Source organism: Lytechinus pictus, chromosome 2 (genome assembly GCF_037042905.1).
Source record: "Lytechinus pictus isolate F3 Inbred chromosome 2, Lp3.0, whole genome shotgun sequence".
Lineage (NCBI taxonomy): Eukaryota > Metazoa > Echinodermata > Echinoidea > Temnopleuroida > Toxopneustidae > Lytechinus > Lytechinus pictus.
Genome location: NC_087246.1, coordinates 13,761,571 through 13,905,749, shown reverse-complemented (window position 1 = coordinate 13,905,749; position 144,179 = coordinate 13,761,571). Strand labels below are relative to the sequence as shown.

General features: G+C 34.9%; 7 protein-coding genes across 15 annotated transcripts in view; 4 read left to right on the top strand and 3 right to left on the bottom strand.

Moving 5' to 3' along the window:
• LOC129284280 (transcription elongation factor SPT6-like) overlaps positions 1-7,693 on the top strand; it is a 36,273-nt gene extending 28,580 nt beyond the window's left edge. For both annotated transcript variants that reach the window (XM_064110268.1, XM_064110262.1), the window contains exons 31-38: positions 209-324; positions 914-1,036; positions 1,502-1,700; positions 2,062-2,214; positions 2,634-2,711; positions 3,105-3,310; positions 4,165-4,376; positions 5,016-7,693. In XM_064110268.1, the coding sequence (XP_063966338.1) occupies positions 209-324; positions 914-1,036; positions 1,502-1,700; positions 2,062-2,214; positions 2,634-2,711; positions 3,105-3,310; positions 4,165-4,376; positions 5,016-5,241 (1,313 nt within the window). In that variant the 3' untranslated portion in view covers positions 5,242-7,693. The remainder of the gene's footprint in view (positions 1-208; positions 325-913; positions 1,037-1,501; positions 1,701-2,061; positions 2,215-2,633; positions 2,712-3,104; positions 3,311-4,164; positions 4,377-5,015) is intronic.
• Positions 7,694-48,573, bottom strand: LOC129284281 (uncharacterized). Of its 2 annotated transcripts, XM_064110278.1 has the most exons (28): positions 48,399-48,573; positions 40,557-41,327; positions 38,349-38,399; positions 37,464-37,558; positions 33,445-33,799; positions 32,538-32,672; positions 31,175-31,225; positions 30,349-30,450; positions 29,033-30,074; positions 28,601-28,698; positions 27,568-27,714; positions 26,996-27,114; positions 25,918-26,077; positions 25,417-25,601; positions 23,882-23,968; positions 20,457-20,570; positions 18,134-18,205; positions 17,321-17,432; positions 16,319-16,451; positions 15,637-15,760; positions 14,795-15,006; positions 14,076-14,294; positions 13,586-13,658; positions 13,138-13,260; positions 12,355-12,414; positions 12,076-12,234; positions 11,354-11,490; positions 7,694-11,021 (listed from the first exon to the last, which is right to left on the bottom strand). In XM_064110278.1, the coding sequence occupies exons 2-28, from the start codon at positions 41,212-41,214 to the stop codon at positions 10,991-10,993; spliced, it is 4,854 nt and encodes a 1,617-aa protein (XP_063966348.1). In that variant the 5' UTR covers positions 41,215-41,327; positions 48,399-48,573; the 3' UTR covers positions 7,694-10,990. The 2 variants fall into 2 exon arrangements, with proteins under 2 accessions (XP_063966348.1, XP_063966353.1); XM_064110283.1 differs by lacking the exon at positions 23,882-23,968.
• Positions 48,574-51,071: 2,498 nt separating this feature from the next.
• Positions 51,072-60,205, top strand: LOC129254765 (MORN repeat-containing protein 3-like). Its single transcript, XM_054893283.2, has 5 exons — positions 51,072-51,544; positions 52,767-52,921; positions 54,955-55,114; positions 58,089-58,273; positions 59,019-60,205. Exons 1-5 carry the CDS (start codon positions 51,400-51,402, stop codon positions 59,085-59,087), a joined length of 714 nt encoding a protein of 237 aa, XP_054749258.2. The 5' UTR covers positions 51,072-51,399; the 3' UTR covers positions 59,088-60,205.
• A 4,089-nt stretch (positions 60,206-64,294) lies between these two features.
• LOC129254766 (dentin sialophosphoprotein-like) lies at positions 64,295-80,543 on the top strand. Of its 2 annotated transcripts, none has more exons than XM_054893285.2 (4): positions 64,295-64,720; positions 70,012-71,077; positions 72,410-74,566; positions 75,375-80,543. In XM_054893285.2, the coding sequence occupies exons 2-4, from the start codon at positions 70,165-70,167 to the stop codon at positions 75,440-75,442; spliced, it is 3,138 nt and encodes a 1,045-aa protein (XP_054749260.1). In that variant the 5' UTR covers positions 64,295-64,720; positions 70,012-70,164; the 3' UTR covers positions 75,443-80,543. The 2 variants fall into 2 exon arrangements, with proteins under 2 accessions (XP_054749260.1, XP_054749259.1); XM_054893284.2 differs by lacking the exon at positions 64,295-64,720 and adding an exon at positions 64,845-65,077.
• A 3,724-nt stretch (positions 80,544-84,267) lies between these two features.
• LOC129254768 (major vault protein) lies at positions 84,268-102,766 on the bottom strand. 5 transcript variants are annotated; one of them, XM_054893288.2, is made up of 15 exons: positions 102,642-102,766; positions 95,390-95,613; positions 94,854-95,049; positions 93,992-94,339; positions 93,383-93,508; positions 92,782-92,892; positions 91,943-92,068; positions 91,138-91,290; positions 90,455-90,690; positions 89,489-89,686; positions 88,926-89,070; positions 88,189-88,400; positions 87,515-87,758; positions 86,698-86,886; positions 84,268-86,005 (listed from the first exon to the last, which is right to left on the bottom strand). In XM_054893288.2, exons 2-15 carry the CDS (start codon positions 95,536-95,538, stop codon positions 85,862-85,864), a joined length of 2,577 nt encoding a protein of 858 aa, XP_054749263.2. In that variant the 5' UTR covers positions 95,539-95,613; positions 102,642-102,766; the 3' UTR covers positions 84,268-85,861. The 5 variants fall into 5 exon arrangements, with proteins under 5 accessions (XP_054749263.2, XP_063966319.1, XP_063966302.1 ...); XM_064110249.1 differs by having other exon boundaries at positions 95,390-95,560; positions 102,642-102,694; XM_064110232.1 differs by having other exon boundaries at positions 102,462-102,683.
• A 6,164-nt stretch (positions 102,767-108,930) lies between these two features.
• Positions 108,931-134,150, top strand: LOC129254769 (unconventional myosin-XIX-like). 2 transcript variants are annotated; one of them, XM_064110204.1, is made up of 23 exons: positions 108,931-109,111; positions 111,087-111,155; positions 112,735-112,851; positions 113,551-113,656; positions 114,280-114,440; positions 114,886-114,999; positions 115,774-115,835; positions 116,188-116,261; positions 116,811-116,880; positions 119,000-119,102; positions 120,738-120,935; positions 122,164-122,245; positions 123,013-123,199; positions 123,805-123,994; positions 124,993-125,103; positions 125,722-125,898; positions 126,573-126,665; positions 127,016-127,075; positions 127,528-127,706; positions 128,488-128,683; positions 129,494-129,623; positions 130,515-130,702; positions 131,712-134,150. In XM_064110204.1, the coding sequence occupies exons 1-23, from the start codon at positions 109,025-109,027 to the stop codon at positions 132,096-132,098; spliced, it is 3,141 nt and encodes a 1,046-aa protein (XP_063966274.1). In that variant the 5' UTR covers positions 108,931-109,024; the 3' UTR covers positions 132,099-134,150. The 2 variants fall into 2 exon arrangements, with proteins under 2 accessions (XP_063966274.1, XP_063966279.1); XM_064110209.1 differs by lacking the exon at positions 111,087-111,155 and having other exon boundaries at positions 108,947-109,111.
• Positions 134,151-134,236: 86 nt separating this feature from the next.
• On the bottom strand, positions 134,237-143,888 carry LOC129254770 (lysosomal aspartic protease-like). Its single transcript, XM_054893290.2, has 9 exons — positions 143,513-143,888; positions 142,599-142,752; positions 141,892-142,015; positions 141,169-141,287; positions 139,695-139,894; positions 139,223-139,345; positions 138,280-138,421; positions 137,394-137,492; positions 134,237-136,446 (listed from the first exon to the last, which is right to left on the bottom strand). The coding sequence occupies exons 1-9, from the start codon at positions 143,578-143,580 to the stop codon at positions 136,285-136,287; spliced, it is 1,191 nt and encodes a 396-aa protein (XP_054749265.2). The 5' UTR covers positions 143,581-143,888; the 3' UTR covers positions 134,237-136,284.
• Positions 143,889-144,179: the final 291 nt, after the last annotated feature.

Genomic DNA, 144,179 nt, shown 5'->3' with positions numbered 1-144,179 from the left:
TAATTACGTAATTGGCAGCCGAGTATTACCTGTAATTCAATGTTTTATACTTTAGAAAAAATTATCATATGTGATGTTTTGTCACTATATATGTATTCATGTATAGAAAGTAACAATAAAATTAGGCACATTTTCTTATTTTTCAGATTTTAATTAAGATATTCACAATTTTTTTAAATACTGTTTTCTTTACTTTATATAAATTCAGCATATGTGAAGAGGGTTATCGTGCATCCATCCTTCCAAAATATCACCTACAAGCAAGCTGAGAAAGTGATGAGAGAATCAGATGTAGGCGATGTCATCATTAGACCAAGTAGTAAGGTAAATTTCTGCAAATATGAATTATTCTTGTGGATAGATAAGCAATATAAATTTTTCTCTAATGCTAAATGTACTTGAAGGTAGTGTTTTTTTTTAAATTTAAAATGTGTATTTTTGCTATGTGAAGTCAGGGAGTTTCCTCAGTATCGTGGGTACCTCACACAGCAACTGGTTTGAATACATCTCACTAGCACGAATACATCTCTATGGATTAAAGTGTAGAATGCGTACATTGTGTGTAGGCAGGCCAGATTATATATGATGATGTGGATGTGTTTGTGAAATTTAATGGTAAAACAAAAATCAGAATTTGCGAGGATTTTTGTTCAAAAGAAACAACACAGAAGTACACAAAATACACCAAAAAATCTTCCTACACAACAATTCAGAATGATTATATTTAAAAATTAACTTTCAATGATTTGATTGACTTAATTGGATTTATTAGGGAGCTGATCATTTGACAGTGACATGGAAGGTAGATGATGGTATTTATCAGCATATTGATGTACAAGAAGAAGGTAAAGATAATGATTTCAGTCTGGGATCAACATTAAATGATTTGATTTGATTTAATTTGATTTAATAGGGAGCTGATCACTTAACTGTTACATGGAAAGTAGATGATGGTATTTATCAGCATATTGATGTACAAGAAGAAGGCAAAGATAATGATTTCAGTCTGGGATCAACATTAAAGATTGGAGAAGAGGTTGGTATATCATCATTGTCTTTTAACACTTTAAAACATTATATTGATGCAAGATGTGTTTTTGTTATTATGAGCAATCTATCCCACTCAATGCACCATAATTATTATCTTCATAATCATAATCATTATCTTTATTGATATCATCTTCATAATCATCATCATCATTGCAAAGAAATTTTTCTATTTTATTGAGCCATAATTTCACCATTCCTTGGACTTATGTTGCTTTCTTTCTTGTAGTAGATAAAATAAACATTTATTCAATTTTTTTTATTTTTCTATACATCATCATAATTGTCTGTACTCATATGGTTAATCATAAAGAGATAGATGATTTTGTTAATATATAAAATATTCTGTCTTACTTGATGTGATCCGTCTTGTGAGAAATGTGATGTAAATGCAAATATTCACATGTGGAAATGATCTCACAATATATGTATTCTCATCATCTTTAATTTTCAGGGATTTGAGGACTTGGATGAAATCATAGCCCGTCACATCCAGCCGATGGCAGCCTTCGTACGAGACGTCACCTCTCATAAATACTACCGGGATGTAGAAGGAGGTAGCAAGGAACTCATGGACAAGTGTCTCGCTGCTGAAAAGAAGAAGGCACCAAGTCGTATCCCATATTTCATGTGTTTCTCTAAAGAATATCCAGGTATGACAAAGCAGAACATATGATCAGTTTCAAAGTTTCAAAAATTTCATATTTGTTTTTGGTCAATGTTGGATCTTAGATTAAATGCTTTGACTAGGTTTATATACCTGATATTTTATCTATACATGTGGAAGATAATGCTAAACCATGTTCATTCCATGTTGTTTTAAGGCATTTTCAGTCTTCCCACATGAATCTGGCCATTATGGTTGAATGAATTCTAAAATGTATGAGTATATTAGGATTTGTATACTCCATAATTAAGTCAAGAAAAATATATTACAGCTTAGTACTTTTGATTGTCCTTTTTCTTCAGTTTTATCTATTCATTTCATGCTATGTTTGGTGGTCTTTTATTCAGGCAAGTTCCTATTGTCATACCAGCCGCGTAGCAAAGGAAGACATGAGTATGTTACAATTACACCGGATGGGTATAAGTTCAGAGGTCAGATGTTCACAACCATCAACTCTTTACATCGCTGGTTCAAGGTTCATTTTAGAGATCCAATACCTGGTTAGTTACTGCACATTACTGATATATTTTATTGCATTTATACACAGATTATACGTCCGTCAGGGACATTAAAAATGTCAAGCAGAATGAACTAATTGAAAAACTAATAGTACAACTTTGTCTTTTAAAAAGCTATTTTTATTTGTCCAGTAGTCTATTTTATGTTCTAGTGATCACCCTAGAATGAATTGTTTATTGGAACTACTTTAAACTTTGGTCAAGTATGTCTATAGGAGGGACTATTATCTGATTAGATTTTAGGGTTTTACCATCGAAAGATCACTTGAGGTCATTATGAAGACAGTTACTCAAGAATGACTGAACAAACATTGGGATGAACTTTAAATTAGGGTCATATACATGTATGCATATGGAAGTGACAATAATCTGACTCATATGTTCATCATCTTTTGTTGCAGGTATGAATGTGACTCCAACACCGATGAGTACTCACAGGACACCTATGTCTGTGGCCCATGATGGCACACCTTGGCAAAGTGAGTAAGACATTTGTATTCTCTTTGGTGTCTTTACCAAGTACTGAAGACATCAACAAGTTTGATTTTTCATTTTGATGATGATAATGACCATGGTAGCATTGATAATGATCTTAGGTCATGTGTGTTGTCCATATTTTCATTTTTTTTCTTTGAGGAGGAAAAAAAAAATAGAAAAATTGTTTTACAATAGTTTATCAATATTTCTTCTTGCATGTCTTAAAGCTTTTGTTCATACAACCAAGTTTACTTGTAAACGAATAGAGTTTTTCTATGCTTGATTACAGCTCATACTTAGAAATGAAAGAAATTTGTAAAAAATTTAATATAATAGTTTTATGTTTTCCATATTTTATTTGATATTCATGAATTTGCTTAATGATTTTTCACCAGCGGGCACACCCATGATCCAAAAGACCGGTACCACATTCACAGGGGGTATGTATGCCACGCCCAGTGTGCTTCAAGGTACCCCTCGACAGACTCCAGGCCGTCAGACACCCTTGACTGGTACAGCAGCAGGTCGCTATGGTTATGGCTACCCCTACACTACCCCACAGAATATCACTACACCTGTTGGTGCCACTCCTTCTTACCAGGTGAGAGGGTTTCTGGATTTGTTCTTGTTTTCTGAAAGAGCAAAGAGTTATAGAATATTCACATGCATTTTGGCATAGAGCAATGCATAATGGAATCGCTTGTATTTTATGATCTTTATTGAGAAAATGACACACTTCTTTGAAAGTCTTTAAGTTATTCGGTTAAATTCTATTCTGAGGTGTTTTTTTTTTAGGCAATGTGTCAGATTTTAAAGGGGGAGTGAACTGTGTGTGGTCTCTCATTGACTGTGTGTTATAAATACATTGTGTTAAAATGTACGTTTTCAGATATCTACTAATACTACAGAGAATAAATTGACCTATAATTGTATTCGTATAGAGAAGCTTAAATTTTTGAAAAGAAAAGGAATTGTTTTGCTACTTGGTAACATAATTATTGCGGTATAAATGTATTGAGTAGTTAATTAGCACGTTATCATTTAAGTGGGTCTATATTACTAGACTACACTAGCATTATGGGTCAGGAAACTGGCCAGGTATGAGTAGTTGAGGACTCGAGATGGCGATATTGGTTCGTATCTGTTTTAAGTATTATAATGTTAATGTCACTATTATTATATGATAGTAAAAAAAAAAAGAAGAAAAACAGAAAACCTTATAGGATGTCCTAAAGTGATGAAAAAAATATTTTCATGGAGTTAAATTGTATTTTGTAGAAATATAGAATTATTTCCATTCACACTCAGTGAATATGTTTTCTATCTGAAGTGTTAGGAAGTTTTTTGGTCAACTGTAAGGATAAAAGTTTGGTAATAGTAGTTTTGTATAAGAAATAAATATGCTACTTGTACTGCATGTTTGACCATATATTTGGCCTTCATAATATCTTCCAGGGAATGCGCACCCCTCAGGGAGGTGTAGCCCGCACCCCACAGGTAAACAGGACCCCCCAGATCAACCCCGCCCGTACCCCTTCTGTGGCAGGCTTGACACCCCAGGGCACACCCCAGTACCAATCACGAACCACTCCTCGCCAGTCATGGGGTGGGAGTACTCCTACACAACAACAGGTTCCACACAGGAGTGCTGGAAGAACACCACAGAGGTATGGTTACTCACATTTCTTCTTCAGGGATAGGGGAATTCAAGTCCTGATATGCCATTTTAAGACCAAAGTTTATACTATTTTTCTATTTAAGAACAATTGTAAGTGACTTTAATGTCCATCTGGTCAGATAGCATATTTTGAAGTGGTTTATAGCTTCTTGGTCAAATACCCTATTGTCTAATTTCCATATCATCTAACACCAGTATGGATTAATCTGTATGATATTCATTCAGTTGTTCTAATTGCTGTTCTAATCATATATTGTCTTTGATCAAATTAGTGAATTGTTGCTCAGTCCACTTAGTTTTGCGTGTTTTGTCTCCTGACCAATTAGCCTGACTTGAAGGAGTGTTATTTTGTTTTAGATTGTATTTGCTTATATGTTGTATGGAGCAATCGGGTGTTTTATAACAGTATTCTAATGAATAATGGGGCTACTCTGATGAGTAAAGATGTAATAAATAATTTCATGAATAGATAAATAAATAAAAGTTTTAGAAAAAATGGGATTCTACCAAATCAAGTGTATGAAGTAGTAATATATATTGGTTTTGTGTATGAAATTTACCTACTTGAAAAAGACTTTGTGATTCATATATGAATTCAAGAACAATTTATTACTTGTTATATATTCAGGAGTAGTGGTAGCAGCAGTAGCCGTGAAGTGCCACGTACTGGAGGCCCAGTGGACTGGGCCCAGCAAGCTGCCCTTTGGGCCAAACAACGCCAACAGAACCTGCGAAGCCCAGCCGTCCAACCTAGCCCTGCCCTACATGAACCTAGCCCAATGTCCATCTCAAACACCCCTGCACCCAGCCAGGGAGGAGGGGATTCAACGCCCCTCATTGATGAAGAGATTTGAATGTATTGATGTTTATGGACCTCATGAAGCTCCATCGAATAGCCAGTACCTGCATTACGTGTACTAAGACTCATTTCAATCTCATATCCCTGTGCCGAGTGAGGGAATTCAACGCCTCTCATTCATTCATGAGATTGTTCCACTGTTTGTAGACTATGCAAAACTCCATCATATGCATTTTGTTGATCTACTAGGCATTGAACCTAGCTCTATGTCAATCACAAATACCCCTGCACCCAGCCAGGGAGTTGAAGGTTCAGTGGCCTTCATCAATGGAAAAGCATATGTCATGGCCAGGACATTTGTGCCATTGTGTTGAGGACATCTGTGTCAGTTTTGGCATAATGTAAGCCTAATAAAAACACGATACAAGCCAAATATAAAAATGAAACAACACTATGTGTACTGATGTCAACAGATTGAGGATTTTAATTTGACAGTTGAAGTTATTCTGTTACAGCCCTAAGTGTATGACATTTCAAAATGAATACTTCTTATATAATTTCGTTGAATTTTGCATGAAGAACTTAGCTTGTTTCTTCCCTTAATTTATTTCTGTAAAGTGATTACATTGATCTTGAGGGCAATATTTGTCTTGTTTTAAGTTGGAGCAAGACAAGGAGGTAAAATGTCTCATGTTTGAAAAGAGAGTATGATATTTGATCAAAGAGGATGGATTCTTCCTCCTTTTTATTGAGAAAAGGTAATCAATATGTGGACAGATTGCTAAATCCGGAAGGTCCTGTGAATATTGTTTTAAAGAAAACGGGTGCTAGATGCAAATGTGTGTGTATACAGTACCATGCATATGTATATATGCAAGTTGATGGATATATTCAGAGAATATTCAACATAATATAAGCATTACAATTGTATGATGTATATTTTAATCAATCCAAAATTCAAACTGTTCTTTGGGATGATTTACCAAAGTGGCTTCCGACACATGCATACAGATACTTAGTCAATCTATGTTTACTGTATTGGTTCAATTAACTAACTTTTTTTTTTTTAATTGGCAAACCGAGGATTGGATAAGTCACGTTTTTCTATTTCAATGAACAAATATTTTTTAGGTTCATTGACCTATTCATCACATTTTCCCTTTTCTCTGATTATATTTTGCAGAGAGGCTATATACATAAGTGCACAATGTTTTGCAAAGGTTTACGAAATCCTTGAAAGTAACCACCTTGGAATTTCCATACAAATATTGAGGTCGTATGAAATGTGATGTTTGAATAAAAGATTATGAGATTGTTTTGTTACATTTTCAGACATCTACTGTATGTAAATATATTTAAATATTTTCTAATTCTTGTGCAACCATATGACACTAAGTACAGATTTCAAATGAATGTGCTTGATCATGTGTGCAGGCATTGTATATACAGTATACATATAAATTGCAAGTGGAAGTTAAAAAAAATGATCCATTACCTTTTTTTAAGAACGAACAATATCAATCCACATTGTGTTATGCTTAGCTCACCAAATAATACATAATGTGAATTCTTAAACAAGGTCATGTTCAATTAATTTTCTATTAATGATTATTACACTCCAAATGTACTTAGAAATTAGAAATTAGTTACATGTATAAATTGATTATGTTCACAATTCTTTCGTCTTTGAAACAATGCTTCATTTCTGTTGCTTCCACAATTTCATGTACAATAATGATGCTGAATTGATTTGTTGGTAACATTTGTTTGTTTCTAAGAAACTTTTGTATGGAAATCTGGTTTGCTTGATGAAAAAGGATATAAAAAGGATGATAGATATCAAGAAATAAAACCATGAAATTAAGAAAAGGAAGTCTTGTGAAATCTTCTCATTGAGGGGACATTGCATGTACATGTAGCTTGCAATCAGGGCCTCCATATTAAAGACAAAGCTAAAGGTGCTTGATTGAAGGTATAATTGATTACACTGGTCAATATTTACAATCAAGCATATAAATCAACGTTAAAACCAATTTTGTACACTTTGTGCTGTGGGTCCAATAACGGACCTCGTAGTTTTAAAATGTAGCTATATTCATGCATGATGGTATGGTTTAACCCATCTTATTTACATTGATTTGCCAAAAGCATGTGCATTGCATTACTGGACCTTTGTGCTCTAAAATCAAGAACCCCTTTAGTTACCATATCTGAATTTTCCTTGGGTTTAAACTATATATCCAACCTTTGTGAATTCTAGCTCAATTTTGCAGATGAAAATTGTTCATTTTGCCTGAAGGAAAGTTACTTGATCTAATTTCTCTCTTTTTTCAACTGGGAATAATTTGTAATAGCTGAGGTAATCTTCGTGTCTGAGGAGGGTTATTGTTATTTTTGTATTATTTTTGTATATATGGGTGACATGACATAACATTAAAATGTGATTTTGAATGAGTTCATTCTTGTTGAATGTTTACACTAAAGAAAAACACTTCTTAATACATTAATTAACTTCCCTTCCTTATTTATTATGTTACAAAACATACACTATACACAAATTTGATATACATGGAACATAATACATGTATGTACAATATTTGACAACATCATTATGACCACTCTATATATATACCAATTTATTACCAAATTTCAAGATTCAATATTTGACAATTTGAAATCATTTAAGTGATATTTAGACACTGGATTAAAAATCTACAAAAACTTGAAACAAATATATACATGAATAAATATAGTTCATTGATATATATACTGTATATATTACAAAAAGCATTTGGCAAGCTAGTGAAATGTACATGTGTTTTGGTGATGAGAGATGAAGAAAACAATGAGCAGTACAGACAAAGAATTTCAGTGTTGATTGTAAGTATAAATAAATCAATAATTCAAATCAATTTCTAAATATAAAATTAAGAACACATACTGCACAGACAAAACAAGATTTTTATTGGAAACTACATTTGAATATTCCAAAAAGAAATTACCACTTAACAACAATGGTTATATGCTTTCGTTCAAACATGTAATTTAAGAAGGAGGGGAACATATCAACCTCACAATCACACAATAACAAATCTACTGAAACTATCATGAATTGTATGTAAGTGATGTATATGAATCATACCAGAAAAATTTAAACATTTAAATGTACATGTATACATAAGACTACAGTCAATTTGAAGTTATTCAAATGAAACAAAATTAGTGGAAATTGAGATATAAATGTAAATCTACAATTTTTTTACAAAGTGATAAGTCTGTATAAAGTCACATCAAAAAAACAAACTTATATGTCCTATCTATCAATATAAAACTAATAACATGATAAATACAAAATACATACACTTATGAACAGGTCAAGCACAAAGTTAAACAAATCTGATTGTTTGCAATTTGTTAAATGAATTTCAATTTAAATCACGATTTGTTCTCTTAGATTGAGTTCGCTTTTATTCCAGCTCTTCCAAAATTATAAATTATTTGATTGTTGGATTTTCCTGAGAAAATATAAAAAGGAAATGCATTGATCACAAAAAATACATCTAACATAAGTCAAATAAATTAAGACCTCTGGAAATAACTTTTGAGTTAGATAATAGAATAAAGACTTGAAATGGGTCACAAAAATTGATTATAAGAGAAGAGTATTATGTTTCTAGTCAATACAACACTTGGTCTTATTCCTACACTGTAATATAGTCGAGTGGCTAAACCTATTTGGTCTAATACCAAAATACTTTTGTGGTCTTAGCGTTACAACCACCACTTGGCCCAACTTCCACTTACACCAGTTACCATTTTATGAAATGATCCAATGAACTAATAACCACTTGTCAATATACAGCATCCAACAGAAGTGAGTATATCCAACACTGATAAGCATAACTTTGCAGATTCTTTCAAACAAACGTTCCATTATCATTAAAGGACAAGTCCACCCCGACAAAAAGTTGATTTGAATTAAAAGAGAAAAATCCAACAAACATAAAACTGAAAATTTCATCATAATCGGATGTAAAATAAGAAAGTTATGACATTTTAAAGTTTCGCTTAATTTCACAAAACAGTTATATGCACATCCTGGTCCGTATGCAAATGAGACTGATGACGTCACCCACTCACTATTTCTTTTGTATTTTGTTATATGAAATATTCTAATTTTTTAATCATTGTCAAGTGAAACAACAATTAATTCCTCCCTGAACATGTGGGATTAGCATTATTTAATCATATATGGTTCAGTCAAGTTGGTCCTTATTGTCAAATCTGTAAAAAATGAAATATTGTATAATTCAAACAATAAAAAACAAAAGAAATAGTGAGTGATGGACATCATTGACCGACTCATCTGGATGTCACCGAGTTGTGAATATCAATGTTTTGTGAAAAATAAGGGAAACTTTAAAATGCCATAACTTTCTTATTCTACATCCGATTTTGATGAGATTTTCAGCATTCTGCTAGTTTGATTTTTCTCTATTTATTCAAATCAAAATTTTCTGGGGTGGACTTGACCTTTAAAAGATGATACATCTTCTCATGTCTCCTCTATTCTTTAATTATTTTTTTGGTTCAAGATTTTGGTGAAGAACTGCACTGAAAAGTTGATGTTTTTTATGAGGGATGTACTCACTGAATACTGTACTGCAATCATTTTATTACACTACTAGACTTAATCATACTAGTGGGCCAGTATTCAGCTAAAATTCCTGTACAGATTCAATTTGACCATAAAGACCAACTTTTCTTGTTTGATTTGAGATATTAACAGTCCTCACACACAGGCTTCATGGCAGAACTTTGAGTGAGGCAGAAATGTGTAATCCTAGCTAAAGAAAATGCTATTTCTGTACTACACATATAAAATGAAATTCCATCAAAATATAAATCTGGATAAATATAATTTTTTTTCATTATTTGAGTGCAATATTAGGCAGTGGATGGACTGAAAATGAAATAGAATATACAATTCAAGGTGCATTACAGAATACGAATCAAAACCAAAGTCCAAGCACACAAGACAGGAATACCAAAATATTGCATAATACTAGTTCATTTTTCATATTAATAACGTTTAGAAGCTGAGCGTAAAGAAAACAGTGCAAGTATACAAGTTTTCATAAATTATAATTCAATGAAAATAATAAAAGCATACCCTTTGGATGCATGTTTCATGTTGTACAAACATTAATTGCTGAGAAAAATTATGTGTCTTTTTGTCAATGGGAATATGAGGCAACAAAAAATATTGCAGAGACAGGAGAAATATTTTGTTGCGTATAATAACTATGGACCAAGTATGTGGGCCATGGGTTTGAATTCCAGTCGTAGTGTTATATTTCCTTCAGCAAGAAATTCATCTACATTATGCAACACTCAACTAAGGTGAGGTCAATGGGTGCAGTAGAGTGCTTTCATATTCGCTGTGCTAAAGAAATGGATCCATATTTACTTGACTTCAAAAGCTACACAAGACTTCAAAGAAGAATTTTGTGAAGTTGCACATACAGGATTATCCCTGCGCATTTCAGAATAATAGGGTGACATGCGAGGGGGGGGGGGGGTGAATTGGACTTTATGCCCCCCCCCATCCTCTCAAGGTTGAAGGCAAATAAGATCAGTAATAATGAATAGAATGTATCAACCGTAGCAATAACAAATCTGCAATACAAGTAACAATGACAAAATGTGATGACTAGTAATTGCTTCCTGATGCTGACTTCCAATACTGGAATAAAAAGTGAGTTGTCCATCTCGCTGCTTGGTAGCAGAAATTGAGTTGAGAACTAGCAGAATTCTTCGCTGCCTGACAATTCACTGAATAATACAAGGGAAGAAATAAAAAATAGTAGAAATAAGAGCCAGTAAGTTTAATCAAGTTGAAATAAGTCAAGTGTAATGTCCCAATCAGCTTACATTGAATTATAATCTATGTATACATGTAGTATAATCACATAGACTGACATTTTTACTTTTAATTACAATTTAAGTACATTTCATGCCACACCATATAGATGATTAATGAAAAGACTTTGAATTGAGGAAACATGTAACATCTTTTTTTGGCACTCCATATGTTTGCAAACCATGTGTAACCTTATAAAGTGACCCTAGGCTTGATGTAAGTTTCTAATTTCATTGATACCTACCTTCCTTCAAAGTCCTGTTCTAGATGTTCTAATAGCTCTGGAGCTCTCTCTAACATAAGGGTATAGAGTTGATCTAAATACTGTTTCTGTCTCCCTGCTTCCTCTAACTCATCTTGAAGCACATGAAGTATCTCATCCTATCAAAGATAAATACACACACACATATCATATTAGATTTATTCACATGTATATCGCAAGCAAAATATAATATAAATTAATATAATATCTGAGGTATATCTTAATTTCTCTATAAACTATTTATATCTTTTCATATATCATACCTATATATATGTATATATCTCAGATAAAAAGTAAAGAAACAACCATATGTTATTCTTTCTTTACTTCGTGTTTTGAGGAACATTTTCATCCTTTTTTTAAAACTCTTTACTGGTTTTTACATCAATCCATCAATCTACCATCTATCATTTGATGACTTTATATATATATATCCATTCAGTCTTCTTTATTCATCCAAATTTACAATACATTCCATTCATCCATTTATTGATTCATCGACATTTACTTCTGATTATTAATAAATATTCATCTTAATATTCATTCATCATCTAATTCTACTTACTTTTGTCAGTAGACTTCTTTCTCATGCACAGTATTTACTAAGTTGCTCATTTTTGTGTTTATTTTATCAAGCAATTATCTATTTAATTGCATACTTTGTGTCAACAGACATGGGCTTTACAACTTTTAATTTTACTCACCTTATTGGCAGGTTTAAGAACTTCCCAGAGTGGTGCATCATTATTAGCACTGGCAATAAGGTCATCGACCTTGACCTCTTCATTCCGATTGAGGTCAATAGACTTTAGCCTACTCAGGGCATCATCACGCTCCTTTACTATAGATGAGGTCTCTGAGTTCTATGGTACAAAGAATACAGATTAAAGATAACTTCTTTATTACTGATACCACACAAAAGCATTATATATGACATAAAATTTATATGAGGCAATAAGAATATATTCATTCAAGTATATTACCTTCTGTGCTAATTCAGCTTCCAACTTTTTAAGCTTCTGTTCCTGTTGTCGTACCCTTGTCTGTATAAGTTAAATAAAAAAGTATACAAGTTTAGGTAAACTTATTAGGTAAACTTAACATAAGGATCAAAGCATAGTCCCAGATTTGAACATAGGTATTCGTACAGTGATTTAGAACATTACACAGTATGATATCCATGTCTCAATATGAGCATCAAATTCGACTACGTTTTATTCAAAAATCAGGTCGCAGACCAATCATAAGGTGTGCGGAGGCCTTAATACTTTACATTCTTATTTAAACAGGTTATTATGCTTTCCTTATATTGACCAAGACAAGTCTGTCATGAGATCAAATGATTAATTAGTCACACATAAGGTTAAAGGCAAAGATTTATTCTCAAAGAGAATCTTATGGACCCCTACAAAAAAACACCATTTGCTGATTAGCATTCAAAGGACAGATACTTTTCCAGTTAGACCAATATAAGAGGGGGAGGAGAAGAAGGATTATCATCACTTTTAACGATTGGGAATTTGCGTAAATCTGACCCATCTATGTATGACCTTGCTGAAATGATTTCTCTCAGTTTTCTAGTTCATTTGAAAGTTTGCAAATATACTCAAATTATCATGGCTTGAATGGCTATGAAATAAAGAATAAAGAAAAATGGAGGTCGTATGGACAAAAAAAGTTGATTATTTTAAGTAATAGCCCAAATCACAATCAAGCAATCCTAACTGAAATGACACAAGGATATAAACAAAAATACAAACACTTACCTCTAATCTTTCCTTGTCTCCCTGCAATCGACTGATAGCATGATTTGATTGGTTGATGTTCCCTTCATGGGCCATACGCAACTCCTCTGATAGCTCCTGATTCCTAGACTCTAATGTCTCAATCTATACAACAATTCAAAACAGATATTAAGAGATACATTGCAGCCAAACTCGGGGAATCATAGAATGACATTGCAATTGAAATTTGGGAGTCTGTATTGAAAAAGACATTTCATATAAAATGGCTTGTACTGAACCTAAGTTAAATCATGAGAGCGGTTGAAGACCACTTCCATTCATTCCACGAAACCGGTCTTTCAATATCATAAAAAATATTCTAATATATAAAATAATAAAATTTACAGCAGAGAATATCATTGCATATATTTCAACTGGATGCCTGCATTCATTGATCATGACTCTATATATGAACTATAAACATTGTTACCTTTTGGTGAAGTTGTTGCATTGTGACTTTCTGCTGAGTAAGTTCCAGGATCTGATGCTCTAGAGGTCTCAATCTAAAGAAGAAGGCAACAGATAATCAACTATTCATGGCTTGAGTTCAGTATACATGGTATTCTTTTATGGTAAGATTTAGAAAATCATAGCAAACATGAAGACATAATTATAACCACCATCCTCTCCACTCCTTCCCCTAAAATAAGCAAACTTAACTACCACCAACACCTCCTCCTCCTCATCACCATTAAAATCATCACCACCACACTACCACAAATATTATGATCAATGGCATCATAAGCCCTATCACCACTACCATAAGCATCAACAGCAACATCTTCATCATGACCATTCTCCATCTTCACCATCATTACCATGGTCACTACTATATGTACCACCGTCACCGCCACCAACATCACTTCATCTATCACAATCAAATCCTGCTGCTTATTCCTTTCTCCTCTCTATTATCTTACCTATGAACTATATCTGTTAACCTCTTATTCTCCTGCCAGCATGCCTCATAGTGTTCTGAAGCAGTGGCTAGTTGTCTGGTCAGTCTGTCCACTTCCATGCTAACCTGATCCCGTCCAGCCCGCATGCATACCAGCTGGGCTTTCTTGGACCGGTTCAACAAGGTGTTGACCTCTAAGACACTTGACCCCAACGTGCTGTGACCATTGACCTCTACGACTCTGTTGTACAAGATTTCAAGGATAAAATTAAAGTGCTATCTGAAAAACAATCCTCATTCTACTGTAAATAAAGCAATATCATTGTGTCTCAGTGATGGTTTTTCATACTATATATAAACATGTTCAGGCAATCATACAGGCAACTATCTCACATATCATATTTATCTTTCTCATGAGACAGGTCTTGATCATTGATCCATTTTTACACTGACATAAATGTAATATATAAGTTTCATATCTGTATTTTTAAAGGGGATCTAATATAAAATTATAAAAACATAATTTTGAAGGAAGTTTTAATAAAATGTACAAATTAATGGCAACCTCAACAGAAAATGTCCGATACTAATATATTACAAATATGAATACAGTGCTGTTTCATAGAACTTATTATCGATGAACACCCTATTTTCAGCCAACAAATTAGGACTATTTCTGTAGCTTATATCAGAGACATTATGACATATCAATAACAAGTTTTATGAAAGTGGTATACTCACCTATCACCAACACGCAGCACATCTGCAGAGCGACAGCTCTGTATGTAGACTCCACTCTGAGAGTTTTGTTCAGCCACCTGAAAGTGAAAACCCTGTGAGCTTGCACTAGCATGTAGAGCAAACACTGAAAACTGCTGGTTATGAGGCAAGGTGTTGTAGAAGTTGGGAGCACCACGGGGAGAAATGGCAGCCTTCTTCTTGGCTTCCTCGATCTAAAAGTCAAAAGTACAAAAAAAGAAGAAGAAAAAGTGCTGCTACTGATCTGCCTTGTGAATGCACTCAATCTTGTAAAAAAAAATATTCAAGTCCTTGGCCATTCCTTTATTTATAATGCATGCAGTGGTACACAAAAGTGGAAACCTTGATTATTATGAAAGAAGAACAATTTCCTTGAACTCTGTCTTCTTGGGTCTGTACCAGCTAGTTCACATCTATAAAAGCCAATACATAAAACATGTAGAAAATCAAAATGAATAGAATTTACTAATTAGTGTACGGGAAATGTAAAAAAAAAATTATTTAAATAAAGTAAAAGAAAGGTAAAGAAACAAGATATAACTCTCTTTCCTTTTGAAGTAGAGTATTACAGCATTTATTTTTATTTCAGTGGCGATAATGACAACTTGAATATTTGTTTTTGAATTTGTTTTTGAAAGTAAAATTGACTGAGCATTAGAGATATTCTTCATTACACATAATTTCAAAAGAGGTATTTAAAGTAATAAAACAATATCAAATTTGACATTATGAATGATAGCGGGAAATGGGAGAGTTCAATATGCAGCAGTTGTCAATAAGATACACTTCAGAATTTACATTGCTCATCAGGATTTTTTAATTACCTTTGCAGCTTGAAGTTGGTAGTCAGCAATAGCAATCTCCATGTTAGCTAGGAGTGTACTGTGATCATACTGTGCCTTTAGGAGAGCTACCTCGGCTAGAGTCACTTCATACATTGATGATGTGCTGTAGAAAAAATAAACATTGAGAACAACTGTGACATTATGTTCATGGGCATTTCTTCATGCATGGATTCATGTTTAACTGTTATATAGGAAGCTTTTTATTTCTCATCCATGATGTAGAATCTTCTGATTAGGGGGGAATTAGCTTTACTCCGCATAAGGGTGAAGAGTTGAATATTCCGCAACATGGGCTACCACATTTGCTCCCAAATACCAGAAAGTGCATATTCCTTCACATTTTAAACATCTCGAAGTTTCATGGCAGTTTGGGTAGCATGCTAATTCATAATTTCACATGTTATAAGAATTTCAGAGGTGTAACAAATCTCCTTCTCAGCCCCAGAATTGATAGATTGCAGGCAACATAATGTTTTTTAAAGTATAATTTATAAATATATAAAGAATTTTATCTTGCAAACTGTTCAAAACAATTTCGAGGCACAATTTTTTGGGTGTAAATATGCAATATATACAAGAATTGTGTAGGAGTAATTTAACAATGTGATTGTGTTAAACTACTTAAACTTAGATTGAGATCTATTATTGTATGCTAATATACCTGTCATCCATGCTTGCTCCTAACTCCTCAACGCTTTGTTTGATCTCATCAAGGTCTCTCTGTCTGTCGTCCATTTCTTGACTAGCTGCTTCCAGTTCTGCTAATAACTCAAGAAGCCTCTCTGGTAGGGATTCTTGGGGAGGAAAAAAGGAAGAGACAACATGTAATACAGTTTTCTGGTTTCATTTTTCATTTTTTTTCTTTTTGTAGCTATGTTTCTTTTTATTTCATCGTCTCTTCTTCATATTGCTCTCTCAGAAAAAAAAACTATACACAAGATAATTAAGTGTTTACTATACACATAATCTACTCTATTACATAACCGACTTCCCACTATTTATATAATGCACTCCAAAAATTCTAATTTCTATCATCATTTAAAGGTAATACAACATAAAAAGCATACACAGCTCATGTACTAGTGCTTTATTAAGGCTTTTATCCTCATAATCCTCTAAGAGGACCTAAAGCTATTGGTCCCCTGGTTGCTTACCTCTACACACAACTACAAACACTTTTCATATAAAAGTACATTGTAAAAAAATATAAGTATAAAATTTATTAGTTCCCATTCCAGTGTACCAATTAAACTATTGACAACATAGCACAATTCAGACTAATAAATTCTGTGAAAGTATAAACATTCAGTATTCTTTTTATGGTACCTTTCTCACAATACTGAAATTAAAATTCACCCCTTATATCAGTGAAATGAAACTATGAAAGCTGATTGACATGTTTGTTGCATTTCATCATTATTTTATCAAGGGTTCTGTTTCATAAATCTTGTTACAATAACAAATTTGGAATAACAATTTAAAGCTACTGAAATCATTCAATTTGATTGACTGATAGTAAGTAAACTATTGTGCATGTGATATTACAAACTTGTCTTTATGAAACGGGACCCAGGTTTCTCATGAAATAGCTGCAATATGATCACCATCCTGAAAGAAAAATTTCTGACTAACAAGGCAATAAATGTTGATAATGGAATCTTACCTGTTTCAGGACAAGATGTTAGTCTTTGTTCCAGTGCTTGTAATCTAGCGTCTACATTCATCTGATTGTAGGAGTTCCCGAGATCAGCTAGAGCCTCTTGTAATGTAGTCAGCTGTAAACATAACATGAAAATAAAAAGGCAATACATTAATATAATGCACAAATATGTCCTAAAGACAAGATCCTAACATGGGAATGACATCCTTTTTTATGATTAAAAAATTCTAACCACATTTCTGCATTGTAATTTATATGAAAATATGATCACAATATGTTTAAAGTATGAGCTTAGGGATATTCACTTTTTATAATGCATAAGTTTTAAAACCAAGTTGCTGCTTTCTTATGGCAAACCACCTTAGTATAAGAATAGGTATTTGGAAAATCATCAATCATTTTAACAAATTGTCTTTTCTTAAATTTTCCTGTTTAAACCATAAAAAAATATTTACACTGTATCTATTTCTAATACTCTAGAATATGGTCAAGAATATAAATAATTTCCTATGTCTATGTACATGGCTAGAATTAAAACTGTCACAAATTGATTTTAGAACATCATTTCTCTAAAATATTATTAGGCTTTTTATGTTAGCATGCTGTAAGCATCTCTCCTCTATTCATCAGGATGCCAGACAGCTTACTTACTGGTCCTGAAAACAAGCAAAAACTGGTTAAAGCCCCCATATATTCAGTACAAAATAGAGCCTGAACTGGAAGTTGCCAGAGCCTGAAATCATGCAAAAGCCTGACTGGCATCTCTGTATACATTGTTCAAATAAATTTTTTTTTTTTATAAAACTGTCAGCTCACCTGTCTATTTTTTTCCTCTAGATCTCTATAAATATATTTCTCACTGGAGTTGTCTTCTTCTACATCATTTATCTGAGGGGTATAAGATAAATTTAACATTACATAATAAATTGAATTATAAACATTAGAAAGACTTGGAGTAAAGTGGGGAAAAAGATTTATGATCATGTACAGCAGCAGATCCAAGAACTTATGAATGAATGGCACAAGAGAAGATTCAGAAAATTGTTTCATTTTGTTTGGCATTTTTTTTAGAGAGATGAAATCATTAAAGTGATCATTTCACTTTGTTCTGATTTAAAAAATTCTTATTTTGGTTCTTGAAAATGGGCTTAACATTAGGCTTATAGTGTAAAAATACCATCCCAAAAGTTTCAAAGTATTATATCCACAGGATCAATTTTAAAACATTAAAGATGTAAACCAAAGTTTGAAAATAATTGGGAGTTGGTTTCAATGACTATGTGTATACAGTGAACCCTGTGCACCACAACACACGAACTCTAGATGAACACAGCATGGCCTACATACAGTGTGTACTAGGTATACACTGAATGTTCAGTGCAGCTAATAGCGTGTGTGTGTAAATAGGAGATACACACAACAGAAGGCAGTCAAAATAGACAACTGACTTTTTGAATTGGAGTAAACTGGTCATAAGCTTAACCTGTCTACTAGACGGTTCTCAAAATCAAGCTAATAAATTGCTACTTGTATCTAAATTAGAGTTTTTCATTCTATATTGTGGTTTGTTTCAGGGTTTTTGAGGACAAATACATGCACTCATACACATGTTTTGTCTCAGTTTGAGAATTTTTTAAATCAGCTGCTCACAAAGTTAAACGATCCCTTTAATGCCCAAAAGAGAGAAGTTATCACTACAAAAATTACTATATATGTCTCATATTCCTTACAAAAAATCTTACAAGCAAACAAGAAAAAATAAAAAAGTCATCAGACTTGTGTGTTGTAGAAGGGTGCCCCCCCCCCCGTTCCTATCTCCGCTGGACCTAACACTGATCATGTATAATGTATATTCAATTTATCACAATGAATTAATTTGCAAAAAATAAGTACATTTTTTATTGTAAATCATGCAACAATAATTAAGAGGTTAGAAGTAAAATTGGAATCTTTAGCTTTTTTTCTTTTCCTTGAAATATTTTAAACCTAGATCCTCAAACTACTACTAATTATTATTATGCTACTCATTAGAAAGAATAAAAGTTTCAAAATCACACAAAGTTCACTTACTTTGATACAAGTTCAAGGGAAGCATATTAAAAAACCCCACCAACAGAAATATTTGAAAGGTGGAGATCTCTACATGTCAATCATTTTATGAATTTAACATCTTAAAAATGCAAAGCAGGTGCCACATGCCCAAGTAGATTACTACATACTAAGAGAGTACATTTCAAATCAAGGCAGGATGGAAATCTACTATTTGGTTGGTATTTCAATGACAGAAAAAAGCTGCTGAAAACTGCTTATCTAATAAAAGAGAACCAATGGAGTAAATTAGAGAGTCAAAAGGGGCCTAAGCTTTCGATCCTAGTGGAACAAACATAATATAGACCATAGACATGCAACAGCAACACTAGAAACAAGGAGACAAAAAGGGCATTAGAGAGTTGTGATGACCAATCAGGTTAGAGAAGGGGATGAAAGCAAAGGAGTAGGCAGACACATTGGTATTTCCTGTAAGACACTCCATCATTGCCAATTACAGCATGCAATGCACATTGGAAGAATGTGCATGTTCATGATGTTCAGTAATGATTTCTTTTTTAATATCAGAATAGAGTACTATAGTGATGATGTCACACAGTATTTTATTTTTATTTATCTATCTATTCATCTCTCTATCTATCTATCTATTTGTTTATATATTATTCAATCATTCATTCATTCATTTTTTTGTTTTTTTGTTATTAATATCATTATTATTATTATTATTATTATTTTTTTTTTTGGGGGGGGGGGTGGGGGTTATTTCTTTCAGCATTTTAGATACATGTATGATGGTCTGGTAGAGCATCATCAAAAACACCCAGAACCTATTTAAAATTTGTTAGGAATCAGATCATGGCGCACAAGACATGCTGGTATGAATACTAATTTTGCCCCATTGATATCAGTGTAAATTAGTGGTTCCATATAGAGATATACAAGGCAGATATACAATTCAAGGTATATATGTGGCCATTCATCAGGCCAAGAAGGAACAAAACCATCAGTCACTATCAAAATATGGAAACAGATTATATCAAGATTTCAAAAGAATATTTAACATGAAAAATATCTTTGTGCTGCTACTCACATGAATTTCTGGAATAGGACTGATGTCCTTTACTTTGACTTGGGTTGACGCTGGAGCTGCACTTGGTGTTGAAGTATCTTTACCTGGTACTAAAGATTCCTCAATACTGGCCATCTATCAACAATAATAATCATAAAAGTATTACTTCTACAGAATATATAGTGAGCAGAGACTGCTAAAGTATATATCATACAGTGCTATATAAGAGCTCCTGATATGCATGTTAAGCATTATTCATCCTATTCATTTGATCATAAAGTAAGAATGGGAAAAGATTTTTTTTTTTTAATTTTGTTTCTGACTGAATACTAAAGCATGGTATATCCATGTGCTTTACATCAATATTCATATCAAAGTACTACACGTATATAACTGAAAAACACCTGATAAACAATGCATCATTTATTGTATCACAACTGAATACACTGCTATTTTTTTCACTTTGTAAGATTAAGTGAAAGGTGATTATTATGAGGACTGAAAACATTATGAGTATTTTGCATTTGTTTCCATCTATAATTTATAATATTTTTTGTTGTTATCTATTATTAGTCCATATTTGCTATTCATTTAACATTCCAAATTGTAATTATTAGCCAATACGAATACGGTATGGGTTGTCCTAATTTAATCAATTAATCCTTAAAAAAGGATTTGCGGTATAAATTAATGTCCAGAATATCTCGATGCACTTCCATAAAGTATCTATTTTTTATCATAGGAAACAAGCAATGTTTCAAATTATACAGATATTACAAAATTATAAAGAATGTAATGAGCAGGCCTATTGGATGCATTATTGAAGGATGAATATGAATATAAATGTGTGACAGGATAAAAACTTGGTCTATGCCCTCACATCGGGCTATTGCATCCAGCCGGGCAATCGCGTAGCCCGACCATTCGATAAAAGGACCCCATAAATATCTTAAAAAGGTCCGATCCAATTAATACCAGACACTTTGTGAAAGTTCTAATAATATAGGGTATTTATATTGCGCACATATCCACCTTGTTAGGTGCTACCGGTACCCATTTACCTCACCTGGGTTGAGTGCAGCACACTGTGGATCAGTTTCTTGCTGAAGGAAATTACGCCATGGCTGGGATTCGAACCCACGACCCTCTGTTTCAAAGTCCGAAGACTAATCCACTGGGCCACAACGCTCCACAACGATCTTTATAATCTTATAAAGATTATCTTCTTTATAAGCCAATAGGGTTGGATGAATTGAACCCGAACTTTCAGGAATTTAGGGGTTCGTTTTCTCAAATAGTCAGTTGCAAGATTGCCTGGCTGGGGGCAATACCCCGATGTCATGGCACACGCCTAAATTTGGATAGGGACTTGGGCACAGGAGATTGAAAGAGCAAGGAAAATGAACTAATGTAACATTACATGATTATGAAAATGTAATGAAATAACAATGTTGAGTGCACTACTGCTGGATAAATAATATACTTTGAGACAGGATATACACTTGGCTTAGGGGTAGGAGGTGGAAATAGCAAGGAAAATAAACCAAATTTATATCATCCAAACTTGCAAATGAATTAGATGTGACAGACTATGCAGTAATAATGATTTACTGATTTATGCATGGATATAACAGTAAACGAAAGATAACAAACACACAATATAAAATTAGCTGACCTTTCTGAAACAAGGTAAAAAAAAATGAGTACATGAGAGCCACAAAGTCAAACTTCAACAACTATTGGGAAAAGTCTTTTTTTTTCTAAACACTACCAATAAGATGAATCCCTTTTTAATAGTACTAAATGTCTTTTCTGATTTTTGATACATGTATAAATACTAAACATAACCCACCCCCATGACAAGTATGGATTGATATAGAAATTATATCTTATGAATCTTCACATCTTTCAAAACTGATTTTTATAAACATGTCTTCCTGTAAAAGTAGTACTATGAATAAGTGCATGCAGAATAAGACCAATATATTAATGATGAATGAATGAAGTTGACAGTGATCCCCTAAAAATATCCCGTACCAAGGAGTCTTGCTTTTTATCTTCTTTAAAAAAAATATGAAAACACAGCATCAATACTTTTATAGTTCATATGCAACTACATGCTGTTGTAATCCTGGGTTCTATTTTAAAGCTAAAAATTGCTATTATTCCAATGTTTGCTATACATGCAGTGTAATTTGGGCATGGTGTTTAAAGGAACTGGGGGGGGGGGGGGGCTGGTAACAGATAAGCAAGAGGATAAAATGCAGTAATGGAATGACATGTATTCTACATTCAATCAGTAAATATAATGCAATACAAAAATTTACGATTAAAAATATAAATAATTTTGGGGGATTTATGCAGAAATTTATTGCAGTTACTCATACACTTGTATACAAAATACCCGCCAAAAGCATTAAGGCCCAAATTCACAAAGGTGGTTTTGAAAACCATCGGTTGAACTCATGGTTTATGCAGATTCCTGTATAAATTAAACTTAATTACCGCGCTTATTAAAAAATGTCCAATGCTGATGCTCGCTTTTGACACAGTGCACCAAATTGACGCCTATTGCCATGTTTAAGTACGCTATTTTATTCAGGAGTCCACTGTTTTGAATTAATGAGTCCACTCTTTAAACAGTGGACTCATAAATAAAATAGCATACTTACAAATGGCAACATCTGTCAATTTGGCACAATGTGTCAAAAGCGTGCATCAGCATTAGATAATTTTTATATACGCGGTTAATTAGAGGTAATTTAAACAGAAAATCTGCATAAACCATGGGTTCAACCGATGGTTTTAAAAACCACCTTTATGAATTCGGGCCAAAGACTCTTTAAATAAAAACATCAATTAATAACCTACACATAAAAGTGAAGTGGAAAAAGTAATTTATAGTTATTTCATTGGTTGATAAATTAATATTCATAAAAGCTGCAAAGGAACAATTAAACAAGTGTTAGTATTTAACAGGATTGGTAGGAACTGTGCATGAGCATCATTATCAGAATGTCATGTCAAGTATTACAAATCACACGTACTGTATACCGTACATGTATGCAACATTAGCGGATTCACTAAGGGGAGGACCTGGGGGTCCCAGTCCCAGCCCTTGGATGATCTGTCAATGTATTTTACAACAAGCAACAAGCAATAAAGATCATTTGAATATACACAATGCAATGTATTAAAGGTTAGTAAATGTCAATGAAATGGTATTATATAATGATACTATTATTAAAGGCACCTATCACAAGAACAGCCACAAATCAAACTCAGCTTGCATTCTTATTGAAGGAGGAAGGAATGAAGTATGAAGCACCATGATATATGCACATAAGTTAACCATAGATTAGAAATTCAGAATATATTGCGAATATTATACATGGTTGGATCGTCATGAATATTGATGACTGATTGATACATATTCATGAGCATACCTCCTTTTCAAGTTTGGACAATTTTTCATTGTCGATACGTGATGAGCAAAGAACTTCAGAAGACCCGTAAGAAGACCCCAAGCTTATCTGTTAGAATCAAACCATCATAGTATTTAATAACCAATGCAGCCCTACCACCATATCACATCATTCACACCTAAAGGGGATCAGATATCAAATAATACTAATAATCCGATGAGTGCATGTTGAAAAGCTTCAGTATGTCCGTTTATAAGGCTATTTTACGAAATAATACTTTGTTTTGTACATGTACTTGCATCCATTACAAGTACAAAGGGAACATGGAGTTGGTTCACAAGGGGTCAAATGTAATTTTAAGTCATGTGTAATTTTGATTTAAACCCCAAAGAGAGCATGATCTCATCAATGTGGTTGTGTGTTACCTCACATGTACTGATACGTGTATCGGAGCTCAAATAGGACCTTGAGTCAACTCAACTCCTCGTGAAACGGCTCTCAGCCACTGATCAATCTAGTGTCTTTTTTAGAAGACTAATACCTCAGCCACAATTGCTCTACAGAGGCCATACGGTGAGTCGATAACGGCAATTTTTTTCACCAGCTACATATGCTAGTAGGTGGTTTGAATAAAAATGAATAAAATAGCTGTTTTTGATTCACTGTATGGCCACCGTAGGGGAAATGTGACTGGAGCATTAATGTTGTTTAGCAATGAAAAATCCTAAAATATTTATCTGATGACTGATCCCCACTTTGCACAAGAGAGCAAACATACAAACAAATATTCAAAAAAAAATCATCCCACCAAAACACTCCTTTTTCACAGCAGAGGCAACACTGTCCAAATACACATTTTTGAGAAAATACCATAAAACATTCATGACTTGCCTTAGGACGATAAAACTTCAACATACACATGCAGAGAAAAGATAATGGCTAAAAGGTCAATAAAATTCTGAGATGTTGATATGTACAAGAGATGTACCATAAATCAATCTTATTACACAGTGGAACAATAAATCACAACATCAACCTGTTATCTCACAAAAAAAAGAAGATTAATATGCAAAATGAAAGAACACTGCATCAAAAGAGAAAGAACATGTAGAAAATTAAACAAATGTAACAGGGGCTTTGAAGAAAACGCAATCTTGCAAATTAAAAACACAGCAGTTGGTGAAATAAAAACTGCTTCAAAATCATAATATAGGTCTACCCTAAATCATGTACTGTTCGATGTAGTATTCATATTGCATCTTCTCTATAAATCACTTTAAAACTTGAGGAGAAATAAAATCAGCTTCAAAAGGAAGACAAATTAATGATAGGATAAATGATAGTGTGGAATTGATCCTTGGCTGCACTTGATAAAACATTTACATGTATGCATACATTTTATAGTCTACATGTCTTAAAATGATTAGACCTTGATAGGACTTGAAACAATTACTGAAGACAGATTTTTATTGCATTTATCAAAATGAAATCATATACAAAAGCAAAGATACAAGGTTATTAGTACATGCATAGATGGCCACGAGGAGAGTACTTACAGCGGACATCTTGGAGCTAGCTCTCGAAGTGAGAGAGTCCTGACGCTTGACCTTACGATCCCCAGCATTGGCTTCTTCTTCTTCCTGGGTCGTCCAATGAAGATCCCTGTTGCTACGGTCACACAACACAAAGGCATGTGAGTCAAGCTGAAGGGGGAGTGCTTCATCATCCACATCACATACATCTAAGGAGGTCAACCAACAATGAAAATACAATATATCATCATCATGAGTCATTACACAACAGTTTCTCAATGTTTAGCATATGTAAGAGCCATGTCATTAGCCACTAGAAGGTCTCTCTTGATACGCAGTCATACAACCTGAAGATCTTCGGTACTCTGTAAATTATAATTTTTTGAATGTGAGCTCAATAAGTCAAGTCAAGTCAAATTTAATCCAATCCAATCCAATCAATTCGATTCAATTCAATTCAATTCAATTCAAATCAAATCAAATCAAATCAAGTAAAATCAAGAAAACTGAAACAAGATTATATACCTCCATCATTGTCAACTTCAAGAAGACAGAAGAGAGTTGGGTCAACATTCTTCATGTCAAACTTCTTGAGAGCCAAGATGACCACTTCATTGGCTGGAGTAGACAGAGATATACTGACCAGCTTGCCCTTAGGTGGTTGACCAGGGATTCTAAGGACGGTCTGAAAAGTGAGTAACATAGACAGGATTATAATAGTGATTCAAATTCAAAGAAAAAACTTTTAATGGTAGTAAACTACAACATGTTGCAAATTACATAATATTACATGTATGTGTAATTGGTATCGACATTATGAATTAGCCACCTTGCCAAAATCAGAGCTGTGTCTTTCCCACAGGAAATCAGCAAGTGGCTTTTCATTACCAATTTTCACATGTCCTCATAGACAAAAACGGGAATGCAGGAAAGCTGGTATCATATGACATACAGCTCTTTTATACCGAACAGACTTTTGACGATGGGCCTATATTGGTAAATACTCTTAATCATAGAGAGTTAAACATGTCACAACACTTATAAACACTCCTGAAGACGGACAGACAACCTGCCCGAAACGTCGAGTAACCTCTCTTCACTCCATCTTGCTTCTACTCAAACCATCGCTGCTCAAGCCACATTCAGCTCATCTCATCTGGTTTACAGTCCTTTTCAGGACTTCACCCACTTTCAAGAAAAGAATACTTCTAATTTCCTCTTTTCATCCTTTCTCGTCTTTCCATTTCAATCTTTCTGTCTGTATTTCCTTCCCTTCTTCATATTACACATGGTGAACCGTAAACCTTCTCAACGTTATAAACTCCACCATGCAAACCTACAAAGATCAACTTATAAACACGTTGTAAGCAAAATCAGAGTTGGTTATGGTTTGTCAAGAATAAATAGTTTTCAAAATAATTACTTTAGACATTAATTCTCTATTATAAGCAATAAAAGTCAATCCATTAAGTCTGCACATTCCTCATTAACTTTGATACAAACATGAAAGGCATACATTTCAACTGGCACTTATCAATACCAAATTGCTGTATCTTAATGAACTTTCATCATAATAATTATAATGTATAAGGTTTCAGCTCACCTTTATAGCACCACCCTGTGCAGTCTTCTGCCTGAACTCAAACCTATTACTAGAATGATCACTCCAGCCATGCTGAATAACAAGTGGGCTATCCATTGGCACAAGCTCTACATCATTACCTGCACATGGGGACATTAAAAAGTTAGGAAAATTTGTATTATTATTATCATTCTACTACTTTTTAGGAATATTGGTATTACATTCATTTTTTTTCAATTAAAGCTGGGTATTGTGTGCACCGGAAGTTGAGCTAATTTGATACCTTCATGTAGAACCGATTCGGCTGATCCTGATTCAAATTTGAGTTACATTTTTAAGCTTGTGATCTACAAGATCACCTTTGAACTTGATTGATAGACATCTGATGTGTAATTTAAAAACCTAATTTTATTAACAAGTTAACCGGTGTTGCTGGAATGTTATGAGGCAAAGATTAGGAGGGGCAATCAAGTGAGTGTAAAAACGACGGAATGACCCATCAAAACTTTTTTCTAATGAGAATGTTATGGTGCCATTGACAATATCAACATCTTTCGGGAAAAGCAATTAAGTAGTGTCTGCATACACCTTACCCTTGTCTTTGCCATGAATTGTAGCCTGTAGCACCCTGTAGAGTCTGGGGTCCTCAATCAGATCCAACTGATTTAAACATAAATTGATTAAATCTTGAGTTGTTGATTCCTCTGTCAGTTTCACTACCAGAGTCTTTGATCCACTCCCTATAATTATTTAGATGAAAAAAAATTAAATACATATTATCCTTTTTTCTAAAACATTTTATAATCTACGATTATGTGAGTATAAATGAACATTGATGACAACTCAGACAACGTTCATGTTCATTAAAAATTAATAACATATATATATATACACAGTGGTTCATTGAAAATCAAGATACTTCATAGACAATCTATATGTTATCTATATATTTCAGCATATTTTTCTTCTAAAGAAGTCATAAATCATTATATTATAGAATAATTATTAACATTAAATTAACCTATTGAATATCAAACCTGTACTGATAATGCAATGTTAATTTGAAATATCATGGAAGAATTCAAGCATATTTGGAACAAATCGCATTTTGCTCATTTTCTGAAAATGTGAATGGAACATATCATTTTATATGAGGTTAAAATTAATTGAAAAAATACTAATGTCAACCATTTTGAAAGATTGCAAGCCTTTATTTTGGAGTAAAGGCCAAATTATTTTCAAATCGTAACCACTCGTACGACTGCTATGACGTCATTACGACTAGATATTAAATTCGCTTTTATTCTAAGAAGGATGATAGCATAGTCACAGATTTGAACATAGGTATTCGTACGATGATTTAGAACATTACACAGTAAGATATTCCAAGTCTCAATATTAGCATCAAATTCTACTACATTTTATTCTAAAATCGGGTCACAAACCAATCGTAAGGTGTGCGGTCGCCTTATAACAGAACTCACAATAAGATGAAACTAAGTGAACCATACCCAGTTCTTTTAAAGAGAAAACATTTAGATATATTATCATTCTGCAATATGCTGCATATGTTTATTGCGTGAATCAAATATAAATTATCATCAATGTAAGATATAAAATGGATACCTGTTTGTCCAACATCTGTCCATACATGAATGGTGTTGCTATCTCTTGGACTCTTCTTCCAATTTGACGGGGAGATCACTTCTTTCAGCTTGAAGAGTCTACATGAACAAGAATCATACACATTCAAAATAGTCTTTTTCTTTCGATAGTGAGATTTAGACTAAAAAAGTTGGATTAATAAAGCATCTCTTCAGTGATGAAAAACAGGTAAAAGAAAAAAGATACATTAAATTCAACAAACTTTATATCTATAGATTTCTAAAATGGTTAAATGATTGATAAAGGATTCTTCTTTTTCCTCACCTTTTTTTGTGTTCATCGTCTACCAGTAAACGATGTTTACAGCATGTGTCTTTGGAATTGGAAGTTACTATTATAACGCAATGGTGAAAAATCAAGAGACTTTCATAACGTATTGACATGTTTTCTTACCCTCCTTTCTTCTTCTTTTCTTCTTTCTCACTCCCAGAACTTCTACTGCTCTCACTTCTTGTTGGCTTCACATCTCCTCGCCTGGGACTCTCCTCCTCTACTGGTATCTCAGTCTCAACCTTCCTTCCCTTTGTGAAATCCTTTTTGGCCCCATGCTCAGTCCCATCTACTGAAACATTCGCTGGGATCACTGCACCTAGAGAATCACTGGAAGTTGTTCTAGACAGGCCTTTTTTGTCAACAGAGGTTTTTCTTGTCACAGGTTCTTTGGGGGAGCCTTTCAAGATATTGTCCTTCTCAACAGAACCTTGTTTTAGCACCTTGGTACTATTGGCAGTATTTTTGGAAGCATTATTTTCAACACATTTCACATTTCCTGAGATATTATTAACTATCATGGCTGATTTCAGAGCTTCATTGCTCTGTTTTTTATTCATAAACTCAACTTCTTCTTCATCATCATTGTCAAAGTCAAAGTCGCTGTCTTCTGATTCTTTGCTGTCCTTATCAGCAGTCTTACCAGAGGGTATATTTTTCTCTGCATCTTTACTTGCTTGGTTTGCAGCAAGTTTGGCTTTTTTTTCAGTTTCTTTGATTTCTGCCAGAAGTTCCACAACTTCTTCTTCTTCCTCATCATCTTCATCGTCCCAATCACCATCAGAATCATCGGTTTCATCATCAGCAGCATCCATCTTTCCTGTGACCTTCTTCTTATCAATCTCCTTCTCTGTATCATCTTCATCATCAAAATCTCCATCAGAATCATCGGTTTCTTCATCCGAGGCATCCATTCTTCCTGTGACCTTCTTCTTATCAACCTTCTCCTCTGTATCCTCTTCATCATCCCAATCATCATCGTCATCCCATTCATCCTTCAGTCTCTTGTTCTCTTCTCTGCTGTCATTCTTCTCCGGACTAGATAGTAGACTGTCCCGTTCTTCTGGTGGTAAGAGCTGAATGTCTTCAGGGTCATCTGATTGTAACACACTTACCGCTGCCATGTATTTCTGTTTCTCATAGCCGCTGGTATGGCTGATAACACCTGGTAAAGAATATGTAGAATTGTGTTTTGACAATTGGTAGGAAGGTTTTCTCTAGTGGTAATTGCTCCAATAGAAAATCTGCACATGAAGACAAATATGACACCTAATCTCAAACATGAATCATAGTCCTCATATTTATTCTGATTAAAAACCCTATCACACACTATAAACCTAAGCTCAAAGTAGTCTATATTAATTGAAATTCGAATATATCCATTAAACCAACAGAGTCCCTGTAGTAGCCACAAAGCACTGTTATCATTGGCAACTTACTCAAAACATCATCTCTCGCAGTAGTAGAAGATGGGTTGGTCAATTCGTAGAGAGTAGATAAGATTTTCTCTCTTTCTATTGAGGAATCTATATTCATTTCATCTGTAAGGAGACACAAGAATATTTAAAAAATATCAAATTATTATCCAAATAAAAAAAATTTAGAGGGGCTAAAAAGTTAAAAATATTGTCATACTATCGCCATCCCAGGAATGTAAGAGATATGGACAAATTAAATGAAATATTCAATACTACATGTATCTTCAGGAAATCTTTAGCATCACTACACAATTGCATGTATTTTACAAAACCCAGCCAAAGGGTTGTCCCTTATTCAAACTATATATGCAGAGTGCAAGTGTGATATAATTGGAACATGAGCAATATCAATAAGGCATTAAAGATTATCATTCATTCGGTCTGAGTTCAACAAATTAAAATTAATGAAAAAAGATCCAAACTTACTAAAAACTTAAATCAATGTTTTTATTTCATTTTCCTTAAATTATTATACATGTTGCAAGTATGATTTGATACTTAAAGCTCATCAAACAATGAGATTTTATTTGTTATCTGAATTATTACTGAACATGGAATTTGATACATAATGTGTATTAAACAGGTCTGAAAGTTTTGAAGGATATAAAATGCTGGGAAGCCCCCAACAACATGTACAGGGATATAAATGACTACTGATGGGATTTATCAAAGGATATGGACTGTTATTTGATGGATCAATAAATTATTTACATGAAAAATTACAAGAAAGTTCAGTTGGGACAGGTGCCAGAAACTAATTACTTTGGTTTAGACAAGAATTACTCACCAAGCAAGGACATATCAATTTCCATTAGCTCTTTTCCAGAAATGTCATGATCTGAAAGAAGTATATCAAATATATTTCAGATAATAGTCATCAAATAGAGGATGATGTAGAGAAGGGGCAAATGAAGAAGGTGGATGGAGATGAAAGGACAGAGAGAGATGAGATGAAAGAAGAAACGATGTGGGAGAGAGTGAGGGTGAAGAAGAGAAATAAGGGCAAGGGACATAAAGAGAGAGAGAGAGACAGACAGAAAGACAGACATAAGATAGACTTGATGTGGGGAGAGGGTGAAGAAGAGAAAGAAGGTGAAAAGGAGAGAGAATGTGGAATTGATTAAATTGCAGGGGATACACTTTGAAAAACATTAATCATCAGTATGTTTAACAATGTGAATACGATTACAAGAATGAAAAAAAAAACAATGTTACTGGGATAACCAATGGCATTAGAGCCTCAGGGTGACATACGTACATGTTGAACAAAGAATGTGTACCTAACACAGGGTGTATTCAAGGCTCCACATTTTTCTTGATCAAATCATCAATTTCATATTTTTGGTGGCCCGCAAAAAAATTTGGTGGCCTTGAAACAATAGAAAACATTACAATTTATCAAAACTTTCATAGCCAAACCGGGCCACCAAGTGTGGGCTTGTACAGAATTTTGGTGGCCCAACTCTCATTTCTGGTTGCCTCGGGCCACTGCTAATGTTGAGCCCTGTGTATTTACATGTACATGTATACATAAAAATAAAAAAAATCAAGATGGATGTAATCCAATATATATGTATAACGCACTGTATACTTGCGTGGAATATCATGATAAAAATTTGCCCCCCCCCCCAAAAAAAGAGTTTTGACTTCAAGATACTCCACATATCACTAAATAAGTAGTTCCAAAATTTTTCTATCATACTATTGAATGTTAACCATTTGTCTTTTCTTTTCTAATCTATTTATATATATATATTGTAATCTGCAAGTTTTCAAAATGATTTTCAGCCTGATGACAAAGCTGGGTGGAATCCAAAACACTGCAGGAGAGGTAACTGTTCTATGAGGAGATAATCTAATAAGTTTCTTTAAAATGCATGCCACGATTTGCTTTTTTGTTTTGACAACAAGGTTTTGGCCATCCCGATTCCCTCCCACTTCTCACCAATAAATGAAAACACCTGGCAAGCATTCAATTGTTCATATTTACATGTACTTTGATTTTGCTGTAATGTTATCTTTATTAAACCCTACATGTAGCAAATACATGTAAGTCTTGAGAAGGGAACTGAATTGCTAGATTCCCTTGTTTATTGTTCAACAGTTTCATAACATCATTTGCAAACAGAGCTTTATTTTTTTATACTCACCAATGAAGTTTTGAGCTAGATGTCCCAGGTTTATAGAATCCAACCAATGTATGATATCTCTCTCTGTCCACTGAGAAACCCTTTTCTTGCTAAATGGAATGCTAGATTTGGGGATTGCATGTTCTGGGCTTGCTTCTGTATTGGGATGAAAGAATTAAAAAGGGAATAGAAATGAAGTTTTAAAGTAAAATCTAATAATATATAGAAAGAAATGAAAGCAAAATGGTTTACTATTCAACTATAATCACAATATCTTTATATTCTTATTGAACGTTTTAGAGACAAACCAATCATACAACTTTTAATTGTGGGTTTGATCTGCAATTTTAGTCTTCTTGAGTAGAAGGAACAAAAATAAGAAATAACAAATTTAACTCCTTCAAAGAAAAGGACACAAAACGAGTCAATACATTCTATTTCAATAAGTCATATTATACCATACACTGTACATCATCAAAATTGATGAAGTACATGTATATACAAATGTACATGTACACTCTTTAATCTAATCATTAAAGTCTGTTACCTAATAGTAGAAATATTAACTTTGTCACAAATTATAAAACTACCACAGAATAAATTAAAAACGTCACAAATTGAACAACTACCACAAATAGAGTTACCAATATCTTCTTTACCCAGAGTAGCCAAATCAGTTTTGAAACTACGCTGCATAGCATGTATTAATTACCATTATGTAACCTACTGTAAATTCTGAGTGCCTAGCCAGAAGACAGAAGGTCCCATTGAGTAATGTACATGTACATATATAATCCATGCCGGGGTTTTGATTGACTTTTGGGCAATATCACTAGATACATATAATTTAATTGACGGAAGGGAAAGAATGTATTTATTTTATTAAATAGAGAAAGAATTTCAAGAACACCTGATTCTGATGACTCACCTAAAGATGAGTTTATCTTGCTTCCTCTATCATCAGAAGATTGTCCTCTATGTGGTCCACTCCCTGACCCTGATGACTTCAAAGAACTACCACTCAAGATAGAAGACAAATCACTATCTTGTCGTTTCCTCTGCTCCTTCTCTTTCATTTTCTTTTTTCCATCCTCCTTTATCTCATTCTGTGTCTCTGAAATATTTCCTTTGACGGATGATGTCATGGAGGGTTTTGGACCACTCTTGAGGGCAGAAAGGGAGGGTGAGGTGGGAAGGTCTGGGAAGAGATCTTCATCGGAGGTGTCTCCAAAATGCACTGAGCTAGATTGTTCTTCTTCTTCTTCTCCATTGTGTTCAGCTTGCTACAAAAATGCAAGCAATTAAGTATATGAAACTATATACATATTCATGTACGATAATCATTCATGTAAATGTACATAATATGGGGTTGAAAACACAATTTTGACTACGGACTCATTTCAATATATGGAAATTATGTATAATAGATTTTAATTGCAGAGCAAAAAGTATTAATGACTGTGGTCAGATGAAAATTAACATGTCACTAATATGGTCATGCATCAGAATTAAGCAAATAAGAGATTTCTGTGTATGCTATGCAGGAAAAAATACAGTGATATAAAACCGAGGGAGTGTATTTTGGGTAAGAGAGTAAACAAAATCATAAAGACAGAGCAATCAAGTTGTATTTATAGAAAAAAAACAAGAAAGGGGTAAAAGAAAAAGGACAAAATGTAATGTAGGAAACTTAAAAAAAAATTAGACACAAAATAGAAAGAGAGGGTGGAATCTTAATATTAAATGAAAAGGGGGGAGATGGACAATAAAGAGAGAGAGAGACTGAGAAATAAGGCAGACAGAGAGAGCGAGAAATATAAAGTGACAGGAGGGGGGGAGATAAGAAACACAAAAAAAGAATAATAGATAGATAAGAAAAATGAGAATGAGAAAGAATAAGAAAACATAAAGAGGAAGAAGAAAATCAGAATGATCCGAACACTGCTAAACATGGACCATATTTAAAACTTCTCCCAAATAAATTCAAAGCTCCTTCATTTTGAGACCCTGGGAATCTATCATCACATGTTCATACTATCATCTCTAATCCCATCCATTATAATTAGATATGGCTGAGAATGTGACATTCGTGACAAGGTAGAGAGCCTAAAAATACCTTGTTTTTAAGAAACCCTGTCATAGCGACTGCTAAGCTGGGTCTAAGAATGACAATCCCAGTAAATCTATGATACATGAATCATTAGCTGTCTGTACTTCAGTCAACTTATTAAAGAAACATAGAGAATCGACTACTTTAAAGGGAGTGTGATGCTGATAGATCATGCCTAAATACATATTTCTAGGCTGAGTACTATATCAAAGAAATCTGAAAAGAAAACGGCTAACATTTGCTACATAAATATGGAAGATTTTAAAATGTAATTTGTGCTTTAAACAAGAAAATAACTTCTCATTAAAGCTCATACCATTCCAGCTGAATGATGTAAGATAAATTTTACAATTGTTATGACAGACTTTAATAATAAATAACCAGAATTTTTAGAAATGCAAGTTTTTTCTGCACTCTCGTTTTTTGCTTAGCATTCTGTTTTAATTTTTGCATATATCTGATGATATCCTAGTAAATATAAAGAGGAAATCATCAATAATCTAAAGACCAACTGTGAAGAATACTATGTAGGGGAGAGTGGGGTAAATAAGGCCATCTTTTTCACAATTCCAATCATATCTTGTTAATGCATAGCAGTAGTAACATTATAAGATGTCTAATAATAGGTCTTACAGTAGACCTGCATTATCCAATAGAAATATAAGAACTAAATCAATCTCATTTGCATATTAATAAGCATTAAACATTGTTGTCAGGGGACCCTATTTGCTCCGTCAATATGGGGAAAATGAGGCTCCTCGATTTAAAACTACTTTGTGTTGCCATATTCAAAGCAAAAATTTTTCAGTTGGTTTGACACAATCACTGAACATTGACTAGTAACAGTCACATGATTAATATTTACTTATTTTCCCAAAAGGCCCCCATTTAAGGATTTATTTTTTAAATAATCCTATCCAATATTATGAAAAAAAGTGATTGTTGGATTGTTTTTTCAACTATTAGAGTTATATTTTTCTACATGTCTATTGGAAATGGACACTTTTAGTGTAGGCCTACGTGTACATAAAGCATGTGTGGAGATGTCTACACTGCAATTTACTGTTTTAACAGATGTAACCATACAGGGTTAATTATGTTTTAATCTGGGGGCCTCATTTGCCCCATCAGGCATGTTGAGTTCATAGGATTCTGGTCAGAAAATAAGAGGGAAAGTGGTGAATTTTAGTACAGTACTGGCAAGCATAATGATGCCTGACAAAAGTAAACTAAGATGAAAGTTTATGCACATAACTGTACTCGCCTCTCTAAAGTGGCGATGCTACTTTAAAAATTTCAATTTCGAGGTGCCGCTGGGTTTGTGCTCCTCCTGGCTATTCGCATTGAGCTATGAGACATTGTTTATGCTCAAAATGTGTGCTAAGGAACTGTCTCAAATACCACACAAACCACAATCCCTTTTGGCACTGGTATAATTGAGCAGTAAGCTAAAAACTCACTGGGGGCCTTATTTATCCCATGGCCTCAATTACCCCACTTTCCGCTACCTACTGCATATTTAGCACAAGGAGATCAAAGATGGAAATTAAAGTTTATCTACATGTATCTTAATAAAGAAAGTTTCCTTTAACTTTACTTTGATGAATATCATCAAAGTAAAATACAGAGTTTACACAAATGTACAAAAAAATATACTTTTCATATTATACATGATTACAAATTTTCTTTGAAAAAATGGTTACATGAACAATGTATCAAAATCTTCCTTTATTTATAATAAGCAAGAAAAAAGGGCAACATTCACAACTAATTATGTTCTTTTCTTTTTAACAAAACCAAGCATTATTCCGTTATTTCTTTTGTGAAAACTTATGAAAATTTTGTAAAAACAATTCAATATTTAGATTTCTTTCAAGACGATGTCAAAATAGATATAATTTCCTTTAAAGCTTGTCTAGCATGTGAGTGTCAATGAAAGTGGGAATCATGAATGGGAGGCTTTTCCTTCACAAGGAATTGAGTGGAATCAATGGCAAAGCTTCTCAGTTCTTTATACTTCCTCTTACACAGAATACATTTAGGATCTTCCTTTGCATTCAAATTGCAATCTTGCCCATTGTATCAATGCCTAGGGATGCTGAACATGTATGTGTACTGGAATGTGTAGTAAATTAAGATAGAACAGGGAAGTAAACATATCTTCTGCTCAACAATTTTCATGACAAAATTCACCAGAGTAAAAAATTATTTTTATCACAGATCGAGCATGCGATCTTAAACACATAGGAGTAATGCCGAAAATTTGTTCACAAATTATTATTACCTCCTATTAAAGCCTCTTTATTTACAGAGTAAAAAATACTAACTTATAAATCAGTTTGAGTTTCAGTTTATGGTAACTCCCGTAGGAACTCAGCAGGACCCGTGTGGTCCAGTTTCATTACTTATTAGAAATACTAGTAAGTAATGAAAATGACTACATGTCATGGTTGCATTTGAAAAAAAAACAATGTCAATGATATTGTACTGTTGTGTTGTTGATGTATTTGTAAAGCCTTAATGAATACAAACAGTTTACTTTTGTTTGTAATATGCATGAAGGAAATACTGATTCCAATAGCTCAAGGATACAAGTTATTTTGTCAAGGGAAAAAACATTCTAATTGAAAATTCACTTGTATAACTAAAAAAAAATACAAATCTTTAATTTATTTTTTGAATAATAATATCACCTTCAGTAATAATGACTCCAATCGTTTCAGGATGCAAAAAAAAAAAAAGTAATTCAAGGCTTAACCCCCCCCCCCCCCCATCACTCTAATTCATGTTTCTCTGAATTAACAAACATGTATACAAAGAAGCAAGATTATTACTACCTGAGTATTTGATTCTTGTGCAAGTTCTTGTTTAAGGTTTGTGATTTCTCTCAAAAGCTGTTCTCTAAGGCTCCCTTCCTCTACTTCCAAGTCAACTGAAGCATATAGAAAAGGAAAAAAAAATAACTTGAATGCGAAAATTTTGATGCTGAAATTAGACTTTTATCATTATACATCTATCAACAACCTGTTCCAGTTTTTGTATCAAATGCAAATCCTTTGAAAACAGAAATATAATGGGGAAAATACTATACATTTTAATAGTAGAGTGGCAATAACTTCTATTTCCATCATCAACAATATTTTCTTTTCAGTTTCATACATCCATAAAGATCCTGTACACAAATAATCACTTCATTTTCAAGGTCTTTGAAATTAATAAACATCCAGGAAGGCCAAGACCTTGGATGAACTAATGAATTGCCTCAATTCCCTTCTTGGATAATTATTGAACCCCTAATATGATATCGTGATACACCCTACAGAAAAGTGGCCCTGAAAAAGGCTTGTTTTCAAATAAAGAAAACAAAAACGCAGAAAATGAACTTGGTGGAATTTTTGGTAGGTTTCATTTTATTGACTCGCATACTGAAAGAGACCACAATCAAATCACAATGAAATTAATTCACTGAATTAGTTATTATCATTCATAATACTTTCAAAAATTGTTAGTCCATAATTGCAGAAAGTACAAAACAATCAAAGAAAGTTGGTTCATAAGGTCCAACCCTAATAGGTACAATACCTTTTAAAAAGAAAGCAAAAGAAATGATAAAATGGAAGAACATATTGAGTAAGATTATGTACATGTATACATGTAATTGAGTATTATATACACAGTAGATATAGTTTATCAAATATAGTGATCAGTCATTCCATACTTACCGAGATCTTCTTCAGTGACTTGGGAAATGTAATCCCCATCAATATCACAACCTGTATCATTGTGAAAATTGGAAGCAAATATTTAAGAAATGACACAAACAGGAAGAAATACATGTATCTGAATTAATGAATTTGACAGAATTAGTACATGTCAAGTATTAAATACAATAAAAATAACACAACCAATTCTACACTGAAACCCCCCCCCCCAAAAAAAAAAAAACCAACAACAGTCATTGGAGGAGGGGATCAATGACGTATTCTAGAGACTCCACATAGTAAAAGTAAATATTAATGTTTTACTATCTAAACCTAATCTACTCTCATCATAGATCTGGCATACTGTACATGTAGCAATTAAAAACTTTACTGAAAATAAGCATATAGATCATAGATCTATGTATCTTCTCAAAATTGATCATTTGTTTGTTCATCAATTTGAAAAACAACTTCCCTAAAAGCAAGGAAACAAGAAATAATTGATTTGGGAAGTATCTCATTTACTTCTGCTTCGCTTCAATAGAAGGATATTTCCTGACCTGAAAATTAGGAGATAAGGTAGAATTGGCCACTGAATGAATTTATTCATACCAAGTTATGCAGTTTGTACAATAAACTTTAATACAGGTTATAAACTCCAGGGCCCTGATGTGTAAAAGATAAATACCATCATGGTAACAGGGGTAAGTTTGCCACGCAATGGTAACTTGCATGAAATCCTTGATTCTGATTGGCTGTTTTTCAGTGTTACCATCTGTTTTTCAGTGTTACCATGGTAGTAGCCATTGGATGGCAAAGTTACCATAATTGGTAACTTTTATGCAACAGGGTCCTGAACTAATGACTGTTGAGACAAATGAATGTAAATTTCATAAACCTGTTCACGATAACAGTTAAATTACATTTACATGTATAACTGAGCTAATGGACTAATGGTATTTCAGTGACTAGCTGCAAATTTGTCACATAAATTGAACATTTGTTCTATACTTTATAATCAAACAGACACAGGGAATTAAAAAATTATGTATACATCATGTATAGTATAAAACCAAGGGCATCAAAATTTAGGACACAAAAACATCTTAGTTGAAAGAAAAAAGCAGGGTAATTTTACATGTAGCTGCTTTAAAATGGATTTGGGGATTGATTTCAGTTGACCTACATGATATAGGCGGGAATTTTCAATAAATTCTGCTGGTACTTGGCAAAAAATACTGTATACATGTATACGGGTATAAACTTACCAAGGACACTTTTCAAAATGTATTTCAACACTCTTTCTTACTATACAACATGTAAAATGACGAATTCTTATCAATCTGCATAATTACAAACAACTTTTTGTTGAGAGAATTACACTTGGTGTCAAAAAGAAAATAATGTTAAAAAGTTACAGAAGAATAAATATGTATTTTTAACAGTGATGCGCAGAGGAAATGTACTATTTTGAATGATATAAACAGTACAATATTGATTGAAAAGGAATTATTCATCATTGACATCATTTGGACAATTGATCTATTCTGAAAATTTTCAAGTGTGTTTAAAACATGCATTACATATGTATTTGACTTTCATTTTAAGTACAATACTTCAGATGACACAAATAATAAATTTTCTCCTTGAAAATCCTTCCAAAGTTTTTCCAGCGTGACACATGCTACTTTGAGCTTCTGGATCTTAAAGTATTAGGATTATTTTATAGGGAACGGAAGCAAGATACCGACTGCCAGAAGACAATCTTGTTTCATCCATTTTCAGAGTAGATTTCGTATGTATGCAGTATTGAATTGGGATAAAGTGTCCAATATTTTACATTCAAATAAATGAATATACATGTAATGACTCGGTGTATACATGTTTATTGAATCTATCAATCAGAATTTAATTAGGTTGTGTGAATACAAGTTCAACACATTAACCCCCCTCTCCCCCCAAAAAAAAAAGTAGAAAAAAAAAAACATGATTGAAAAGGAGTATACTTTCTCTGGCATATACATTTGTACCTCTATGTTAAGATGTTCTTTCAATATCATGTTTGTAATGCCAATATTTTTCTCTATTTGTTCCGCTTTTAATTATTAAACCAATTTATTGTCAGGGTAAACTTCCCCTATAATAGTTAGACCTTCAGATATTTTAAAATTTTAAACAGTGTACAGTACATTGTTGAGCAATGAGCATGATAATATTGTGATAACATACCTTGGAAGATGTCAGCAAAGTACTCAAGATCACTGTCATTCAACCATTGCAGAATCTCTGCTTCTGACCAATCCTCAAGAGGCTTGGAAGGATGAGTGCTCCTGTTTGCACTCTTTGACACATTGTTTGATTCTCCAGTAACATCAAAGTCTGCATCCTCCCCTTCAGCTGAGGGTGAAGTGAGTCTGGATGCATTGGACAATTCAGAAGCAGAGGATCCAGGTCGACCAACCTGCTTCAGAATGCCATACCCAGGAGGTGGAGTGTAAGTAGCACGCAAAGATGGGTGATCAGAGTTACTTGTCTTTGGCGTCAGGCGACTGTGTTCTGGAGGCACACGCAAAGAGTATTCTGGCGGTGGCAAGGATTGCACAAACTGGGAGGTGATCTGGCTGGAGTTGTTGCTGGGGGACGGCGAAGCTGAGCCATTGGAGATGAACGAGGTGGGAGTGTTTGTGAGGTGGGCTCGGTCGGTGACAGAGTGCGGAGAGTTGCTCCCTGATGTCTGACTACCGCTGAGGATATCAGTTTTACCATGCTTATTGGCCTTCTTGGCCTTGGGCGAACCTTTGAGGAGGTTGTTCAGAGATGATGAAAAACCTCCAGAGGGTGAGGAAGTATTCTTGTTTTCCTTCTTCTTTTTCTTCCAGCCAAACATGACGGATTGTTGTTGATTAATGGAAGAATCCAATCACAGGATAATGCAGATGACAGGATTTCTCACATGGTTTAATGCAGCTGCGATAATACTACCATCATACGTACATGTTCCTGGAAATGGCAATTAAAAGAACTTAATTAGCAGTACTCTTTTACTAGCAACATTATATACAAACATAAGCATTACAAAGATTGTCAGCGGGATAGCAAAATGAAAGAGGATGGTAGAGAGAGGGAGAGAAAGAGAGAGAGAGGGGGGGTGGAAAGGGTAAGATAAAATAATACTGTAGCACAATGGGAGTGAAAGAACAGGAAAAATGGAGAAACAGCTATGTACTGTAGAAAAATAAAGAGACAGAGAGTGGAGGATACAGAGCAGAAGGATGATGAAGGAAGAGAGTGGAAGAGATCAAGTGATAGAGATACAGAGTGAGTGAGCATACAGCTTGTGAAGGAGAGGGGGAGTGAAGCTGAAAAGTAAATGAAAAGGTGAGGGACAGTGACTATAGCAGTTGATGTGTAAGTATGTCATGAATAGAAATACAGGAAATGATACTACAAATTTGGCTATTCATGAGCTTTTAATCAAGATTGTCAAATACTTGGAAGTTGGTACACAACACACTCTACATGTACATGCCAAAAATATTTCTCATAATAAAGGTGAACTGGCAGCTCTATGGTACTCTCCCAAAATTATGCTTCTTTATTTTTCATTTTACTGTTATGTTCTTTTATCTCACAAATGGGAGCACAAAAAATTTTGATTAAAGTTTCACCTTATCCAAATCTATCAATCATATAAAATATAAATAATGACATAAAGATCATGGCCATAAATTCATGCATATTTTGCATGAAATTTCATTTAATCACAGCAAGATATATGAATGTCTATGTTCCAGTTTATTTGACATCATAGGAATATTTTTTAAATTACATTTTAAAAGCATATGCACAGTGGGGTGCAGGGCCGATGACCAAAGACGTGATGTGACGTTGCACAAATTGGCCCATTTTCAGTGCGGAATTATCATGCTCATGGAAGAGGCTATTTGGGGGCATTTCAATTGAGGATATCAAGAGAAGCCAGAAGATTTTTTTTTTTTAAATATTTTGATGAGCAGATGTTGTTTGAAGGTTTGCATGGTGGTATGTGGTACGTTTCGGGCAGGTTGACTGTCCGTCTTCAGGAGACTGACAGTCGGACAGTCAACCTGCCCGAAACGTCGAGTCTCTCTACTACTCATCATCTCTACTCGCCGACTCAAGCCAGCATCTCCTCACTAGCTCTACTACTCAAGCTGTTCTCAACTCATCAATCTTTCCTGGTTTACAGTCCTTTTCAGGACTACTTTCAAGGAAGAATACTCTACTCTCAAATCTCCACTTTCTCGCCTATCAATTTCTTCTCTTCTCCTATCCACTGTTTCTACAACACTTCACATGGTGTACCGTAAACCACATCAGCGTTTGATGAGCAGGTTATAAAAGATGTAGGCTTTGCTTAGATACCAGATTTATAGATATTTTATATTTCCTTCCTATATCAAACCAAACCTTAGAGAAAAAGCAAAAGACTGTAGTGTAAAGACTGTTTAATAAAATTGTATCTTTTTCCCACTTATGAATTATGTTTAAAAAAAAATGAAATTCATTATCACACTTAAGTTAAGAAAAAAACAAGTGGAATGCCTCTGGCCGTCTCACCTGCATCACGCGATTCAATATAGCAGCAGTGCTGACTTTGAAACCTACTATAACTCGCACAAGATGTTCAGTGATACTTGGTTACTCTTATGTCCACGTTTTATGAACTAGACCAATACACTTACAGAGATATGATGGTAATTCAACAAATACCCCCAATTTGGCCAAAGTTCATTGACCTTATATGACCTTTGACCTTGATCATGTGACCTGAAACTCGCACAGGATGTGCAGTGATACTTGATTACTCTTATGTCCAACTTTCATGAATCAGATCCATAAACTTTCAAAGTTATGATGGTAATTCAACAGATACCCCCATTCGCCCAAAGTTCATTGACCTTTAACCTTGGTCATGTGACCTGAAATGCGCACAGGATGTTCAGTGATACTTGATTACTCTTATATGTCCAAGTTTAATGAACTAGACCAATATACTTTCAAAGTAATGATGGTAATTCAACAAATACACCCAATTTGGCCAAAGATCATTGACCCTAAATGACCTTTGACCTTAATCATGTGACCTGAAACTTGCACAGGATGTTCAGTGATACTTGATTACTATTATGTCTAAGTTTCATAAATCAGATCCATAAAATTTCAAAGTTATGATGGTAATTCAACAGATACCCCCAATTTGGCCAAAGTTCATTGACCCTAAATGACCTTTGACCTTGGTCATGTGACGTGAAACTCATGCAGGATGTTCAGTGATACTTGATTAACCTTATGTCCAAGTTTCATGAACTAGGTCCATACATTTTTAAGTTATGATGACATTTCAAAAACTTAACCTTAGGTTAAGATTTTGATGTTGATTCCCCCAACATGGTCTAAGTTCATTGACTCTAAATCACCTTTGACCTTGGTCATGTGACATGAATCTCAGGCAGGATGTTCAGTAATACTTGATTAACCTTATGGCCAAGTTTCATGAACTAGGTCCATATACTTGCTAAGTTATGCTGTCATTTCAAAAACTTAACCTTAGGTTAAGATTTGATGTTGACGCCGCCGCCGCCGTCGGAAAAGCGGCGCCTATAGTCTCACACTGCTATGCAGGTGAGACAAAAACTGCCATACAAACAAGATGTGCCCTTTCTTTGACATACATGTATTTTTTTTAATCTGATTTACCCTAAAGCCTTGCAAAATCATATTTTTCATTGGAAAAAAAAAACATTTAGATACTACTGATTTTACAAACTTGTCTTAAAATTTCTTCCAACTTCTTTTAGCATGTACTGTACATAACTTTGTGGGGGAAAAGAAATAGATCTAAATGTTTAATTGTAACATAAAACTCTTGCAAAGAATAGCAAGTGTACAATGTACTTGTAGATCCCATTTCTTCTTCTCCTCCTCCCCGTCATCCTTCAACTTCTTATTTAGAAGAATTTAATTCAGTAGATTCTTTCTAATAATCTGTTGGATCCCAACGACTAAAAGTTTTATGGTGCGGGGTCCTAAGGCTGAATGAAGCTATGGACCACTTAAACAATGCGCATCTGTTTCAAATGCAAAATGTTCACTTTGTGTGTGGAACTGTGACAGCAAACTGCATTGTGACAAACGATTCCTATTCAGGTTTTCTAGAGGCCGCAACAGAATGCAAATAAAAACAACAACTTGGAATTTTGCATTTAAATTTTATTTATTCATCTTGTCTATTTTATCCTACAATCATGAACATATTTGTGAAATTAATGCACAGGAAATGCAATATTTTTGCACGAAAGCCAAAATAAATAAAGTGTGCATAGCTTCAAAATCCCACAGACCGAGCCAAGGGAGGCGTTGCCAGTTTTAACTTACGTCGTTAGTGTTACACGGTGGCAGAATTTTACATTTACTGACTAAAGCCTCGGCTAGGGCTTAATTCCTAGTGAGGCTTGAGATACTTACTTTTGGGGTAATGATAATGAGAATATTTACAAGAAATAAGAGTAAGAAAATCAGTTCAAATATTCAAATTGTTACTTATTATTGCATGCATCGAGTAACTCGATCTGTACAGGGACTCAATGGCCATATGATTATGTATTAAGTTCGGATAAACCAAGGAAGAGAAGACTGAAGTTGCGCGACAGCCGAAGTAATTCACTGTTATTGTCCTTTTAAGTTTATTTTTCCCGTTTTAGAGCTTATTCAAGCCAAAAAGGAATAATAATCTTTATTTTGGTCCAGTTCTTTTTTAATTTTTATGAAAGACACAAATCAATGAGCCCCGTTGGGGGAATTTGCTTTGTCAATCCCCTAATGGCAGCTGCACGATCACGAGCCGTTTGTGCACGAGGAGAAAAAAAAAATGTTTTAAAAAATCCTCGAAACAGACGGCTGCCAGCTGTCTACCCCAATCTACCTCGAGCGAAGTTCGTGCAGGCTCCACTCCACTTCACTACCGCTACACTACACTCCACCAACCCGAACTTCGGGACGGTAAACTCGATCGGATATTCCAAGTGACAAAGGTGGGATGGAAATGTTATTCATTGTAAAAATTATAGAAAAAAATTTTGAAAAATATAACGAGAAATAAAAAATAGATTAATTTCTTACTCTTCACCCGTATTTCACTCCGTGTCCATCCTCCGGTTATCCTCAAAATTGGTGATTTTATGTGTGAGGAAAAAGATACTTGCCAAAAATCACCAATTTTGAGGATAACCAGAGGATGGACACGGAGTGAAATACGGGTGAAGAGTAAGAAATTAAACTATTTTTCTTTCTCGTTATATTTTTTTTCTATAAATTTTACAATAAATAACATTTCCATCCCACCTTTGTCACTTGGAATATCCGATCGAGTTCACCATCCCGAAGTTCGGGTAGGTGGAGTGTAGTGTCGCGGTAGTGAAGTGGAGCGTGCACTACCTCGAGCGAAGTTCGTGCAGGCTCCACTCCACTTCACTACCGCTACACTACACTCCACCCACCCGAACTTCGAGACAGTGAACCAGTTCGGATATATCGAGTCACAAAGGTGGGATGGAAACATGTTTATCGTAAAAATTTAAGAAAAAAATATAACGAGAAAGATGAATAACTTAATATCTTACTCTACACCCGCATGCGATGTTTAGAAATCGGCCGTGAATAATACGTGTGAGGAAAAAGATACTGGCCCAAAATCACCAATTTTGAGGATAACCGGAGTAGGCCTGACTTGAAACGGATATTTCAATATTCGGATACCCGACACTGAAAACCGGACGGCGGACGGGTATCCGAAATTTTACCCTGAAATATAAAAAATAATAATAAATATCCATTTGCACTTATTTGAGTTATATTTAAGATTTTCAGTTATATTTGAGTTTTGAACCTATCCGATGATGGCGAGAGTCAGCGTGCGCTAATACCGGTAAAATATTTCTGAAAACCACAAAATTACGAGAAGCTGAATATTTTGGGTTGAATCTGTTTTGCAATTGAATTTGACTAATGTGAGTTAGCGTGAGGCTACGGCTACAAATGTAGATCGTATGACTGTGTAAGCTATTAGTAAATGACTATTATTTGAGTTATACAAGTCAGGCCTAGTTACGATCCCATTTAATGGTTGCGAGAGTATGTGTGTTTATTTTTTAGTTCCGATCGAATGAAATAAGATGCAATGAATTTGACAGAGGCGAGTGTAAGTGCGAGTCTACTATTACTAAAAGTCTAAAACCAGACAGGCCTACATCATTCAGCTCACGCACGTGCTGTCCTGGCTGGACGTGTCTGGAGTGAATCGTCCGATATATATTTGGTCACATTACACTCGCTACACCTTCAAATGGGATCGTACTTGGAATATTTTCATGTCGGGTTTCTCCCCATTCCCCAAATTATAGCCAAGCTTCTCATTTCTCAACTTCTGAAACATAATCACACTTCTAACAAAGATTAAAGACAAGATTTAATCACAGTATCAGTAACTAATCACTTACATTCATCACCAGTAAGTTTTACTGCAAAACACGTCGATTCACAACCGACCACATACTCGGCGGGCGCACATCATAAACCTTTTTTCTGGCACGATACCGCCTTTTAAGTATTGTTGTTTACGTGATGATGGATATCAAAATTTATAGTGGATATGCCATTTAAACTGAAAGAAAGGAAAATGTGTGTTTTGTAATTTATATATTGAATATTAATTCATGAAAGAGATTTTCAATTGACAATTATCATTCTTTCATAATTCTCATCATCATTCATTGCTATCATCTTCACCAATCTTGATAATTATTTAAAATCATTTTCACTAGCCATCACTCATCATCATCGTCATTCATTTCAGTTTCACTCTCATTATCATTCATCACAAAGTCCGCCATTATCAAATCACAAAAACAACATGACACACGCAATCAACATTTATTCGACGTTTTCAACTTTTCATAGTTTGAAAAATAATCATCTTCATTTGTAACCAAAGTTGCTGTGAGAAAAAGTAAAATTCATTTTGCATTTGATGAATAAATTACAAGAAACAACATGACACACGCAATCAACATTCATTCGACGTTTTCAACTTTTCATAGTTTCAAAACTAATCATGGTAACCAAAGTTGCTGTGAGAAAAGTAGAATTCATTTTGCATTTGATGAATAAATTACAAGAAACAACATGACACACCTGAGTAACCGATCAACATTTATTTGACGCTTAAATGGTTTCAAATTATCTTCATTCTTCACTCGCATTGAAAGTCGAGGTAAGAAAATATACTATGAGTTACGCATTTAAAATCATCAAAACATAAGACGGGAAAGAAAAACGATCTTAAGCGACACCATAGTAAAATCGCCATCGTTGTCAGAATGGAACTTTACTCCATTCACGGACGGTCATGCTCCAAAACTGATATAAGACAGGTCATGTTTCAAAACTGATATAAAAACGATGGTTTTCGGCGGGAATATATTATTACCGAAGAAGATTAACTGATATTGGTGATTATATTGGCGACTAAAAGTCTAAAACTTATAAATTTTTTGGTGAGTCTTACTAAATTTAATGAGTTTTTGTGACAGGAAAGTGGTGAATCAGTGTCCACGGATACCCGAACCCGAAAAATGAAAACCGTTAAACTAAGGCGTTATCCGTCCACGCGGGCGGAAACCGTTCGGATATCTGTTTGGAACTTTGGTGGTAGCAATTAAATAAACCGGAGGATGGAAACGGAGTGAAATACGGGTGTAGAGTAAGATATTAAGTTATTTACGATAAGCATGATTTCCATCCATATCCGAACTGGTTCACCGTCTCGAAGTTCGGGTAGGTGGAGTGTAGTGTAGCTGTAGTGTAGCGGTAGTGGAGTGGAGCCTGCACGAACTTCGCTCGAGGTAACCCAAATGATACGTAACACAGAAACAAACGACTCGGACTACACACGAGATGACATTAAATTAAGTCTAGATTTTATCACACGAAAACCACACTAAATATCAAGAATTAATCTTTAAAGGGTATTACCTGTAAGCAGTCACTTCAGACCTCTAGTTTTGCTTGTGATTTAAAAGATAAACTCCGTAACATACATGAAAATTCAAGTAGATCTATTGTTCCCTAGCATCCGTAAACAACGGCGTCGTCACTTATTTTGAAAATTTTATGAACGCGTTCAAACTATATAAAGGCTACTGTCATCCAGCAAAATCGATCTCAGCCGTTCAAGTATGAACGCGGTCGTTTTTTTTTTAGGAGGGGCACAATATTTCTTAAATGCATAATGCATAATGTTACGTTATGGGCCTATTTTGGAGGACAGGCTATTCCATTTTAGGGTACTGTGTAACCGATAATTTTATATGTCTGTGTCATTGCATATATTTTCCTCCTTTTTTTTGTGTGTGTGGGGGGGGGGGGGGGCGGGGTACGGTATATGTTTTTTGTTTTGTTTGTTTTTATGACTGTTTATTGTACAGAATTGTTTTGCTGATCTATACATCGATGCCCCAAACCCACACCTGGGAACCCGAATCGGAGGTAGGTGCCCGGGAGGCGGGGGGGGGGGGGGGGGGGGGGGCCGGGGCATATTCCTCAAAGTTTTCCTTTTAAACAGTTTACCTACTTTTTTCAACTGAACTCAAATTCATATGGAATACTTATTTTTCCAAGGTATAAAGGATGGAACTAGGTCCAATGGTCCATGGGTAAAGAAAGCCGATAAGAACAATAAAAATTATGCAGCCTGTGGCAAATCGAATAATGATTAAAAACACAAAAAACAAAAAGAAAGACCCCATATCTAACCATTAAACCTAAGAGAAACAATTCAGATAATTGATCTGTAAAAATAATTATTTCCGAATTTTCATTTATTGAACTTTTTAAACCTTAATAGGCCTATCAAGCCGTTTCAAACCCAAGCTAGTCCATGAGACTATTATAGCTTGTCATGTGGCTGTCTATGTGGTTTAGATGATAATTTAGAAGGTCTATACCAGGGATATGTCACATCAGAGGAGGATGAATAATTATGGGGAGGGGCATGGCGGGAGAAAAAATCAACCACATTTTATCCGATCGGCTGAGTTAATAATATTTGAGTTCTATGTTATAAATATTATTTGAACCATCTGAAAGACTATATCCTAGCCTGGCCTATACTCGCGTGGCAAAATAAAGCATATCGAAAGCAAGAGGAAAGGATTGAGTATAGGCAAAATGAAATTGGCGAATCAGATCTGCAATGCAGTAATTAATTGAAAAGCAAACTATCCTAACAGTGAACATTCCAAAAAGGCAATTTAGGCCCACAGACTGTTTTGGATAGAATCAAACTTTGATAAAGATCAGTCTCCGAAAGTCAGGTACAAGTGTAATGTTTGACCTTTTCTCTTATTTCTGCGGATGTCATGAAATTTATTAGATATACATTATATTTAAAAAGTGTAAGACCATGCATGAGATGGCGCTTGGACAAAATTGACTCAGCGGGTATTGACAGTTTTCTTTAACCTGCATAATATCAGTGAGCCAATATAGCCTAAATCTCTTTTTGCCATCGGTTGTTTTCACAAATACTCTACAGGTACCCTCCGGAGGGATGAGAAGGCCCGGGGGGGGGGTAGGGGTCACTCATATGCGGCCTGCACTCTAAATTACAGGGATTTAAAATAAGTCCAGATGGACTGTAGCTAGGGACCAATCGATTTCTGAATTTAGTTTTAATCCTAACGACTTAAATTTATATCTCAAATGATTTAAATTTAAATCTTTCGAGATTTAAAAATGAATCTTAAGGATTCAAACTAAATCCGGAATTCGATTGGTCCCTAACTACAGTCCATGTGGACTTGTTTTAAATCCCTGTAATTTAGAGTGTGCTTTAGAAATCCGTGTCCAGAACATAAGGGTAAAAATTGTACTTCCATCGGCGGATCCTCTCTTGGAGGCGCATAAAACAGGGGGAAATAAAGAAAGAAAGAAGGAAAGAAAGCCTGAAAGAAAGAAAGAATGAAAGAAAGAAAGAAAGAAAATATCCCCATTCACATAAATACAAGAAAAAAAATATCCCCATTCCCCCATGATCGACACCCATATTCACTGTTATTTTTCATGTCGGTACCGATAAAGAATATGGGTTGATGGCCTGGAAGGAAGGCCTACATATAATGATTAAAAAAAAAAAATCCGCCCTGTTCCTAGAACAGGGCGGTGCTGTACTACAGTGGGGGCAGGAGGGCAACCGCCGATACAACTTTACGTGAAAAGGGGGAAACGTTAAACTGAAGAAGAAACTGAAGAGAAGAAGTAGAGAGGTATTGGTCGGGTAACTCTGTATTACCCCTGTAATTTAATTGAGATAAATAAAGATCGTCTTGCCCCCCCCCCCCGTCAATAGGGTGGTGCCGCTGCCCCTGTTCTATATATAGCTATATCTTCAAAGTTCCCTTCTCATTCTCTATCCTTCAAAATAAATACAATAACGTCACTTAAAAAAGGGACTCGTGATCCCTCTCTCAATTATCATTTTTCTATTTCATTTTCACTTTTTCTTACTTCCCTGAGCTGAGAAAAAATATTAAGATTCGTGCCCCGCGCACCCCACCCACTGACCTGCCCACATCCCCCATGCACTCATTCTAATTCGCTTGAGAGCATGGAGCTTTTGCGGATCGTTACCATAGCTTTGTGACCTTTGACCCAAACAATAGTTTTTCACCGGTACCCCGTTTCTCTCCGAACGAAGGCAATGCTTGAAGGAAGAAGACGATTGTAATTGTTTACTACTTCATCATTTCACACTATAAATCTATGATTCTAACCTGATACTGTCTGTGACATTCACAGTTTTTGTGAAAAGCGGATGAAATTCCTCTGTCGGTGTATTAATTTGAAGCATAAGATTAAGAGACACTAAAAATTCAGCTGCTTTTATCGGATTGCTGAAACTCGTACCAGCCGAGCCCGCTGGCGTGGGTATCGTACAGTAAACCCTGTAGATCTAGCTGAACTCAACCAGGGAAAGATGCCGTATCAGAAAGTACCAAAGAAAACGCAACCTCTGTGGCATGATTGGGACTATAAGGCACAGAAAAAAGGTGTCAGGAGTACAGTGTATTCTGTAAATGGAGATGAATATACAGGAGAATGGCTCGACAACAAAAAACATGGTGAGACTGAGATTCAAAAAAAAAAAAACTAATATAGGCAGACCAAAACTATTAAGACTAAGAGTAAAAAAGTCAAAGGTTTTATGATTCTAGTACAAGTTGAAGTAAAAAATAAGTAACGTTGGGGGGGGGGGCTACATGTAGATTGGAAAAACGTGATACTGATAGGCTCTGGATTGATTGTTTGCTCCCAACTTCAGTAATGATCAACTTGTAAATTGCAAAGAATTTAAAAACGAACAAAACCAAAAGTCTTATGTTACTGTTACATAGTTTTTTTCCCAATTGTATTTGATCTTCTGTGCTGCACTTATTATTTCAGACTACCCTATTAAAATTAAATGATATTTACTTGTAAAGTTGTATTTCTCGTCTTAAATGGCAGAGTGTGAATTATATACCAACTTAGCCACTCCCATGGCAGTAATGCCCTGTTGACTGACTTCAATGGCAATGCCCCTCTAAAATGATTGGCCTAATAAATTTTTGATGCCCTTTTGAATTCCCCATTGTGCTGTCATAAAGAAATTTGCACTCTACTATATCTAATAGAAACGGTGGCCTTGCCCTAATACAATGGGAATAGAGCTTAAGTTAGATGATGCTTCCATTATACATTGTTCATAATATGTTTTGGAGAAAACACTATGGCACACCATACATAAAGTACAAGTTTTTTGTCAAATGAAATGCATAAAGTATGGTTGGGATTCCTGTCCAGACACGTAAGCAGATTATAAAAAATAACCTTTGCTCTAGATTTTCCCCAAAGTCGTGCATTAAAATTAATTAGCGTAAATAATTGCAAGTATAACATGTGCTTTGTAATTGTCTGATAATTTTTTTTATTAATGAAGTATTGATCGCAATTTCCCAAAATTACCGTCTTATCCACTTAAGCAACTTGTTTGGACATACAACAACATATTTGGACATACAACAACCTATAAAATAAATATTGGAGGAAATCTAATACTAGACTTCTTTTAATACAAAAAAAGAACAACAAACATTGCCTGTGCATGATTAAACCATGAGTATCTTTATGCTATAAATGATCTCTGGTATTTAAACCATGGGGGGAATGTACCATTCTTCAAACCATCCTAACTTGGAGCTGTTTATTTAATCCAAGACTAAAATGTGTACCAGATTAGTTCTCTTTTACCCCTGAAACCATATATCTGCATTTATTGTAATTACATTGCTTCTTTCATTACAGGCAAAGGAACTTACAAGTGGAAGAAGTCGGGAGCTTTATATGATGGAGATTGGAAGTTCGGAAAGAGGAACGGGTTTGGAACATTAAGTACCCCAATGGAGGGAGGAGGCTACAAAAGAATCTACTCTGGTGGCTGGAAAAATGATAAACGACACGTGAGTGCTCTAAGAACAGGAAACCATGCATGTTAACTTGATTCTTGAGTCAAATATTTCCTTAAATATTTTTTCTGTGAAATTCCTCTAAAAATTTAAGATTAAAAGACTAGAGAAGAAATATAGGAACTGTGGCATGTGGCCGAATAGATTCTAGATGAGTGAGAGTTGATCAAAAAAGGCCCCCTAGAGCTATATCAACAGCTGCATAAGATGTAATTGCAGAAGTTGGTAAAGTTACCTGGAGTGAAAAAAAGAATACCCAGAAAAATAGGAAAATTATTTTTCTAATCTAAATCTTATATGTCAGTTCTGGAGAACCAATCAAACTGATTGTTTGCGTTTTAACTATCACAAAAAAATAGTATTGATGAAATCAACTAAATAAGAATTATCATCAAGTGAATATGATAATGAAAAACGACATCTCAGAAATTTATAAATTACATCATGCCATCTCAAATCTTCATTTTTTTTACCATCATAGAATATTCTTCAAGTAAAAAAAAAAAGAAAAGAAATATATACTGTACGTGTACATGTTTACATAAGGTTCAACTGTCTCAGGATCATTAAAAGTGAAAGATTTGCAGCGAATACAGAAGTGTCAAAACAAATCTTGTCTTTTGGTTTTAGATGCAGATTATTATAGCAGAGTCCAGGGGTGGTATTCTAGAACACTGTCATAACTTTTGTCATAAATTTTGTTATTTCTCTCTGAGATATGACACCGCTATGATACTGTCACAAATCGGTATTCTGAACATTGTCTTTTCCTTGTCATATCTCTCCAAGTTCATTCCCATCTTTTCAGAGGCACCAATCAAAATCACCATTAGTTCCCAGTGGGAGTTCTTCTAATCAATAGGAAGACCCGGTGGCAAGTGGGGCATATCTTCAATACAGTAGCTGGCATCACACAACTGCGTCTATATTGATGCGCTTAATTAGAATGAGAGACAGAGCTGTGAAGAATTTTTAGAAGAGATAGAAAAAAGGGGAAAACAATTAATATGCAGGGCTTAACTAATTGTAGCATGAAAAAATATCTATGAAAATAGTCATGGAAGATGAATGAAATTAATGCCACAATGTAATCTAATTAATAGAATTGTATGCTTGACATTAATAGTCGGCAGGGAATTGATACTAAAAGATATGACAAAATTTTATGACTGCTACAAGTGCTGGACTGTGTCATGAATTTTGTCATATCATTTGCTTGTATATTGTGATTATGTGCATTTAAGAACCGCATATTTTTGGTGCACGCTTAAGAGAAGATTTTTATGACAAAAGTTAACTTATGACATCCACCAGAATACTGATTCTGTCATATCTCTGAGAAAAGAGAAAATGTGGAGAAAAGACAATGATCAAAATATCACCCCAGGGTTTGTTGGATTCTTTGAAATTGCTATCTGTTAAAAACAGATTGTATAAAATTCTGGACGGTCTTGCTCCTGGAGTCCTGGTAATTAAAGCAAACCATGCCTCTGAGAACTAATCATTACTCTACATTACAAGATCCTTCTCAATGCAGAAATCACATCTCGCAAAACCAAGAAAGGAGTATAAAAAAACAGCTGTTCTCCTATACAGCATTGAAAATTTTCAACATGTTATCTGTACGTATTAAATGCTCTGCCTCAATTCCTATTTTAAAGTAAAATCCAAGTGAGCTTATTTATTTGTGTTTGTGTAATTTATACTGTATATACATATACACATATATATTTTTTCCCCCTCTTTTTTGTATTGTGTATATTTGATGTTTGATTTGATTGTGTATGTTATAAATGTGATTGTATAATGTTTGAAATATGAATTGTTTTTATAACAAGGCTCCCTCGTAAAGCAGGCCTCTGGCACTCGGACTACCCTGCTTTTTATGAGGAAAAAATTTATAAATGAATAAATATATAAAATTGAATCAACTTGTGTAAATATTTCTCAAAAGCAAAAATGAAATGCAAAAATCAAGTTTTACGTGCAAACTAATTTCTAATATTTCTTCTTCCAATGTTGTTCAGGGTTATGGAACACATTTTTACTCAGCAGAAGAGTATTATGAAGGAGAATGGTATGCTGATAAACGCAGTGGGTGGGGTAGGATGTACTTTGCTGATGGAAGCACATATGAGGGAGAGTGGTACAATGATGAGAGGAATGGACAGGGCATGCTCAGATTAGGTAGGTTATTCTATTTAAACCATATATTAGTATATAAATTTTGGTTTTAATTTTTTTATGTGCTTATTTGCTAACTGATGTGAATATCTGCAAGTGTAATTTCCCTATTTGTTTATGTACAGTACTTTATTTTTCATTCTATTCAGTATTTGTTTTGTAAAGTTATATTTTATTAATTCATCACTTTGTTACTTTAGTGATCATAAAACATTATTTTTCATTTTAATAAATCTATCTATATTTTCTTTATGGCTGGGGTAATAATATGCTAGAAAGTGCTTTAACCCGTATTGGGAAAAGCGCTATAACTGGCTATTATTATTATTTCATTTATTGAAATATATTTATTCAGGAAAACACAAGATCAGTATAAAAACACTGTTTTATATCAAGGTCCTGACAAGGTTAAAAAGTTACATCAAATTCAAAAATCAAAACTGATATAAGAATATGACCAGCTGCATATGATAAGCTAAAAAAAGAAGAATGACAATGGCAGTTCGTATTTACGCAATTTATTAAAAATTGTTATTTACAAGTTAAAATGAGAAAGAGAAGAGGAACCTGGAACCATTTGCAAACCTTGTGACCCATTAGAGGAGTACACACTACACATCCATCCATCCACCCTATCTCCCAACACACATTCACCCACAATCAATCACAATCAATCAACCCCACCCAGATTCATTAAACAATCACGGTAGACAGATCATCTTGCAATAACACATGAATAAACAATTATTATTTATTTGTTGTTATTATGTATTAATTGTTTGAAATTCGCATGAATTAGTTATAATGATGGTCTGATATTGAATGGTCTTGGGAAGTCCCCCATCAATCAACCAAAATTAGAAACAGAGGAAAAGGAGATGAATTATACTGATGTTTTAACATCTTACTGTTCTTTTTTTCATGGTCAGAATATTTTCAGACATATGCCCCTCTAACATTCTTCTCTCCTCTCTTCTCCCCTCACCTCTATTTCTTGTCAGACTATTAATCTATTGCTGCTCATTGACACTGTGTAAAACAAGTACTCTGTATGCTTAATATCTTTATTGCCATTGTTCTCTGCATGGTTTGTCTCTGTCTCATACTGTGATATCTTGCTTGTGTAAGAATATCTGCCCAATAGAATTGATTTAGCTGTACACCTTTGACATTGCAGGCAGCCTGAATGTAACTGAGCTTGGTCCTGTGAGGCAAAACATGGCATGGTTTCACAAACATTCCATTTCATACCAGAAATATACATTCAAATTGACGTAAGGAATTTTTTAAAGCCAGTATTTTCATATTTCCCAGCTTAAAATTTGAAGGTATTATCATCTTGGAAATTTTTAGTTTCTTGTTCGTACAGAGTCATTTAATAATGGTCTATAAAAACAGTCAACCCCATTCAGTTTTTATTTCGAAGATATTGCTATAAAGCCTATATTACAAAATTCTATCAGGGTGAAACATTGTATTGTCTGTGCAGCGGCTAGTTTTCCCATTTTCATTTATTTCAAGTTATTTGTGTACTGTTTGATTTGAACCAAATGGTAACTTACAGGGGCTATTTTTTTTTTTTAATTTAGGAGGTTAATTCCGTCTTCAGCCCCCATTGTTTTTTTTTTTCATTTTTTTTTAGATGCTGTATAAGAGGTCAATTTCAATTTAAATTTTGTAACCTTTGCTATACTGATGTGTCCTTTAAATTATTTGGAGGATGTGGAAAGTAGGTGCAGTAAACCAGGATGTCTGGGTCAGGGATAGAGAGAGGGTTGCTGGAAACAAAATAATGCATTCAACAGGAGAATAAACATGTTTACAATTTTCCAGATTGCTCTGTCATTACTGCTTATACAACGATAACACAACCCTTCACACACTAAGAACAGAGAGTTGGGAGTTCCTGCTAAGAACAACAAATCTGTAACTGGGGCAGTCTTTATTAATTATGATTTCAACTTTTCTGTTTCATGAAAAATATATGTTAGTTGTTGTGAGGCCTGGTTGTGATATTTCGCTTCTGAGATATAGTGAATACAAAATATATTGTAACAAGAGACTACATTTAATAAGCCCTCTAGTATTTCAGCAATTTATCTGGTAGTAAATGGGAATTATTTACATTATTGTAAATAATCGTTTTTATTGGACACTCATATAATTGATTTGATACAGCATATGACATCAGTCATTTAATTATAAGCAGCATATGTTGCTACACTATGCATTCTTGTATTAAATGTGGTTTGGCATATATATGAAAAAAGGGTTGGGAATTTTAATACATTTTATTCAAGCAACAATGGGCATAATCTAAATGACTGACTGATATTAAGATATACTTTTACAGTTTATTGATCTTATATATAGTTTTAAGATATCAGATCATATGTTTCAAGGTAGTCAATATTACATGTAGTAACTTTGGTTGTGATTCAGAACCAAAATCACCATTACAGCTACTCTTGTAAATTGTTCAAACATGAATAGGCCTACAGACATAAATGTCCTACACATATCAAGATATATACAATGAAAAAAAAATGTCATGATTGTGTACTGCCATAGCATCAAGAATTCTTGCGGTAGGCTGAATTTCTGGTGCTTGCGGATGCATTGCCCACCGGGTTTTTGCAGACAAATCTCAATGTCTGTCACCTTTTTTTATGGAAGGTTATGACTTATATTTAGTCTAAAACTTCCAAGTATTGCTGGTTACATGTTAAGAAAAGATATTGTATTTTGTACTTCTCAGTTTGTCACAATCGGTATTTTTTTTTCAATAAAGTTAATGCTATTGAAAAAAGTGAATGATTCAATGTGGTAATTAGGATCAACACTGAACATTTTTGTCATTACTTGTCAGCAATGGAGGAGATCTTCCATTTCAATCTTATATGTACACCACTCTTGTTCTGAAGGAAAACTAGTGGTGATTAATCTGGCAAGTCTGTTCTTGGTTTCTCTCATTCAGCGACGGAGAACCGTTACGAGGGCACGTGGAAGGATCACAAGAAGAATGGACCAGGAAAGTTCTTCTACTTGGACAAAGGTCAGGTCTATGAGGGTGTCTGGGTCAATGACATTGCTAAGTGTGGCACCATGGTAGACTTTGGCAGAGAGGGAGCTCCAGACCCAACTCAGTATCCCATTCCAGAGGTATGTCTTACACTAATAGGTGTCACATCTGTAGTTTTCTTATAGACACACATGTTAATAATATAGAAGCAAACAAAAATAATGGGCAACAAGGGCTTACACAACACACTCCATGTCCCTTTGACTCTCTTCTCTCTTCATCTTTGTCCTTCTTTCCGTTTTTGAATACCTTTTTAAAAAAACTACTTGGAAATTCATAAGCGTTGGCTGCCCCGTGCTAGCACTGCCCCTGGATTATGATAATTATGAGCATGGTCATTAAATGAATAATTATATAAAAGGGTAATGATATTTTAGTGGTTTAGTAGATAGGGCATATTGAGAATTAGAAAGAGTAAAATTCAAACAGTAGGCCTACTATTTGAGTGAACCCATTCATGTATAAAGTTTCTTTTTGCTAAGTTTATATGTTGTCAACCTTTAATATCTCTAGTCAACTGTTCAGAAGTTAAATAATGGTTGATAGTGGCAGTATTTAGACCTGATAATGTAATATGTGTAATTTACATCCCAATTTCCTTTTACGAAGGTAAAAATTTCCCCAAGTGCATAGACTTCCTGTGGCATAGATTTCTATTGACTTGAGATTGACTGGCAAAGTTTTTCTGTTATCCTATCTTACAGCTGCATTTATGTATTGTTTATCAAATCAAGATAGAATTTTCTGTGAACGCTCGTATGTTCTGTGGAAGGATTTCTATTTTGATGGCACTCATACATCTCTTCCTGTTCTGTTTCATTTTAGATCAAACTTGCAGATGCAAATGGCGTACTCCAAGAAGCAGAAGATATGTTTTTACCTGACAGCGATTGAGGATATAATTACAGTATCAAAATAAACATTCTAATATACAGCCAACTGGTATTGTAATTAAACAATTGAGAACTGGATGATTCTTTAAACTAGCATATTCAAATTTTGTTCTGAGAGGAAATATCCAAGCATTTAATAATTGATGAATTATAAACCAAGAGAGCTATCAATTATAGCTCTTCTGATGTTTACAAAAACTGAATTCTGAACATAATATAGTTGTTCTGAACATTGTAGCATAATGAAATAAAACTAAGATTAATGAAAGTTCATTGTTGAGTTGTTACAGACTGCCATTAGATTAAAATATAACCTATTGTGTAAAGTCTGATAAGTTGAAAACACATTTTCCCCAAAATACATCATATTGAAATAATGAATAATGAATTTTATTCATGGGCTTCTAGTATTTCAAACTTATTTGTTGGGGTAAATTTTATATTTCTAAAGAGCACTATTTATATAATACATGACTTTACTGAATAGCAATTCTTCAGAAATTGGGGCCCTTCAATCCATACACAAATTGCATGTGTAATTGTACACTGCTCATTTATGAGGAATGCAATTCTTGAGGACCATTGTAAAGGATTGCTATTCATAATTGAATAATGGGCAGTGTTGTAAATACCTCGAAATTACAATATTATTTGGTAATCTGTTTATATTGTATTTGTAAATATGTGTACATTATTAATATTTTGTAAGAAAACTGCAATAAAAAAGGAAAATATATCAATACAACGATTGCTCTGAAATGTTATTTAACTTGTCTAAAAGATGTTCATTTTTCTTGAAGTAGTTTAAATCCATGATGCTTGTTATTCTGTGAGGAGAGTGTTTTTTAGAAGACAATATTGAAGTATTTTTCATCCAGAGTGCTATCAATTTTCCATGATAAACATCGGAATAATTTCATACAGGCTGTGAATAGTGACCAGTAAGATCTATATCCTGAGGAATTACTTTTAAATATAAATTGTTTGAGATTTAATTCTAAATCCAGATTTCTACTGGTCACCTTCTATGGCTGATCTAGATCTATTCAAATCTATAAAATGTATCTATTCAAATCTATGAAATGTATCGTATATTAATTAAAAAAAAAAGGAAATGTGCTTACAATCTTTTACAATGCTGCATTTTGATTACATTGAACAAGGAATGAAAGTTTGTTAATCTTTGGTTAACAAGCTTCCAAATTGGTGTTTAGATTTTAAGAACCGGTAGGGACAAGTATTTACAAAGTTATTCATGATTAATTTGTGGTTTCTCATACCATACGTTTTCTGAGAGCCACAATAGCACATTACATAGGTACTAATTAAAAAGAAACGCAAAGTTGAAAATTTGTATAAAAGTAACATTTGTCATTTTGTGTAATTGGACGAGTTTTAGGAGTTTAACAAACTCTGCATCGCTGATTTTCTGCAGTAATTTATAACTCCCAAGTATGATGAATACGACCAGACCTCATTATAAAGGTCATACAAATAATGAACTTGGCATTTTAAACACTTTGTATTCACAAAATGATGTGTAACTAACTAAATAATCGGTGCGAAGAGCGCTGAAGTGCGAGCTGAAAATTTTGATATCTGAGCTGAAAATAAAGGAACATATCTAAGGACTGGTCGTCGGGAATTCGTGAAGAGGATAATCCTGAATGCGAGCATAAAGCGCGGGCTGAAATCATGAAAAGGATGCGTCTCTCAAAGCCTTAAACATGAGCAGATTTTTTTTGCATGTATATTGGTATAAATAACTGGATACTTAAAGGGGAATGAAACCTTTGGAACAAGTAGGCTTGTGTCGAAATTAATAGAAAAATAAAAGAATAAGAACAAAGAAAGTTTGAGAAAGATCGGACAAATAATGAGAAAGTTATGAGCATTAGAATATTGCATTCACTAATGCTATGGAGATCCTCCGATTGGCAATGCGACAAGGATGTCACATGTGAACAACTTTCACTTTGATGGACTGTAAAATACCCCCAAAATGTATATTTTTGCTTTTTCTATGGTGATACAGACTCTTTATCCATCATGTATTCTTTAAAAATCTGTATTACATGCCCTCCTATACATGATCTACTGATAGATGTGATAAAGTAATGGGGAGAGTTGTTCACAAGTGACATCACACATCTTTGTCGCATTGCCAATGTGAGGATCTCCATAGCGTTAGTGATCGCAATATTCAAATTCTCATAACTTTCTCATTATTTGTCCGAGTTTTCTCAAACTTTCGGTGATCTGCATTTCTTTGATTTTTCTGTTTTCACACAAGTTATCTTGTTCCAAAGATTTCATTCTCCTTTAAAGCGCGATTTAATCCACTTGAACAGAATCTCCCCCATATCTTCTTGGGGGCGGTGATTTAGCCCCCGGCCTATGTAAATTGATCTGTAAATTTTGATTTTAATTAAGCACATTTTGTAGCCAGCCGTTAATACTGGGATACATTATTATGATGTCTTGTCCTTGAAAAAATAATCCGAACTCGAACCGCGCGAGCTGCATCGCCCCCCTCCTCTATAGGAGTAAACTGGCTTAAAATGAGTAACTTAAAATAGGCCTATGTATCTCGCCTTTGCGTTAGCCACTTCAGTCCCCGCCCCTCGCACAAGTACACATTTTTACTAAGTGTGGTAAGAGTACTTCCCAAGCATGTTGCTGATTCGCTTACTCAAAGGGGTACACCGGGATGGAAATAGTTATATCAAAATAAAAAGTAAATTTCATCGAGCAAAATGCTGAAAATGTAATCAAAATCGAACGAAATATTAACAAAATTATTGAATTGTAAAATTTAGCAATATTCCGTGAAAACAGTATGCACGTCGTTGTGAAAATTCATTAGTCTTGCTGATGATGTCATATCCACTCATTTTGTTCTTATGTTGTTGAAATAATAATTACTTCCTATTTTTACACGTGTAAATGATTTGCATCCCATATATTAAAATAAGTTGCAGTTGTTAATATATTGTGCATTAAATTAATTTTTGATCCAATTTATTTAGTTCTTGGAGGACAAAATTTGAATAAACATAATTTCATATGAAATACAAATGAAAGATCAAGTTTTATGTGAATTAAGGTTATTATAATTATTGTTGTTGCCGTTACCTTCCTTTTTTGTGTAACCATCTTGTGTTCGTATGATTTGCAATCGTTTAATAATCCTTATTCAATTTTGTAATTGATATAATACGAACACTTAAAAAATATCAATGCTGACTGAAATAAGTGGTGATGATGATGATGATACAAGAAAACCATAGGCCCTATAAGTATTTCGTCAGGCTTTCCACAAATTAATTGTCTAGGCGGATAAAACTTGTATTCGGACAAAGAACAAAAAACAAAACAAAAAGAACAATTAGGGATATGACCTCAATTTGCTCATTGAATATTCATGGAAAATGTTTCACATAATGGTTAGTTTCGGTCATATTCGCTCATTTGGTTTACGTAGCAGACGATGCTAGCCTGCTAGTATGTAGTGTATTTACGCAGACCCTATTGCAAATCAAAATCAATTCCGGACTCGATATTTGCTTTCTAAAACTGTAGCTATATTATAAATATCAGTAGGCAAAGCTTTATAGTACAAGAACATTGTTACTTTCAACATTAAATTCGTTGATTAAGTTTGTTTGGACTGTATTAATTGTTTCAAATGAAAAAGGTCTAGGAACGGAAACTATCATACGTTAGTCACGTGACGTTCTACACAGAAATATGCCATGTTCTGCCTGCTCGATCTCAAAGTTTGGGAGAAAAATAAGATGTAACCATTATACCAGCCATAAAGTACTATACATCAAACAGTAGGTAATCTATTTAGCATTGAGATGACAATCAATCTCGACCTTCTTGACCCTTAGGGATATTCCAATGGGAAAACAAAGGTGCCAGCGTCTCGAAAATATGGGTGGTTTTAGACCATTTGCCATAGCAAGAGTTGTGAACATGGGCACTTTCAAATGAACAGCGAGACGTAAATAGTTAGTTAATTGTAATAATATTTACATCAAATTAATGAAATTGGACAAAATTTTCACACTATTATCAATCTGGTGTGAGATTATCAATAGTTATAAAGATATACCCGGATTTCTGCAATATTACGTTCATGAAAACCACTGTTCCCTGTGTTGAAGCTGTGTGTAGGGACTTTCGGACACTCAAATGCACGCGACTAACCATTATGCAAATTAATGCCATGTCATGACCTTGTTATTCTTTGTTCGATTTTTGATCAGATTTTAAGTGTTTTTTTTCCTGATTTTTTCTTTATCTGTTCAAATATTATTTTCAGCCTGTAGTACCCATTTAATTGCTTTTAATGGCCTTGAGAATTTCGTTTATGCTGATAGCCTTCGGAAAGCTAAAACAATATGTGAAATGCTCAATTGGGATAGTAGCGGCAACAGTATGTTTATGATAGGGGGCAGAAGAGTTTCTCTTTTTTTTTTGGGGGGGGGAGGAGGGGGAGAGGGCAGAGGCGGACAAGAAAGCATTTCATTTTTTTCAGTGTTCGAAATTGGGGGGGGGGGGGTGGGCAATGCTTTGACAGGGGGGGGGGGGGGCAGAAGCCCTCATGCCTCTTCCCTTAATTGGTGCCGGTTGCTACTGCATGCATTGGCTATTGGATGCAAAGCACGGGTGGGGGGGGGGGATATAAATGGATAGGCCTAAGTAATGAATAAGTGATTTATCAAATTCACTTCTCAAATCTTCATTTTCTTTTTTTTTGCATGCATGCCTATTTCTTTATTTTGTGTTTATAGAGAATTAAGGGGGGGGGGCTGTCCTCAGCACCGGCTTGGATGCAAGTTACTCGTCACGAACAAAATTTGTCGAAGAACAAACAACAACAAGTGGGCCTGCTCAATTTGTAACTTCTCTCGCTACTGCATGAGCGACCCGTCGATGTTCTATTTCCGGTAATTCTGAAGGCTATCAAAAGAAGATGTAGAAATGTTCAATCTATAACTTCTCTCTGAAGCCTCAATACCCGGGCTCAAACTACTTCACCTTCTCTCTGAGTGCCTGATTATGAAAATAATTTCAAGTTTATAGGCTCACATGGTCACCCCAATATAAAAAAAAACTGAAAACATTTCTTTAAAAAGCCCCCCCCCCCCCCTCAGTATTCACACCATTAGTATTCACTTCAAATTTGGTATGACTTGCAAGTGGGCGTGCATCCATTATCCATTTCCGGGGTTATACTCTTTCACTTGTAAGAAGAAAACATACATTATACCTTTCATTGTTCGTTCATCACATATTTATGAGACTAGACGTAAAAGAAAAAAAAACCCGATTCATGCCAAAAATTTGAATCAAATATCATATTGCTTTAGTTCAAGATATTTATTGGAGTGGAAAAGACCTTTGACCGATCTCAATATTTTTTTTCATGAGATCATTCGCGAAGTGCTTCGGCGCGTGCATGATATGCACCAATGGTATACGTGTACTATTCGTACACACCTCTTCCATGACAAAATCTGGCTGTACCATTCCGGCATATGAGGAAACCCACTACAAATCGTGACAAATTAATAACATTTCCGTTTTTCCTCTATCATTCAGAAGAGTATATAATGCTAATGGGTAAGTCTCCTACGAGAATTCGTGTCTGTTTTGCTTGAATTTTGCGTACACTTAATATAATACCGACTTAAGATAGGCCTATTATCAAGAGGTGTAGTCATTTCTTGGACAGACAATTCATCGCGGGCAAGATTGCTCGTTTGTAATGGAACTGAGCATGCGCAGTTAGGCCATAACAACACTGTCTACCCAAAAATGGCAGACAGTGGAAGATGTGACCATAATAGTTTAACACATTTCGGGGTGGACAGGAATAACGTTGTACTTCTTTTAGCCAAGGCACTTAAACAAGAGAATGCTGATGTATTTCTAGAAGTGTATGACAACTTGATACCATCTAGTCTTCCTACTGAAGAGGTAAATTTTGTTAAACAAGGATAAATTTTTCACTTTCAGTTCATCCCCTCCACACAGTAAATACACTGCACTGCACTGGCAGTTAAGTGTGTGTGCACAGCACAGGCCACATTCGCAGCCAGGCCCCAGCTAGGCTCCTGGAGTCTCCACTGACTCCAGTGGAGATGTCATATCACTAACGTGCTTAATGAAATCTCCATGGAGCCAGGGACAGGATGCCATTGCTCTAACGCACCGAGGAATTGGGATACAATAAATGTTGCTCCAAAATACTTGTTTTCTTAAGCCAGGCCTTTTGGATTGAGCCCAAACTTGGCAAGTTCCCCCAACTCGGCCCAAGTCCAAGAAAGGCAAGAGTCAAGACAAGTCTGCGCAGTCCCCCTTGCCTTGTCTACGCACATGCGTATCTGCGCTATTCTAAATCTAATTTCTAGTAAAGAAGATACGCAGCGAACACAGACTTTACACATGCACTACATACGGTAGACAGATTATAGATATTCATTAAAAAATCTGACTCAAATTATCAGATTGAACAAAAAATTTTGCCCCATGTCTGCGCAACCATTCACTTTGCATGCAATTCGGGGATTTTGATGAGAAAGGCTGCATTTTGAGGCCGTCACAAGAAATGCCAAAATTTCATTATTTTTCCACCATTGTGAGTCGGATTTTGTAATTAATATCTGTCTATGCATTAGATGTGTAAAGTTTGTGTTCGTTGCGTATCTTCTTTTACTAGAATCGCGCAGATACGCGTATGCGCAGACAAGGGGGACTGCGCAGACTTACATGTAGGGGAACTTGCCATACTCATAAGGAACATTGTATATCTGAAAGATTTTGTGAAAAAGAAATTCATATTAAATTCAAACTGAAGTTGTTAGGTGCGCAGACTTGGGGACCACCATCATAAATGGGCTAGGCCTACAATATTGGTTTGCAACTTTTGGCCAAAAATCATTGTTTTTTTTAGTACAATTACGTTTAAATACATGAAATTATTAAAAGAGGAGCGTTTAGATCTACTCACAGTCTGTTATCGTCACCATCTTGCCGTCTTTGTTATTGTAGCTTAGCTACCAGACACGTATAGAGGGCGACAATATCATGAACAGTGCTAACTTAATCTAAAAGAATACTTGCATCGGCGGATAAATATGAATCTTGCCTTAAAATTTAAAGATTCATGATATTTGTCAGCCGATGCAAGTATTTTTTTTGTATTTTATTATATGAAATGTTGGCAAGAGTTCCATATGCACCCCCACTAAAATTGAAAATAAAAACATGGAGAAGGTTTAGAATAATATATCTAGCCCGATATTAGAACATACATGTATATGATGGGGGAGTGGAAATAAAATATGGCTTTATTCTGTCATATTTCGAACAGGATCTAGTCTGTGTAATTGTCCATAGACATCAGTTTATTTAGTCAGTAAAGGGTCTGTGAGACAAGACTAGTCAAACTATCGGCTGATAATAGTTAAAATACCCCTTCCGGTATCAGCGCTTCTCGCTAGCATAGCGGGAAGAGGTCTTGACATGCAGATAAAACGTGGTGAGTTCGAGTCCCAACTAAGGTGCCAACAGTAAAAAAAATCTGAAGTGAACGAACCGGAAGTCTCAACAATCTTGTTATTTTTGGTGGGGGGTGCATATGGAACTCTTTCTGAAATACGAAATATTCTAATTTTCTCCTCATTGTCAAGTGAAACAATGATTAATTCCTCCCTGAACATGTGGAATTAGCATTGTACAATACCATATGGTTGAGTCAACATGGTCCTTATTGTCAAATCTGTAAAAAATGAAATATTGTATACAATTAAAACAATAAAAACAAAAGAAATAGTGAGTGAGGGTCATCATCAACTGTCTCATTTGCATGTCACTGAGTTGTGCATATAATATAACCGTTTTGTGAAAAATAAGCAAATCTTTAAAATGTCATAACTTTCTTATTTTACGTCTGATTTTGATGATATTTTCAGCATTATGCTAGTTTGATTTTTCTCTATTCAAATCAACATTTTCCTGGGGTGGACTTCACCTTTGATATGACAAATGACCAAAGACTAAACATGCTCCCCTTAAGTACACTTTAGTTTGCTGTTCATAACAATACTTTGGTTTGAAAAAATATATTCAGCTTTCATTTTCTAGGGGGGGTGTCAGTTATCATACAGGGGTTACACATCGCCTGTGGGGCATGGCCCTGGGGAGCGGGTGTGCTGGGGGTGCTTCAGCACCCCCAAGATTTTTTTTTTTTTGCTTGTCAGATTTCTTTGGGCCAAAACGACCTTCATTTTGTAGTGAAAACCTTTTTATTTCTTTGCTTATCATAATACTTTAAGACCAAAACTACATTTTTTTTTTGCTTGTCAAATTTATTCGGACTAAAACGACCTTCATTTCGTAGTGAAGGCCTTTTTTTTTTGCATGTCAAATTTACTGCAGCACCCCCAGCCAAAAAAATCGTTCCCAGGGCCCTGGCTTGCAGGTAGCACATTGCATTAGAAATGTATTGAATAGAGTCTATCAGGTAATCCTTTACTTGGTGAAGAATACAATCTTAAAACAGTCACTGTTGCTTATGCTGGCCATATGGAAGTATTAAGTATTTACATTCACAAATGCATCATATGGCGGAATGCCAGTTGGTGGAATTTAGTTACAAGTACATGTACATGCACATGAATCTCAAATGATTTATATACATGTACATCATTACATACCATGTACATGTAGCCTTGTATATAGCATGCCTAATATGAAGCAATGTCCATTAAGAATGGCTGTTTGAAGGGGAAGCAAACTGACCAACATTTTGTGTGGTCTCTGACAGACTGTGTCACAGTCTGTCAGAGACCACACGTCACTGTGTGCAATTATGAAGTACATGTAGTCTTAAAAATAAACATTTGAGATAATCATCAATAATACAGCTCATAAACTAGCCTTCAATTTAATAGAGAAACTGAAATGTATGTGAGGGGAAAGTACTTACATGTACATACATGTAATATTGCTACCGTGGTATACATACATGCAATTACATGTAATTTTGTATGATTGAATTGAGTGGTGAATTAGATGTTATCATTCAATTTTGGGCATACGACAAGACTACACACACAGCTCTGAATGTAGCATTTTGCTGGCAAGATGTGAGTAGAGAGGACTTATTACAGTGCTATTACAGTTGCTAGTTTGTAGCTGCTTTTAGCTTTCTCAGCATTCAACCAATGAAAATCCTTTCTGCCCAGAAGTGAGGCAAATGAGCAAGTGCATCAATTTCAATACATTCAAATACGCTTGCATTATATATGCTAACATGTCTTTAATCGTTTCAATTTAGTTTAACATTCACCTAGAAATTTTGCTGAAATTGATAACGCAGAGATGAAATAGCCCCACCCTATTTTAAGCGTATTGTTTTTATCTTCAAAGTAACATGGGAGCGAGCACATCATCTATGTTGCAATGGTTAGAAAGCGATGGATTTTTACATAGGCACTGCTCCGTTCGTTGCATATCATCTATACACATGATTAAAAATTAACATTTATCTGAGATGAATATGAAATTTTTAGTCCCAGACTAGAGAGGTTAAATTGATCTCAGAATACCAATTTCATTTTAGAGGTAAAATAAACAATTTCAAGGATAATTGATCTCAGAATACCGCCCATGGTTTTCAGGGAACATGCATGCTTAAATGCTCTTGACGTTTAGCTAAGTATACATACATGTACGTACAGTACCTTGGGTTCATGCATTAAAATGCTGGATTTTTTTTTTGCCAAAGACACTGGATTGAAGGAATATTAAGTACAACAAAATCTGAATTGCACAATTGCTCGCCATTATTTGCATGTATCTCAGGACAGCAAATAAAGCATTATTTTTGTGCAGTTGAAGGGGCATCCTGATCCAAGTTCAACCCAAAATGGAAATTTATTTGAAAAGAATGGAGAAAACATGGCAGTTTTGAAAGAAAAATCACACAAACAATTATTGAAATTTAACTTTGTTCACAGTTGTAAAAACTTATGACCTAGAGTTTTACACATACTCTTGGCATTTCAAAGGGCTGCTTTATAGGTAATGTTATGATGGAGGGTAAAAAGTACATGTAATGTGTATTAAAGCCTATCTTTATTTTAAGTAAACCCCCCAAAGTGCATGTCACTACATGTATTCCATTTCATTAATGGATTATTTTAATGCATGTGCTCCAAGTGGCTGTGGTGTGAAGGATCTAAACTTAAAACGTGTTTTAATTGGATAAATTTACAGATTTTTCGTTACATTTTAATTCGGTTGGGTGCCCGATCAAAATAAAATATCTGCATATTTTTGTCTAGTTTATACCTTCTCAAGCATGGAATGGGTTGAAAATTTCAGTATCTAATCTTTGTCAGTAGCTTTCTAATATAACTACAGAAACTACATATACATATGTACATGTATGTATAAAAGTTTGTGCTCAAATGGCTATTTTAATTAAAAATTAAAACATCACTGAGAGAGTTCACTAGATTTAAATTTAAATCCTAACCGCCATAAAATATGCCATATTTAAATTCTAATGATAAAAAAATGCATTCGATGACGATTGTGCTTGTTTGCATTACTGACCCTTTACCAAAGCTTAAGATGGGCTTTAAGAAAACATTTGCATTGACTTCAGTGGGGCTGATTTGGTATTCATTGATATACTGTATCTTGAGCCAATTAAGCCAATTCTTACCAAATTTGGGCTTTTGATATATTCCATCATGCTCCTCTGAGCTACATGTATATTAAAAAATATATGAAATACAAAATCTGCTTATGATATGATGTCATAGTTCGGTGCGGTATTGTGATTTGCGGAAATACTGAATGTTCACTGCTTGTACTTTGCTTCTGTTTTTTCTATACAGATTGATCGCCTGAAAGAGACAGCAAGACGGATAGCTGAACTACCAGATAAGGAATTTGATATTTTGATTACCGGCTCTGTCACCGACTTTCAGCCTCTGGTATTTGAACAACATCCCTGTGATCCCCCGAAAGCACAGACTGTTTCTTGCCATATGGCTGCCACAGATGAAACTGCAGGCATCAGTGCTGGGGTAGATGGCAAGACTACAGCACTTTCAGTTACTTCTGTCAAGAATGCGTCTGCTGAAGAAAAATCTGATGTCCAATTGAAACATGCAGTGAATGATAAATGTTTGAATAATGTAACCCCTCAAGAAAAGAAGGAAGATGTCAGTCATGTCACTGGCAAGAAGCATGGAACACTAGCAAACAAGGACACTCAAGTTAAAAATGAAATTCATCACAGCAATGTTGATATTGGGGCTAACATATCATTTGGATTAGAACTGAGTGCAACTAGCAGTATTGTGAACAAGCCAAAGGTAGATGAAAAGAACAGTGTTAAAAACACCAATTCAAATAAATTGCTTTCAACAAAGAAAAAATCTTGTGACAGTACTCAAGGAAGTAATGCATCTGCTTCCAGCCCTTCCCCACATACAATAAACAAATTGATGAATCGTGCTGTAGATATAGTTGATGCTTCTGAATTCCCAGAAAGTTCAACGTGTCCTAAACCTGAGTACATTGACAGTGAGCGCCTTGACCATTCTGATGCCGTAGCTTTGAACTATGTGTCAGGCAGTAGTGACTTTAGTCGCCGCAACCTGGGTAATAATGTCGTTGAGAAACCTGTGGAGCGGGAGATGCAGCCTGTGAAACTGCATGTAGATAGCAGTAGGGAGCAAGAGGGACTATGTAGCAGCAAGCTGCCAAAGAACTATGGAAGCATTGAATCTCCTGAAACATCTGCTGGTGTCAATGCTGTTTCATCTCCAGAGGATGAAGTCTCTCCAACTGCAAGCAGTACAGCAGAAGTGCTTGGTGATGGTATTGGCTTAGGGGGTCCCGAAATGGCAGATGAACCCACCAAGAAGAAGAGAAAAAGGAAAAAGAAAAAGAAAGGTCAGTTGATTGTATTCCGTTGTATTTCGAGTATAGCTGAGACGGTACAGTTGAACAGACAAATTCCTGACTGTTTCTTTCGGGTCTAGGTTTGATTTTATCATTATTGGTGTAACAATTAATAGTAAATGTAAAAGGAATTAAAAATCTAAGCTGGTTTAGAGCGATTAAAATTTCGCTATTTACATGTATATTCGCATTTTCTCATTTTAAATTTCAAACTTTAAATGAAAAAATTATAGAAAGATTATTTGCATGCATGATTTGTCAATTTCATGGTTAAATTTATCAGTCTCGAATGTTATGATATCCTGTTTTTGCAGGCTTCCAATCATATTTGTTATCAATTTCATCCTGACCCGGGATGGTGCTAAAGCTTACAGTATGTGAGCAGCTTCCCTCATTGAAAACCGTTTTTGTATCATAAATTTGCCAGCTTTCCTTTAGGTCTGATTTTTCACATATGGGTATTTATATTATATTAGATGGCCCAGAATGGACTACCAGAGATATTCCAAGAGTTTTAGCAAATATTCCATGAATCAAAGATGAGTGGAATATTTCTGGTATCCATAAATAAAGTCATCTAATATATTATTATCTACATGTATCCCACCCCCCAGGAAAATTTTTGATTGAGCTACTCGATGTCACTTACCACAAACAGTTACCGTAACTACAGCCTCACTTCATAAGATCAATTTGATAAATGTGACTTACTGTACATGTAGTTGATGTCTTTTAGTATCATTGGCATCTTGCAGTTTGAACTACATGTACTTCCTCAGTTTTTATAAACCAATTATGAAATTGAACATATTTGTCTTGGGATATTATAGATGTGCAAGACACATTTTTAATTTTATGCATGTGTTAGAAATTGTTTTGCCAGTGTAACAACATGTTATATGGCAAAAATTAGGTAAACTACTTTATCATTTTTTTTTACTTTTAACGAATTCTCATGAAATTTGGCTGACACATTGGTCTTGGGGTGAAGATGGGCAAGACATATTTTATTCCTTGTGTTGGAAATTGCATTACCATGGAAACGGCATAGAGTGGGGGTATTAATCACCTTCAGTGATATTTTTTTATTTTTTTTTGGGGGGGGGTTGTTAAATTTAGGTATGTCTTTTAAACTTGAGAATGGTATCTTCTGAAGGGGGATTCATAATTGGTTGTGGTCCTATTTTAGGCTGTTTCGATTGTTAAAAAAATATTGTAAACCAATAGTGATAGCTCCTTTGTACATGTTCTTTGAATGTTCAATCTCATGATATACAGAGAAGTCATTAACACGAGTTGTATTTTGTTATCATATTTCTGCAGGAAATACTGAAGCAGATCCAGGTGGAACAGCCAACTCATCTGATCATGAGAACAAAGCACTTACATCACCGGGCACATCTGGGGCAGAAGACAGTAATAAAATAACAGATGCAGTCTCACAATCTTCGTCCAATTTAAAAACTCTGAATGGACCCAGTGGAGCACCTTCTAAATCATCTGCACCTTCAACGAAGAATAAGAAAACAGAAAACAAAAATGACAAGAAACAGACAAATAATGCAAAGAAACTAGTGGATTCAACTCTTGAAGACAACAAAGCCATCAACAAATCAGACAAGAGAGTTTCTTCTGGGAAGCCTGACCGGCCAAAATCACTAGACATGTCAGATAAAGATGATGCTCTAAGGACTACACATCAATCTTCAAATGATAAAAAGCCTTTAAATGATAAGTTGGTTAAATTAGATGGTGATAAAAGTGCTGCAAAGGAAGTCAATACATCTGATAATGAATCAGAAAGTGGAAATGATGCAGGAAAAAGCAGCGAGGATACAAGTATAAAGGCAAGCCAAGAGAGCTCCATGGACGAGAATTTTCGTGATGAAGATGAAGCAAATGGTAGTGAGTGGCAAACATATGGAATAAAGAAGAGCAAGAGGAGGGCATATGCTGCAGAGGATAGATACAGTTTTAGACCTTCACCTGCAGATAACCTCCGACGCTCTTATTACAGTGGACCATTTGATCCTAAATTACGTAAATCCAGCAGTGAGCCATCGGGCATGTCCAAATGGATGGATGTGAGCGATAATAGACCAGTACATAGGCATGCTTCCTTTTCCCGCCACCATAATCTGAGAGAGGAGTTTCACAGCTTATCGCCTAGACCAGACAGTATACCTACAGACGAGAGTGCTGAGAAACCTCCCCCACCAGTTTCTGCCAACTCTTATGCAGCCAAACTTAAAGCTAAACCACCTGTTCCTCCTAGTGGGAGTGTTAAAAAAACCCAGGAAAATCAGCTCATTGTTGGAGATCAGCAGGAAAGCAAAGCGGATGATAGTCCATGTAAAACACTTTCAGTTTCTCTTACTTGTAGTGCAACAGATGGCAGAGAACAGCAACAAGACCCTCCTTTGATAAAGCCACCAGAAGTAAAGGACAATTTTGAAACAAAGTCTTCTACATCATCTACTACTGGAGAATTGGACAGTCAGACTGATCTTAGTGATATTCCTGCCAAAGCATATGGTAGTGGTGTAGTTGGTGCTGCGACAGCTGCCAAATCAGCAAGTCTCCCACGTGATATGGGCCGTATACCGGATGCCGAGTTGCCAAAACTGGACAATACAAGTGCAGATAATGTTGTGCAATATCTTGACTTGCAATGCTCCAATGACACTTACGCAGCACGCCTTAAACAAAGCATTAACAAGTCAACAGACACTAAAACACTGAGTAAAGTACTTAGCACCCAGCAGGATACATCAAAAGCTAGTGATGATATGAAACCAGCTAGGGCAAGTAAACTAGAGAGCAGCCATAAAGCTGTAAGCCTCGACTCTGCACCACCTGCTCCGGCAGTGGTGCCCAAGAAATCATCTAGTGCCAATACTAAAGACAAGGACAGTATGCGGACAGTCAAATCTGAAACTAGCCTTAACTTGACGTCAGAGGGTACTCCTGTCATCCAGGACAACTCCTTCCCTTTTGAAGCAGTGCCAGCTGATAGCTTTGACATTACGTTTGGTTCAGTGAAATTCTGCGAGAGTGATTTCGAACTGATTGATGATGTGACGCAAAGCAACCAACAGCCAAAGGGTAAATCTGATTCCAAGCCTGTGCCTCAACCCTCTCCTGTCAATAACCCAGAGAATCAAACCAATGCCAGCTCTCCATCTCCACCTCCTAACCAGGTCAGTTGTGCTGATCTGGAAAAGGCTTGGATTTCCAAGAGTCCCCAGAACATTGACAAAAGTGACAATCACCATATCCGGAAGACTACTCCGGACAGTACCTCTACAGTGCCATCAGTACCTGCAAGCCTTGCTGCCATTCTTGCAAGTGGCAATAAGAACAATATCCCTCATACCACAGTGGGAGAGAATAATAACCTGAAGAAGAAGTCGATGGATCGAGAGCAATATTGGACAGCCAGATTCAACCACTCGGAATTGGCAGATATGCTTCAGAAAGGTAAGTTAATTATTGATTAATTCATTTAAAATGAAGAAAACTTTGATCATGATACCATGCACAAGTCAAACTAATTATTAAAAAGAGAATGATTGAATGTAGAATATGGAAAAGCTTTTGCCCAAAATTATAAAGAGAATAATGCCATTATTTTATGTGCATGATGTAAAAACTATGTTGTGATTTTAAATTCATTCAAGTTTGTTTCATATTTCATTTAAAAAATGGACTTCAAGGTTTAAGGAATTCCTTATTATTTAACTATTAATACTAAATACATGTACTTTGGAAATGATGAGGATAATTGGAGAGATTTCATTGAAAATTTTACATTAATCTTTGACCAACGTATCTAAAGATGCTATGGTATGAGAACTCTATCACTACTTTTTACCTTGTCACTGATTTGCTATTATTCATCATACAGTGTATTTAATAAAAAAGGCTTTCATTCAGAATTCAGACAGACTGCACATGTACATGTTTATTGATTTTTTTTACCAGGATATCCCCTGTCTAAGTGATTTATTCAACTCATTAACTTCACATTGAAGAAGTTTATGCTTGTGTTAAAATGCCACCTATAACAGAAACTATGCAAGCTATAAAGCATTACAATGTCATGGTAAATCAAAAAGGTCTGAAGATAAATTGCAGGCTTAAAGGTTTAATGGTAATGTATACAAAGCTGGAGTATTGTATTTAGCATTATATAATACATATGTAACTATTTTAGATATACAGTTGGTATTGAAATCAATACTAACCATTTTACTTATATTTTTTATCTTTTATTTCTACCACACAGAATGGGAGAAGTTGAATTTTGAGCTGACCAAGCAGTCATCCAAGGTTGTGGTCTATGAAGAAGAATAGGACTTTCTATGAGATGTTGTCTTTAAAACATAACGTAATGAATCTAATGCATGCTATCATGTGTCATTGTTTGTGTGTAAATTTTGTCCAAATTCTTGAGAAAACAAACATAATATTTTCTTCGTTCTTACAACTATTTTGTCTGTTATATTTTTCACGTTTGCTTTAGTTTGATACATTGATATGTTATGTTCTTGCAGTATGAATTTAAATTGTGATTTGTGTGATCCAGTACAATGATCCATGTGTGAAAGAATATAAACTTTCAAAAGTTGGTGTTTAGAAGCATTGCATACTATTTGATGCTGTTATGATTGATCACATAAATCTTTGAATACGGAATATTCCCCTATGCTCTCGAGCAGTTGATATCAATTTTTTTTCAAACTCAACATGGACATAGAATCTGAGGGTTGTGAGAGAAGTAAGTTCTTTTCACAGATGTAGCTCAGGGAGCATTTAATAATAGGACTTGTTGGATGTTTTATATGACAGGTCCTGTTTTATCTGATGGTTACCATAGTTACCATGCTACACAGCCAATCAAAATCAAGGAGAGTTGTCAGATTTGACAACTTGTCGGATGAAAAATGTTGATGAAATGCTATCTTGGCATGCAGATTTGCTTCATGAAAGAAATGTTGTCTAATGTATGACTGTTGAGGCAAAAAAAAAATCTATAATGAGACTTGTATTTAAGAGAATGGGGACATATCCGTTTGTCATCTCAGCAGTGTGTAGTCTGTAGCTTGCTAAGCAAAAATCTCACATATTTCACCTGAAATTTGAAAATTTCAAAATTCAATGCTACATGTAGATTTACTTAAACTCGTTGGGAATCATCTTAATGAAAGTTGGATATGTTTATTCCCTCTTTCATTAAACTTGTTCAAACAATTGCTACAATTATTTTGCTTATTTGCTCTGAGCCAATCAATAACATGATTTCAGTGATGTATGGCGGTAGCTTTTACACTCATCTTTTATCTTTTTAAAAAAGATAATGTATATTTGACTAGTACCCTGTTCATATGTCCAATACAGCATCATTATTGTAAATATTACTCATATAGGCAGTTTAAGGGTAAGCACTGTCAAATCCCTGTCAAATGTATGCTATTAAAAAAAAAACACAAAATTTCTAGTTATCCTGGCATTCATACTGTTCCCCGCTTACCGGGGGACGGTCAGTCATTCTTTTTATGATTGAGTGTTCACATGTGCCCCAATCTTCAGGGGACAGGTCATGGCTGACTGCCATGCATGTGGAAGCAGTTCATTGTTTCCGCATTTTGTGCTGCGCCCCATCGGAATGTCGCACTGAATGGCATAGTTCAGTGGAATATCGCCTATCCTTCCATTAACCAGGGGGAAAAATTGGGAAACAAAGCATTTTTCTCTTGAGCGTTCAGACTGAGTTTTTTTGGAGATGTCCCGGTAAGTGCGAGATAGTTTGAACACAGTGATTATAGTATTTTGACTGGAGTATCTGAATGAGTCAGCCAGAATGCTGCAATAAAATACAGAAATTTTATGTGTTCCTATTTACAATGTGGCATATGTGAACAGGGTATGATTATAGTTTGGACAATGAAGAGGGTGGTAGTTGCCCTGCTCTGAATACAGCTTGATGTTTTTGCTAAAAGTATTGCTTTGTATATTTTTTTGAGATATTATTTTTATTCATCCGAGAAGGATTTTCATGAAAAAAATTACAATTTATCTTAAAGTGTAAAATCTAATAAAATAATAATTGTGGTAATAAGGGCAGTAGACCGTTTATAGTTTATTTAATATTAAGTAATGAATTGGGATCAAATCCCAATTCAAGATTTCCTAATTCTTGATTCTACATACAAATTTTAAATTCATTATAATTTGTTCAAATTTAGATTATTTTTTAATGTTAGGGGTTTCAGAAGTATATGATTCTCTTAGATATTGCGGGCTCAAGTGCAAGTGACCTTTTTATGTACATTTTGTTTCAGATTTTGTATGAAAATTTGTTTGTTTTGATTATGTTGTGTTTTTGACATCACTTTGTTAAATGCCAAAGAAATCTTCCTTTTGGTTTTGAGATAAATGGCCCAAGGTCCTTTTGAGTATGACCCAAACGAGGCCAGTAATTTTACAGCAAGTAGCAGGTCTTTGCATAAGTAGGAATCAGATATAAGCTATCAAACATCAGTACAATGTGAGATGTAGTCTTTGACATGTTGAGAAGTGCCACTTTGGTTACGTCCTAGTTATAGCCAGTCATAGCCAGTCGTATAACCATTGCAAAGGTGCTGACGAAGTGCTTTCCTTGTACAACTGTTGCTTGTTCTAAAGATGGAAAATTTTATATTGTGAACTACAGTATTTTGATACACATCCTCCACCTACACATGTCTCCATCTTGTGTTTTGGCAGAATAGAATATGATTTTTCTCCTGCCAAATTCATCAATTTTCTGAACTTGCTGATTAAAATGGGATGCTTCATGGATATTTAATCAGGTCGGTGAATGAAGGGAGCCACTTCCCCTGATAATGTCCTTTTTAAAGGATGTTTGTAATGTGTAAATGGATTGCAGATGAAAGCCACAAACATCCATAGCATGTTCTGTGTGATCTGCTGACTAATATAGGATAAATGAAAACAAATAAGAAGAGATGTGTATTATACATTCACCTTTTAATGATCAAAGGCATTCTCATGAAGAAAAGTCTAAAATTAAGAAATGATGTGGGAAAACAAGTGATAGGGTAGATATAACAGCAGTCTTTGAAAATCTTCTGAACTGATGGCATGAATGGAGATTCCAGAATGCCTCTCTATTTCTAGATAGATTGTTGGGTAAAAGCAATTTTTGTCACTTTTGGTATTATCTTGTTGGTTCCTTTCTTCAGATCTCTTCATTGTCAAGAAGATTGGGTTATGTTTCTGGAGATTGCATAATAAAATATATCTTGTGATTTGGTGTGTCGAGCAGGTCATGTCATATCTGGGAGCTTGTGTCGTTATTCTTCCTATGACATCACCAATAGTACCATGTGACTAATGTGTCTCAAAGGTTGTGTCACATCTATAAGGTTACATTATGTCACATTTCTTCACTTCACATCATCACAGAACTCATGTGACTTGGGTTTTCTAGAAGGTGATGTCACAATTGTTCATCTCTCACCCTCAAAAGACCTCTTCTGTTCTTGCTGCTTCCTATCTCAAGATGCTGTCTTATTAAAACCCACTGGGATCATTGTGATTTTTAATATATTGTATGGATTTCCTTTCCTGTCTGTTAGATCCAATGTACATGTATTTCTATTTTATTTCTCTTTGAAAGAAAGTACTAAAAGTAGGTTGCACACTCATGTATATAGATATATGAAGAAGGAGGATTAGCTTTGACTTGCGATACTTTTGCATTATGCAACTGGCAGATTGCGTGAAGGAAAGAGAGCTTTTGTAGTATTGGAGGAAAAATTTGGTTGAGAAATAGATTTTTGTTGTGGAGAGAAAGATAATGTAATATGCAACAAAAAGAAGAAGCAATTTTAGCTTTTTGTATCATAGAATCTTATCTTCTAACATGTTGCAATATGTTGTGTAAATTGTACATGTTTTCTTGTGAACACCTGTACAGGTTCATCTGCACCCAATGGATGTTAAATCAGAGACAGTGATGATAAACATTGGGTGTGAAAATTGTAGAATTATAAAACAAAGTGTTGAGAGAAGTGTGTGATCAGAGAGGGGTTTGGAAAAAAAAAATATTTTTGTACAGTGTAAGCTTTACATGTGTTATCACAAAAAGGCGAAGAAGCAGAAAATAAGCAAACTGTTTATTGATAATTTGCAAAAGAAGAATAAGTTAATCTCTATAAATTAATTACTTAAAGTTGTAAAAGGAAAAAGTTTAGTTATATAGTTATGAAGTTTACCAGGGGTTTGAAAAACTTACTTTTATTTTGAGGATATGTTTCTTTTCTTGACAAATTTTTCTTAGATATGAGGCATGAAAATGTAAGGTTTGAAAAAAAAAATGAAAAAAATATTTTGCTGGCATAATTGCATGTCTTGCATCCCTATTCTTTATTTTGTGCATATATGTAAGGCATTGACTAGCATTTACAAAGATCTTATTTAAAAAAGAAAATACTTAATTTGGATTCATGTTGTATTTAATATTGTTCATATGACTAAAATTTCACACAGAAAAAAAGCTATATCGGGAATAATGTTGATCTTTTTTATTTTGAAATTCCGCTCTCGCAGCGGTTGATTCAAGCAGTGACTATGACAGTACATGTACATGGTTCCAGAGAGTTAGCATGACACTTGGCTAAAAAAATATATATTTAGTCAAGCTCAATGGTAATTGTAATTTGATGTTACAATATTAGGACAAAGCTCTGATGTCTATACAACTGAGAATCTAGTCCTAAAATATTGTGAATCTTGTCAAAGTTTGATTACCATGGTTTTTTTTTCTTTTCAAAGAGGCTTAAGACACTAACAATGTACGTTGGAATTTCTCGCCCCAAATATGCATATTCCAGGCATTAGCTATGACTGGATACCTTTTAATTCCTGGATTAGATGGTGGCTAATGTGTATTCTTGCTTTGCTCAAAGGCCTCAATGGGATTTGAAATTTGGAAATAATTGTTCATAGGTCCTTAACTACTACATGTAAGCTGCACACAGGTTATAAGTTCCTCCTTCCCCCAAGTTTGGGAAGAAATTGCTTGTAAATTAGTGCATCATGTTCATTTGATACAAAGGTAAAGATTAAGTACAAATGAAAAATCAACTATACAGTGCAATTGGTTACTGGTCAGTCTTATGAACAAGACGTACACCTCCATAGTTCATGAAATCATGGACCTATTACGTGATGAAATCAACAAAATATGTCATATGTATAAACATACTGTGCTTTATTTGCCTTAATAATATGTTTGAGGAGATTTGTTTCTAATAAGGTCTCTATGAATTTTTACTAGTGAACGCTGTGATATAGCCAATGAGATGGAGTTGGAAGAAACCTTGCAAGATGACAATGATCACAAAATTAGTGCTAGTTACACATGTGAATATACTGATAATAGGGTAAATAGGAAGAAAACCATTGTTGATGTAGTTGAAAAATAAACACATTTTGACCACATTTTATATCTAAGCATTTGTTCGGTCCCATTTTAAATATGCATGCACAACTTTTTTTCACTTGCAGATGTTAGTTGTTGCACCATTAACAGATATTTGAGCTACACAAAGTCCTATTATATCATTATGGTACATGTAAAATGAAATTAAAATCCTTCCATTTCTCTTGTTTGTTTCTGAAAATTTAAAAACAAAAGTTTCATGAAGTTGAACTTATTACTGGAAGGAGATATGTTAGCAATTTCATGAATTTTCATGAACATTTATTTCAATAAAAAAAAATCTTCTTATTCAAATTAACTTTATGATTATACCTGTATTTCAAAATCATTATTTGAATTGAAAAAGTTTTTCACTTAATTTTATATTGAATTACTTGTATCTGTTTTGAAAGATATTTGCTTTTGAGAAAAAAAATGTGAAAAGAAAAAAAAGGAAGATTATTACCAGTAGGTTGCTTGGCAAATGGCAATCATACCGAAGTTTGTATGTCCCGTACAAGTTATAAGGAATGAGTTTGCCATAATGTACACATCATAGTATGAAAGTCTTTAAATTACGATATTTCACCACAGAAATATATGTTTTTGTACAAAATTCTTGATGAGCTGTTTTCACTTAAATGGTTAAAAATGCGATGCTTAAAATTTGCCATGCTTAATTTCAGTATTTGATAAGTACATGTATAAGTTTATACTTCTGCTTTAGAAAAAATTGTTTTGATTTTTAAATGAGTAAGATGACCATGTATGCATGTAGGGTCATAGGTTGTTTTTGCTAGTAATCTTCAGACAATATATGAATGTCTTATTTAAATCATAAAAATCAGATAAAATTAAAAATCAAATGTATGCAAATGCTTCCAATAATAAAAAAAGGGGACAGGCTGTGTGACTAAGGTATTTTTAGATTTTTTCAGAAAATGAATGTTATAATACTGCGAGTCGTATAAGCTAGGCTTAAACTCTTGGCTCTCCTCGCGCCATGTCATTTACTGATGATGATTATGATATTCATGTCTTTTTGATCAACAACTCATTAAAATTGCATTGATTCTAATGATTATGATTATGGTTTTAGCATAGGGAAAGAATTGGTAATAAGATTCTCTGTCTGAATTTTTTTATATTTTATAACCTTATATTTTGCAGTGTAATTTCACTTTCTATGTGGTATATTTGTAATGAACATGAATATTTTATTGTTTTTTTTGTTTTCAGCATTTCCTTCACGCAATCTAATGTTTATGACACTTTTTGTTTGTTTGTTTGTATGCATGTGAGTGTATGGATTGCAGAACTGGTTTTGAACACTGCACTAAAATAATTTTATCATGAATCTTGACTCTTCATCTGTCTGCTTTCCATAAATAATCCAATAAGCCAGCATTGTTTTGACTGAACTTCCTATTTTTAAAAAATTGTTTTTATTTCCACAAGCTAATTGTTGATTTCATTGCCTTTTCAAGAAATGTCTATCTATTCGCTTTACAACTTCAGGAACCAATTTAGACAAATTTCATGTTAGATGTTCGGAAAGATGCAGGTAATATTTCATCCATGACTATTCTTAAGTACATGTAATGTAGATGTGCTACTTTTACTAGATTTCATACTGTTTATTATCAAAGATTTTGCTATATTATTTGCTATTTTTTGTTTGTTCCCGCCATTAGAATAAAGCAGTTGAATGTTTGATTGTGTGAATCAATTTGTGCAAATTAACATTTCTAGGCACGTGTCTAAAATACGTGTGTATATTAGAGATCGTCACATTTTTTGATTACTCGCAAACTTCCTAGGATCTCACCTTAACCACAGGGACTATCAAGTTTGATAGTCCAAAGCCATTTTTAAGAGCAGAATCTTCATATATTGTATTAAAACGAAACCAAACCATATTCGTAATAACATGGATGCTCATAGTATACTCCGATTAGCTCCAATTGTACATCATCTTATATCAAGATTATGTTTATAATTTGTTTCCATGCCAAGACTAGACAGGTCTTGGGACTTCGGGGCCTGTTATTCTCATCCCATTGGATCACAACACATGTTATGGGTTATAAAAGAAGTTTCGTCAGTTGTATTAAATACTTCAAACTTGTGAAAGTTTTGAGGAACTGGCCCAAGACTGTTACTGAAATCCCTGACCCATCAATTTTCATTTTCAATGAAATACATATCATTTGTGTGTGAAAATTCTGCAGGTCTTGATTGACTCTGGTCGTATGCAGCTTAAAGTGTATTAACCCAACATATATCGCATCAAAGCTTTGGCATAAATTTTGCTCCTGGCTCTCGCTACCAGTAATAGAATTCTTTATACGTAGCATTTTGACAGTAAATATATTGTATCTTTAGACCTTCTTGCAACTATATCAGAGCTAATTTATCTAGAGTTAATAGAACTGTTCTAGAATTTAGTTTTCATTCTATATCTTATTCTTACACATTTCATAAAAAGTGATATATGAATCAGAGTAAAGAAAAGTGATTTTTCTATTTTGAAGGCTTAATTCTTTTGAACTCATATTTCTTGTTCTTTTCAAGCTTATCCTACAATCTTTATTTTTATTTTATGGTGATCTAAGTCGAGATACTGATGTGTACATTGGGCAATGACGTGGGCTCATACAATAAATGAAGCAGGAAAATGATCTGCTCACAAGTTTAATTATTCATGTGTTTGTGTCTTTTACATGTGAATTGTATTTGTACGTGATTACAATGGAGGTTATTTGGTCATAATTAGCGAGATGGAACAGCAGCTTCATTTTAATTTTTATATCTACCGAAAAATTGCTAGTATGTTGTTCATCCAGAATCAACGACTACACTGCTGTTTTGATTCAATTTTCGACAAAGACTTCTTTGTTCTTTGTCATGACGGCATTTGACAATGCATTTTCTCTGTTATTCAATTCTCCGTACGCCACTAAGCGAAAACTCCCAAATAAGTCAGATAATGGATACAATCTAATGACGTGGAGAGAAAGGTTGAAGTAATTGAAAAACCAGTGACATGAAAATCTTTGGATTACCAGTACACCATTTCTAGGGACAGTGATTTTCCGTTTTACCGGTAAATAAAACGGAAATTCTGTTTGGTTCTTATACTTTTCATGTAAAAATTCGTGGAATTCACTTTTGCAAAACGGAATTCAGGTTTTTGCTGTGTACATTTTCAGTGACAAAGCGGAATTTCCATTTTTAGATCAAGTTGAAACGGAATTACAGATTTTCAGAAACGGAAAGACCATTTTATTAAACAGAAAATCACTGTCTCTACATTTCTATAAACTGGTTCACAAACAAGCCCCTTCCATTATAAAAACGGGTGACTGGAAAAGCCCATCTCAGACTACTATATGTTCTGACTGAAATGTGCATGCCAAAATTGAAATGCCACACAGACTAAACCCCAGTTTGTATCTATAATTCTTGGTACCAGTATAAGTTTGCTTAGAAAATTCTGAAAACTTATTTGGCCCATACTATTTTCATAGTACCATTCTCAATTTTTGACCCTCTGAAGAAGAGGATGTTCCTTCAATGTGAATAGTTAGTCAGATCCTCGACCTTCATGGTATATATTTATATCTCTTATATTCAATTTGTGTTATTAAACAAAATTAAACTTGTAATGACAACAATCCACAAAATTGGATTTTAGTACAAGAAAACCATCTGGTAATATTTTATTTAGCCTTTGCAAATATGTCTAACAATGAATATAGAAAAATACAGGTAAACAAATTCTTCATAGACAGTTATAATTTTGAGATTGCATGATAAACACATTCAAAATATAAAATATCTTTTAGATATCACACTTTGGCTATCTGGAAATGTTATATAAAGGTGACTAATAAAATAAATTCTATTATACTGCACTTCAGTAAGTATACCACATTATTAAAGCTCTAACAACACAAAACACAACATAAAACTTCTTCACTTATAGTTAGAGAAGCACAGAAATAAGAGGCACAATAATTGATCATCAAATCAAGGACATAATTACCCATTACAAATGTAGTGAACAGTTGACAATAAGATCACTTCTTGATTATTATAGAAAGAAGCTGCTAGAATGAATCGATTTTTTTTTTCTCAGATCGCACAATTGTTATAGCCATCCAATTCAAACTTTGGTAAGAAACAAGTGACATAGAAATGCGAAGTTTTGATATGTGCAGGTATCCCTATAGTTGTGTACATTTCTGTTTAAATCTATGTATTATACTTGATGTAAACACTCATTTCCACCTTTTCAAGGTTGATTTATCAGGAATTTTTTTCTGGTAAAAACATCTATCCTCTAAATTGAAAGACTTATGAAGGAACTAAAAATGAAAAACACATGAATCTTCAGATAACCAAAACAAACATACACTATAGCTCTCTGACCGTTTGTTTTTTATTTACAATAAAGCCATTAGAATTCATCTCTACATTCAAATTCATGTATGAATAACCATGACAAGTGTAAGAACCATTTCAGACACTAGCAAAAAAAATTATCCTACATGTACGGCTCTATAATAAAATCTCTCCTTTATGAAGAGTGAAGAACTAAAAATAGAGTCACAAATTCTCAAAAATATCAAACTTCAGCAACAACCTATAAAGCCTTCAACTTCTCTTTCCATTCAAAATATCCTATGTTTATTTTACTCTCTCTTTTTAAATCGTTGATTACAGCACACAGAGACACAGGCACATGTCTCCTAAACTCATACTCGTTTAAAGAAAGAAGAGCATTCTACAGTGGCTCCCAATAATAATTTCAAACATCCTAGTGAAACATTCACTAATTGAATACTACACCTGGAATTGCAGTACAAGAGCTTTTATACCAAGATCACATAATGCACAATTGGAGGCGGTTTCACAAAATCATCAGATTTCTAAAGAATTGTCCTAGAAATAAGACAAAATTGTTACATAGAAAGACCCCTGCTTCCATCTCCCTGCTCCTTAAAAGAAATCACAGAACCAAATATCATTAGTTCTTCCTTGACCCATAATTACATGAAAAGGGACAGTGGTTTTAGTATGCTCATAAACAGAATAACAAGGAGGAAAATTGTGATTCCCCCCATAGGTAGAATTCAGTTTTTTACCTGACCCATCATTCGCAAAATAGTCAATAGATATATACTATATTGTCTATACTGACAATGATGGATGTGACCTTTGGAATACTACATGCAATCCCTCTCTTGCTTTGTAACGACTGGACATGACATGGGGATGGCCTATTCATCTTGATCGACCTGATCGATGCCTCTCTTATTGGCAAAGCCACCAAGGAGACCCTGGGCAGTGTTGAAGAGGTTGATGGGGGTGGATCCATCGGTGATCAAGGTAGACTTCAATCCCAGTGAAGAGAGCAGTTTCACCTGTGAAGTAAAGGAAAAGGAGAAAGATATTGATTATGAGCTGGTTTCAAAGTTTTGCAGAATGATGATCATGATGAAGTTCTGGGGTGCATCTCATGAAAGGACTTGACGGATGTTTTATTCAACAAAGTATGTTTATCCAACATAGAAAATGTGCTTATCAACCAATCAAACTCAAGGAGAGATGTTGGATCAGACAATCTGTTGGACATAAGTGTTAATGAAACACGCTCCTGATTTTAGACAGGGAAATGCCTTTCATAAATTTAGTTGTATTGTTTTATCATCAGGATAAAATGTAGCACTTTCAGTTTTACAACCAAAAAGTTTTGTTCTTGGGTGTTTGCCAACGGGATAAGCCAAGAATCAAATTGTCATTTCCTTCTCAACACCCTCTATCTCTGCCTCCCTCATTATGATGTAATAATACAATTCATTCTTCACATCAGACACTATCCCAAGTAATGGTCTTTATCTTCCCTTTTCCCATTCATTTTCCCCCTCAAACCACACCGTTTCCTATTCACTGCATTTTCCACCAAATTAAGAAATAACCATCAAACATAAGCAAAAGACACTTGCGGACACCATAGTATTTTAACTTCAAATTGGAAATGTTCCAACTAAAAGATGAAAAGGCTACCATCTCCTGTAATACTACTGCAGGGAAAGGATTGAAAGACTTGACATACCTGCATCTCTGGTCCAGCCATAGCCATGGCCTTGATGGTCTCGGCTCCAATGGACTGAACCATGTTCCCGAACCTCTCAGTCTCAATGTCAGACATCTGCTTGGCCTTGTTGACCTCCAAGGCATTCTGTTCCTTGACGTACTTGGTCTCGGCCTCACGAGCATTGGTCAGGCGTTGCAGCTCAGATTCCTAGAGGAGAGGGGTTGAGATCAAGAAGTTTTCAGTTTTATAAATTATCATTTATCTTCGGTCATCTCTTCCAAAATTAAAATGGTAAATTTCAAGTCAAAATATTATAACGGCATACATTTCCAAACAAAGTGTTCGTATTAAAAAAAAAGTTTCATACTTTTAAATCACAGAAATTCTGACAGAACAGAACTTTGAATTAATTGTTTTATCTGTACAAATATACTTATATTCACACTTCCATGTCACATCACCCACTAGAAAGATGTACTTAGAGTACTACTACCAAGTACAGAGGGTACATTTCCCTTTAGACAAAAAATTTGTTGATATCAAGAAATTTTTACATTTTCCATACTTTTTGACAAAAGTATTGTCACAAAGTCTGACAGCAATTATGCAAGAAATACACTTGCTAATTCAATATTTCATAATGCAAAAGGCGCAACAGCTGAAAATTACATGCATTCCTTTTCTGAAAAAGTGAAAAGCAAACTGAAACCCCTCTGTAAATAAACTGTAGAAAGTCTCATATTTCCCATACATTCATTCCATCTATGGCAATGAGGTTGATGCAACTGCCATGAAGAACTCGTTGCAGTGAAAGATAAACAAATGCAATACTCACTGATTCAATCTTGGCTGCTTCAGCCTTGAGCCTGGCCTGGTCCACAGCAGCCTCTCCTTCAATCCTGGCAGCCTCAGCTCGAGACTGTGCTTCTGCCTTGGCCTGACCGGTGCTCTCCACGGCTGCACTGTTGGCCTGGAGCTCCAGGAGTTCCTTGCGAGACTTCTCCGCCTCTGCCTCATCCAGGATCTTCTGACGTTCAAGGCGACCACGGGCCTCTTGCTCCAGACGCTCAGCCTCATGCCTGAAATTGAAGTGAAGTTTGAGTGGCTTACTAATTTCATTTTTACTTTATGGCAATAGTACTGGGTGCAAAAAATAAATATAACTGACAAAATTTTACTTCCAAGAACAAATCAAAATGGTGATGATTCATATATACATACTTCTCAGAGTGAGTGAAGGCCGTACCAACTCTATACAAAAACTGTGGCAAATAGCACTGAATGACGGTATTTGAACTTTTACATCAATATACATTGCAAAGAATCAATTATCAAAGACTAATTTGCTCTTCATGTTAGTGGTCAAAAGTGAATTCCTGCTTCACAAAGTCCAGGTATATGGCTGGCTAAACGCTTTCTCTGTTACTTTTTATTTGTGTTTTAGAGTGCATTCATGCATTAGAGTGTTGCCAATAGCCAATTGGTGAAGATTGTAAATGTCTTTCATACCTGGCAGCAGCTTCCTGTGAGTTTGTGGTGATCTCAATAGCCAGCTGAACAGACTTCTGTAGAGCATCCCTGGTCCTCTGGTCTACAGGCTCTACAGACTGGATATCAATGGAGGTGATCACTAGGCTATTTTGAGGGAACAGGAAGGACTCCCTCACCTTGTTCTTCTCGTCAAAGCCAAAAACAGAGGCACGGATGATCTTGGCAGAATTCTGTGTTGGAAAGAGGGAGGAATAAATACTTTTTATTTGAAGCTCACTTCGTCTTTCCATGGATAACTGAAATATAAATACCCCATTAATCCAAATGAAGGAACTAACATGAAGAGGATAATTTTAGTTCTAATATGTCAGAGAAAGGGAAAACAAGTATCTTCCATTTGAATCTCCATTAATATTCTTTTAATAAAAAAATCACAATATTAGTACATCCCATCCTTTTATTTAAATCACAATTTTAGTACATTCCATTCTAATTTACAGAGGAATTGAATACAAAGAGAATTGTCAAAGCTTAACTGATATTTCCATGATCTGATCCAAAAGGTAGGCAATCGATAATGTAACCCCTTACCTTTGCATTCTTCAATCAAACATACATTGCGCTCTCTCCTTATTCATAGGAAAAAAATTCTAGGTGACCTTATCTTCTTTTTGAGTGGGTAGAGGGTCCAACCATACGAGCACAACCTTCATTCACATCCATTTTATATCAAAGTTCTCATAGCTAAACTGTACCTTGTGGAAATCATCAAACTGTACTCCAGCAACAGCACCCCTGATCCTGGATGCAATAGCCTTGCAGGCATCACCAATGAAGTCAGGTACACTGAAGAGCTTAGCAGACGCTACCTCGTCAGTCTTATTTGGAACCTCAAAGTGCCTATTATTGAGAAGGAGGGTACATACAAACATGAAACTTAATACTTAATGATGGATGCTCCGGGAATGAGGCAATAGAAATTGGTTTAAAGTAATTATCAAAATGTTATGCCAATAATGCATGAAAATTTATAATTCTACTTCCCTATTTCCCAACGCTGGTCTGTGTGGATTATAATTCTTTCTTTGATTGAATATGAGATGGGTATCATTTGTTCAGAACTAAATAAGGCATATTACAAAGCAAAACAGCATGGCTGTACCCTCCAACTGCTGTATGAGCAAAAGGATAATATTTCCATCTTTTCAATAACAGCCACTTATTTGTGATAATAAATCTACATCCTTGTTTCTCATACACTACCTACAACAATATTTTTGAAAGACTACATCCATTGACATAAACTATCCATGCTTACCAGTTATATGAAAGCTGAAGCTGCAGGCGGGCATGGTCAGCAGTCTCGATGGTAATGATATCTGTGCAGAAGTCAGGACCCAGGAGAAGGCAAAGGGCCTTGATGACGTTGGGGCGCTTAGGTTTGCCTCCTGAGAGGCTGAGCTGAGTGAACTGTTCATCAGGTCCAAGCATGACCAGCTCAGGACCAAAGACAACCCTAGAAAGGAAAAACAGAATATTAAAATGATTTGTATGTTTGATTAAAATAATATTAACAATGATCTTGAATATTTTAACGTTTATGAATTTATTATCTTTCATGGGATCTGATATTTTGCTGGGCAATAATGCCTTAGTCTGCAGGCACAGACCCCGATTGAAACTTTGATCAACAGATGGGTCTTCACATAAAGACTAGCACATTTAAAACTGCAAGAGGGCCTTCGGTACACAAATTATAGGCTTTGCATTCAGACCTCTTGAAGGCTTTGAACAGCTGCAGAGTTGTAATGCATTGCCTATCATTAACTTCATCATTGTACACTTTACAGAAAAAAAATCTTTATCAAACAAGGGCCCTATAACATTAAAATTTGTACAATCAGTATTTACAATTGATTCCAGCTTTGTGTAAAAAGTTTGCCATAGACTCACATCCAAGCTTATCTGTACAAATGGTTGTATCATTTATGTTACAGGGCCAAGAGCGTCCAATATTCAATTCTACCTGTAATTCTGCAGTAAATTAAAATATCAGGGTCTCATTTCATAAAGACTTGCTATAAAAAAATGCACTATTTCTTTAACATATTTACAATCAGTCAAACAGATTGAATGATTTCAATAGCTTTTAACTGTCATTGCAGATTTGTAATTATTACAAAATTTACAAAACTTGATACCTCATAATTTGATAGATCTCTAATATGAATAATATAGTGATGAATAAATGGCTGTTGATCATGCCACTGACAATCATCCTCACCTGGCCTTCTTCTCCTTGTAGTCATAGATTTGCACAGCAGCATTGTGAGGCACACGGAAGGATACGACCCTCGTCTTCTCCCTGGCCCTGGAGGCTCCACCTCCCCTCCTGTCACTACGGTCTGCCAAAGGATCCCTGGCACTCTGAAGGAGCTCCTCTACTGCTGGAGGCAGCTCCTTGGCCCAGAGCTCCTCATCCTGGCTCAGCATGTAGGTCTCTCCTGTTACTGCTCGTACCTGGAGGGGAAGAGTCATTATAACAGAGTTAAAAGATCTATCTTTTGGTTAATGATGGTTAGACGTAAGATCCGAAAATAATGGACAGAGCTTGGCGATTTAATTCAGTATGAAATTAAAACCTTTTCCTTCAAAATTGATTAATTACTATTTTTACAAGGATAGTCTTGTGTAGCAATGACTAAATACTGAAGGCATTATTTCTGCACAGAAAACTCATTTCACATTTGAGAAGGAAGGAAAAGTGCTAAAAAATAGAATAAACTGATTGTTAACACATTTTTAAAGTCCGTGCTCTCCTTATTTTATTTAAATCTTGTTATCAGTCAAAACTTGAACTGAGGTAACAGACCAACGTTTCTCAATCATTAAACTATTTTTATGGCCATAAAGGCATTGTAAATTGAGCTTGATGTACAGGTTTTGCAAAGAAGAAATAACATGTACCTTTCCAGTCTTGGTATCCCTGATGTAGACTCCTTCATTCTCATCGAGAGGAATAGCCTTACGCCTGGTGACGACCTCTACCTCTACAGGAGGTACATACTCACAAGGTCCCCTGATCATCCATCTGTCTCCTGGCTGACGAACTGCTCCACTCTAAAACAAAGACAAAATCATGAAGCATAACTTAGTCTAAATTGATGGTAATTATTACTCATAATATAACCTAAATAACAATATATCTCAGCTTCCAGTAACAAATTTCAAACACTATCAAGAATAAGCATATTACATGGATGGATAAAGCACTAAAGGCCAGATATTGCAACCCCCCTGAAGATATATATATTTTTTCATCATAATCTACATATACTCATACAGACATTAACCTTAAGTCTTCCTTTGATGCTATTGATGATGATAATTAAGTATCCAAGCTAAGTAGTCATTAAGCTATAAAAACCAGGGAAATTAAAAAAATACCTCTACACTGTCTAAGCTTGACAAAACATAATGATATGAATGGAATGGACTTCCATTTAATATGTTGACCAAGGAAAATGCACCAGATTTTGCACTTGGAATACACTGTGAAACAGTAAGAACTTGAGAGCAAAACTGATGTTTCACATTTTTTATTTTGGAAATAAAATAACCCTTTCAGCTCATGTAAACATAATTCTTTATTGTAACACCAACTGTTGCAAGAATAATGCATGTGAAATCTACATCTTGCTGGTGCAAAGTTTGATGAATATTCATTTATAACCATTTTTTTTCGTTTGATGATAATTTCAAAGTGACTTACAGCATTGGCATCCTTGAATGATTCCTGGGCTCTGAGAATAAGACCTTCATCTTCACCAAGGATGAATACAGACTGGATACCTTGCTCAAGCGTCTCACCGGGTTGAAGGAAGAAAGACACCTCACCCTATCAAGAATTAATAGATAAAATGAGAGAAACTATGATTTATCGACAATGCAAAAATGAATACAGTGACAAAACGATAGTGAAGTGTTCACACTTCCTTTTTATCGTTTAAAAAAAAAGATTTACTATTGATGTGTTGTAACAAGCTACATACAGGTAGCTGATGTGTGGTATGTTTTATTGTCATAAGGAGCTTTAGATTCCTCATTCATGATGCAGAATCTTCTCATTTGGGGAAATCAGCCTTCACAACATGAATCATGAGGGGAGCATGGTATTAAAGGAGGGAAGATTCTGCAGCATGAGCTAGGTTGTGAAATCTCAAGCTGCCAGTGAGAACTCTGTATCATCAAAAGTAGAACTCTGTACTATCAGAGTGATAAATAGTTATTTCAAAAGAGTATAAGTATCAGATCCACTCATAATATGATTCCACTGTACAATTTAGTAAGGAATTAGACAATTGTAAAGCCTATAATGGAATTATATGTGGAATTAAATGTGTTCTATATTCTTCATTACTGATATGAATAAAGAATTTTCCAGTATATAAGATGAATACAACCCCCACTTCTTATAAATTATTTTAATGACATAGTGTCAAATGAGTGTATAAAATGAGAAAACAGACTGATTAACTTGGACTAATAAATAACAAATGAATGAATGAATCAAGAATAAACCTTGCTGGGAAATTCTTTTGATCTCTTTACCTTGATTAATCTCTTCTGTCCAAGCTGTGGTTTTCCATCGGCCCCGACAGGGTCCACGATGACACAGTACTGGCGATTGGTCAATGTGTTGATGTCTACAACTCTTACAACCTATCAGAAACAAGAACATAAAATATTCATTATTCAGGGTGTTTTGTAAAGTGATATTTGAAAATACAATTCAACAAATTAGTTTTGAATACATATCAAACTTTCAATCAGTTGTAAAAATATATGAATGGTTTACAAAAGCTTAACAAATGCAACATCTTATTATTTTAAACAGCTCATTTATATTCAAACATTATGGCTACAATCAGCAAAGGAGGTTTGATCTATAGTCAAACTCAAAAGGTCTCAATTTTTTAGTGTACATGTATATGGGTACAGAATCTAATCCTACGGAATAATATTCTATTGGCATTTAAGTGTGTGTGTCTATGACTTCAAAGTCCTTTTGAGAATTCTGGTCTTCTTGTCTATGTTTAGCCAAACTTTAACACAATTTTTCTTTTCCTTATGGAATTATGTGCTTTATGAATACACTGCAAGTCCTTGAAGAATATCTTACTAGGTAAAGGAGAGTGGTGTAGTTTCTTACCTCCTCATACACATCTGGAATGTGTGCATCTGTATCAGCCATAGTGATCAGCCACTCCTCACCATTCTTCCTTGTCTGGTTCTTCATATCTACAAATGTGCGTGTGGCTCTTAGGTGAAGAGCATTCTGTAAAAATATAATGTTTATATTATCATTTATATTTCAACGAACAAAGTTTACAGTAATAATATGATATGATGTAATGATTCAATTTATATAATTTTCAATGAAAAAAAGATGGATATTTTACATGAATTTACAAGCCCTTGATCAGGAATATAAAGAACATTTTTTTACATGAAATTTTACATTCTCATCAAAAGATCCCGCTTTATTTAAAAAGCTACCTTATTCTTTAATTCAAATAAACCAACTAATTCTTAATATTTGATTCTTTAGCACCAATCAAAGTCTAATTTATAAGAGTAAATAAAAACGAAGAAAAATTTTGTCACAAAATCAATATCAAGTTGTAAATTCATTTTAACGTAAGAAACTGACACTTCTTGTTGTTAACTGTTTAACTTATTTTCCATATAAAAATAGCTTTGACGGGTCAAAGCACATAAAAGATAATTAATTTTGAAGGAAAACAATCATGTAGCATACCTTTTCTGTGAGCACGTAGGCATTGACGGTATCGACCACCTCCTCATATGCCCCAGGGAGGTAGGCACCAACCTTCTTCACCTGCCACTCCTCACCAGTAACCCTAGTATTGCCTTCCCTATCTTTGGTTTCCTTACGAGCCCTAAGCTTGATAGCCTGGTTAGGTCTGATGATGGTTGCCCTGATGGTCTCGTCCACCACCACTTCCTTGCGGGGGATGTAGGTACCGGGTCCCTCGAAGAGCCACTCGTCGCCAGCGACGCGCTTCTGGGTACCTTCCTCGAAGTCAAGGATGGCTCGGAGCCTAAGGGCAGCGTTGGCCTGGACAACCTTCAAGGCAGTCACAGCCTGATGGAAAAAATTGAAGTGTAAGCCAGTTAAGATAAAAGTGGATGGATAGTATTTTAATTTGAATTTGGGGCAACAAAGCTTTGTATCTCAAGAAGTTTGGGATGCTAAAAAAAAAACCTGACCAAAATAATACTATATAACCAATGGGATAGCATTCCCTTTGACATCGCAAAGTAAGTTATTTTTAAGCTGGGAATTGGACAAAGTGTAACTTTTAGAAATTATCATTGAAAAAAAAAATCCCCCAAATATGAGATGAATAACCTAGAAATAGGCCATTTTAAATTTTGGATGCAACTTCTGTGACCTGCTGACTTAGCAATAATGTATGAGGGAAGGATAGATAGAATTGACACTAAAAAGTGTATGACTGTATCAACTAAATGTCCAATCGAGCCAAAGGTACAACAGACTGAACTGAGTTTAATAACAGGTAAGATATATATGAACAATTCTCAAATGAAATATTAAAGACAAAATCAAGGCAAAGTAAAGATAAGTCCAATCTCACCTGCTTCAATACTTCTCCTGGGTAGAGAGGGAATGGTTCCCTGGCTAACCTGATCTCCTGGTCAGCATGGGATAGCTTGACCTGTCCAAGACCATCAAAGACAACCTGACCAGCATCATTCCTGACCACAGGGTTCTCTACAATACAGTAATGCCTAGGAGGGATGGTGATCATCTTCTCGGGACCGAAGATGACCCTACAGAGATTGAGAGGGAGAGAAGTTCAGAAATCATAGCTTAATGAAGGCCTCCAACCAATATTTATTTTTTAATCAAAAATTAAACATTTGAAATTCTAGTAAAAACGTTCCTAAAAGAATGATACAAAAGTAATAATATTTACTTTGTATGTTTGTTACTAATATCTTGCTGGAATGCAAATTATTTTCAATAAAATGATAAGCTAGATAATACATACATGTAAGTATCATGTCAGGTACATGTGATACAGGGTTTGCCATAGACTTAAAATTGTTACAAATTAAGATTCTATGATTCTATTATCTATTTTACAGGACACAGGAGAGTCAATCCTACCTTTCATGGTCCTGGCGGATGTAGGTCTTAGGACCCACAACGACCTTGGTGACATTGTCATTGTGGTCCAAGACATGGATGTAGTAATAAGGGGGGATGCGGAAGATAGACTCCTCCTGGTTGCTCCCCCTCTTTGATGCACGATCCATGGCTTGTCAAAGGTTACTTCCTCTCAAAAAAAAAGATAATGAAACTTTGCAGTACTGGATGGATACTGTGTGAATCTGGGAAGCAAAAGAGAAAAGATGCTAAGAGGTTATTTCTTTGGCATGTGCATAAATGAACTACACTGTAGAAATAGTAGAAAATGCAATTATTACCATATATACCAACTCAAATGAAAAATAATATATCATTTTCAGAGTATCAATTATAGTCATGTTCTTTTCAACTCTTTCTAAATGTGGCAAGTTTTTTGTCTACTGCAGTTGACACCATCTACCGTAAGGGCACTAGTATTCAACCCGTTTGGAGAGTTTCCTCAAATATATAGAAATATAGAATTTACCTGAATTTCAGACCCGTCTTATTTCCAAGAGCAAATGCTGGTTATTCTTTTTCCGTTATTTTTTTCTTCAACCAGTTGACTGTGTGCGCAGGCGATCGAATTATACGGCGACGGATTTTGGTACTAGTATTCAACCCGTCGGCACTAGTATTCAACCTAGCGATGAAAGATGGCCCTGTCTCTCAATCTGCCCTTGTCCCATCCGACTATGGACTAGACCATTTGAGATGAGACCAAACAGGGAATTAATCAAAGCCAGAGACTTACATAGATCTAGATCTAATTTAGCAATCTAAACCCTTTTGAGATTTGCTATCAATCCTCACTAGGTTGAATACTAGTACCATTCAGTGCAAAAGGCCATCGCCGCATAATTCGATCCTCCGCGCATACAGTCGACAGATTGACAAAGAAAATATCGACAACAGATTACCCTGGAAATAACAAAGGTATGAAATTAAGATAAATTCCCTATTTCTAAATATTTTGGGGAATATGTCAAAATCTTTGAATTATGCCGGGTTGAATACTAGTACCCATACGGTATACATTTCAAGCTAACTTGAATTACAATGAAACTGAAAGATAAACTGATGACAAGAATCAAAACTACCTTAATTCACCCAACACTGGCATCAAGATTTGGTATCATAATACTCTATCAAAACCAATATGCCTTTACTTACTTACTGGCTTGTGGCATCATATTGTAGTGACAAAATTTTTTAACATGTATGTCAGCCGGTTGTACATTCAAAACAAAATTAAATTGGATAACTTGGCACTCCTCTAATGGGTAATTTAAATAGAATTAATAAGTCAGTACAAAATGTCTTCATGTACATACTGTATACATGTACATGTACATAAACTGAGGCATATTAAACTTTTCAAGATTTTATATTAACCAATGAATAATTTGAGCAAACAGAAAACCAGGTTAAAGCTATACAAATATTTATCTTTTGTAATGTTTATGGCCTTTGGCCAGTCTTGTTTTCAACTGACACATCAGTGCACATTTGGGTGTAAACAATTTGGGTACAAGGAAGTGCTTTAACCATTTGCGTGCTGATGTTGCAATCTTGCACATTCGTACAATTAAATTCAACAATCCTAATAATTAGTTGCCCCACCTTCAAATCAGATAAGCTAAAAAACGCAAAAGTGCTTGGATAACATGATATATTAATAAATAATAAGCATCAATGGTGCAATATGGAAATCATTAAAGAAAATAACATGGAAATCATTGTCATTATTATCGCCCAAAATTTAATCCAGCGTGCAAAGACTTAATACAGAGTTCTTTATAGAGTACTTTGAAGAGTATTTTAAAACAAGTATTTTATTTCCAAATAACTACAAATTATCATTATAATGATACAGTATTGTGAATAGAGTCAAATGACCAGCTAGGGCAAAATTAATCTGAATTAAAATAAAATACAAAATTAAAATGAGGATCACAAGGAAACTGCTCACAGGGTCTTCACTTCTCAAGCGCTAAAGCAATGGACTCAAAATGTATGAGCTTCTGCCTATCAATTTGAATCACTTTAAACTCTGATGAAAAGCCTGGCACACATAGCCCCAGTACTTACTGCTTAACAACGCCCATTGAAATACATGTAGCTACCCTCTTTTCTAAAATTGGAAAACTTGGACTAACAAAAAATATCCTGTTTTCTTGATAGGAACAAAGGCTATTTCCTTCCTTCCCTAAACTAATTTTTGAGGCTGGTTTCCTGTGCAGTCTCTGGATTTACTCTTCGTAATTTACACTGCAATATAATTGCAAAAAGATGCAAGTCACAAAAGTGACATCTTGAATACAAAAATGCTCTAATGTTAATGAAAACACCCTTGGAAAACATAGGATGTGTTTCAACTGATCAATATCATTAGGCTAAAAAAAAAGTTCATGAATGCTATATGTATAAGAAACAGGATAATTATCAATATCTCAAATTTTGGTAAAAACTAATATTTACTTACCTCCTTTTACCAAAATAAAACACTATGGTATGGATACTCATGTGAGCCCTATCCTGTAAAATCGATTATGAATGTACATGTGTAGAATGGTAAATCCATTATTAATTCTAGATGAATTACAGAAATTATGTAAAATGAATCAGTGTCCCGATCAGTGTAAATGTACATCATATTAAAAAGCATGAAAGTACATGTAGTGTTCACAAGCTTCACTCTCTGTTATGACTATTTCTTTTTTCTTTATTTATAAACTGCTGTTTATGAAATCTTTTGGTGAAAGGATTTGGTCTGCCAGCATCTCTTCTTTTGGCATACAGGATTACAATCCACATGCACATGTACATGTATTGTACTGTAACATGCGGGAGAATGAGCTCCATGCTTTCATCATATATCATCTATCATAAAAGATAGGGTGGAGGGGGGGATTGCACCATCTTGCATCATGCTAATACACAGCAACTGGTACTGCAAACAGCAAAGTCTTTGATTGCAACACCTTACATCTGACAATTTTCATCTGTCCTACTAAACGGAGCATGTGAGGCATGGATGGACGCCATAAAACCCAAATAGAAGACATGCACCACACATCCATTTGTGAACATGTGTGTAGCTATTTGCAGGCAACAAAACAAACCTCTCTGATATGCAACATTTGTCAAAACATGAAATCCTTTAAGATATGCATGTTGACATACAGCTATTCTGGAATGTTATTCAATGTTTAAATCCAGTTGAGAAGCTGCAAGGGGGGGGGGTCGAGGTAAGGGAGATGAACACAGAACACATTGATTCTTCAAGAAAAACACAAAGCTTCTGTCTCTGCATTGCATAATTATGCATCAGAACTTCTTATTGCACCATCCCACATGATGCATTGTGGTGCAATACATGTTTTGATCTACCTGTACTACATGGAGATTAGCAGAGGATTGGTGACACATCCATGCCCTGCAGGGAAGATGCCAGGAGACTATGACTAGCAACACACACCTGTCAATGCCAATTTCAAAACAAGGATGAGTCTAGATCACTATAGTAAGCACTGCAAGATATCACAGGTAATTGGGCCATTATGTACACCAAACATGTACATGTAGGCCTTCACTATCATACAGTACCATCTGCTGTAAGCCTACATGTAATATGGAGTAAAGTAAGTTACCTTTTTTCACCCATTGGTTAACACTTAGCTCTTGTGGATATTTGGTGTTCTTTCTCAGTAATTTAGACCCTACTTATTTTTATTTTACAAGTTCATTTGATAATTTTGAATAACAAATTTTGAATCATATTAAAACTTTCAAGCTGCAAACAAATATTATATCTTGAAATTGTCAGCAAAATCCATGCTTGAGAATTGGGGAATATAGCTATACAGGCAGTACGTCTTGGAATGCTTTGGATGTGATTGTACTCAAGTTCTCTGGTACTCACACTGGTAGTGCATGCCGCTGCATGACCTGCAGAGCTTTTTTAAGTACTTGAATACATGTGACACTAAGAATTACAAACGAAGAAAATAAGCTCGATTTAGGATAACAGTGGAAGGAAAATGAAAATCAACAAAATTTAATTCAAATCTTTTAATTTCAATCACTTGAAATAGGACCCCACGCTCTGATTAGCTCATGAGTTTTCTCTTTTTACTCATATTTTCTATATTTTTCAGTCTTATTCACTTTCCTTATCATAAAATTTGAAAGAAATAAGTGATTTTCTTGGAAAAAAGCTCGGGCAGTCATTTTAAGACTGAAGAAAAACAAATTCTGCGCACTACATGGTTCACTCAAAATATAAGAACAGTTGGGGCCAGCTCATGTATTGACTGTTTGGGCACGTGTCTGCAGCATAAATCTACAAGTAGTGCCAGTGCCTAGCCTACCATTGTTATGCCCATTGTTTTAAACTGAAATAGTTTATCAAATACCAACATGACCAAAGCTTAATTAACGTTAGACGGGAATTCATAACCGCATTTTTTTCTGGCATTCTCCCACTTTGCAGTATGCAACACACACTTTAAAAAATCATTAAAATAACATGTTTGTGACCAAAAATACTAATTTCCATACAGTTGCAATTTATTTTTCTTTAGTAACATGGGAATAATTTTTGTATTCACCAGAGCGTTCAAAAACTTGAATTTGGGGCATATTTCTGTGTACACCCTCTATTGGAGTAAAGTAATAATGGCATGGAAATTTTCATTTTTCAATGTCTATTTTTAATTTAGAAAAAATAATTAAAAGAATCAAATTTACTTACGGGCCAAGTTATATGATGATTAGCTGTAATGGAATCTCAGTGTCAAAGTCAAACAATCAAGCATGATTTGTTCCAATGAAAAAGAGAAAAATAAGCCAAACATTGCCAACCTTATTTTGCCACACATGGAGTACTAAAAGAGAACAAGGTTATATCAATAATCATAATCTTGTTCATTGAATGCATTTTCCTTTGACCTAACATCCCCAGACCCCGATGTCATGGATGAACATAGACAGCTGGCAGCCGTCCGTTTTTAGGATTTTTTAAAACATTTTTTTTTTCTCCTCATACACAGACGGCTTGCTATCGGGCAGCCACCATTAGGGGGTCAACAATGCAAAATCCCCCCGTCGGGGCTCATCGATTTTTGTCTTTATTTCATAACAATATATAAAAAGAACTTGTCCAAAATAAAGATTATTATTCTATTCTGGCCTGAAATGCACCAAAACAGGAAAAATAAACTTAAAAGGGGGAAAAACAGTGGCTTACTTTGGCTGTCGCGCAACTCCCACTTCCTGGTTTATCCGAACTTAATACAGAAACATATGGCCATTAAATCCCTGTACAGATCGAGTTAGAACTTCGGTCTCTGTATTTGGTGAGTGGAGCTTGCGGAGTTCAGCGGAACAACCAACATAACAGAGACCGAAGCTTTTGGTCTAGGATGTATAACATAGTTTAGGCTTATTAAATTACCGGACCAACTAAAAAAAAGAACTATGTACAGAGACTGAAGCTTTTTTCTATCAATGACAACAGATCATAAAACTTGAATAGATTGTATTGGGTCTGCAAAGAATTTTAGCTGAAACATGCCTCCCCCACCCCCTCCCATCCAAATGAAAATCATCATCATCCAGGGGCCGCGGAAGCGGGGGGGGCTGGGGGGCTTCAGCCCCCCCACTTTTTTCCAAAACCGTGTACAAAAACACAAAAATGACCATACGATTGTGATTTTGTACATGGTCAGCCCCCCCCCCACCTTTGAAAACCGTTCCGCGGCCCCTGTCATCAGATCTCTAAGCTCTGCTCAACTCCAAGTCAAAACACCATCCATCACCACCACTCACACGTATTGCGAGGTTAGTATTAGTATACTAACATTTTTTTTTTTTTCTCCTCATACACAGACGGCTTGCTATCGGGCAGCCACCATTAGGGGGTTAACAATGCAAAATCCCCCCGTCGGGGCTCATCGATTTTTGTCTTTATTTCATAACAATATGTAAAAAGAACTTGTCCAAAATAAAGATTATTATTCTATTCTGGCCTGAAATGCACCAAAACGGGAAAAATAAACTTAAAAGGGGGAAAAACAGTGACTTACTGGGCACCACCAGCACCACTCTAGGCGACACCCCAATACTTACCCGTGTTAATAAACTGGGACTCCACTCACGCGCATTTGGGCCGCCCTAGCTTAGAACTAAGCAATATTATCTAGAAATTGTTAAACTATAGTCATGAAATATGTTCTATTGAATAAATTGATAATATTAAATCGGTACTCACCGGTTCTTTTGTTGCATTTTCAGACCATTTCTCACAATTCTTCGTAAATATTTGCGGCAAATTTTGTCGCCATAGACAGCTATACGTCCATCTTTATTAATAAATGGAGCGCCCTTTACGATAGTTGTTAATGCCGCGGATAAATCGTTAGGCATTTTGGCCTGTGTTCAAGGCGTTCTTTCTGTTTTATTTTTTATATTGAAGATTGTGCATTTGTTGAATAGCGCCGTCTACGTCAGGTATGAGATCGAGTGTATAAATAGACTCTTCCAAAATAATTATGATTCCGACCTGGCGCTGTTTAACTTCAATCTCTTTCACCTAAATTAGCGATGAATGCTAGCATTATAAAATATATATTATTAACGTCTGACAAAAAGAATAATCAACCGATCAGCTGACGAGAACGCGAATCACGTGATCTTCATATCAGCTTCGATCGCGAGTCAGAAGTGAAGAGCAACTGCCCAGAAAATCAGGAAAAAGCCGTGAAAATGTAAGTTCCCCTTCATTTCTTTCATTTTTTTGTTGTTGCTAACGATGCATTCACACTATAAAATTATAATTTAAATAAGAGAAAGGAATATAGCTTGTACTTGTGATATAATATAGAAATATCCTGTTCTCAGAGATTTCTAACCAAAAATACTACTGATGTCGCCTATGAGGTCCATACATGTAATGTTTGGACCTCATTGGTACTAGCTAACTAGGAGTGACCAGCACCCCCTTTTACTGGGCACCACCAGCAGTGCAGTCCACTCACAATCAACTCACCTCTCCCTCAGTCGAGTCTCAGCTCAGTCTGACAAAAATGGGCAGCATCACTCCATTTCACCACTACTACTGCCACTGTGAAGTACTAAAATAGTCTGTGAATATTTCTAAAGATGAGCCATTCTCAATCTTTGGATCTAGTAAGATTGAATACCAATTTACTTGTTCTTATATACTCACCTTGCTCGGCTCTCGACTCGGCTCTGTTCCCTCCCGATGGATGACTATTGCAAGTGCTGTATGCAATATGCATGCAAAAAATAAAATACGGCGGTGAATGCTTCCGGATTCACACGCGTCTCAATGGCAACCCAAAATAGATCATGACATAATTGGCTTTCCAAGCGATGGTGCAACCGTCGACCAATCAATGGGCTTGCATTGGTTCCCAACCCCTGGCCCTGTGTGAATTAAAGGGAAATTTGCATAACAAAATGAGTGTGACGTAGTTTATTGACATCGGTCGATTGCTGTAAACGAGAGGGAAGAGGGGGGGGGGGGGGGGGGGGGGGGTACTCTGGTTCCTTTTTCGTAAGTTCGACAAACGTGGTGGAAAACTAATAGCTTAGAGCTATTCTAGGCCCTCTGAAAAGTCAGGCGCAAAGCCGGGGAAAGGCAGGAGTGATCCCGGGTGATGATGATCGCCCAAAAACGAAAAACACCCACAGAAAGGGGAACAAACGAGGATAGAGCCATTAGGATTGTGAGTATTTTTTTCTCCTTCAAATAAGTGAATAAATAAATAAAATATATATTATAAACATAAACGAGAGCCCCCTCTCCCCCTTCTCTCTAATTCTAAATTAGTATGAAATCAATTTTGAAGTTCCGCACTTATTAATGACGATACTCCCCTTTATCATGATCCTTTCTCAACCGAGCCTCGGTTATAGTTATATCTTGCCAGCAAGTAATAAAATATACTTTCGGGTGTGGACCTTTTAGTAGAGTATGAAAAGTCATAATTTTCCCCCTTTCCTATTAGTGACACAAATTCCCGCACTATAAGACCCCGATGAAGACCTACAACTTATACCCTTGCTTTTGTTTGGCTGCTGATCCCTGTTACCATGGTAATATATTTGTAACTCTTAATGAAATGGGTGGCATCAGGGGTGGGTCAGGCATCCGCCAACAGGGGGCCCGATTTTTCCACGCTCAGTAGGTTAGAGCGTCCGTCTCACAACCGGGAGGTCGGGAGTTCAAACCCCGGCCACGTCAGACCAAAAGAAGTTTAAAAAGTTGGGAATTGCTCCCCTGATTGGCGTTCAACGAATAAAGGCATAGAGCATCGTCGATCTGGCGCTGCACAGCGGCTATACCGGGCCCAAGATCAATTGGGCACAGCAAATTTTCGGAATATTTCATTTCATGTCTATTTCGAACAATAAAATGAAATATGGATATGAAATATGGAATCAGTGGATCCCCGATGGGCCGCTCAAAATTGATGTTTATTTGTTTCTTTGAAGGGGTAGTCCTAACAGTCACTTCTTAGCTTTATTCTTATAAAACAACATAAATGTGTTATAATCTCAAAAACCTTGTTTTTTATATAGTGCGAGCGCGAAGCGTTAGCTAAATGTTTTTTTTTTGGAAATGTCATGTGTTTTGTCTGAAAATTTAAAGGGGAATGAAACCTTTGGTACAAATAGGCTTGTGTCGAAACACAATAATCAAAGAATAAGAACAAAGAAAGTTTGAGAAAAATCGGACAAATAATGAGAAAGTTATGAGCATTTGAATATTGCAATCATTAATGCTATGTAGATCCTCCCATTGGCAATGTGACAAGGATGTGTGATGTCCACTGAACTAGAGATATTTCTAGTTCAGTGGTGATGTCACATGTGAACAACTTTCCCTTTGATGGACTCTAAAATACCCCCCAAATGTCTCTATTTGCTTTTTCTTAAGGTGACACAATCTCTTTATCCATGATGTATTCTTTAAAAATCTGTATTACATGCCCTCCTATAGAAAGAACACATGATCTACTGATAGATGTGATAAAAGAGGCAGTTTAAGTGAAATATATAGTAAAGTACTGGGGAGAGTTGTTCACAAGTGACATCACACATCTTTGTCCCATTGCCAATGTGAGGATCTCCATAGCATTAGTGATCGCAATATTCAAATGCTCATAACTTTATCATTATTTGTCCGATTTTTCTCAAACTTTCGTTGATCTGTTTCTTTGATTTTTCTGTTTTCACACAAGCTATCTTGTTTCAAAGGTTTCATTCTCCTTTAACATTATAAATGTTTGTGATCCTGAAAAAATGCGTATATGTAACGAGATAACTATACTGCGAGCGCGCAACAGAAATGTTTAAAATGCGTTCAGGCCTAATCGAAAAGGGACCTGTTATGCGAAGCGCGATCCAAACAAAATTCCGACCTAAAAATGGACATTTTAAGCAATTTTTGTAATCATGAACGGGATAGGTGATAGGTTATTGATGCAAGCGCAAAAGCGCGACCGGAAAAAAAAAGAGATATTAGACCTGAATCTTGACACTTCATGTTTTGTAAATCATGAAAAACGATGATAAATTTGTTATTTTTTTCTACACTGTAATGCGAGCGCGAAGAGCGAGCAGAAAGTTTTTGATATTCTGATATGAAATTGGATAATTTAAACACGTTTTAAATCCGAGAACAAGCTGTGTATCTCAATATACATGCGTGTGCTTGTTTTAGAGTTAGACCTCAGAATCTGGGCATTCTGAATGCATTTTTCTATCATCATAAAATCAATAATGCGAGCACGAACCGCGAGCTGAAAATATTTGATATTCCGATCTGAAAAATTTTAATTTAGCTCTTTTTCAAGCACTGTGTAGGAATATTGTGAAGTGGATGTGAACGCACATTATATATATATATATATTTATTTATATATATACATATAAATATATATATATATATATATATGGATCCGCCTATGGGCGGCATAGTCTCCTGGTGGGAGCGGGTAACTCTATATATCCAAATGCTACTCCCCATGCAGGGGCCGCGGAACGGTTTTGAAAGGGGGGAGGGAATGACCATGCAAAAAATCACAATCAGATCGTAATTTTTACGTTTTTGTACATGCACGATTTTGGAAAAAAATGGGGGGGGGGGGGCTGAAGCCCCCAGCCCCCCGGTCCCGCGGCCCCCTGTATAGGCTACTTTGGCTTTTCACCCCATGTGGGCATGAAATTCGTTCCGTACTATACGGTATTAAAATATTTAAAAAAGTAAACGACTTCGAATATCAAACTTCATTCAGTATCCCTCAACGTCCATCTCCTCTCTTATTTTGTGCCCTTTATCTGGAATTTTCAATGCCCAAGATGTTACACATCTGATTTTCTTTTCTTTCAAATTTTGATATATCACGCATGTTTCAGTGCTGTTCGCGTGACGTTTTTGCGCTCTATTTTCCTCGTAATCAAGTTCTACAATCTTATCAAGACCGGGAGACCTTGTGAATTATGATATCTGAATTTTGTTAACAATGGGAATAAACACATGAAAATTCAGAGCTACAACGTTATGCGCCCATATCATTTTTTTTTGGGGGGGGCAGAGTCAAGTTATGATGAAATTATTCATTTTTTGGAGTATAGAATTTCTTTGTTTTGCGCATATTGTTTTGTTGTTGTTTACTTCTATATTGTGTTTTATATTAAAGAAAATTAATTCCAAAATATGGACTCTGAATGGATCTTTTGATTAAATCTAAATTGGAATCATCTGACATTCAAACAATCAAAATTTGTACTTCGCCTAATAATTAAAAGTTTAGAAGTATCATTCAATTCAATTCTTTTATTTCATTTCCATTCAAAACATAATACAAAGTAATATAAAGTAATACAAATCAAGTACAATTTTACAGAAGGGCATTCTTACTTCGTAAAAAAAAAACACAGAAAAAACAGTATAATATAGAGCATAAATGGAAATGAGGGGGATCCACTAAAAAGCAAAGCTTGTAAATTGTGGATCCCCCTTGGAAAGGGCGGTGGAAAGGAATGAATTACACAATTTGGTAATTATAGGACTATACAAAAATATTAAAATTAACGACAGTGCAAAAAGCGCGATAGCTCAGTCGGTAGAGCGGGGGATTCGTATGCCGGTGACCCGGGTTCGATTCACACTTGGTGCGCTATTGCCCTTTGGTAAGGCATTAATCCTCATTACCAGGTCCTTCGGAGAGGACCTTAAGCCGTCGCACAGTGGGCCAGAATGAGTTGAAAGTGCGCCAAAATTATATTCCGTGTTAGATTTTTACTTTAACATGTTGCTTGTGGGTAATTTGGGCCGTAGAATCGACTGAACATAATTTAAAGCCGATATGACGTCACCTTGATACCAAATTTTGATTGGCTACTTAAAACCTATCTGTGAAAAGACAAATTACGCTAAACAATGTGTAGTACATAAACTTTGTGTTATGTGCTACTTTAAGATTGATCAGAGTGAATAGTGGTTTATGCTTCTCACATGCCTAAAAAGTGTGTATGAGATGCCGAAAATAATTTTATGGCATCAAAATGATCATTAATTAGATTTATAAAAAATAAAATAAAATCTGAAAAATATTAACCGTGCTTTATCAAGCTGTGTGGACTTATGTAAAACGCAGAGTATATATAACACCACGAATGTATCACTATAAGGAAGGTTTTGGGCTGAAATTATTCTACAAGTAAGTTTTATCTCTGGAAGAGTTGTGGGTATAGCCCTTATTTGCGTTAGCAACCTTTATTATGTTTATATTATGCCCGGAATTTATGTCATTTTCATGGAATGGAAGGGAATTGTCCTCGCCGTGCAAAAGCGAACGGCAATGTACACCCATACGGTGCGCTACGATGACTGCGCGGTATAAAAATGACCGTTTTTTAACAGGTTTTTGGGGTGTTGTGTCAAGTAAAATCGGCTCTAACATGAAAACGGGCAAAAACGGGCAGCTAAATTTGGTATCGACTTAAAGCTGAGACATCGGAAAAAATGATGCTTATAGAATTTAGACGGAAATCCACGGAAATCTAAACGTTTTTAATGTAAATGCAAAAAACATGGATTTTCAGCCTATTTCGAGGAATAATCATCCTATAAACCTTCCTGAAAGGTGTCTTTTATCTACTTTGAACCCTTTCATACGAAAAAAAGAATATATCAGGATTATGTGGGAGTCATTTCAGATTCCTACATGAAAAACCTCCTGTGAAATGGCCTGTTTTCCAAGAATACGCGACATTTCGCAAAATGTCACATTTTACGATTTGAGGTAGGAAATAAACCACCTTTATGCAAATTCCGGAATGAAATATTTTGCTGAAGTATTCTTCAAAGTGTTATCTCTCAGCTGGGCATGACAAAAATTAAAAATCTGAAATTGCCCAAAATGACTTTTGGCGCACTTTTGTTTCGCCCCGGCCCACTGTGCGTCGGTCCTCTGGTTGCTTGCTTACAAGCATTCATGCTTTCTTAGCTATCAGGTAAAAAATCCCAACCAATCAATCAATCAATAAAAACAAAGATAACAACAAAAATCGTTGATATTCTCAAAATCAAATATGAATGCAAAAATAAAAATCACAATTTTTTTTTAAATTTGATATAGTTGCAGTACATATAGGCCTACGGACAGATAAAAACCCAAAATATCAAAAAAATTATACATAGAAATACAGAAAGTGATGTAAATCCAACCGTGTCAACTGTCATGAACCACTAGCGGATCCAGGGGGGGGGGGGCACAGCTTGTCAAATTTTTCCTCGGGGAAAATGTGCCCCCCCCCCTTTCGAAAAATCCTGGATCCGCCAAAATAACATGGAGAAAGTGTTGGAACTTAGATGTAATCATGAACAAGGCCGTAGTGAAGCCGGGCCTACAGATGGGGGGATGTGGACTCGGGAATGCTCGCCCCCCCAAAAAAAAATCACGACCAAGAAAAAGAGAAGGAAAGAAAAGGAAAGGGAGAAGGGCACTAGCGTACCTATGGGGGCGGGGCAGAGGGGGCAGTCTGCCCCCCCCCCTGACGAGCCACAACCCATGCAAAGGACGTATCTCTGCCCCCCTGACGAGCTTGAAAGACCTTTTTTGCCCCCTTGACGAGCTTGAAAACCTTTCTTGCCCCCCCTGACGAGCTTGAAGCTCTTTTTTTTTTTTTTTTTTTTGCTTGTCAAATTTTTTGGCGGACGGTTTTGCCCCCCCCCCCCCTGTGAAAAATCCTAGGTAAACACTACTGGAGAAGGGCAAAATATGGTGTACTTTCTGTAAATCATGTCAGAATCTATCACAAAATGGGATTTTTGGAATAAAAATGTCGAAATTAAGCACAGTGTTGGATAAAGAACAAGCCGCTTCGTCCCCCGGCTGGATCTGCTTACACCCCCCCCCCCTTTAGAAGTATTGGGCTTGAAAAAATTTCGACCTTTGATACTGAACTGTTGAACCAGTATTTTATGTCGCCCTCACGATCACTTGTTTGCATTTGAGAATTGAGACGCGAGATTTGAAAATAAATTCGGAAGCATCGGCATTACTTCACGTCATCATGGCAGGCGTTTTGCGTGAACGATTTTCAAATATTCCTCTTACTCAAGAAAAGAAGAGCTTAAATGACTCTTCTACTCATGACAAAGTAAGTTTTCAATTTTTGTGTATTTGGGATGAAATTACTGGGAAATTCAAATCGAAGAGCCCTGCACGGTCCCATAGTTCATACATTTGATTTACGGACCCAATTGGGTAGGCCTACCGTCATGACCGTTTCATAAAGCTGTTCGTAAGTTAATAAGAGCGACTTTGACTGGTGATCCTTTCTTGTGGTAAATAATGTTCACCATTATATGTTGGTGATTATTTAGCGCATAAGAAAGGATAACCAGTCGTTCTTAAACTTTAAAGTCACTCTTAACTTACGAACAGCTTTATGAAACACCCACCCGGTCACAGACAGTGACACTCACTGTATGGCTTGATTTTTCTGTGCGCGGCGGCATGTAATGAACCCTTGGGTGAGACAGTGAGGGAGTGTGGCAAAATAATATTGGCAATGTCATAATCGATTATGAGAGCGAATAAAAAACGCCAGTTAGGTGGATTGTAACCGAGGGAGCTCTGGCCTGCTTTGCGGGACGGAGCCCAGGACTCGTCCGTGTAATAGTATTAGGCAGAGGGAGCATACTCTCCAAAAATGGGGTAGAATTAGGCTTGAGCCTGAGGACTAACTTAGATTAGGAGTCAGGACTCCATCATCCGTGATGATATTTTTAATATTTTGACATAGGGCCTATAGATTTTCATCATGGAGCCTTGAATTGAAACTCTTTCCATACATGCATAAGCGAGTTGTCCACACCCGGATGGATTTCCCAAGGAAATCCATATTTACAGGGTGAAATCGGTTTATAAGTGTGAATTTTTATTTTCAAACGTCTAATGCGTGCATGCGTATGAAGGGATAAAAATTATTTCACTATGAATGGCAAAAATGAAAGGTTTCTTACTAGACTGATCATTGGGGGTGCATATGGAATGCTTTTAGTATTCTAATTAAAAAAAAAAGTGTCCACAGGGAAAAAAAAATAAAAAAAATGGGACAAGATGAGGGAAATTAGAAAGAAAGAAAGAAAAAAAAAGAAAGAAAGAAAGAAAGAGATCGAGAGAGAAAGAAAGAGAGAGAGGGGGAGAGAGAAAAAGGGAAAGGGAAGAGAAATAAAAGGCCAAATACAACACATAAAAAAAACGAAAGCGGAAGGAAAGATTAAGAAAAATGCATGCGAGAATCATCCCGAGATCAGTTGCGCCCTTATAAAAAAAATAGAGAAAAGGAAAAAAGAGTGACATATTACATTTTGAATGTTATGTCAAAATCTATCACAAAATTGATATTTGCAATAAAAGTGACACAAATTTTTGCTCGCTCGTCTCTTCATCTTGTAGGCGCGAGCCAGGGGGCGGTGCCCCTCGAAAAGGTCCCCCCCCCAAAAAAAAAAGGGGGAAAAGAAAAAGCGAAATGAGAAAAGGGAGGGTGTATAACTTCATTGTTTTTCCTTTTTGTTTTTTTTGTCAAAAGAATAAAAACCTTAACGAAACGTTCTTCTATAATTAGGTCTACTCTCGCGAGTTTATAAGAATATCAAAATTTTTACAAAATAAGAATTCTGTTAGCTAGCATGGAAAATCATAACCTTGTTCATTGAATGAGTGCCTGGTTCCTGTGTCAGTGGATTACACTTTTCATGAATTCAGTCATATCAAACACAATATTTTCTTAAAATTCATCAAACTTGCACCATGAATGATACAGAATACATGATACTGTACATATTATGACTAGAGTTGGCCAAATTTTCTTTTTATTATTAAAAAGATATTGGTCTATTAACTTCAAGAACAGAAGCTAACTTCAGCAAAAGAACTTTCTATAGAGAATCTAACATCAATTGTACATAAACATTCTGCCCCCGCAGCCCTGAAATAAAGAAGGAAAAACTAAATGAACATTTATTTTTCAGTGTTTTTTGTGTTGGTTTCATGCAGATTTTTAATGTTTTTTTTTCATTTTGTTTAAATTTACTGCTTCATTCCTTCTTCTTGATTGATAAATATAGAAGCCATCAAAGAAAAATTCTAAAGCTCCTGCACCACCTGTAAAACAACCAAAAAGATGTTTCCAAGAGGTAAGCTGTATTGTTTATTTTTTATATGATGAAATCAGTCACTTTTTTTATAATTGATAATATTAATGATCATAATCATGATGTTTTGGTAATAATAATGATAACAACAATAATATCTCCTCATCTATGATTGTACAAATTCAGAAGGCAGCTATCATAGGTACAATGAGTCGAATAAGACTTACATGTAAGATGTTCGAGAGTCTAAAGTTGTTTGTTGCACTTGAAACACTTTAGCAACAACACTGCCAACAAAAAATTAGTATAAATAAGGGAAGTCCACCCCAAATGTTTATTCAAATAAAAAGAGAAAATCAAATGAGCATGATGCTGAAAATATCTTAATTTGATGTGGAAGATGAAAGTTATGACGATTTAGAATTTTGCTTATTTATCCACATTGCAGTTACATGTAAGCACATCACTACAATATCAAATAAGCGAGTCAATGTCACTTACTCACTCACTCATTTCTTTTGAATTTAACTTATGAATTTAAAAATATATCATTATTTAAATTCTGATTTGACATAGCGTGCAGGCACACTCCCTGATAGTAACTTTGGTTATTAAATGGATTTTTACACAAGACTAGCACATAAAGCTTGCTTTTTCAAGAGGGCCTTCAGTACACAAGTCATTTCAGGCTGCATATTCAAACCACTTAACTCGAGATTCAGACAACTTACATGTAACTTGGGTGATGTGTTTGCACAGAAGACTAACTTCATTTGACAATGATGAGACTCTTCATCAAATCACAATGCCTGTAGGTTACAACAATGGCAAGTGCACAAATCCTGGGAGGAATCAAAGTTTGTTTCACATTACAATGAGGAGAATATTGGTTTATTTAATATTTCATGTAATGATATATAAAAGAAATAGTAGGTATTATCATTGGCTCCCTCATTCGCATAATGACCAGGATTTACAAATGACTGTTTAGTGATATTAAGCAAAACTTTAAAATGTCATACATGTAGCTTTCAATTTGAATGAAATTTTCAGTGTTATGCTTGTTAAATCATTCTCTTTTTACTCAAACCAACTTTTTGTTGGGAATTCCCCTTTAAATTACAATGATACTAATGACAACTGCATTAATGGTAACAGAAGCATCAAAACAACCACATCTACAACTGATAAAGAACAAAAATGTTAATGATGATGTTGATGATGATGATGAGGATAATGACTAATGAGGATAATGATGATGAAGGTGATTATGTTGACTATGATAAGTGATGATTGTGATGATGATTGTTAATTATTATGAAAACAGTGAAGATGATGATTATGATGATGATGAGTAAATAATCTTTATAATTTGGTTTGCCCTTCTGAAATGTCAGTTTTGAAAAATTTAAGCATACCGGTACTTGATTATTACAAGCGGTTTATTTCAACTTAACTCACAGGTCTTTATATTCTTTATCTGTTTCAATAAAGATGCCTGGATTGTCTTATCTTGTTTTTAGTTGTATGTATTAATTTTACATCAGTTTTGAAGAAAAAAATATCATACTATGGCAATTCTGGAACTACATGTAATTATCATATTCGAAATTGTTTACAGGGTATGAGAGTATGGGTTGCTAACAGCAATACAGAAGACAACTGCCCCTGGCTAAGAGGTACCGTCACAGCAGCAAGAAAGAATGGGAAAGTGAGTGTGAGATTGGAAAGCAGTGAGGTAAGAACAGAAACTTAAATGATTTGAAATATCCACTATTGATGATCACAACAGACTTTAGGGATTGTTAAGGATTCAAGACATTTGTGTCTTTTTGTGATATACACTGAAGTCAGTATTTTTATATTTTAATCAGATTCACTCGTATAAGTAAATCGAGCCAACTGAAATATTTCAAATTGCAATTCTATTGTAAAAGAAATAATGTGTTGTAGTCTGTGCATCTAAAAGCAACATTCAATATTGTGGCATGGTGGATGGAATATAAATTTATTACCTTGTTCATAATCAATCTTATGATGTTAAACTTTCTTCAGTTATTCAGGAACTGCCACAATATTGACTAGTGTTTTCATGAAAAATATTGCCATTGATTTTTTGGACAGATTTACTCTTAGCCAATCAGATGAAGGGGTTTTAGATGCTTAGATGCCAAATTTCAACAATCACTTGATGAAACAAAACAAATTACATATGAAATATGCAATAAAACATTTACCATATTATATAATATTTTAGTCTATCAATGTTGCTCCTAGTTCAATATGTATGGGACTATGAGCATAGTTTTAGAGTAATACTATGGCTGAAAAATTAATTAGAACACAGAATAGTGTCATCATAAAAAAAACCTACATGTATCCTTGCATATATAGAGTATAGGGGAATTCTGATATATTTTCAATGATACATATTCAGGTCATTGATGTTTCACGAAGAGAAGATTCACTGCTTCTAGCTGGAAACAACAACTATGCAGAAGTGGATGACCTAACAAATCTTTCATCGCTCAATGAGGCCGAAGGTATAGTGTACACTGTGTTTTTTGTAGTTATATATAGTAGTATATATGTACAATATGATGATTAAAGGCCATAAAGGATTTCATGGGAAAGTTTGTAAAACCAAGGTTAATTGCAACCGTATCATGGTAGGTCTAGATCTGGTTTAAACCTAACTCTGTGAAATCACTAACTCTAAGCTGAAAAGATGAAGGTACTATTGATCACCAAAACAATTTGGGACAGCGTATTATTATTATTGTTTGAAAAAAAAAGACCCAATATCTAGCTCGAATACCATGCTTGTTTTGTCAATTAATCAGCAGACACATTTTCTCCCAGAATCATTCGGCATAACTGGTGATAATTTCATTTGATTCTATTCAAACTCTTTTCTAGATCAGCGCTAAAAAAAAATCTGAGAGTCAGAGTGGTCGTTGAATAAAAAAAAGGTTGAAAAGCGTTGTTCTAGATCATTACAAACTGGCATTTAAGTTTAAATTTCTGCATTCTTCAAAGACAGCACAATGAGAAAAGCAGGAGATCGCTGTGAAAGATGCTGAGCACCCTTATAGTAGGATTTGTAAGAAACAGCACAGAAATTTGGTAAGATGCCTAAAATTCTCTTGTTTCTTTCTTCCAATAGTATTAGAGAGTCTGGAGTGCAGATTCCATAACGGTCAGATCTGCAGTAAAGCAGGTGAAACTCTAGTCAGTCTGAATCCATTCAAGGAAATCTCTGGTTTATATGATGATACTGCCATTCAACAATACCATCAAGATCAAACTAGTGACCAAACATTGAAGGTGAGATATCTATACATTTCAAAATATTTTACATTCTTATTATATAAGGAAAATTATTATATATTCCATGATTTTTCTAGAAGGTTCTAGGAGGTATTTGAATTCGGAGCTCAAGTTTGTTAACTGCATTCACCTTTGAATTGTATGGTAGCTTAACATAAAAATTAAAATGGTGGAAGATTTTATAAGAATGGAAAAGAAAAACTTAGAAAATGAGTCAGTTTATATTTGATAGGTATATGAAGTTTAGGCATTGGACAGGTAATACAGGTCAACTGACAATAAAAACAGATGAGTTGTCACTAATTACTTTCATTTAATGTTCACACATTTCTGAATTGTACCCACTAAATAACATTGTATATTTGATATTTGATTGCCTATTACCAGTCCACTAACATGAAATTATTCAATAATTCCAATATGATTTTGCTTGATTAAATAGGGGGAAGCCCCACATGTGTTTGCTGTTGCTGAGAAAGCCTTTTCTAGTCTTCGCTATGCCATAGGTAACCCCAACCAGTCCATTATCGTCAGTGGAGAGAGTGGAGCTGGGAAGGTAAAGAGATCTATTCTGTCTTTCTTAAGAAAATTGGATCCAAGTCATTTAGAAGGCATACAAACATTAATTACAAATCAACACACAAACACAAATAACGCTAACGTTAGTAGAGCTTTCAATCACACTATTTCAAGCCCACCAAAATCGCGTTGTAGATTAGTGAGTTTAACTTTGATAAGAAAGTAAAGGACAATCTGAGAGTGTATATATTCCATGTCAATCTGAAGAAATGCTCATGGTTCTATACAAAAAATCATAATTTAGATCTCTGTTGTATTCTGTTAATAGAATTTGCCTTTTGATTAGACAGAATGTTGTGGCTGTGCTTTAAAAAAATGCTCATTCTTTAATGTCACACAAAAAATTAGTTGAATGCACACATGATTTAAACTAAAATTATTTGAAAGCCGTGTTTTTAGGGTAAGTAAGAAGTGTTGGTTGAATCACATGCAGCCTTTATGTATCAGCCAAATTTGAGTTAAAGAATTTTTTTTCTTCACATTTTACCTTTTTGCTTAATTTCGTGGCCTAATTTCAAGCATGACCACTTTCCTAATGAGAGGTATAAGGTAAGACATGGTTTAGACAGACACCAATTTTTTGCTCTTACAGGAAATGCCACATTTTGTAGTGTACTCAATTTACTTAAACATGTAAACATTGAACAGATTTACATTTTTAATTAAGTCATGTAGTATTTTAGATTTATGTATTCTGAGGCTATAAATTTGAAACTTTTGGCCAAAATTCAGTGTTTGTTTTGATCCATAGACTTGGAACACCAGGTGTTTGATGAAATATCTCACTTCAGTGGCACTATATAAAAATCCAGGGTAAGAGATATCATTTGTTTGTTCTTTCTTCCATCTTTTGTTACATTATACTGTATATCTTTTCTTGAGAATTTATTGATTGAAGATTCGTTATTACAGATATTTATCTACATGTACAAAATGTGACAATGGACAGACAAATTTGGAATCACGCTCTCAAAAAGTTTATTTTGCACATTGATATTCCATGCATGATGTATATTGAAGGATGCTCTTATTTTTATTAACATGAAGTTGAATGTAGAATACATAATATTACATGTACAATTTTGAAAATTTTGGCAGATCATTGCTTCTCTCCAATATTCATTATCACTGTGCTTACATTTCATTATACATTTATTTATTTTAGGGGCTTTTCACCTCCACCTGTGAAGTGCATCGAGAGAAGGATATTGGATTCTAATCCCATCCTTGAAGCATTTGGTAAGTAACTTCCTTATATCTCATACCTCAATAAATAATATTAGTGTGATCCTCATTGGTTCGATTTCTTTGATTTTTTCTAGAACTCTATTTTTATTCTCATCCAGTAGGATCCTCTTTACTTTTGTCATGTTATCGCCCCTTTTGCAGTCTTTTCTACCTGCATATAATTACAAGAACCCTACTGAACTACAAGAACACTCTCTATCATTGCCTTATGAAAAAAAACACTTGTATTCTTTACAGGTGGGTGTTTCATAAAGCTGTTCGTAAGTTGAGAGTGACTTTGAGAATGACTGGTGAACCTTTCTTACACGCTAAATAATCACCAATGAACATTTAATGGTGAATATCATTCACCACAAGAAAGGATTACAAGTTGATCTTAAAGTTATTCGTAATTTGTGAACAGCTTCATGATATGCCCCCTGGACATGAAAAGACCTCAGCTTCAGTAGGAAGAACATTCTGTTATTAGCTTTTGAGAGCGTGAACTTATTCTAGGGTATCTGGTCAAATGTTTTTTAAATCAATTTTGTTTTTTGCCAGGCAATGCTGGTACAGCCCGGAATCACAACAGCAGTAGGTTTGGAAAGTATATACAGCTACAGTTTGACAGGTAAGAGGGAGGGGAAGAAGAAGAAGAAGAGAAAGAGAAAGAAGACAATCTGAATGTTAACCTATTTTGTGTGAAGATTTGCAGTTGCTAAGAGATGCTCTCTCCCTGTACCTATATATCAGTAACTGGTCTGCGAGGAGTGAAAGTTAATTTGGTTTGTGAGTACTCTATAACTTGGTTTTCAACTCTACTGCTTCCCGTTAATGTTCGATTTATGTGTATTTCTGGCCAACAAGAAAATTTAGGATTGGTTCAAAATCATGCGCAGCATACCTGTAGCTAAAGAAGTTTCCAGATTTAAACCAGCAGGAGTATCCAGGTCTCCGGATGCAGCATGTGTATGCTATCTTTGTCTCTAAACGTTTGCAGTCATAGTAATTTACTGTATGACCAAGACGATTGAACACAGTTATTGCTGTCTTTGATCCAAGCATTGGTGACAAACCTAAGGAGGTGTGCTTCCATGGCCTCACATCTCTTCTGCATGTACCAATCGTGTATAGCTTCGAAGAGCCACTTCATAGAGGACAGAAAATAAGACTAAAATATTTGACAGGCATACCTTCCTTCCCATGTCTTGCTTATGTCATTGGCTACTCTCCATACTTATGAAATGTAAAATCAAGGAAATAGACACAGTGTCTTTCTTCACAGGTGAAAGGGGACAAACCACTTGTCAATGTTTAAAAGAATATCTTGGTCATATGAGGTATACCAGGTGCACTGTCTTTCAAAATTTTTAGTGATGTGGGTGTGTGTGTTTTTGTCGATTCCATCTGGAGAATCTCAGACCTGAGAACCAGATAAGACCTGCGCAATGAATTGCGTCTTCCTGGTCATTCACGTTTTTTCAAATGCAACTTTGCTTCATCAACACTGATACTTGTGAATACAGGAAATTTCCATCCTTGTTTGACTCTTTTTTTTTTTTTAAACCATCAGTTTTTCACCAAACTTGTTCTTTGTCTTTCTGATAAAAACATTGTAACAAGTGTCTTCCTCATATCCCCACAATTCTCTGAACTCTTCCTTGTAGAAATCCATCAGTTTGGGAGCGTACTTTGGTACACATTTTTGAATTACTGTTTGGTTAATATATGCCACGAATTCTTTTAATGTTTTGTCATGTTTCTTTTTACTGGAGATATTCTTGTGAGTACCATATTTCCTGTGTGTGCTGTTGTTTCTTGGAGAATTTTTAACCTGTATGTATTGTGATAATGGGCCTCTTTTGCTACTAAGTCTTCAGAAGGAAGACAACGTATTTGCTGGCTGCGTCTCATATCTGACTTATTCTTGGCAGACTTTATGAGCAAATTGCTGTGCTCAATTGTTTCAACTTTATGAAGTTTTTCAAAGCTGCTGTCTTAAGAACATGATTTGATTCTTTTCTGCTCAGTCGAACAAAAATGCCCCAGCGTTCCAAAACCCCTTGTGCATCTGACTGTGGCAAGTCAGATTCAGAACGTGTAGATGTAGCAGTCGTTGGTATGTTTTGAATATCCTCGCCATTGTATGATGCTTTCCTTTTTACTATGTCACAATATTTTATTTATTTTCCACTCGTGGGATGGAACACCCTATCAGCGAATGCTGTTTTTCGTAAGGGTCCATACACACAAAAATAAGAAGTACAATTTATACAATCAAACATGGTAATGACAAAAGCACAAAATCATATGACATAAATCATAAAATATTTAATATTGGTGAAAGAAACAAAATACTGAATGTGTGATGTAGTATGATAATACAAATCACAAGAGGGATTCCAGGAAAGGGTATCCTATGTATAGCTGTAGCATATTTGTATGTAGCTAATGATCGTATCCGTTAGGCACCATTCCTCAAAGCAGCCTGGGATTTGTACTTCTTTACACCCGGTGCCTCACTATGGCCTTTCCTTACAGATATTGTAAGACAGAAATTGAAAAAATTTGTATACATTTACATACTTATTTAATAACAAAGCTTAGTATATATGTATACTATTCTTGTTTTCTATTATTCAATATTGTTTTGATCTAAATGTATTTGGATGGAATGCATTGTTTTTGTGTGATTTATTTTGCCAATACATAATTATTCAAAATGGGATTGTATTTTTTTTTGCATCCAGGGGTTCCCATATCATTGGTGCCTCTATCCAGACATATCTCTTGGAGAAGACTAGGCTTGTTCACCAGGCTGATGGAGAAAGCAACTTTCACATATTCTACCAGGTAGGGAGTGTTCTGCAATCTCTAGTGACTGTTTTGGAAGGCTATGTTTCTGTAGGCTATGTTTCTGTGTGATGGATTCATATTTTCATATTCATGTTTTGTGCTCCTCACACACACATTGCAAAATAGCAACTCTTGTCTATTAATTGTAATACAGTCAGACTGCAGGTCCCAAGAAAGTGGCTTCTTTCATCCAAGTTATATTCATGACTTGAGATGTTTTGCATATTTAATGAGCTTGATGCGGACCAAAACACCTCTTTTCATTCGGTCATTGCTGCTCTAATTGTGCATCGAATTTCATGAATTTGGTACCATTGTAAAGAATAAGAATAATTCTTTCAGGTCATGTGTTTGGATTTATTCAAAGATTTTGTAATATAGGTTAAAATTTTAATCTAAAATATGCTACAAAATAAATATTTTCACCTGACAAAAGCTGCTATTTTCACACTTTACTTTTGTTTGAGCCCAAATGATTTTTATATCATGATAAAGCTGAATATGTATGCTTTAAAATGATATAGGTTTCAAAATAAGAATTGGTTTAATCGGGTCAAGATCACATTTTTCATTTGCCAGGTACATAAAGCAGCTTGAAAACAAGAATATTGCTCTCTGATTGGTCAAAGAGACCACACAATGGCAAATTCCAACGGTTCCAGTGCCTGTGTTCGTGGGAAGGTCACACTTCCCATGTGGTAATCTCCTCAAATACACCGCGCCTGTTGTTCTGTGAACCTTATCCAGCCAATCAGAACTCTGGATTTCTTGCAAGTGCAAAATTTCAGAAATCTCGTCTTGTACCTTGGTGGGAAAGGTGTGATCTTGACCCGATTAAAAGGTGCCGCATATCAAGATTGGCATTGTGAGAAAGTACAGAAGTTCAGCTTTATGGTGATACAGATATCATTGAGGCTCAAAATAAAAAGTTTTGCACAATTTGCAAAAGAAAACAGAGGAAGAAAATTCAGTTTTAAGGCACATTTTCAGGCCAGAAATTTACTTAATTAACAAAATATTGTATACAAAGTAAATGACCAATATGAAAAAGTAACTTTTACTCTATCTGATGGTGTAATAATATTTCATATAACTTGAGGTTAAAACAGGTAAATTCTTAGAGAAAGAGGAGGATTCAGCCACGAGATGATTTGGATGAATCTGGCCTTTTTGCTCATTAGCATAGGGACCTGCGGTCTGACTGAATAATGCAATAACCAATACAGGAAAGAAATCCTCTTGGTTTGGGTTTCATTATCAAAATACTGTATCAGAAACTTTAAAGTTAATAAACTTAAAATAATTTTTAAACTTTTTAAAATCCATGGTCCATTTGGAGAGATATCTTGTGTGTAGACAAGTTGATTATAAAAATTTCTGAGAATAGTCGGGCTTTGAAATCTAGTGTTTTGGGGTTGTACTTTTTTTTTTGGGGGGGGGGATTGAGTTGTTTTGCTGGGTTATATATGATGAAATTCTATGTTTTCCTTTAAAGTTATCTTTCAACATTGCTTTACAAAGTCTTTGTTTCCTTTCTTTTTAAATATTGAACAAAATTGATAAATTTGGTTGTCTCATGAATGGGCTACATTAAGAAATAAATTCACTTTTCATTTTGCCCTTCCCTTCAAGATCGTGAATGAGGCAACAGAAGAACAGAGGGCAGAATTGGGTCTGACCACACCCACTGGTGATGATGTCATGTTTGCTTACCTCCCATTGGATGATGGTATCCAGTCAAGAGCCAATGAGAATCAAGTATTTAGCAGAACCCAGCAAGCTATGAAGAATGTAGGCATTACTCATATGCACCAAGAAAATATATTTCAGGTGAGAAAATGTATTTATTTTATTTATTTATTATTTATTTATTTGGTATTATTTATACAGGGTAACCCCATCAGTAGTTAAATACTGTTGTACTTGGGGGCCATGTATAACATAAAACAAAACAAAATACAAGCATATATACAATACAAATGGAAAATACAAATCCTGAACATAAACAGATGGAAATTTCAAGTATAAATCTAATAACAGAAAATTGTGTGTGAAATTGAGAACAATTATTTAACCCAGAGCTACAAGTAGAAAGTAATAGGGGAAAGAAAGATAGAGGGTAAGGATGAATTGAGGTAAAAAAGAACACGGCAGAGAGCTAGAGCGGGAGAAGAAGGCACATCACCATTTACACTATAATGCAATATTATAGTAAAATAATATAATTCTTGCTTATATATTAAAATGGGTGTATCTATACCTCCAATATGACGATGTAAAGGAAGATTTTGACGAGGAGTTTTTAACTTCATTAGGAAGTTGATTCCACAGGCACGCACCGTGATGGGAGAAGGCTCTTTTACCAGCTTTGGTGCGTGCCTGTGGAACCATGATTCCACGGTTCAATGCATTTCTAGTATGATGGGAATGGACAGAACTAAATCCCGGGAACAAATCTCAGAGGTAACCTGGGGCTTCGCCCTGCATAGAATTAAACATAGTTTTGCACATTTGAAATCGCCATCGTTCTTCAAGTGGTACCCAATTTAATCTTCCAAACACTACTGCAGTAGGTGTATTATAGTCTACCTGCAAGACCAGTCGAGCCATTCGTTTGTGCTGTTTTATCAAAGTGTCCTTTAAGTTTTGGTTACAGTTGGTCCAGGCATTGCAACAGTATTCGAGATGCGGTAAAACTAATGAATTTGCCAATAGTTCAGCACTGGAAACTGTCATGTACTTCCGTAATCTAGCAAAAAGTGCAAGAAAACTGAAAGATAGACAGGGAGAAAGAGGGGAAACATTCAAACTGTTGTACTTAATATTTTTTTGTTTAAATTGGAGGAATGGGGTTACTGTGAAAAAGTAATCATGTATAAAGATCAAGAAATATGTGGGTTTCAGGTAAAAAAAGAAAGAAAGAAAGAAAACCAACACAAATTGAAACAAAATATCAGATACATGTATTTACCTTATCATTTCATTATCTTTTTTATTGTTCTATCAGTTGTACCGTACTTTTCACGAACTGCAGGGTTAATATGTTTTACTTTGACAGGTGTTGAGTGGTATCCTTCATCTTGGCAATCTAGAGTTTACATGTGATGAGGAATTTGATCCTTGTGAATTAGATGAGGAAGGTAAATGATATTCATATCCTATTCTTATCTCCTAAAGCTCATCTACAGATTTTACTTAATTTTCAATAAAAATGAATGGTATTTAGATAACATCTAATATTGAAATCTTCCAATTTAAGCATTGGAAACCCTAAACCTTTCATCATCTACTTATTCTGTATGAAAATTTGAATTTTACATTTGTGGATATTTAGTTCCCTTTTGGTAATGTTTTAATTTTTCTATTTTCCAATTTTTTTTAAGAGGCTTTAATGAATGAAATTAAGGGATTGTTAAACTTTAGTGGCATGATTCAATGGCTAAGACGACTATGTGTGTATTTGTTTCTATACAAGGGTATTATGAGACAGTGTAAAGTTCTAAAGCTATCATTAATTGAGCAAAGTATAATAATTGGTATGTAATGTGCATAGTCTACCTATATATTTGAAAAGCATGAGGGCTAGTCAGGTATGCTGTTATGTTGTAAAGAATTAGCTTTGTTTAAACAGTATGCAATTTAAAACAGACAATGTTAGAGTCCAGGATATTTGATGTATTCAAATTCACAGACATTATTGTTTCAATTGAGATAATAAGGGGGGGGGGGAATGAAATATAGTTTGTCATAAATATTTATTTTGAAGTCATGATTTGGAGCTTAGGACTGCTTAGAAGGGTTGTATAAACTGTTGATCATATTGATTGCCAGTTACCATCATTGTTGGTACCTACATGTACAATTAGGAAAGATTAATTTTTAAAAACAATGCTTTTTATCTTTTCAGTGTGCCAGGAATCCCTAGAGCATGCATGTAGACTGCTAGGTCTGGACCCTACCAGTCTGACCACATCTCTCATCTACCGGCGCATCACTGCATCACACAGCAAGCGCCAAAGTGTGTTCTTGAAACCATGCTCAGTGGAGGAAGCTGGTGTGAGGAGGGACTGCGTGTCAAAGGTTATGTATGCACGGTGAGTTTATTTAGTAGGGACGAAGGAGCAAGGAAATATAGAGTTATGACATACAGAGGGCAAAAGACTTGGGTACCCTTTGCATAGAAATTTGAACTTTGGGTAGCAAGAATATTCAATACTTTCCTTTGGTTCATAATAAAGTTGATGGTGTTGACGACAATGCTGCTGCTGCATTAGTGACATGTGAAAGTGATGACGGTGGTGGTTCTGATGATGATGATGATGGTGATGATAATGGTGGTGGTGATGGTGGTGATGATAATGATGATGATGATGATGATAATGGTGGTGATGGTGGTGGTGATGGTGGTGATGATGATGATGATGATAATGGTGGTGATGGTGGTGGTGATGGTGGTGATGATGATGATGATGATAATGGTGGTGATGGTGGTGATGATGATGGTGATGATAATGGTGGTGGTGAATGATGGTGATGATGATGATGATGATGATGATGATAATGGTGGTGATGGGGATGATTATGATGTGGAGGAGGGGACTATAATATATTCTAATTGTTATAATAACAATGAAATTTGAGTGCCCCTAAAAACATTATTTTTACAGCTTATCTTATATTTCCCTTGCAACTTTTACAGATTATTTGACTGGTTGGTTGCCTTCCTGAACAAGCATACATCGGCCAATCAGTGGCATGCTTTCATAGGTCTCCTGGACATCTATGGGTTTGAGAGCTTTGCCAGCAACAGTCTTGAGCAGCTCTGTATCAACTATGCTAATGAGAAACTACAGCAACACTTTGTGATGCACTTCTTGAGAGCTCAACAGGTACTAGTACATTGGAGGGGGCCTTACAAATTTGCACCTGGGTTTATTTGAAGATTCTTATTTTAAATAATACTTGAGTCATATATATTTGTGCCTTGTAGGTATTGGAAAACCTAGTTCTCAAGAAAGTTTATGAAATAGGATTAACTTAACAAGCTGTTTGCTCTGTTAAGACATACAAGCCAATATTTTTTAAAAGTGGTTTCAATTGTACCATAGTACAAAATTATGGACTATGCAGATTTTTGTAAATAATTATGCTTATTTTATTGCGTACACTAAGAAAAATCCAATGGAATGCGCTCTTTTGGCAAAGGGCGCTAGAAGGGAGGCGTGGTGATATGAGAAATTTGCCTAAACCATGGTTTTGTAGCATGTACAATTCAAACTTCTTTTGAGAATACATGCCACAATGTCTGGGTGTATGTTACCTCTGCTTGTAACCAGGGCTTCCTCTTTCTATGCATTGTTATTGACTCTAATCAATCTTAAATATGGAAATTTAGCTATGCCATTAATACTTATACTTAATTTAGATGTTCGTGAAATGTACACATGTAACAAACAAAGCATGCTGATTGGTCAAATTGATGACACATGCACAAGTGTACATTTTAAGAGCATGATGCCTGGATATACCTATTGTAAATTCTAGATGATAAATTTGTTCTTGTCTTTGGCTTTCAATTGTTAAGATAGGCTTGAATCAATTGCTCTCTTTTTAAGTAAAATTCAGAAGAAACTGAATTATTTTTTCCTATTCATGAATAAAATTGATGCCTCACTAGCTTTAAACAGATAAAAAAACAAGTGGATCATGTTTTTATATTGATATTTTATACATATTTGTATACATTTTTATGCTAATGTCACTTGTCACATGTTTTTTTCTTGTGCCTGCCTTTTATTAATTCTGCAGATGTGAAATCTCTCAACCTATATTAATATTAATGTGTTTAATCTAATTATTATTGATATGTATTTTTTGTTACTTGCAGGAAGAATATGAGAAGGAAGGAATTTCTTGGAATTTCTGTACTTTCAGTGACAACCAACCTTGTCTTCAGACCATTGAGGGCAAACTCAGTGTATTATCTCTCATGAATGAAGTAAGTGTATCTGATACATATTTAAAAGGTGGATGCAGTGAAATGATCAAGAAAATGTAATGCTTTGTCTGTGATTTTTGCCAAAATATTAGCTCCTGGTCAAACTTATGCAAGGATTTGTGTACCTTGTAACAGTTGTGAATGGAAATCTTGTCATCAACTCTTTGTCATTGTTTCTTATAAATATAATAGCTTCATAAAACTCTGTTAATATATTGAGATGTGAAAAGTGCTTAGAATTAGAGACCGAAATACATGTATGTTCATGACACTCTACACTGTCTGTAGTTAGCTTTTCAAATGTCACAATCATCATGATAACAAGCATCAATGAATAAAAAATAAAAAACAAAGAAATACATACGATTCCTTTTTAGTATTACAAACTGGGCTTAAAAAATACATTATCATAGGGTAGTACAGTGATATAGTGATTCAATGTTCCTATTCTTGTAGGAAAGGATACATGTACATCTGTTTGCATAACTTTACATCCATTTTCATCCACTTTTAATCTTTCCGACTCCTGCTTAGTGAAACATTCATGTTACGTGCGTTACTGATAAACATGATTTAATGGTTGATCAGTCATAATTTTATGTTTTGTTTCCCAAATAGGAATGCCGACTGAACCGCCAATCTGACACGACATCTTTTGAGGAGAAACTGTTAGCAGCGGTAGATAGTCCCTTCTTGACCAAAGCTCCTATGAATCATCCACAATCAGCGTTTACCATCAAACATTACGCTGGATTGGTCACCTATGATATACCAGGCTTGATAGAAAAGACTAAGGTAAGGTACATTTGTTTTCCTTAGGGTCCATTCATCCAGAATTCATCCTCTCTTAATGATTGTCCCTCTTTTGACCTGGGGGCCGTTTCATAAAGCTGTTCGTACGTTAAGAGCGACTTTAAGAACGACTGGTGATCCTTTCTTGGGGTAAATAATATACACAAAAACCTTCATTGGCGAGGGTTTTGCGCGTAAGAAAGGATCACCAGTCGTTCTTAAAGTCGCTCTTAACTTACGAACAGCTTTATGAAACACCCACCAGGCATTCATTGATAAAACATCCATAACTGTAATCTTCATTAAGCTTGAATTTACAAACTTGGGTAAACTTGAATCCATTGGCTAATTTCAACTTCCGGGTTGAAAAATTTATATTTCACAAAGATGGGTTTAGTCAGACCACGGTTTACATAAGTGATATGACCTGGGATTGTACTAATTATGTCAAATGACACGCTTTAACCAATGGGTTAACTTAACCCAGCTGTGTGAATACAAACTTGAATACTATATTGTTAAAGTTAATCCATCATTGTGAATTTTTGTCATTAAATGGGAGTCAACTATCTAATGAGTTAGGCTCTTTGACTGCAATGTGTAGTACATGGAGAAGTTTAATTGTCAGCTGTGGAAATAAGTTTTAAATAAAAATTTCTGTTTTCTTTTCATTCTAGGATCCAATTCCAATGGAATTGATTGAAGTTTTGATGGAAAGCACAAATCAGTTTGTGACCAAGATCATTCAGCCTGAACAAGAGAGGTTGCAGGTAAAAAATAATTCAATGATAAGATTGATTTAAAAGAACTGGATTTGCTCTCTTTCCCTATATGTTCCCATGGTTCCCAGTAATCTCAAATTCGTGATTGAGACTTTTTCTTGCCTATGCAAAATTTACCCAAACATCCCTTCTGCAAACAAAGGTTAATTGAACCAATTATATAGCAACTGTTTACTTTGTCTTGATGATATGTTATTTCAAAAGAAAATATTGCAATATGCCAGTTATTTTCTTTCCCCAGGAATGAGATTTCAACATTCAGTAAAATAGGCAGGATTTATTTTTTTCCCTTTTTAAAATTTGATTCACAATTTTTTTGCTCTTTTTTTATTGAACAGGAGCTCCAGAGTAAGGGATCCAAATCAAAACTCAGCAAGACTGTTGTTTCAAGATTCAAGGTAATATTGAGTGTAAAATATTCTGTTTAATTACAACGACATGGCTTATGATTTCAATCAGATTTACCAGGAGTAGCATCTAGTTACATGTCAATAATATTCTTTCTGTTTTCTTCATTAATTTCATAAAATACAGAGAAATACATGTATAATAAATAGTGACAGATGCATGTACATGTAGCTCAGATGAAAAGCCACTTTTTATAAGAATGTACATTTAGCAACTTTTCTAGTCATGTGTACACTAATTGAAGAAACTTTGTTGTTGTCATATGAATTTAACTAAATAGATAGATAGTATATAAATAGATATTATTTGATGATAAAGAAAGAAAGAAGGAAAAACAAATCAATGATCCCTATAAACAAAATGGACTGACCATAAGAATTATTTGCCTGCTCATTCTTTTGATTTATTATTATTTAATTGAGTGCACTTTTCTTAAATTCAGGAGTCTTTGGGGAGTCTAATGACCACACTGACCTCTACGACTCCTCACTACATCAGATGCATAAAACCCAATTTTCAGTGCCAGCCAGACTTGTTTGACAGCCGTTTTGTTGCCTCTCAGCTGAGAGCTTGTGGTGTCTTGGAAACTGTGGCTATCAGTGCTGCAGGGTTTCCTTCAAAGTGAGTTGGATTTATATTAGAGCCCTGTTAAAAAAAAAATTGTAATCCCAGGAAAGTTGGGCGATACTGTTGTAAAATACTGAAATCCTTCAGTTTGATTGAATGAGAGCAAGCTTGTACAAAATTCCAAGAATTTTATCAAAAGCGAGATTTATATGAATTAGATCCAGAGGCTCTTTGCAGAAATATATCATTTAACACACAACTCACAAAAAAATTGATCCTATATAAAGTCCAAAATGCTTACTTCTGATTGGTTGAAAGCAAAGATAGGTTTGAAATTTCAACGTTGCTATCTATTTTAACTAGCTCCAGGGCCCCATACCTCAAAGCTTAGCAAATAATTGTAAGGATGATTTTCACAATCAATTGCATTGATCAAGGAACTTGGAAGCAGTCAGGTGTTTTGTGTAATGTGGGTCAGGTGTGTCTGTAATATAGCCTACGAGGGAAAGTCTATCTTGAATTTAATGCGAAAAGTATAATAACAGTGGACCCAAATCCTGCCTTGTAAAATTTTCATGCAAATCAATTTTGAATATACAGTCTTCCAATGCAGCTGTTGCAATATCTTTAGTATTGGGTTCTGATAAGCTGAATTTTGAGCATATTCCAACCCTAACCTATGACTTTTTCCATGCAGCATACTTATTTTGAGGGGGAAGAGGGTGACCTCGGGTCATAGATTTGTCTACAGGAGTTTGAATAAATCTGAATGTAAAAATAAAACTAAGTTATTTTGAAAGTAGTAATAAACTAAAATGAATTGTCAATTTTTCAGGTTATCACATGCAGATTTCTGTGAGAGATACAGTATCCTCCTTCCCAAGGAGGAGACGGATGACCAAGGGTCAATACGAAACAGATGTAGACTCATCTACAGGAGCTTGTTTAGTGATGATGATAAGGAGAATCAATCAGATAGTTCATCCACTCAGCAGCTTGGCAAGACAAAGATCTTTCTTAGAGAAGGCCAGGTATGTTAACATGTTCCTGGCAACATGTGATTCCTCAAATATTTTTTATTATTAGACTGTCAAAATGATACGGGGTCTATGATGTATGTTTTCATACTGATCTATACTATCTAGCAGAATTGTCCATAATGACGAACAAAGTTTTTCAAGGTATTAGAAGACGTTTTAAAAGCTATATTTACTTTAATTTTAGATGAATATTAAGTTCTTGATCACTCTATTAATCAGCTAGTTTTTCATATATGAACCAGCCTAAAATCGCAAATGGTAGCAAGTGACAATTGTAATATTTCCTGATAAAGAGCAAAATGTCATCTACACTGAGCTCAATGCATTACTATGATGTCTTGACTAAAGCGTTCCTGTGTGTTATGCATGAAAATCAACCCACAAGGAGAGCACACTAACTGAGATACAATTGACATGTTGCTGACTTCCTTGTGTCAATGTGTTAGATATTGCCTCTCAGTGGCCATATACTTCAGGGGTGTCACTTTATACTGGATGCCTAGTCCATATTACACAAAAAAAAATCATATACATGTTATGCTATGCAAATCTGACAAACCACGGCAGATGCTTTAAACATGCAATATACTCCATCAATCTACAAGTTTACTATATATCTATTATAGGCACTGTTCATTATGAAAAATGTAATGATAACAATCCATATGATCTGATGTTAATGGGTTTAACTCATCTCAAGTATATAACTTCACGTTGTGATATTATCAAGTAATAGTTTGCCTATTAAAATGGTGAGTACATAGTTGTCTTAATATCTTCTCCATTTCTTTTTGTTTTCAGTTGGAATACCTTGAGAGTCAACGTATGAAGAAGCTTTCCCAGTGTGCTGCCATAATCCAGAGAGCCTGGAGAGTTTACAGAGCTCTTGTCATAGGGGAGAGAGAATGGGCTGCTTCAGTTATACAAGCTGGTAGGTTTACATTTTTAAAAGGGCATGTGAACCATCAGACTTAATAGCTCCTCCTCAAGTCCTCAACTAAGCATATTTGACCAGTTTCATTACCCATGATGCAATATTCTGAGCAGTGTAGTCCTTTAATAGCCCACCTAAATGATGAAAAACAAAATTATGTACTACTTGATACATTGTTATCACAATGGTTATTTTACCGAGTAGCAACCCAATACTTTTCCTCTCAAAAACATTTTAGAGTCTCCACACAAATATAATTATCAGCTATCTTATTCTCTGTATTGATTATAGTTATCTCAAAACATATATTTTAAGACCAGTTATTTGTAACCCGCTGTCAATGATACACCACACAAGTGTTTTTTGTCAATTTGCTCCCCCTTTACATAAAGTGGCTCCTATCATGGAGATCATTTGGTGTACCATGATTTCATCCTTAATATGAAAGAGGGTTGTTTAATCTGGCAAGGGTTGGGGTTAGTCTGTTAGTTGAGAGGGTTTGTATCCACTTTGTCTCGCAGCTGTTGGGTTGGTCCAATTGTATTATTTTCTTAAACTGCATGGCTTAAGCCAATGGGTCTACTTACAAATTGGTCTGATATATAATCGGTCTATTATAATTCTCACTTGGTCTTTTTGCCAATTTGTATAAAAACGAGTTCTCAAATGAAAATGTGATATATTATCAGTTTGTCACAAGCTATAGAGACAGTGGTGTTTCACCAAGTAGACATTAGATGAAGTGGGAATTACCAAATGGTTTAATAGTAGACAAACTAGGATTAGCCCATGTGGGATGATGTCAAACAGGGAAATAGATAAGTAGGATTAGACCTTCAGAGTTCATTCCAGTATGTTCTCCTTGTAATCCTTGTTTCCTGCTTTCAGGTTATCGAGGTTGGAGGGTACGTAACGCCATCAAGATCATGGATCATGCAGCTAGGGTGATACAACATGCCATGTTGGACTACTTGTTCAGAAAGAGGCAGGAGAGACTAGATGCATCTATCTATGAAGATGATTTTGAAGAAGAGCAGGATGTGGACAACATCGGGGGAGTCGAGGAGGATGAGAAGGTATTGGGATATGGTTCCAGTTTCATGAAACCTGCTATGATTGACAAGTTACAGATAAGCTACTGAAATGATGCAATTATTGGATTGACCGAGAGCAAATTGTAGCATTTGTTCTTTATTAAAATCTTCATGAAACAGGGCCCAGGATCGGGGTTCATTTCATAAAGACTTGTTATAATAACAAATGCACAATTTCAATAACAAATTCACTATCAGCCAATCAGATTGAAGAATTCCTGTATCTTTTAATTGTTATTGTAGATTTGTTTTTACAACAAGTTTTATGAAATGGACTACAGATCTGTGGCCCATTTTCAGAAACAGATGTGATTGATTTACATTCCCCAAATCAAAATTTAGGGCTTGCATGAAATTTTTTTAGTTGCATTTTTGCAATGTTCCCTCAAAGAATGTTGGATAGGAATAAAAGGAATTGACTAAAATAATCTAAGAATTATGCATTTGGTGAAATGTGTACTGACATCAAAGTGATGAAATATTTTTTTAAAATCTTCGATATAGATTCCCCCCTAAGAATTACACCACTTTTCGAGTGTATATTCACATTTTTTTAAATGTACACCTCCAACACTTTTCTAAATACTGAATGTTTTTTTAAACAAAAATAAATGCTAGCATATTTTTAACAATATTAGCTTCTACCCTTCTCCTGAAAGAAGCAAATGGTAATTTCAGTGGTTTTGGAAGTCCTTTTGCTTTTCAAGAAGTAATTTTTAGAGTCCTTCCTTCACAAGCAGAAGCCCAAAAATTAATTAATAATGGAATGATTAGTTATAGAGAAGTTGTTACTGATTTTATACTTTGTTCATCAATGTTGAAATTTTTGAATTGTTGATATAAATTTTTATGTAAAAAAAACTTACAGGCATTGGGAAGGATGAAACACCCTCATAAGTGAGATAACTCATTCAAACCAGTTTCATTTTTATTCCAAGTATGTTTGGGTCCCTCCAATGAATGTTAAAGTTTTTACATTTGGTATTTCCAGATGGAAAGCCCTTCCATACCCACAGCCAAGCTACAAAGGAAGTCTGTTCACTTTGCATCAGAACTCACCAGCATCCGTGAGATCTACTCCCCAAGTCCTCTTCCAACCCCAACCCTCACACCATCATCCCTGGACTGCACCACAAGGAAGATTGTCTTCACTGAGAACTCACCAGACTTCCAACGCCTCTCACCCGTCTCATGTCACCATGGCAATGAGGGAGTGGCCAAGACAGACAAGGAAGAAGAGGAGAGAGAGATGGATAAGAAAGAGGAGGAAGGAGTTGTTGCTACGGTGACCAACATCTTAAAGAAACCTGCAGTTGATATTGCCTTGGTGGGACTGGTCACAACCTTGTTGATAACAGGGCCTCTCAGATGGACTTGATTCTCAAATATTTAGTTTCCCAAAGAAATACTCCTAAATATTGTATTCAATAGACCAACTTTGATACCTGATAAAATTTTTTATAATTTGTATGTTTTTAATATTGAGATATTATGCTCAGAGTTTCTAATTTTATTATAAGATCAGTACTACTTTTCCAGATAGACGTGCCTTCACAAGTTCATGATGATATCCAATTTGCTTGATTTTCATAACTACTGTTTTCTGACTTTAGGCCATTAGAAGCTATTCAAATTTATATACAATAAATGTCCATACCTGTTTGTATATTCACCTGATTTGGAAGTTGTTTGGGATATTGTTAGTGATTTCTATGAGAGCACAAATCCACCCAAAATAATAGATTTATATGAATAAATAGAGAAAAATGATATGGGCATATGATGAATATGTCATCAAAGTGTAAATTGCCTTATTTATGGAAATAAGTGAAATTTACAATTTAATCTATCATTTAACATCTGATTTTTATTGAATTTGCATTATTGTTGTTCATTTTTTCTTTTTTTCAAACCTACTTTTTGTTTTGGTTGGCCTTCACTGGAATCAACTTGTGTTTGCTGGATTTACTTTTCTACGGGGGGGGGGGGGGGGGGGTTTTGGGGGGACAGGGAATATATAAGGCACCAGTATATAGTTGCCTTTTAAATAACAATATCATTCTTTAATATTTTTGATTGAAATATATATTTTTTCCAGACATTAAATGGCTATGTGCACTGTATGATCGTGTTGTTGATATTAAACCGAACATAAACATTGCCCTCTTCTATGCACTGTACTTAACACTTTGTTTGGACTAGCAGTGATTTCTAGGGGGAATGTAAGAAAGAAAAGATGCAAAGTGCTCAGTGTTGAAGCGGCCATTCTTAATCAAATGACACTCTGACACACTGATTTTCTTAATTTATTCAATGTTTGTGTACCATTTTGATAAGGAAACCTAACAATATTTTGTGCAACCTCATATAGCTTGAATCCTGGCCAGCGTCTAACACAATTGCTATCCCACATTCAATATCATTTGAGCTGATCCCGAATTAGGGTTAGCTAGCAATAGACAGCGCGTGTCACAGACTTTGATAAGTATCTGCGTAAAAGGGCTAAGTAAATATGATCAGTTTACACCAAATAACAGCCAATAACTAATTCCCCATTGGCTTATGTACAAAACTTCCCGTCGGATCTGTCAGAACTGTCTTGTCAGATTGCAGTCTAAAATATAGATTAGTAAATATAATAATCATATTGGATATTTTTTTTCTTCATGTGATACCAGAAATATACTGCTCATTAGTTTACAATATTTTTGTATCCCATTGTGAGCCATGCAATAAAATATAAATATTCTAACCAGTCTGTAAAGCTTTCATTGTATTTTACCTTCTCGAATTTGAGGAAAGAAGATGATTCAAGATTATTAAATGATATTCCAAAGTCTTGCAATTTAAAGGAATAGTTATGGTGAATTTTAATTATTGTGGACATCTTCTTGGGGGAAAAATGGAATTGCACATATTTTTTTAATATGAATTTGAGATCTAATTCAAGAAAAATTGTGATACAAAGTTTTCAGTGGCATTAAACATTGATATTTATTTAATTAAGAAACAAACTTTGCTTTTACCTTAAATTATAAGGTTAGAATAAAGTTTGTTTCTTAATTAAATAAATACCAATATCCCACAGTTGCAAGGAAAGATCATGCCTCTTAATTTTCCAAGATTTTTATCATTTTATAAATACATTTCAGTTTTTATGCTCCCATTAGTTTTCAAGCCTTTGTGGTGTTTTAATGAACAAAAGCTTGTAATAAATACATAGTAGTGATCATTTGCAATTGTGCAAAAGGCATAAGTAATGGTGCTTTAAAAATTCAATGTATGAAATGTAAATACAATTGAAATATATAAAAAAAAAAATGTCTTTAAAACTAATTCAGATTATATATTGTAGTAAGAATATTTCTGATTTCCATCAGCATGCAGGAATGAACTGAATTATGTGAATAAAGTAAATTGTTTGAACAAATTTCTTTTGTTGTGCTATGCCTGTATTTTTTTTGCACCAGTTATGAACAACATTTTAAAGAATTCAAGCATCAAGATTTTTACAGGTAAATTACATGAACTTTTAATTCATTTTTCATTTCCAAACAACACAAACATATACAGACAAGTGAGACAACACATAACATTTTCTTAATATCACAATTATTGCATATATCAGTGTCATATTGAGCAACTCCTTTGTTCTATTGAAAATTCCTACAAGATTCTCCAAGTTGTATATAAAATTCTGATTATCATGAATCAAATATATCAATATATGATATAATATTTTCAGTCAATATTAGATTTTACTTGAATATTTGAGGACAAATTACAAAATAACAATGAGGACATTGAGTTCATGCCAGAAAATAAACTTTATACAACACCTATCTAAATGAATACTACTGTTTTCATGTTAAACATGTATTTTTCTTCAATTACACACTTAAAATGGAACAACATTCATATATATCAAGAAATCCTTTTTTTATATTTTTAATGAGGTTGGTGGAAAAACAGTGATCAAATATTTCTTTAGCCATTAAAGTGGATGTCTAAATAGTCAGCGAATGGTGAACTCGATTTAGCTTAAATGAAAAATGGTACAAATGAAAAGCAGAATTATCCGGAAATACACCTTTCAACAAGTACATGGCTATATATTGTAAATGCTTTCCTAAAAGAATTTCTTTAATTTTGACTAAAGCCCACCCCAAATCCATCAAATTAAAATGAGTCAAAACACTCCAAGTCATTCATGAAATATTATCTCATGTTCTACAAGTACCCATATGTTTACAATACATTCGGTTTACCTTCCTAATGCATATACTTTAGCATTGCCTATACTATCATCCTGGCCATAATGATCAGTCCTGAAATGCGTCATGATTTATTCCTACCGAAGGCACAGACTATGGTCGTAAAGTGTTATAGTCTTGTATTTTCTTGGAATGCTCATCTAATACCACACATGACAGTAATGAAAGAAAGGAGAGTAAACCCCACATAATTGTATTTTGCTACACAATATCAGACAACATGAACCTGATTTTTTAACCTGTATCCTTACATCAACCTTACATGAGGCAAACGTCCTACATTTTTTAATAGCTTTACCATTGTAGATTAATGCAATAGAATTTTTATATTCTTTGTTTAGGTAAATTTGATTGTATTTCAGAACGTCTTCTTTTAGAAGAGCAATTTAATGCAATATTTATCACCCACCTATTCATATAGGTGGCACTGCTCTGATTATTAACAAAAAATGTAATGAACACAAATATAACAAACATTTTAAGTTTTTTTTTCTTTAGAACAAATAAAAATAAAATTAACCATTAAAAAAATGATGAAATGAGGTAACAAAATGTACACAAAACAGAAGACATCTTAAAAAAAAAAAAGATTTACAAGACACCGGAACTCTTAAGAAAAAGCACAATAAGATAAACTCTCAAGCATTCTTTTAAATCAAGCCAATTTTGTCTCTATTGAAATCCTTGATTAATCCCTCGCAATATATCAGCGAATAACTGTATGATCAAGACTCGTACAAAACACACACATTTCCTGTCTTTTTCAAATTACTATGCCAACTGCCAAACCTGTGAAACTTTCATTTCAAAATGTATTGTGACAGTGAGAAAAAGTAAAAACAGATCAATGATTTACTTTCAGTAAATTTTGTTGATTGTATTTAAGGAATCAGCCTTTATAACACTTCGAAGAAGAAAACGTGATTGCATGATCACAAATACATGTACTGACCTTCGACACTTGCTAAAGCTCAATGTATGTAATTTTATTTCATGCAAATATTTGAAGGGGGAGGGGGGGTGGTGGTTGTGTTTAAAATATTAATTACTATTCCTCCATTGCATCACAGCCTGATGCAATGAAAGCAGGGAATATTTTATTTGTGAGGATGTCTTGGATTGAAATAACATTGTATGACCTGCAACATGAAAGATAATGATTGATCTTTGAATTGATTATCAACCACTGGTTTATAGAAAACCAAGTATGAAAGATTTATGAATGAAAAGATCTACCTCTACATGTTAATTTTCTGTATCAAGTGCAGAGTCAAGTTTAGATTGACAGACTTAGACAGCTACAGCAAATCCCAGACGGTCGTTTGCACGGTCAAACTTGGTGTAGTATTTGCGAAGGAAGGGGTCACCCAGGATCCAGAGGGGTCCAGCTGGGGGAGGAACATCCAGACCGATAAACCCAGATACACATAGCTCGACGGTGCCTTGATTCACCTGGGGTAGAATAGAAAAGGTGATTGATTCATCAACTTTAGGGGTCTTGTCACACAGATCCAGGGTCCCGTAACACAAAGTTTAGCAATTAATCGTACACTTGATTTTCACGGTTAATTGTACATTATAGTCAATGCAATTTCATTTTCATTTTTATTTATTTGACCATTTAAAATCAACATGGTACATGAACATCATAAAATAAGTATCATACAAATATCATACAAATCAATCATTGACACTATTGGTTACTATTTTGATTCAATCAATCATAAAAAATGTTCCACAATGATTGCTAAGCTCTGTGATATAAGCCCCAGGTCACTGTCTGAAACTGTTTCAAATAACTTACTAGTACATGGCAATTGCATTGAAACTGTTTTTGTTTACTATTTTGATTACCAAGACAGTGCAATGTTGGTGTTGACATACACTTTGGAAGGGTATACACAGGAATCAATTTCAATTTCAGAAATCAATTTCAACAGTTTTCAGTGCACTGCTGTACCAAAATGGATCCTGATTTGTGCTCGATATGCAAGAGTCGTAAAACTTAAAGGCCTAAATTCACAATATAACTTTAATGCCAACGGGGATAAAGAAGAACAAAGAAAACACAATTTTTGTACCAAAATAATTTGAATGAAGAAAAATGCAGGGTAATTCATGAATATCAAAGCTAATTCCAATGAACAAAACCAAGCATCAGAGATAAATCTTCTGAAAATCTGCTGTATCTACATTCTGCAGTGTGTACATAGAGCTTACATTTTCCAAGATTTTAACTATTTACAATTGCTTGTTGTATACTTTATTTTTTGCCAGTCATTAAAGAAATAAGAATTTGATGTTAGTAACAATGATGAATATAGAATTTGCATTTTAGAAAAATGAAAAGTGAGGACGTTAGCATGTATAAACAGGTTAAAATATGAATAGACACGTACCTTGAGAACATAGTCTTCTCCGTTAAGAGTGTATGTCTTGCCAGCAAGGACAATATTTACAACAGGAAGAGTGGGTATCAAGTTACAGTTGATCATATACTGCGGAAAATACAAAACAAATGTACAATACATTCAATAATATTTCATTTTCTTCAACCACTTCTTCATTTTGTTGAACAACCACTTTATGCTAATCATAGTTTCAGTCAGACCTCAGAATTGAGACTAGGATGCAGTAATTTTTTTCTTAATCAAGATGAATATTAAAGCAAACTAGATCTATGCTCTTGAAAGTGAATATGACTCAGCATGAACCACAGAGTTGCCAACATCACTTTCATGTAGTGTAGGGTATGTTTGTGGAGTTTACAGCACAGACCTTATGGTAAAAAATGCAAGGCTTTTTGATACATACATGTAAAGCACATCCACATTATAAATGTATATGATGTAAGAGGAGATATGAGAGAAATAAACATTAAAACTTGTAAGTTTAGCTGGAATTCTTTTCTTCAAAGGAACAATGAGTCACAGAGACCTACTATGAATTAGTGTAACTCTATAGAATTTGAATCACAATGTTCGGGATCAGAACCCAGATATCCTTAGGCAAGACTTTAATCTAACATTTGCCGGGAGAAGTAAATCAGTTCTTGGAGGGAAGAAATTCTTGGACACTTGTGCACCTAATCAGAGTAGCCATGCTAGAGCTTGGGTAATAACATGCAGCGCTTGAAAACATTGTATTAAATGCTTGATAAATGTTACATAGTATCATCATCATCATCGTTATAATCTTAGGTGTTGCTGTGCATGAAACTCTTCTCCATTTTTCATGTATCTCATCCCTTTCTCTATAATTGGATTCATGTCAGGTATACCTCACCTCGCCAGATGTAAATGGGGCAGCACCAATCTGTTCTTGAAGTTTGGCAATCTCTGCAGAGGGACCAGCAATGAGGGACGTACCGGTGTCAGCGATGGCAGCACAATTGGTGCAATAGGTTCCATTACCGCCCACATTGAGACTGTGTGATAAACAAAGATCAGATGGGTTGCAAAATATCTTAAAGACCTTTTTTTTATGAAAAAATGCTCTTAATAAATATATTCTATTGTCAATATATTAAAAATACATGAGATTCAATTCAAATAAATTTCAATTCAATCCAATTCATGTACAAAACATACATGAATAACAATCATTGCAAATAGAGTTTCAGTGATTAGGGTGCCCCTAAAAGCAGAAACTTGACCACAAACAGATCTCTTAGTACAACAAATACGGTAACAATTTGTTGATTGGGTGCTTTCTAAAGTTATCACCACTAGAGATGGAGAGCATTGTGATCAATATCAGTCACCAGCGCAGACATGACATTCTCACATTATCATCATACACACGTTTATCATGAATATATTATATTGTGTGATTAAAGAGATGATCAATAACATGCCATAGTATTAACATTGCATGAATTTCCTGTAACCCTAATAAAAATTCAATAAATTATAAATTTTGCATTAAGATGCTTGTTAACAGGAAAAAATCTACACAGGGCTGTTGGCAATAAAAAATAGAGGATTTTACGAGGGAAAATTGTCCCTAAAATCTGTGATAATTTGATTACCAAATTGCCAATCAGAAATTTACATAGATCATGTCGTCTTAGTGATCACTTTTCAAACAGCCTTAACTTTCTCATTGCTTGCCAGATTTATTTCCAATTTTTACCATTCTGTTATTTTTTTTTTTCTCCTCTCATGCCATTGAATGACAACGGTTCGATTTCCCTTTAAGAGTGAATATTATTTGTTGATCATTGTACCTGTCCATCTTGATCTGCCAGTAACCTTTGCGTGTGACATCTACATAACTGAAGTCTCCAGTATAGTGATCCGGATCTGCTCCTCCAAAGACTATCTCACCACCAACCTTAGCTGACGCATCTCTGTCGAAAGAGGAATAGAAGAGAGAGAGACAAAAAGGGGAGATGAAGATAATCCTTTATAGTTGAGCTGACTTCCTATAACCATACATGCTTGAAAGTGAATGCATCAATCCTTGTTAGTATTCTTATGATGTGATCAGAATCAGATTTCAACCGAACATTAATCTGATACAGGATGCACATCACAAACCAAATGATTGGATCACAAATAAATGGTCACACAACAAACGATTGGATCACAAATAAATGGTCCACACCAAAAGCAAGATCATTATTCCGATGAAAAGTAGCAAAATCTTTGCTTTGTTTTGTAAAATAAAATTCAATTTCAAATTGAGCTTATACATACTTTGCGAGATAAACTGCAAATACAGCATCCTGAACAAGGCCCTGCTTTACAATGTTGTCAAACACAGGAAGTTTACTGATCCTGGTAATGGTTGGGTAACCCAGTCCAAGAATGCCATCAAACTTGGCCGCTATGAAGGTCAAGCCAGGTTCAGCGGTCGCCTCTCCAAAACTCTGGCTCTTTGCCCTCAGACCACCCAGCTGCAAGACAAAGCATGAACAAGATAAATGATGCAGTTTTAAGTATATTATAAACATGTAAGTACAGTTTTGCTCAAAGTTAGTACACCCCACCTCAAAATGCACTGTAGACAACAACACTACAATGTTTGGTGAGCCAAGAAAAATAAACTGTGTTGAATGTAATATTTTATCATGTGACTTCACAAATTAAATATCGAAAACATTGCAGAATGTGAACACTTTAAATATGTTCATTTTCTGGTGGGGTTCGCCGACTTTTGAGCACCACTGTAGGCCTATATTGTATTTTTAGGAAAAGTCTTTTTCATTTGTTTTAATAATAAATACAATAAAGTTTTAATGATCAGACTTGCACGAGATAAATTTATAAGCATTCTCAAGTTCCTGTGGCAAGGTTTTTACAAGTAGGATCATGCAGAGACCATTGTTCTTAAAGGAAAATGAAACCAAAAATCTGATATCACATATCATTTATAAATACAGGATAATCAAAATAAATCCACTTATACCCCAATGCGATTTTCCGGTATGGAGCACCACCTCTTTAAAGTGGGGCTTCTTCAGGTTCAAAGTCTCGGGATGAATATAGCAATTTTGGCAGGGTTCAAAATTGTGACGTTGGCGAAGAACTATATCTCTAAGCAGATATTTACGTTTGCCTATTATAGATTCTATTTCACAAATAATAAATCAATTATACACTTAAAGCTCATAAATACATGTATATTATGCTCAATTAGTTAACATATTTAATTTTAAAAATTCAATTCGATGAGTTTTGATTTTACACCCATACCTACGATTTCCAAATTGGCAAGTTATAGCTAATTAGCCAATTTGGAAAATGTAGATAATGATGTAAAATTACTCATCAAATCGTATTTTGAAACTATAATATACTACCAAACACATTTATGTGTATATTTGACTTATTATCCGTAAATAGAATCCATAAAATAGGCAAACGTATTAGAGATGAAGCTTGTTGCTGACGTCATAATTCTAGGAAATAAACTTGGTCTGTAGTTTTCTGATACTCAATTACGATCAAAGACCCTTTTACAGAAAAATTCAAACATTGCATGTTCTTTTTTTAAATTTTCTCCTCTGTCATCCTCCCCTTTAACTTATCCGCCTTCATTTTGCAATCTAGGCCTTCTCATCTTCTTCCTCCTTTGTTAGATCCACTTTCTTTTCCTCCCCTTTTGTTCTGACATCCCCTCCCATCCATCCCCACATCATCAAGTTCATTACCATCAAATATAACTCACCTGTATTGTATCCTCACTGACGAATCCAGAGCAAGCACCCGATCCATACTGTAGAGACCATTTTGTTCCATTAGCAACATAAGTTGATGATTTGGAGCTGTCGTACTTGTGATGAAAGCCTGCAAGTTAGGGAAATGTAAATATAATTTTTACTTTTAAAACCTGTATGTGTGCATGAATGTGCACATCAGTGGCGTACGCAAGGTGGAGGGGGGTTACAGGTGTTCAACCCCCCCCCTTTGATTTTTTTATACCCAACCCCCCTAAAATAAGGTTGAAGACCTTTTTTTTGCTTGCTTGTCATTTTTTTTTTTTGGGGGGGGGTTACCAAATGACTTAAAAATATGGGTGAAGACCTTTTTTTGTTGGGGGTGTCAAAATTTTTTTCATTCAGCTTGAAAACCCCCCTTTCATTTGAAAAATACTGCGTATGCACACATCTATACAACATGTGTGTATACAGTACATGTCATAGAACTATGTTTATAAATACTGGATAATCAGGTGCTAAATGACTGCGTACCAGTACACTTATTTTTCAAAAGAAAATTATCATCTTAAAAACTAAGGAAAAAATGAATGAGAAAAATCTGACATCTTGCTGGAAAAAAAATTATAAATCAGAATCTGGATTGACATTGGAGGAATATCATCACTGCTTTGGAATTAAAAGACTAAAATATCCCAGGACTAATAGGGTTGAAATATAACAAGCAAGCTTACGACAGGCAACGTCAAGGAAACCACACTTGACAGATGGTACCCAGAGATCAGCACTGCCAGTGTCAAAGACTACAGTAAAATTCTGGCGAGGTGTGCCAAGAGAGATTTCTCCATAGTACTGGGCCTGCAAAATGAAAAAATAAATAAATAAAATTAAAATGGTTAGCCATCACACCATCTCAAATATGCAGATCTGTGGTGAGAAAAGTTAAAAAACACCTATAAACAGACAGAATGCAGATACACAGGGATGGCAGTGACAGTGCCTTTGGAACGTCCATACAGACAATGTCACCACTCCGGGGGGGGGGGGGGGGGGGGGGGACAAGAGACCTCCCCCCTCCCATTCTGTATGCCAAAGATGCTGGAGCAGACAGGTTTTGAGAAGTATAACCAAAAACTTATGAAATTGAACACAAAAAAATGTTAAATGCAAGTTGACATAAACACACAAATATACTTATAAAATAAAAGAAGACCACTCATCAGGAGCACAGTAAAAATCTGAATCTTCCATCATATTTTAATGCACAAAATTGTCATACAGTATTATTGGAATAGACATGTGAAAAGTAATTTTATTGTTTTGATTCAAGATAATAAGTTTGCTGTTTCTTGCCTCTTCTTTTATGAAAAATATACATGTAAAAAAAAAAACTTTGAATTTCTGTTCCTAATAAAATATGAGGTGTTGTTCTTGGGCTCACATCAAGATAGTCGCTCATGTTTACTGGCCATGGTGTGCCAAGTTTGTTGGTGTTCATCATGTTGTACTTGTTGGAAAGTTGAGCCAAATCTTTAAAGGGTAGTCCTGTGTTGGCCATTTGATGACGTACAGATTCCATCTTCTTCAGTGGTACCCTGAGAAATAAATAAAGATTAGAATTTGTATTGATGTTAACTTGTCATCATATAAATCATGATAAATATAAGCCAATGCAATCATTAAAATAATAAAAAAGGCCTACATATTCAGGTAAAAATATAAAAAAACATGTTAAGAATTTCATACACATTTACATGAAAATAAGGGAACATTTGGTTTGATTCACAATCCACAATTCAAAGTTCCATCTACAGATCATCAGAAAAAATACTTGCATTATAATAAAGATAGTCATGAATTGTCTCAATTTCAAGAAAATTAATGTTCTTGTGTATCCAACACTACAGCAAACTGCTGCAATGCTGGAACAGTTTGACCAACAGATGAGACCTTAAAGAATAAATCAGATGTATTGATTTGACAAGACAATAAAATCTTAATCTCCAGAGTCCAGTGTTATGCTGACACTAAGTCTGGCTCCATTGGTTTCTTCCATCTAATGTTAACAGTTTAAGGAAGAGATTTAAGTAGCTTGTTAGGGTTTAACTTACTCAAACTGGTTCCTATGCCATGTCAATGAAAAAAAAAATAGGCCTAACCTTTTTTTTAAAGAAAAATGTTTCAAACTCTTAATTTTCTTATGAAAGAAATATATATTTTTTCCTGTCTAATTTTTGCCTAAGATAGTTTCGGCTCGATACATTTTTTGACAGGACTGCTTGGATTAGATGACTGTACTTATTTAGACATTTTGGCTTACGATTATTTGTGGTGAGTTGTTTTAAAGTCACTCACCTAATAAGCTGCGCGTTTGCTGCAACTGCCAGCAGCAGCAGCAGTGCTGTTGCGAAAAACGTCTTCATTCTCCCTTAGCCTTGCTGTAACTTGTTAGATGTGAAATTCCAGATCAAACCCCTCTAGAATACAGAGCTGCCTTCACATTCCTTTTTCAGGAGGAAGAGTTTGGTTGGGGACTTGACTTTTCTTGGATTTAAATGCAAATAAGAAGCAGAATACATGGGAGATCGGAGAGCAGGTACAAGTCGGGTCGAGTCACGGGACGCATCATGTGATTCATCAGTGCTATAGATTGCATTGTACGCGACCTCTATTGATTTTCTCTCAACAGAATTGCGGAAGACATTTAAATCACATGACCGCGCGAACTGTCACGTGATTCTTTTGTTGTAGATTGGTACGCTATAAATCATAGAGGTGGATGTTTATTTTATCCACCTCTGATATGAATGACAACCAGGGTCATATCCCACCACTGTCCAAAAGAGGGACTCGGAATAAGAAAGAACGATCAACCTGATTGGTTCCTCGGAGGAGGAGGGGGGGGGGGGGGTGGGGGGAATTCTTAAGACTTAAGTTAAAATATTTTTTATCTTAATTTTTACTAACAAGCACTGGCGTACCTAGGATTTTCCAGAAGGGGGGCAAATTTTTAGGAGGATAT

Excerpts from the sequence above, each read along its gene's own strand:
- LOC129284281 (XM_064110278.1), bottom strand. The coding sequence starts at position 41,214 with ATGTTTGGCTGGAAGAAAAAGAAGAAGGAAAACAAGAATACTTCCTCA. Across the intron at positions 23,969-25,416 it reads CTAGCTCCAAGATGTCCGCT|ATAAGCTTGGGGTCTTCTTA; the intron begins GTAAGTACTCTC and ends TGATTCTAACAG. Across the intron at positions 14,295-14,794 it reads GTGCTGCGTGTTGGTGATAG|AGTCGTAGAGGTCAATGGTC; the intron begins GTGAGTATACCA and ends CTTGTACAACAG.
- LOC129254765 (XM_054893283.2), top strand. The coding sequence starts at position 51,400 with ATGCCGTATCAGAAAGTACCAAAGAAAACGCAACCTCTGTGGCATGAT. Across the intron at positions 51,545-52,766 it reads GCTCGACAACAAAAAACATG|GCAAAGGAACTTACAAGTGG; the intron begins GTGAGACTGAGA and ends CTTTCATTACAG. Across the intron at positions 52,922-54,954 it reads GGAAAAATGATAAACGACAC|GGTTATGGAACACATTTTTA; the intron begins GTGAGTGCTCTA and ends AATGTTGTTCAG.
- LOC129254766 (XM_054893284.2), top strand. The coding sequence starts at position 64,916 with ATGGCAGACAGTGGAAGATGTGACCATAATAGTTTAACACATTTCGGG. Across the intron at positions 71,078-72,409 it reads AAGGAAAAAGAAAAAGAAAG|GAAATACTGAAGCAGATCCA; the intron begins GTCAGTTGATTG and ends ATATTTCTGCAG. Across the intron at positions 74,567-75,374 it reads GGCAGATATGCTTCAGAAAG|AATGGGAGAAGTTGAATTTT; the intron begins GTAAGTTAATTA and ends TCTACCACACAG.
- LOC129254768 (XM_054893288.2), bottom strand. The coding sequence starts at position 95,538 with ATGGATCGTGCATCAAAGAGGGGGAGCAACCAGGAGGAGTCTATCTTC. Across the intron at positions 90,691-91,137 it reads GGGATACCAAGACTGGAAAG|GTACGAGCAGTAACAGGAGA; the intron begins GTACATGTTATT and ends CTTCCCCTCCAG. Across the intron at positions 88,401-88,925 it reads AGTTTGATGATTTCCACAAG|AATTCTGCCAAGATCATCCG; the intron begins GTACAGTTTAGC and ends TTTCCAACACAG.
- LOC129254769 (XM_064110204.1), top strand. The coding sequence starts at position 109,025 with ATGGCAGGCGTTTTGCGTGAACGATTTTCAAATATTCCTCTTACTCAA. Across the intron at positions 123,995-124,992 it reads ACTTCTTGAGAGCTCAACAG|GAAGAATATGAGAAGGAAGG; the intron begins GTACTAGTACAT and ends TGTTACTTGCAG. Across the intron at positions 127,076-127,527 it reads CTGTTGTTTCAAGATTCAAG|GAGTCTTTGGGGAGTCTAAT; the intron begins GTAATATTGAGT and ends TCTTAAATTCAG.
- LOC129254770 (XM_054893290.2), bottom strand. The coding sequence starts at position 143,580 with ATGAAGACGTTTTTCGCAACAGCACTGCTGCTGCTGCTGGCAGTTGCA. Across the intron at positions 142,753-143,512 it reads GCAAACGCGCAGCTTATTAG|GGTACCACTGAAGAAGATGG; the intron begins GTGAGTGACTTT and ends TTTATTTCTCAG. Across the intron at positions 142,016-142,598 it reads ACATGAGCGACTATCTTGAT|GCCCAGTACTATGGAGAAAT; the intron begins GTGAGCCCAAGA and ends TTCATTTTGCAG.